Here is a 130,991-nt window from a genome sequence, read left to right on the forward strand (position 1 = left end):
GGGGGAGGGGAAGAGATAGGCAGAGTAAAGAGCCAGCGAGGAGTTCATTGTGTCAGCGTGACGCTCTCTGTGAGGCTCTAAACGAGTGGGTCAAGTAAATACTGTTAGTACTCTGGCTCTTCCGGTAAAGTCACGTAGGTGAAAATAAAAACTTAATTTAATTTAAAATTAAAACAACTACATTAAATTCAGTTGTTTTCATTTTATTTTATTTAAAATTAAATTTAGTTGTTTTCATTATTTTATTTTAAATTAAATGTAGTTGTTTTCATTTAATTTCATTAAAATTTAATTTAGTTTTCTTGGTTCTTTCGGTAAAGTCACGTAGAAGGGAAGTAATAAAATAATAAAAATAAAACATAATAAAATTATTCTCACGACGTTTCGGCCACAACGCAAGCAGCCGTCCTCAGGTGAAAACCAGGTCCGTCGAGGCGACAGAGTCTGTCGCCTCGACGGACCTGGTGAGAATAATTTTATTATGTTTGCTTTTTATTATTTTATTACTTCCCTTCTACGTGACTTTACCGAAAGAACCAAGAAGATGAATCCCTGCAGTCACGAAAGCTTTAAATCGAAATTTAATTTAGTTGTTTTAATTTTATTTTATTTAAAATTGTATTTAGTCGTTTTCATTTTATTTAAAATTGTATTTAGTTTTCATTTTATTTTATTTTCACCTACGTGACTTTACCGAAAGAACAAAAGAGTATGTGGATCCTTGCAGTCACGAAAACTTCAAATCTAGAAAATACTGTTTGCGCTTATAACTTTTGCTAACTTTAGCTCGTGGTTAAAACTCTACTACCAAGAGCTCACTCCGAGGTGCAGCGAAAACACGGGGGGCTCTTTAGTGAGCAAGGGGTAACTTTATGGAGTAGAGGAACCGCTAATTTTTTAAAGATTAATTCGATGACAGTCCAGTATACTCTTATTCTAAGTAAAGGTGATTTGCTGCGCAAATGAAGCATCAGAGTTGGTGTTCATCTCCTGGCCCTGCAGTCCACCGATTGAAATTCCACAATCGTATGACGGGGTTAAGTCCATCCATTTAACAATCGGTGTGAACTTACCCACACAGTACTAAGTTTAGCATGGGTCTTGCTTACTGAGCCACCGAGGGTTAAATACTTCAAACATGAGATGTAAATGTACAATTCAGATGGAAATGTATACACATAATGAAAACTTACATGCACATTTCACACTATTGAAATTACTTCATTTCCATGAAAATTTGACGATTTATAAACTTCAAAACAATTTTAAGTTAAGTTCATTTTGATAGGACCCTACATGTGTAAAAAAAAAAGCTATTGTAAACTTATCTGGTAAACATCAAACAAACACAACATGAGGCGGTGTTCATCTCATCAGTTTACAGGCCCTGGAGTAAGCGATGGCATCTCCACGTTCGTACGACGGGGACAAGTCCATCCCCATCGTAACCCGTAAACTATTTCTGTTCAACGCCATTCAAACCGCCCCACCACCCCACGTGGTGTCCGCCACGTGCTAGTGACGTCGTAATCATTGGTTGTCGTCACGCGTGACGTCACGCGGGACCCACGTGTTTCTCCCCTCGCTCGCCAGGGGAGGCGCATCGAGACGACGGCCGCGAACTTTGACATCGTTGAGAGAGATTTTTATTTTGTTTTATTAAAAACAAACTAAAGAAATATAATTGTCAACATGGCGAGTTGCGTCAAAAACGTTTTGTGGCTTCTGGGCATCCTCCTAATCCATCGTGGGGATCAGCCAGGAATGTCCACGATCGAGAACTCAACAACAACCTTCTACGAGTTGATGATCAACAACAACAACCACCACAACCAATCATCTCTCCAAGACGCCGTCGCGTTTGACGCCAGCCCCGCAGCATCGCACGCGACCACCCGCCCCAGCGGTGGACACGCCAGGTACGTAGCAGTGCCCCCACCCACGTAGCAGTGACCACCCCCCCCCCCCCCCGTAGCAGTGACCACCAACCCCCCGTAGCAGTGACCATCACCCCCCCCCCGTAGCAGGGTCACCAACCCCCCCCCCCGTAGCAGTGACCACCAACCCCCCCCCCCCCGTAGCAGTGACCACCAACCCCCCGTAGCAGTGACCACCAACCCCCCCCCCTCACGTAGCAGTGATCCCCCCCCTCACGTAGCAGTGACCACACCCCCCCCCCATAGCAGAGCCACCAACCCCCCCCCCCCCCGTAGCAGTGCCACCAACCCCCCCCCCCCCCCCGTAGCAGAGCCACCAACCCCCCCCCCCTGTAGCAGAGCCACCAACCCCCCCCCCCCGTAGCAGCCACCAGCCCCCCCCCTCTACGTAGCAGAGCCACCAACCCCCCCCCCCCGTAGCAGTGCCACCAACCCCCCCCCCCCGTAGCAGTGCCACCAACCCCCCCCCCCGTAGCAGTGCCACCAACCCCCCCCCCCCCGTAGCAGAGCCACCAACCCCCCCCCCCCGTAGCAGTGACCTCCCCCCCCCCCCACGTAGCAGTGACCACCAACCACCCCCCCCGTAGCAGAGCCACCAACCCCCCCCCCCCGTAGCAGAGCCACCAACCCCCCCCGTAGCAGAGCCACCAACCCCCCCCCCCCCGTAGCAGAGCCACCAACCCCCCCCCCCGTAGCAGAGCCACCAACCCCCCCCCCCGTAGCAGAGCCACCAACCCCCCCCCCCGTAGCAGTGCCACCAACCCCCCCCCCCCCGTAGCAGAGCCACCAACCCCCCCCCCCCGTAGCAGAGCCACCAACCCCCCCCCCCCGTAGCAGAGCCACCAACCCCCCCCCCCCGTAGCAGAGCCACCAACCCCCCCCCCCCCCGTAGCAGAGCCACCAACCCCCCCCCCCCCCGTAGCAGAGCCAGCAGCCCCCCCCCTCTACGTAGCAGAGCCACCAACCCCCCCCCTCTACGTAGGAGAGCCACCAACCCCCCCCCCCCTCTACGTAGGAGAGCCACCAACCCCCCCCCCCCCGTAGCAGTGCCACCAACCCCCCCCCCCCCCGTAGCAGTGCCACCAACCCCCCCCCCCCCCCGTAGCAGAGCCACCAACCCCCCCCCCCCCCCCGTAGCAGTGCCACCAACCCCCCCCCCCCGTAGCAGAGCCACCAACCCCCCCCCCCCGTAGCAGAGCCACCAACCCCCCCCCCCCCCCGTAGCAAAGGCACCAACCCCCCCCCACCGTCTGACGTTGTCGACGTTGTCCGTCTGCTGCTGTCTCAACAGAACCGCCGAGGCCACCTCGGCCGTCTCCCGCAGCGTCCCGGCTCAACGTCCCTTCGGCAGACTCCCACCCTGCGCCAAAGTGGAAACCTCCTCCTCCGACGGCCTCAACGTTCTGTACCACGTCATCATCACCCTCGTGCAACTGTGGTTCTCCGTGCGTCGCAAGGTGAACGAGCGAGCGGTTAGAAGCGCCCGTTTAGATTACGGAGATGGAAAAGTGTTTTGGTTTGGCCATGTTTGTTTGTCGTAGTACGGAGTAAGACTGATGGCCTTAATCTAAGTTCAGACTGTCTTCTCGACAGACCTGTTCTTCACCTGAGGACGGCTTCTTGCGTTGTGGCCGAAACATCGTGAGAATTATTTAATGTTTTATTTTTATTATTTTATTATTTCCATTCTACGTGACTTTACCGAAAGAACCAAGAAGATGAATCCCTGCAGTCACGAAAGCTTTAAATCGAAAATGTATCTAAGTTGTTGTTGTCCTCCCTCCATGCCGTGTTGTTCGTGGGGTTGTGTTGACCATACTTCACCAAGATGGTTAGTCCGAGCTGGTCTTCGAAAGGTGAAGGTTAATGACCGATTCAAACGCCGTTGGCCACCTATATCAGACGGTTTCTCCGCGACTGTTGACTCCCACCGGATTTGCGAAATGCGCGGCAGGCTGTAACGGGCTCACTTATCGTTAAATACAAATTACAAATATATATAAAAGATGACAGCTCCTCACATATATGTTTGCTACCATATACTGCACTTGCAATGCAGAGGTTCCCGGGTTCCATTCCGTTGAAACCAGGGGCAAGTTTATTTAAATGCACCCCAGGCTCTATCCACCCAGCAGCATAAATGGCTACACCACAGCCATTCAACCGATTGGACTGTTTAGTGATCAAAAGTGTAACGTAGGCCAAATGCCCTCTACAATAGGCTCTCTCTAGAGTTCTCTAGAGTGTCGGCCCGTCCACTGGCGGTGGCTTGAGCAGACAGTTTCAGGATTTACACCTTTATCTTTGTTACCATTGAAGACATATTCAATCCTGTTTGTTTTGTGCTGAATTGCCCACCCCTCCAGTGCCGGTGGAGACCGAGGATCAAGCACCCAACCATCCCAGCCCATCTCCACTGCTGCCCACCACTCCAGTGCCGGTGGAGACCGAGGATCAAGCACCCAACCATCCCAGCCCACCTCCACTGCTGCCCACCACTCCAGTGCCGGTGGAGACCGAGGATCAAGCACCCAACCATCCCAGCCCATCTCCACTGCTGCCCACCCCTCCAGCGCCGGTGGAGACCGAGGATCAAGCACCCAACCATCCCAGCCCACCTCCACTGCTGCCCACCACTCCAGTGCCGGTGGAGACCGAGGATCAAGCACCCAACCATCCCAGCCCACCTCCACTGCTGCCCACCCCTCCAGCGCCGGTGGAGACCGAGGATCAAGCACCCAACCATCCCAGCCCATCTCCACTGCTGCCCACCCCTCCAGCACCGGCAAAGACCGGCGCTCACGACACTAGCCAGCGAGACATCCCTTCACTGATGTCTCTCGTTACATCGTCCCCGGTTACCGGCGCTCGCTATGGTTACCGCGGACAGAGACCACCGCCACCGGTCACTACGCCACAATCCGCCGCCGACGACGACGATGCGCTCGCCGGAGCTGGTCCTCCGGTGTGTTCTGCCCGTCCGCACCGCACGCGGCGCCGTCGGCGTCCCCTGCGTCCCCGCGGTGACGCTGAAGACGTCCCGCCGTGGCTCGAGTATCGAGACCCCGACGGATTTACGTTAACATGAAAAGAGAACACCGCTCCCGATACCAGGTGGTCTGGTAGCGAACGATTCGCACGAACAACACGCAGCGATGCACCCACCGAGACCAGCACACGCTCGCACAAGCGGGTGCAGCTCCCTTTGGTGGACATTGCCATTTTGGGCGGGAGTGGGCGAGTTTATTTTAAACAATAAAACTTGTGTTCCTCACCGCAGTTGTCAGCGCGTCGTACGTGTGGATGTGGATTGCGGTGCATGAGAATAAGGTGCATTACATGTGCTCAACACACACACTTAAACATCGTGCATAGACAGTAAACACTTGTTAATGCAACACATATGGGGTTTCTGGCCTTTGCAAAATTATCCAATATTCTGAATGATGTACAATGCTACTTCCCTGTGCCTCCTGTCCAAATACATTTTTTTTTCCCCCCAATTTGTTTTCCAAACTCTTCACACACGATACACATTGACACACCTGCATCAATTCTCAGACTAAGGGATTTATACTTCAAACCCCTTTCTATTACTTCTTGATGGAGGTGTAGACGACAATTCTGAAAGTGTTGGCTTGCACAGAGTGCATAAAGAAGGTAAAGTACAAAGCAACGGGCCTGCACCAACGCACACCACACGCGCCGCCAATGGACTGAGTCATTGTTTTGTACTCTTAGGTTTATTCGGTAAAGTCACGTAGGTAAAAAACATAATAAATAATAAACATAATAAAAATTATAGAAATAAAAGAATGTGATTTGTTATTTTTCATCATTTATTTTTCTTTTTACCTTCGTGACTTTACCGAAAACACCTAAGAGTATGAATCCTTGTAATCACGAAAGCTTCAAATCTTGAGTCATTGTTTTGGATGTGGCACACGGCGTCGCACCACATTCATGCCGAAATTCCGAAATTGGACCAGTCGGTACCACAATTCGTCACATGGCGAATTACTAATATACAGTAGATGCCAAAAGCGCAGCGCTGCCGAATTATCCCCCCAATTACGAATCATCAAATATCGAAATAACGAGGTTTTACTGTACATCACATTCCATGCTGCATTGTATGCAATGATATATAAACCGTGTGTGCACTCCTGCACATGACTGACACGAAGGTCAAGTCTAGCTTCAAGTGATTGTCAGGTCAAATAAGCATTGATGCGTTGGTGATCATGACTCGCTTATGACGGCCTTGAACCAGTGGTGGAAATTCCATATTCTTCTGGCAGGGAAGCGGCGAGTCTACCCATAGGACAACCACCGTGGAATTCCCCCCAAAACCGATACTCGTTTTATAGACCCCAGGTTCATCTTCTTGGTTCTTTCGGTAAAGTCAAGTAGAAGGTAAGTAATAAAATAATAAAAATAAAACAATAAAATAATTCTCACGACGTTTCGGCCACAACGCAAGCAGCCGTCCTCAGGTAAAGACCAGGTCTGTCGGGGAGACAGCTTGCGTTGTGGCCGAAACGTCGTGAGAATTATTTTATTATGCTTTATTATTTTATTACTTCCCTTCTACGTGACTTTACCGATAGAACCAAGAAGATGAATCCCTGCAGTCACGAAAGCTTTAAATCGAAAAGACCCCAGATTGTCAATGGGTTGAGTCAACCCCCGACCAGGTTGTGAACTTCACTCCACCGCTTAACCAGCTGGCCGTACAAAGTAGCCCACTGAACCCTTTCCCATTCTGAGACGTCTACAAGTTACAGGGTGGGGTCCCGTTCACCGCTGAATCTCGGAACGCGCACATGGTTCAGCGTTTATTCTAATTTAGAGGCTTAGTAGCGCCGCCGTTGTTTTTTAAAGACGCTGTACTCGCCGCAGAGAACCGGAGCGACACACCCGCGCTCTACGATCGCTGGCGCCAAACTGTGCCACACGCCCTCCGGCATGGCCTTGTAAGAGCCTCGGTACCGATACAGTTACTTTATCTTGGTTTATCTTCCGGTTTCGTTTTGATTGCGTCATCGGAATGGAATAGGAAGATGAACAGATGACGTACACTTACGTCAAAAGGGTTAATTGATTAATTGTCAGTCAAGAATTTATTTGACATTCAATGGCTAATATGCTCTCAAGAGTGCAGCACAGTGGTTAACGCACCTCCGCTTAGCACGGCTGGCTATGCATGGCGTGAAAGAAGTTCAACATACATACAATGCATGACAAAGTCGGAGATCCGGCTTCAATTCCCAGCCATGGCCAACATCAGTGGTGAGTGACACCCCAAGCACTGTTCCTCGCCAACCCATGCTGACCAGCGTGGTGAAGAAGTATGGTTGGTGTACAGTGCTTTTTATGCGATATTTTGCTGTCTTTTCTTGGATTTTCTGTTTGCACATAGTCACTTTAAGATGTTTTCTTGTTCATGTTTTTGTTTTTTTGTTTGTTGCGGTTGCACCCGATTCAATAGCCGAATGGCTCACAGGACTATACCAAATGAATGAACTTGAACTTGAAACAACCCTGATAACCAACACGGCAAAAGGAAGGCTTTCATCTTACAGTGGATTGTCAAAAGTCTGCTGAACTGCATTCTTCATATGCAAATCGATGGTATTCACATCGTGGTGTTTTAAAGACGACTTAAGTAACATGTTTAACAAAAATAAAACACCCACTTAAAATCTATTTCTAATAACAATTATAATACAATTAATTTGTCCTGCAAAGCTTTGATGAGTCTCACAACACATTTAAGCCGATTAGCTGTGCAGGTGAATTATTGATGGCCTTATACCGTAATGTCCACACCGCCAAGAGGGAGACAAAGGCGGTCGGGCATGGTACTGGCCATCACGCACTCGTGTGCCACAGCGCCGGCCTTCGCAGGTGCTCACTTCCAGCACTTGCCCCAAAGTCTGTAAAGGCTACACGGGGGATCTGTGTCTTTGTAGAGCGTTTCAATAACAGCTCAACAACCAGTGCCTAGAAACAACAACAGCCGCCGCCTTTCACGACTAAGTTGGCGTGAGACGTTAACCACGGCACTTGTGCCAGGCTAGGTGCACCTTAAGGCAAGTGTACTAAAAACACCAAAACACACACTCGCCTGCCCACGCATGTACATCCACCAACCCAACCCACCCACAGTTCAAACGCAGACGCAACCGTGTGCGTGTTGAACTTCTTTCGCACCGTACGTAGCCAACGGTGCTAATCGCAGAGTTAGAGCCCACGTGGACACAAGCAGAGACGAGACAAAAATGAGTGCAGCAATTGTTGAACAGAATCGGTGTCTTGCGTTAATTGTTAGATGACGAATGTTGTTTTTGTTTAGAGATCCAATAACCCCCAAGTCGTCAACGCCACACACACACGTGCAAACTAAACGATAAACAAACTAAACGATAAACTATTATTATTTATATTATTTGTATTATTTATTTTTTATTTTTTTACCTACGTGACTTTACCGAAAAAACCTAAGAGGATAAACATTTTATTTTCCCAGTTAAGGGCCCCAGTGAGCCACTAATATCCAGTCCCTCCAGAAAAACGCGGAGTTTTTTGGTGATTGTTGCGGGCAAAAATCGTTGATTATGCGGCACGTTTTCTTAAAAAATGCGATGGAATATGCGGGATATTTATGCAATTTTATGCGATTAAATTGCGGGAACTTGCAAAAATTGCGGGAACTTGCAAAAACTGCGGTTTGATGAAAAAGAGAAAAAAAAGTGATTCCCCCAACACCCTATTCACTAGGCTACTACTTTAATGTAAAGAGTCATTTCTTATTACTTCCTATGATAAGCAAGCATACTACATCACAGAAAGTGCTGGGAATATTTAAGTTCTCATCTTGTTTTATTTCAGACCTTAACAAACAGATGGCTCAAACTTACAAAACATTGAGTCGAACAAGTTCTGTAGCTTTACAAAATGAATATGCTACAACTTCTGTAAAAATGAATAAATAAAATATTAAAAAATAAAATGTGTGCTTCCTGTTTTACAGAGGTAGCTATGCTAAATAATTTGCCCCCACTGTCATGTAACACACTGGGAAACTGCTTTGCGCGGTCTTTTGCGCTTATGTTTGTTGGCAAATGAGAAAGATTTGCGGGCTTCATCATGGTTTCATTGGCATCGCGGGGTTTGCAGCTTTTCAATGATGTCGCGTAATGAGTGACGTCACTTCATAACGTTCCCATGGCAACAGGGGAAATGGCTGCGCTTGTGTGAAGTAAACGCAACATTTTTCAACTTTCTGCTAAGATATATGTGACTTTTTGCAACGAAAATGCGGGGATTATGAAATCATGCAAGCCCGCATATTTTGCGCGCGGAAATCTGCAATTTATGCGGCGAAAGTGCGGCGTATTTGAAAAAACGCGCCCCCCGCATAAATATGCGGACTTTGGCTGATTTTGCGTGAAATCTTGCGATCGCATAATCGCGTTTTTCTGGAGGGACTGATTAGGATCTGAAATGCCCATTAGTTGTAATTTACGTTCACTGCCCTAGGAATTCGCACATTTTTGCCTATTTCAGGAATTCAGTTGGAATGGCAGTAAAATGACCAATCACATTTCGCCACTCATTACCTTTGTAAGATTGACTGTCGCATCAAACGGGCAGTAAACAGAGATTGCCACCTGTAATTTACCTCTGTCGTCGTAAAAAAATTCAAATTAAACATTGCCTTTTTTAATACTTTTATTATCCATACACTTTAACATTGAAATCAGCTTGCCAAGCATTATTTTGAATCATAAATGCAAACATTTCAATATTATCATTGTATCGTTGCACTCACGCTATTATTGTACAGGGATTATGTAGAGGCTTCATATTTGGTTTAAATCACCCTTTTAACCTAAAGCCACAACGTCCACAAAATAGCTAATCAAGTCACGCACAATTCAATGTTAAATATACAACCGTTGTGTGACATTGGTTTATGCAAATTTCTAAGCGACTTCATAAAACTACCATTGTTGAAGCATAATGAGAATTGCACGCGTGTCACGCACATGGAAAAAAGGAAAATTAATACAATAGCACTGTTGAGCTCACGGCAGGATGTATTCAAATGTCAGCAACAAGCAATATGCAGCACTGCTTTCAGCAGATTCGCTTATAAAATGGAAAGTGCATCAATTGGTGAAGAACTCTCAATGGCAGAAAAATGTGTTCCAACGAGGAAGGTCATGGTGCCTCCCTGACCAAACGAGAAATACGGTGTGTGCTCACTTTTAAAGAAAGTATTAATACTTTTATTGATTGCAGAGGGAGAATGAGCTCATTCGAGCCCCTAAGTCGGATGTGAAATCTCAACATTTGAATACTCTAATCGCAACTGCCTGGCAGCAGGAAGAGAGAAAAAAATATTAACAATTAAAAAATGTGCCTTAATGGAAAGGATTATTTGAATAGTTGTTGTTACAATTTTGCATGAGAATGTATTCTTTCTCCGTGTTGTTTATTCAACATGCCCTATGAAGCAAATCGAGATGCTTATAACATTTTGGTGCTAAATAAATTTGTATTATACTTAAACCTTTGTGTACAGATTCAGTCAAGAAGTAAAAATATATAGGGTGTCTGGGCAGCATATATTTACGTATTTTTTTGGAACTTCTTTCACACCGTAAGTAGCCAACCGTGCTAATTGGAGGTGTGAAAGCTGTCGTTGAGTGGGAAGAACTTCACATTGGAGGAAGTGGTGGCGGTGGCGGTGGGCCACCAGGTACTGCAGGCCCCATTGAGGTAAGGCGTGCAGCAGTGGGTACCACCTCACCTGTACAAATACAAAGGGCAGCTTAAAAAAATGTACACTGCACAGTAACTGTAAACAAAATCGCATTTGTTTAAATATTTTGAGAAATTATACAAACAAAGCTGAGGGATGCAACAGATGTTTCTCATCTATATTTCTGCTTTACAACTTTATCAATATATGTATATGCATGGTCCTAAAACAAAACTTTTTCACAGTATGAAAAAATAAGTACGTTTTATATTTGCAATTGTGCAGCAGAAGAGGCTTCAGAAGGTTGTACTGCACAACATACCACAATTTACCTAATTCTCGTAGTTTATTTCTTTCCGCTGCATTTATTTCCTTTGCTGTATGGAGCAAGAGCAATTGTGGCGAGTTGTGTACACAAATTACGGACGTTACCAAGTGATACTTGGAGAGAAACTGCAGTTTACATTGTGTGCAAGCATTATGGTCCAAAATTGCTAAATTTGAAAAAGGAATTGCAATTTATTAAATTGCATTACACAGAGCAATCATTGGCCCCTAGACTAATGCCTGATTGTATGCAAGGTGCTGAGTTACATTGTGCTGCAGAGAGACAGCTGCCACTGCAGATGCCCTTTCACATGTTTAAGATGAGATGTGATGTAAGTCACTTATGACGGGGAAAGCGTTCTCTGAGACGCCCCAGCGTGAAGGGCGCAATATAAAAACCAAATAATGTATTATTACAAAAGTTAGTTTAAGGACATTGTATTTAAACATAATACATACCCTGCGACGCAAAAATACATTTAAGTGAAAAAATAAATTTTTGTAAAGTGAAACATTGGAAAGGATTTAATGCTAAATTTGGTACTCTAAATTAGAAGGTAGATAATAGTCTTACTTTCAAGCCTTCTCTCTATTCACGAATCTTGCCATTGCAGTGATGCTCAAATTAATAACAAAGTAAGAGGGCTGGGGCTCAGAAGCCAGAACTTTGAGCCGGCACGGCTGTAATACTGTATTTGGGTTTGGGTTTCAGCCACCCATGTTAAAACAGGGTAATGAAGGGCAGTAAATCGACGATCTCAACTCTGTCATCAATTACTGCTGAATAAAACCCACAGTATTAAATGTCCCAGTTCATTTGGAGTACATTATTTCATCTCCAAGAATGAAACGACTTGGTGTGATACACACTCTTTTGCACGGCATATAAAGGGTGTGTAGCATGTGTAAATATATATATTATAAGTGACTGCAGAAATAATTATATATCTGGCCAACAATTATGTTACTTATAAGTATTAACGTGACATTATCCTCCAGTGAGATTATTACAGGGTATGCAATGGTGATTTGATGAGTTGAGACTGGAAATGTATTTGACATCATATTAATTCTTCACTGGGATATCATTGTGGGAAAAAAGCCACAAATCTATATTTCGAGACGAAGTACAGGCAGCCACCGACTTACGGACACACGACTTATGAACATCTGCACTTACGAACGAGCTTCCATAAGATATTTATTTTCTAACCATCAGACCTGTCAACGTGAACTCGCACTTGTGAATCGAACCGCGGAACTATTTTGTTCAGTGGAGTGATCCTCCGCGAGATGTAATGAGTCAGGGTCTGCCTGTCCTGATTTTTTTTTTATAAACTAATGTGCCACTTATTATTTAAATTTCCCACCAAAGCTGCAATCAAGTGCATTTCTTTAGGGATAATTTAATGTCAATGTCTATTAGTGTCTAAAAGTTAGTTCACTTGTTAGAGCCCCAGGGTTTCTCATCAAGAGACCACCCAAGGCTGACTTGGCTAATCATGGTCATTCGCCTTCTCTGTTTGTTAAAATGAGCACTATCTGGCAAATATGTGCCACTTGGTAGAACATAAACAGTGATTGTACTATGGACATACTTGTCCTTGCCCAAAGAACGTAGAATTTCCGTTAATCTGGATTTCCAGTTAAGGTGAGCGTCGCCCAGTGCACACGTTTGAGCAGAGACACATTGAGGCTGACGTGTAAACTATTAATATTTGTTACCGGTGTCACTACTAATGTTCTCATTCGTGTTTATTCAATACCGGTGGTAGCCGCAGACGTTGGAACACTGTCACCAGCACCATTCTTAATGGCTTCGTCTGAAATAAAAGTCAATGTCGGTCAGACATTAGTCTGACTACACACTACAATACCAAGCAGGCGAAACATCAATTAGAAAGGTTAATTGCAATTGAGCATAGATTAGGTGTGCAAGGTTTAAAGGTCACATGCCAGTGTTGTCCAATATATCTGGCTAACAAGATGGATAGCTTTTACAATTAAAACTGAACATTTAACTACTTTGTTCAAACAATGCAGTTTGATATGCCGTTCCGATGTGTCGCAACAGTGTGATATTGTAATCACTTGCAGAATTTATTTTGACAGGTTAATCCAAATTACCAGCACTGACTTGCCACGGTGGTGCGAATGAGGTTAATTCATAATTACCATCCTTCTTCTCCTGGCTCTCTTCAGCTGCCGTTTTGTCAGCTCGGAAGAAAATTCTCGCGCTGCTCAGGGAGTAGTAGAGCAAGTCAAACTCCTGCAAAACAAAACACCACACGGCCGATGGTAACTTATATTTCATTTTGTCATTAAAAAGGACAGATGAGGTGGCTGAGTATCTCAGAGATCGGGGGCACTGAGCTGGCACAGCTGAGATGCTGGTTCGCATCCAAGCAGCCGCCTATGAACAAAACACATTCCTGCGGAGGGAGCTGGTAGGAACGTTGGGTTACTCGGTCAATGGCCAGGGTCAACGGCGGCGTGGTGTATTCCGCAAATATGGCCGACTGTGAGGGCGGGCACAAGCCGGCGTGAGTAGGTTAAACATTGAGTTTTATAAGGGCACCACGGGGTGACCAGCCCCTCCCCTCCCACCCCCCACCCAGCCCCACCCACTATTTCCATACAGCTGAAACAGGTGGAGTCCATATTTGCCAAACCACCTTCTGCTGGCTAGCCAGGGGTTCGGGCACCTTGACACCGATGAGAAGGGAGTTTCACAACTTTGTGAGATCCACCAACCCTTGAGTCAAAATAGCAATCAATGAAGCAAAACTGATCTCCCTTGTTCACCCTGAGCCTACGATGGTAATTATTCCACAATTCCATAGTAGGTGCCATTTTCTCCTTTGAAATATCACTACTGACTTCCTACACAGCGGTACACATCTTATTGGTTCAGGAGGGGAAGAAGTTTGAATTGACCCGTGATCATGATTTGAACCTTCACCCTTGTATGCTTCAATCAGCAGCACCATAGAGTTAGTTACAATGTTTACATCCAGTGTTCATGTTGCTTATTCCTCGTATTTATCAATATTGATATTATTTATCAACATAGTATGTATTAACATTGCCATGAGTGTAAATCCTCTACAGTCTACTTTGGGGCTGGAACAAATTACAATTTGTAAAGTGTTTGTAATCAGGTGAGAGTGGAAGGAGATATCGGTGTATTTTGCAAGAGAGACTTTGGGAGAGAAAAAAAAAGTGCAGATGTAAGAATAAAGTTTTGCATGTATTTTTACATGTTGCAACGAATTGTTACTTACATGGTCACTGACCAGCATGGTGAAGCATCGTCAAAAAACCCCCCCATGACTGACATAGCATGGTGGAGGTCTTCATTCAGCAACAGATAAACAAAAGTCTGTACTGCACTGCTGCAACTAATTAACTCATGGCTCACAACACACATTCAGAAACCCCTACTATTAACCCCTACGATTACGATATAACGTAATGATGATTTAAATGTCTTATATACATCATAAAGTTATACTCATTTGCACATTACCTAATTTGCATGCAGGTGTGAAGACCAAGGATTCAACGCCTTTGGTATGAATTGTTAAATCGAACGAGTGCCACTTCTGTGGCGGTCAAAAAGTGGACGTCTAAACCGGCCCCCACCAGGCGCCCATTTTTTCACTTAAGCACGGACTCACTCGTACTTGACACTTTCCAAAGCCAATTTTACAAAGCACATACACAGTATACGGCAAAAGAACAAAATGTATTTTAAGACTGTTACGGGGTATACTTATAGGCCGTGGCTTATTGAAGCCCACTTGTGTTCAAAGATACATATAACTGATGTCAGAGCATACTTTGAAGCCAGATTACAGAAACAGAACACTGAATTATTACATCAAACACTACTTGGTCTGGAATTCACACTGAAATGTAATTAATAAGTGTCCGTAATTATACTAATTGGAGTACTAGTGAAACAGAATATTGTGGGAGGGTTGGGCTGTCTGTTGATTGGTGGATTGGTCTGATTCGTTTTGTTTTGCTTTGTATCCCTCGCATCAGACTAATTTGAATTAGCTGCTTAACATTTCAGGAGACAATATAATACAATCGTGACTATTTACAAAAACCACCAAACAACACACTCCAATCACCCAGACCCCTTGTGACAAGACCAGGCTGACAATATCAATTTGCAAAACATGACAGTTCGTGTCCCCCCAGATCCGCTGACAGCAACATATCGACATTCTTAACTGCGAGGTTAATGTGTGCTGGAGTTTCATGAATATTCCAATCAAGCAAAGAATACATTTCTTAAAGAGGGCCGGCCTCTCCAAGGGACTAACGTTCTTGACTTCCCAATCATGGCCTGGATCTCAATTTGGAAACCATTAACTTATTCGATTTTGTAAACATGTGGAATTTCCGCCACTGGCACAGACAGGCCTGCCAAAGGAGATGTCAACAGCACCCCATGTATGTCGGAGCAGGGAAACACTCTGATGCTGATGTTTGTTACATATAGAGTAGGAACATTATCAACATGAGAGTGGCAAGCAGAAGACTCCCATAAGAATAATAACACTGATTCAAGGATGGAGAAGATGACAACCTGCATTGCGGTCTTCCCTGCTACATGTGAAAGCCAAATAACTTAGGCTGAATGCCTAAGTTATCCCGGCCTCAAAAGCAATAGTAAAAAATATCTCTCCCAAGGCCAAAGAATTGTGAACATTGGTCCCCGTCGCTGAGAATAATACAGCTGAACAGAGGGCACTCTGGTGAAAAATGCAATTGTCTCGCATAGTTCTCAAATTTAAAGACACTGATTACCTCGAGCTGGAAGAAACCAATCTGGACCTAGCGTGCCCTCGCTCGGATTTAAACGGTTACACCCTCGTTTCCACAACCGTTATCCACAATGTGGCCTCAAATATGTGTAAAGACTGACATGAAGCACTCGATATACAGGTCGTGCCCAACAACTCACCCCTACTACATTTACCACCAAATTCAATAACTTAACATTGGTGAACACCTACAAGCTTCCATGAATGGAATAGCCGTTGCCAGCACTGCAACCGCCGAGCCACAATACCATTCATGTTGGCAGCTTCAATAGCCACCACACCTTGTGAGGTTACAATGCCAACCATCGAACAGGTGAACAACTGACATCATGGGCAGTGGCAGAAGACTGGCACCTGCTCTATGAAGCATACGACCGTAAAACTTTCTGCGATACTGTTATGGTGGAAGGGCCTCCGACTAATGCGCGCAACAGCTGTGCCCTGCTTCCTGACAATCAGACTCATCACAGACATTCTGAGCGACCGATGGTTTACCATCCATCTTGATGAAGCTGCCAGAAGCCCATGAAGATTGAATGGATTCCTGTAGGGATCCATCCTTGCCCCAGTGTTGTTCAATCCCTATACCAGTGACAATCCTGCGACATTCTCCCACGACGCAAGCAGCCGTCCTCAGGTGAAGACCAGGTCTGTCGGGGAGACAGACCTGGTCTTCACCTGAGGACGGCTGCTTGCGTTGTGGCCGAAACGTCGTGAAAATGATTTTATTATGTTTGATTTGTATTATTTTATTACTTCCCTTCTACGTGACTTTACCGAAAGAACGAAGAAGATGAATCCCTGCAGTCACGAAAGCTTTAAATCGAAATTCTCCCACGAGTTTATGTATGTGGATGACTTCGCATTGCTCAACCAAGCATGGACAAGAGGACATCGGAAAAGTCCTTGAAAAACATCTAAAGACCCGAAAAGCTCACTTCAAACATTGGCCTTCAGCTAAACACCTTCAAGAGTATCACCTCTGTGTTTCACCTGAACAAGCCACAGAAACATTAAATGTCAACCTCTGTGGAACACCGCCAACACCCCCGCTACTTACGAAGTTACTCTAAATCGGATGCTCACCTACCGACACCACCTCATACAAGCCAAAAGAGAAACAACAACACGGGTGATCGTTTTTCAGAAACATTCAGCAACAACGTGGGGAAGCAACACCCGCACGTGAAAGATATTGATGCAAGCCCTGGTCCACTCCACCACCTAGTCCCACTGGGCCCCAGTCTGGAGTGCCAGCTCTCACACAAACCTCGTCGATACTTAAATCAACACTGCACTACGGATCATTGGCGACACCGCCCTCAAGTCCACTCCACTCCCGTGCCTTCCTTCTCCTTGCGAACCTCGCCTTGGCCAACATCCAAGACAATGCTGCGACGACCCGGGGGCAACCACAAGATAATGGACGACATCGATCTGCCGCTCCAGCGAGGCCAAATAGAGAACCCCCCACGCCACCGGCTGAAATTCAGAAAACCTTACAAGATGCGTGCCTCCATTCTATCAGCTCAAAATAAAACACTCGGTGGACGGAATCATGGGTGGCGATGGATATCGGAAAAAACAATAACCTCATTGAGGACCCGACAGTGGAAGTACCAGGCTCCTTTATCTCATGACCAAGATGGACCTCGCGAAACGTCGCTTGAATGCAACGTGGGAGATGCACGTACACCTTCCACAAATGGATAAAAAAAAAAAAATCGCAAAACTGTGACTGGTGAAGTCCAAACCATAAAACACATCACTGATGAATGCCATTCATGCGCATCCCAGCAGTGTTGCTGCAATGCATAGTGGCTACTTCCTCCTTGGATTGGTTGAAAAAAGAATAAAATGTAACTATTACATAGACTGATCAACAGTACAGATGAACAATACCACACACTCGCAGGAGATAGTTTGCTTTTTGTATTTTACCAGCAAAGATGTATGCTGGGAAATAGCATGTCTTACCATTTTCATTACATGGTAAACCCTGCAATATTACTTGTAAAAGCTATATTGTCTTCCAGTACAAATGAGCAATATGGTGATGGTCATCTCCATTGGTGGCCCTGAGCCAATGTTGGAATTCCCACATTCCCATGGCGGGGGCTAGTATTTAAATATGGTTACTTCCCAACATGTGGCACGCATTTTATCGACCATGGGAAGAAAACATGCCGAGTGAACTGCTGTCCAGGATTTCAACTTGCACCGTTTAGCCTGCAAAAGACGCCATAAAAATTGTGCCCAATCCACCGGTTACCTGCATGTACACGTCGAGACGCTTCTGGGTGAGGTTCATGGTCTGCATGAGCTTCTCATCCTGAGAGCCGGTGATCGATTTCTGCTGCTTGGATGCTGCCTGCTTCTCACGCTGGTACTTCTCACGCACCGACTGGAACCAGTGCAGCGAGTCCAACTCCTGGTACTGATCCAGCAGCTTCAGGATGTACGCCACACCTGTGATTGAAGGCAGGGGGGACAGGAGGGAGAAAAAACAGGGGACACAGAAGCATTCCAAGAAATTGCTTTTGAATAATGACAACAGTCATTCATTCATCCAGGAAAACTCACTTGAGCATCAAGGCTTTTTTATTGAGTGTAATGCTTTGGATATTTGGCAAACCGTTAAATGAGCATGTTTGCATGTAAAATAACCTCCATGTTTACAAGTGTAGTGACTAACTCGGAGATGATAAGAGTTGGAGGCACTTCTTTATTAACAAGCACCATCGGGGTTAACACTTTATAATTAGTCCGTCTATTGTCGACGACGCTACTCAGTCAGCACATTTGTTTAGGCTGCCTGACTGGTGACACCCCGAGATTGTGAAGACGAAGAAGATGACATGAAGAATGCTGAAGACGACGAGAAGAACGGTAACGAAGACTTCAGCAGCGCGACGGGGATCCTACTCCACACAACAGCCCCGAGTTCCCCTACAGGGGCCCCTCTTATACTGTCAGCGTGGCCACGCCCCCTTTCTAGAACCTACCAGCGGGTTCTTGGTATGCCCCTTCTGTGACCTTTCCCCTAGATCGCCCTCTGGTGTAACACGTGGCCTGCTGACGTCAGGGCTGCCGTACGCAGCAGATCCCCTTTCCTGCAAGCAGCCAGCGCTATGCTGCCACACAACTATTCTATGCCACTACACAAGTAAACACACTTAGTGCACAAGTTAACACATGATGTGCCTCTCTCCGCGGATGAGTTGGAAGTGCAGAATACCTGGGGTATCTTGATCTAGTAGTTGAAATTTCACATTCATGTATTTAAATGGTGGTCAGATATCTCCCCATAGAACTTGCTGTACTTCCATATGCCAACTGCCTCGTAGTCTGAGGGCTCGGATATTTCATGCACATCTAACCAACCTAATAACCCTGCCTCTCGTGTTTAATTTCAGCCAGGAGTTACCGTGAAAAATAATGACTTGCACACATCACCAACTATTCACTCTAATAACATGACCAATTTTCAGAAATTCACTACTCTTTCCAATAGGTTTAAACCCACCCAGTTTGACAATTAAACAATAGTATCACGTTCAGCACTGCCAGTGTATAGATCATATTAATAAATACTTGCAAATTTAAATACAAATTGTAAAGTCGAAACATGTGACCTTATTCACGTCAAACACTTGGTACTCCTCTCGCGAACTCTTCCTCTCTTGCTCCGCTAGCCTGTCATGGACGCTCTCTCTCTCTGGCCCCGCTAGCCTGTTCTCCGCTAGCCTCTTACTGTATACTCCGCTAGCTTCTCACCCCGCTAACCTCTCACTGAATATCCTGCTAGCCTATCACACTCACACTAATGATTCCGCTAGCCTTTCCCCCGCTAGCCTGTTACTACACCCACACCTCCAACCTCGTCCGTGCCCCCAGCGGGGGTTCAGCCAACACTGCTGAGGAGGACGAGGTGTGGAGGGCGAGATCCCGGACTTCTCTTGTATTGACTTCTTCACTTCTTCATCTCCGATAGAAAGGCACGTAGATAGAAAGTCACGTAGATAGAAAGTCACGTAAACAAACTCAACTCCCATTGCTTCACACATCCCCTTATATCCCCCTCCTCATTAAGTGTCCTCAGGTGGCCCTCGTTAAGCCCGCGTCCTTCCGGCGTCTCCTGCACGTGCTCCCCCCCCCCTTATCGCTTCTATCTCTCGCCTTCTTGGCGCCTACTCCGTGTTTACATTTGCAGCCAGCCGGTGTCTCTCTGTCTGCAGTCTCCCAGGCCTCACACTTGCACCTGCTCCACCTGCTCTTCCTGACCTGACCTCAATGTTTGCAACCCCGTACATGAATGCAACTGCCGTTTGCAAACCCTGCTCGCGTTACGCCACTACACATGTAAATACACATACCACAAAGCTCTATTGTTTTTCAGAATGTAGCCACCGTAACGAGAGCTTTGTATACAAAACAAAGGTTAAAGCTATGTATAAATATATAGACAAACATTGTGCTCGGCTACAAAGACAATATTTGCAAATTCCGAATCTGAAAAGCATCTACGAAAATTGTTTAGTTAATGTATTTTCACTACAACTATACTTTCATTTAAAACTTCCAATCTGAAGGGTTCTACTCCACTGCCTCATATTAATTACTTCATTAAATAATAATGACTGTGAAGAGGAGTTAAGTGGTGGCGCAACGGCTAGGACACTGGTTTCATTTCCGGCCAGAGCATACTTCAGTGGCAAGTGATATCTAACCAAGTGGGGGCCACCCCACGACACCATTCACAAACCTGCACTGGCCAGCATGGTGAAGTGGATTGAAAAATGTATTTGATTGATAATTTAAATAATTTATTGGCATAAGTAAAGTGCTTAATATTTAAATGCAAATTGTTTGAAATATATATTTAGTCATAATAGATATTCCACGTTATTGCACACAGGTGTGATCATAATACAAAAATGTTTTCAGTATGTATGGAGAACTTCTTTCGCAACGTACATAGCCAACCGTGATAATTGTAGATGCAGGGGAAGGACAACAAACGAAACTAATTAAAGACTTGGGTGGATTCCCGTCTGCCTGGGTGCCGCATGCCCAAGTGCTCATGCGCAGTGGTGGCGTCAGCACGTGAATTTGCATGATGACATCACCTGGATCCCACAGCATTGAATCGGGTTCGTGCGCGCTAACGGAGGTGAGGAAGGGAGATAGAAAGAGGTGAGGGAGGGATAATAGAGGAGGGTTATAGAGGAGGGAGGTGAGGGAGAGAGATAGATGGAGGGGAGGGAGGGATATAGAGGAAGGTGAGGTCGGGAGATAACGGTGAGTGGGGAAGAGGGAGGAAGATAGAAGTAGAAAGTGTCGGAGTCAGAGGGAGGAAGATACAGGAATGGAGAGGGGAGTTGAGAGACTGATAGGGCATCAAACGGAGAGGAGAGAGAGCAAAACATAAAGAGGAGTGCAAGGGAAAGCGACATTAAGTAGGAGGGAGGATTAGGAAGAGGCAAGAGAGACAGATAGGAGAGGGGAGAGGTGGAAATAAAGAGGGAGTATATTCTATAATATGCCAGTATATACGATAATGTACCAATTTCTACGATAATGTACCAGTATATACTATAATGGTACATTTTCGTTTATACTGTATTCATTTGTTTTCTTATATGACTGGGGCATTCTGGGTCAATGAAAGTGTCTAAAGTTTCGAGAGACAAAATAAGGGGTCACAGCGGAAAATAATATTAGATATTAGCTTGCAGTTTTCTCATCGCATGTAACCCGGATATAAAATAAACCTTTTAAACACTTTCAAACGATGCTTGAACACATAATTGTGTAGAGACACACAAAGGGGTCTCTATGCTGTTGCGCCAGCCACGCTGAGCACCGTGAGCCTCCATTGGAGGACTGACGGACACATGACCGGGAGCGGGGAGCTCCGGTCTGAATACAGGAGGGGCGTGGCCGAGGGCGGCGTGAGGCGGCGGCCAGGGGATAAAGGGAGAGCGCCGAGGGGATTCGGGGCTCGTTTTGGGGATCAATTGAAGAAGACTTCGCTCTTCGCTGCCTGCTCTTCGTTCGTCGTGTAGGTTTAGCTGGGAATCGTGGGTTAGGTAGCATGTGTGCTACAAACCCGTTGGCTAGCTAACTCACACACACATAGTGAACAGTCTAGGACAGTATAGCCACACTTAACAAGAGAATACAGTGATCACTGAGTTGTTTATTAAATGCGTGGCCTCCGCTAAAAAGTGTGTGCGCCTCAGTAATTACACACTACAAATGCATTGGCTGTCTGTAACATGGGAGGCCATGATAACTCATGATAATTAAATGTGAATTAAATGTTAGAATAAAAAAAGTGTTGCTATTCGGGAATTAATCAAGAGCCTTCTCGACCAACGTGATGACATTGCACAGTGTGCTCGCCCACCATGGTGCCATCGTGTGTGAATTTGTTGTCACGTCAATTGAAAGCGTCACAGAATCCATACATACGCACGATTGTTCTTCTTTGTTTTTGCAATTGCTTCCCCCTTGGCCATGAAGGATAAGAAGGGGGAGGTTAACGGAGGAGATGGAGTAGGCTGGGTTAAGCCCACGAAGTCCGTTGGATTGTGAAGCATTGGGAGAAGAACCAAGATGCCCTGGACTGAATCTGCGTGCCAGCAATCTCAGGAATGTAGCACACACGTATGCTGAAGATTAAGAGGTCTACAGTCTGGAAGTTGTGGCGCAGTGAAACAGGTGATCTGTTTTGTGATTCCTGGACCGTACAATTACACGAGCTCAGTCTACCGGCACAGCATCTAAAATCGACGATGGCGTAAATGTGCTAACGCACATGATTCCATCGTGTATTGTGAAGCTACACAGCTGTCTATGTGTTAATCAGGAGCCAGCAACCGAAAGGAAATTAAAAAGCATGGTGACAGTAATATAGTTAAGAGGCAGGCGGGACCACATTTGGCATCTTTTTCATAATTTTTTTAGCAGCCATCTCACTCTTAAGAAACTTTAAATTTGGAGGTCCCAGCAGGTAAAACTAATTTGAGGAAGTAATCTTCACGTCAGGGAGTATAAATAATTGCTTCTCAGAGCTGACAAGGCTGCGTGGGTATGTGTGATTGTGGAGCTGGACGGTGCTGTAATGCTGTTTAAACAGCAGGATTGCATTTATATGCAATTGCAAACACCACAGCAATCAAAACTAATAATTATTTTCATTCATCTCATGATTGCTATTCATTTTTATCAGCAAACATATCAACTGCACACTTAAACATTGCAAATCATGACTGCTTGAGCTCTTAAAAACTGCATTTTAAATAATAAAACAGTTGAGCAGCATGACAATTGTATTCACCGCAGTACAACACATTGAATATGTTGAAGACAATGTTGATCATGGTCTAGCCAAATAGTTTTGTGTTTAGAGCTTGACTTGCTAGAAAAAGTTGTCCTATGTCCCCTCCATAGACAAATGGAATTTCCACCAATGGCTGAGGCCTCCCAGTTGAGATGAGCACTGCTCAGTATTGGGATAGGGCCAGTGTTTATTTTTACCATGAGTTCCGAAAGGAAAAGACCATGACTAACTGTTTAAAATTTCATCATCATCATTACACTTGTTTTATATATTTCACAGCTTGCCTTCAGGTGTTGTACACTCAACCAGCATAAAAGTAAACTTGAGTTTAACACTTTAGGCTTTCATGACCAATATCATCCATAACAGAGTTTTTTTTGGGTTAGATCGCGAAAATATATAATTGTGTCATTAAAAACCGCCACCACCCGACACAGTCAACTAGTAAGGGTTGTCACATAAACAGAACGTGCCAATTCGTCACCATTACAGCACACCGGTGTGTTGGAGAGCCAAGCCATAATATTTCCAATCTACCGAAGCGATCAACAGGTGTGTACAGGATGAACTGCATGTGGGAAATGTTATGTTGGGCAAACAGGACGAATGATCAGCACGAGACTAAAAGAACATCAGAGAACTATTAAATACTCCCAAATACAACTGTCAGCAGTAGCAAAACACGCGTGCCAACAAGGACACTCAATTGATTTTGATAATGTTGAAGTACTGTGCAAAACCAGCTACTACGGGCCACGACTAATTAGAGAATCTATCGAAATTGAAATAAATATAAATAATATTAACCGTTCGGATAGCTACCCACTTAGTGCTGCGCGGAAGCGAATTATCAAATAATACATTATTAAAATGCATGCGTATACAGGGCACCATACTTCAATAGGGATTACCGTTGGTACGGCTATTTTAATACCCACAAAGGACAGGAAGTACAAGATCAAAGGGCTCGCATAATGCGCATGCACAATGTACGTTGACTCAGTAATCCCCCCCCCCCACTTTGCACAAGAGCGCAGAAGCGTGGTCACCACATCTACGCCTCTATATAAGGAAAGTAAGTTTGAATATACCAATGTGTTAAAATATACATTACCTTGAAGGCTTTAATACCGTAAACAAATGTTTATTCTTAATGAGAGTGAGAAGTTATTACATGTCCTCATTGCCTCCATCATTGCTAAAAAGAGATTATCCGGCCATAGCCCTGAGCATTCCTCACTCAATAATTAGTAATTTACACAAAAGCAAACCTATCAGGCTGAACTGATCCCATGAGATCTACCACCCCTTTCATCGGGGCTATTTTATCGACTCACGCTACCTTCTTATGTATGCCACGTATCCACAGCCATCGGGAAAGGATGCTAGTTTCACAATCCGGGCATGGTAAGTCGACCTCAATAGGCTGAAATAGCATGAAGGGAGTTGGAAAACGAGGCCTGGCAGGTCCATTTCATAAGATAGCCACACACTATTTCCTGGGACACCCTCGAAACCCATTCTTGATGTCATGGGGGTAAAGGTTGGAAAAAATATGTGCCTGTAAGAAGATTTTCACGGAACTTCTTCCGTGAAAATTCCTTCAAGTGATGCATTTGGAAACATTTATCCACATGGCCATGCCTACAAAACTCTGGGTGTTTATTACCAAACCAAGAAAATTTGCTTTCGCATTGTAAATGTGCATGTCACTGTGCAGTTTTGAATATACTAACATTATACATGTCTGCAATTAATGCGTATTGCAAAGAAATTTTTTTTCATATTAAACGAGACGTTTTATAGCTGGATAGCCTGGGTGGATACCTGTCATGCTGGGTGCCAAGTGCACATGCGAAGTGATGGTGTTATCACGCACATCGGCGGGATGACATCACCCGCATCCCACAGCTTTGAGACTGATTACTGCATGCTGACGTTACGTCTTCCTCCCAACCCACCTTCCTCCCCAGACACGTATCCCCCGCAAATGCAAGAGAGGAGAGAGACAGAGGAAGGTGCAGGAGGGAGGTGAGGGAGGGAGATAGAGCAAGGTGTGGGTGAGAGACAGAGGAGGGATATAGAGGAAGATTAGGAAGAGAGAACAGGGAGAGAGGGAGAGATGGTGAGGAGATGGGCAGGGAGAGAGTCAAAGGGCATGTAACGGAGTAGAAAGAGAGCAAAACGGAAAGAAGACAGAGAGGGAACGTTGCGAGCAGTGGAAAGAGGCTAGGGAGAGGCAAGAGAGATTGAGATGAGAAAGGGAGAGGTGGGAATAAGGAGAGCGATAGGTGAGAGAGAAACGGAGAAATAAGGGGGAGGAAAGTGGGTGACATACAGCAAAGGGAGGAGAGGGGACAACATTGAGAAACAGATAGAAACAATGTGAGATAATCAGGACAAATTGCGATACATGTCACAGAGAAGGCAAGGTAAAGGTGGAGAGAGACAGGGCTCTATTTAAGTTTGGAGGGCTGGACGGATGGACAGTCGCGTCCAAAGGATGTGTGGGTTGCTATTTATATACTTTTAAATACGACACTGCACTTTTAGTCCTTTGTAATTAAGTTTTCAACTATAAAAACAATTGACAAAATCTCTATATATGTGAAAACGTTATTGAAAAGTCTGGTGTCACCTCGCAACATCTAAGGACATAACTCTGTATGAAGCCATTGCACATTTCATGATAAAATACTTTGAAAATGTGTAGTGTTGAAAAAAACCCAAAATATTAAATGCAATTCATGTGGAAAGCCACCATTGATTGCTAATTTCGTTTGCTTTATACTCTATTTTATCCTACTTGTGTTATCTGTGTCACATCATGAAATGAGGTACACATTTGAGCTCTCACATAGCAGTGTATTGCCCAGAATGAAGGCAATTTTATAGAACTTCTGAAATTTCTTCAAGTGACCACTTTTATCCACACACCAGGCAATTCACTTTCCCACATGCGTGAATAGAGACATGGCATACTATACTCTTTGGTTCTTTCGGTAAAGTCTCGTAGGTATAAAAATTAACCCGTAAAAACAAAGTTTTTCACTATAAATCCTTTATATGCGTGTTCAATGGGCCACAACCCAGCCCACATTGGTCTTTGAAACGGGCGGCTAGAGTCCTCTCGTCCTCTGGCTTGAGATGGCTGCCACCTATGGGTCAGATGATTGCCTGCCACCATTAAGCAATTGGTAATTAAATATAAAAAAAAAATTCCTAAAAAGTGTAAAATTTTGGAAAAATTTTTTCACTAAAATACATTGTCACGCACAACGAGTCTGTGTGCAAAATGTCAGCTCGATTGGATCATGGGAAGTGGGTTAAAAAACGACCGAAAGATTTGCACGGTCGTAAGCGCGCAAGCAAGCAAGCAAGTGAACTTAATATAAAGGATTTAAAAACGACCGAAAGATTTGCACGGTCGTAAGCGCGCAAGCAAGCAAGCAAGTGAACTTAATATAAAGGATTTAAAAATAAAATAAATCAAATCACGACGTTTCGGGCGCAACACAAGCGTCCGTCATCCGGTGGGAAAGCATGGTCTGCTGCTGAGGCAGACAGTAAAACAGTAGACCACCTGATGACGACGCTTGTGTTGCGCCCGAAACGTCGTGATTTAATTTAGTTGTTTTCATTAATTGAATTAAATTTTTTTACCTACGGGACTTTACCGAAAAAAACAAAGAGTATGAATCCTTGCAGTCACGAAAGCTTCAAATCTAGAATAGGCGGGAGATGGTTATATAGGCCTCGGCAGTAGGGGGGGAGAGAGAAGGGGGGAGGAGGCGGGGCATAAAGTGGACCCCGCAGCAGCAGCACCAGGGTCACTGGAGTAAAATAGGCCACCACGGCAGCACTGGAGAGGTCGGCTGCAGGGGGGAAGAGAGTGACCATGGTGCTGTTGCGGGGTCCACTTTCTGCCCCGCCTCCTCTCCCCCCCTACTGCCGAGGCCTATATAACCTCGTGCCACAGCAGAGCTATTGCCTACTTCAGCAATTTTTTCTTGCTGTGGTTGTCCCACCTGATGACGATTTCTTGTGTTGCGATCAAAACGTCGTGATTTATTGTTTTTCTACCTACGTGATTTTACCGAAAGAACCAAAGAGTATGGATTCCTGAAGTCACAAAAGCTTCAAATCAAGACAGAGACATAGCAGTCAAATGGCTTGCTTGTTTTCATTCAGAACTGGAATTTGACAAGATTAAGTAAAAAAAAGTAATGAACGTGATATTCGTTTTGGGCAGCTATTGGTTATGCTACATTTGAGAATCCACAGGTATGTGAACCTGGATATTATTCGTGGATCTCAGCAGTAGTGGCTTTGTGCTTCTGAGCCCTCAGTCACCAGGCCACCTCTCTGAGAAAACGTGTTTTTAGTCACTGTTAACTATTGTCAATTTCATAGGAGGATACATTTCAACATTCTCCAACTACGAAGTCATCTTGGAATGTAACATTGTGCAAAGTGCGCTATCAAAAATAACAGCACCAAATATCCTCAAACCTGCTATCGCAATAACCTTTTCAGCTGCACAAGTACATTTTTCAAAGCGAGGTGAAGAGTATTCAATATTGGATGTGTTTTGTCCTCCAAAGCATCGCTTTCAAGTTCACAATTGTATTCAATAAATACAGCTTACCCATAGCAAAGCCATCATCGGTGAAGGCAGCACCCACTTTATTTTTCTTGTTCAGCTTGTCCTTGCAGCTGATGGAATGCTCCACAAAGTTTAGTGTCTAAAAAAAGACAATGGCATAAAATAAAAAAATCAATAATACAGCAGTCTTCAACCAACAATGCAACGTTTACTATGGCCATCAGTGTTGATAGACAAGGTACCAGCTCAAATCCCCGGTTGGTAGCCAAGGCAAGCCCATCATGTCTCCAAAGTGCTGAGAATGTGTACCACTTTGTGAGAAGTCAACAGCAGTTGTCTTGCCAACAAACCGGTCCCCACTATTTCAGTAATGGAATTTTCCTTGCCGGCTCAGGGTCTCCCACAGCCAACAGAAATATATGAGTGTTACATATGTTTTTAATGAAGAAGAGATACACCTTAATTTGACTTTGAATTATATTCATGGGGAGATGCACATGCTTAGGGTAATGTATAAAAGTTTGATGGTTATGAAAGATAGACATTCTTGATATCTCTTCGAAAGTCCAAATTTGCTCATTTTGGCAAAAAATGACTGAACTTCATAAAAATAACCACTTGATTCAAGTGATCTTTGTTATTGGCCCTTTGCCTAAAATGCTAATTCCACATTCCTATGGTGGAGACCAATATCTCTATAGGATGATCATTGTTGACTTCCCACGAAGTTGTATTGATTTTAACAACATTTTGCTCAGTCATCATCCAACCAGGATTTGAATGCACAAGCTACAGATTACATTGTAAGGCAAGCAAGCACTTATAGGGGACTGTAAATCTGATATTTGAGCCAGCTATGAATGAAAGTTAGTCATCCACATACAGAATAGTGCCGTTTAAAACTTTTCTAGATTACATCCTAATCTCTCACCACTTGTCAAAATAAACTGCCTACAATGCAAAATATATCAACCCCTGTACTTCAGACAAACGCATAAGAGGAAAGCCCAGCAAGTAATATGTGGGAGCCAACAATTTATATTCAGCGTAGTGTTTGGGGCAAATCCACAGAGGGCATAACACTGTACCATGAAACACGGTAATCACTGGAACAGAAAGAGCACCAATTATTTCAATTTTGGCAGAACTTAAACTCAAGAGCAACATACAAAATGTTCCGATGGAAGCGATTGCAACTTACGCCAAACCTTCTTGATAAAACCTCAGGAAGTTTCACGAATTAAAATGTCAAGTGAGACATTAAAACCTTAATGCGTGGTCCATTAGTGAAAAAAATGCCCAGCTACTGACTATACTCAAGTACTCTGGAGGAGATTGGTGGGGATCACACAATAATATTCTGCTAAAATTCCAACCCAATGGCCTGCTAGGTGGCCTGACGATGATACCTCAGCACATGGGTTCATGAACCAGTTGATCGAAATTTCTCAGTGCTATTTCCTCACTTGTAAAAAAAAATGGCCAAACATCTTAAGCAGGAATGTTCAAAGAGTGTTATATTGAAACTCATTTCTTTTGGAAAAAATAAATGTTATTGTTAGATGTGCATTATGAGAGCTGTTTATTCCTTTACCAGTGGAGGGACGATGATATAGAAATTTCGGAGATGCATATTCTTGGAGCTGCGGAACTCGGGAGCAAAGACATCCACCAACATCTTAAAGTACTCAGTTCCCTCTGCAAAGTTCCTTGTCAGGGTTCCCAGGACTGCATCTAGGTGCCTGCCCAGGAACATTTCAAAGGGACACACACAGAGACCATGTTGACAATGGGGTGAAAATGTATTTTAATTCAAGCTTCATATTTCAATTATTATCTCTCAAGAAAATAGGATGGAACATTTTTCGAACCTATAATCAGCCTGGCAAAATTCCATTTCATTTTAGTGACCAGAGCTGAGCTGGGCTCTAGAAAACACTAGATTCAAATGATAGTTTGTTTAACAGGTTGAGAACATCAACTCACTCCAATAAAAAATGTGATTTTAATACGAGTGACTACCCAAATTAAAAATCTAGCATTTCATGTGCCAATTAAAGGACAGTTGTTATAATCTTCTTGTGATTTCATATTTTGTATAATTATATCTGAGCAATGAAATTATGAAATGAAATCACAATGCTCTGCAGAGCTAAAACCTGAACAAAACGCTGAACTCACTTCGCAGCTGCTATGGCCTCCGCTGAAAGCCCATCTTCTTTCACCAATTCCTCAAAGTTCACAATGTCCTCAAGGTCTGGAACAAATCTGTGGGAGTTTACAAACAGTGAGTGGTCCACAGTGCCAACTGGGAGTCAAACTGACATCCACCCCTAATGTGCGAAATTGATTATAACACTTGACTTAAAGCTTTCGTGACTGCAGGAATTCATATTATTTGGGTCTTTCGGTGAAGCCACATAGATATAAAAGAATATAATAATGATAACAATATCACGACGTAGATGACACGTTCGTCATCTGGCCATATGGCCTACCAGCTCTGGATCAATTCTTCAACAACATCAATTCCATACACCCAGCCATCAAATTCACCATGGAGGTGGAAAAGGATGGCAATTTACCATTCTTGGATGTTTTAATTGAAAAACTTGATGGCTCAATGGGACACTGTCTACAGGAAAGCCACCCATACGGATGCCTACCTAAAACCTGACTCCCACCACCATCCACCCCAGAAGAATTCCCTCATCAAAACTCTACACCTTAGAGCTCGTTGTATTTCTGACCATCACCACCCAGCCAGTGAACTGGAGCACGTACACAAAGCCTTCAAGATGACTTCAGATTACACAACCCAGAAAGCTATCACCCCAACCACTGGGAAATAACAAGCAAAGACGAGCGCTCTGAACTCGCCAAATTGAAAAAGAGAGATGACAGTCATTCTCTCAGCCGACAAGGGCAATGCTACTGTCATCATGGATAAAACCACATACAACAACAAAATCCAGGACCTTCTTAATGATGGCAGTTACACCAAAATCAAGAAAGATCCTACCAACCGCCTGGCTACAAAAACCAACAATATCATCACAAATTCGACTTCTCTAATCCAACGAAACAAGCAGCTCTCCCTTAAACCTTCTGCTGCTAGACCACCCAGATTCTATGGTCTTCCAAAAATCCATAAAGGTACTCCACTCCGTCCCATCGTTTCCACCATCAACTCACCTACCTACAAACTAGAACGATTTCTGTCTGAGACCTTGCTTCCATTCACGGGCAAGACTTCCTCAGCAGTACTTAATTCAACTCACTTGGTCTCTCTAATCAAGGACATCTCACTGTCTCCAGACGATTTGCTTGTCAGCTTTGATGCAGTCTCTCTGTTCACCAAGGTTCATGTACCTGACACCTTAGCAATCATTGAAGACTTGGTCCAACATGGATTGAATCCTGATGTACCAACTTTGGTGAGGCACTGCCTTACCAATACTTACTTCACCTGAAATGGCACTAATGTCCTGCACTTTGCAAGTTGAAAGCCCAATTATATGCATTCCCTATTTTGCAGGAGACATGGGTATCCAGAATTTTGTAGGGCAAGTTTACAGTGTTTACACTCAATATTGCAAATTAACCATGTGTTGTAAAAAAAAACCCAGCACACTTGTGTACCATTCTCATTGACGATGTTGACGTCACAGGGTCTTTTAATTGCCATGTGAGAAGAAGCAGCATGCTTTGGTAATTCAATGCGTAAATTACTGGATGGCTGATTGAGAGGCTATTCACAAGCACAAAAAACCTCATCATCGCTGTCATTACCACTACAGTATAAAATAACAATCTATATTAGCCTCTTCTTCTGGGCAGTTGATGTTCATCAAAGGACAGAGATGACAGCCTGATTGAATGGTGTAAGAGTTGCGGACGATACTTTACACTTGCTGCTCGAAAAAGTTGAGAGCAAAACCAGCAATGAATAAAAAGCCATTCCAATCAAAGGATGAAGGAGTATATTAATTCATTATATATCATATGGCAATTGAGCCAAATTTATGTTTTCGTGTAATATTCACCGTCTCATTTGCGATGCTTATAATGTTTTTCCCACCGTTTCGTTTGTATAATTCTGTTCATTGAATTAGCCTAAATGCAATATAATCACATACTATCTTAACATGCATAGTGGAACTGAAAAATTGGCAAACCTGATCGCATTGCTGCAGCAGTGGAGTCCTCCAGACCGGATCATACGCACGTAGCCCATGGCATTCCCTGCATATCCGTGTAGAAAAGACATACATTTCATACGTGTTAATTTTATCAAGAAAAAAACCTCATTGAGCCCCCAAGCAGCTTCAGGAGGGTCTTGGCTTGGGAGGCTTTGCCAGAGGCAGTGGCATGGCCCAAGTGTTTGTGGTTCAAATCCAGCAGGCCGACCTGGTTATTACTGCGAGTGTATTACGTGTAAAAAATACATGCCATTGGTTCAAAGCAAGTACTGTGGCCACCTGTATTTCGCATAATTTCAAGCAATAACGGCATATCCAGGCATATGGATGTGTAATTGAAAATACCTAAATAAAAGTGAATTAACTTGAAATGTTACTGGATAGTTTAGATGTGTTATTAAACATATTTGCGATTCTTTTTTTGCAACAACAAACATGCCAACAGTGATTTCCTGTCCAAATCAATATGTGATGATGCCGATCTCCATTTAACAATGACCAAGAGTAAGTGAATTCCATATTCCTATGCGTCAGTGGAAGTCTCTTCCATAGAACAACCGCTGGTGACGTCTCATTAATTGTTTCACCCCAGTGTGATTTGAAATGGCAATCTGCTAATTACAAGCTTCCATATTTAACCAATGCATCACAGTGGGATTTGTCCAACAATACATTACTCAATTAGAATGACACAAACTATGAATACTTTTTCAAGGATTTTTTTTTTCTTTTCACAATAGTATCGAGTGTGCTATCGGCGTCATGTCATGAGAAAATCCAACTGCATGTTGGCGAACGGTCTGTGGAAGTAGATAACACAAACCTACTTCTGAGATCCCTTCAAAAGATTTCTTATCCACACAAGGGGGCAGCAATTTCTCATCTGCTTTGCTGCAAACAGGAACGTTCTTCACATGATAAACTGATATTTTAATTCTCGCTGCTGTAATTTAGCCAAATATGATTTAGAAATGTAATGGTGCTTTTAATGTTGTTGATGACCAGGCTGAAACCATCAACCTACTCCACTTGACACCTGGTGCAATGAGCTTTGCCAATTTTTTTCTTACACGATGGAATAATACAGTGAAAAAGTGCAATATTTTTACAGGGCATTATAACAATTGATTAAATCCATGATTCAGGGAATTACATTTTCGGCTATAAAAGTCATGAATTACACACAATGTTTCTCATACTCTGCTTCTCTCTCTCTCTCTCCCACGCCAACTACAACTCTGATGATTCATATCTCTCTATACAGTTTCTCACTGCATTACCTCTCTCATACCATCTGCTTATCTCTCAATATATTTCCACGTCATGTCTCTGCTCTTTGCACTCAATAACCTGTCATTTCTCTCTGTTTCTCTCTCATTGCATTCATCTCGTCGACTGTACCACACTCTGCCTCTCTTGCTCCATGCATCTCCAGCCTCTCATCCTGCACACATCCTTCCTGCCTCTGCTCATAACCAAATTGCTCTGATTTAGAAATGTGCCACTGTTTCAATCTGCCTATCTCCAGGCGGAGATAACAGTTGTTAAGCGGCAGGTCGACAGCGTCCATAGAGGTTCGCCTTTTGGCTATTTCTGACTTTCACGACCGTGTGCTCGGAGTCCCGGTGGGTTCTTCATCAGTGCTGTCTCGGCTCCTGAGAGCCTCGGCTCTGGGGAGCCCTACTAGGCGGCCAGCGTCGGTGGCCCCTTGGGGTTTAAGCTGGATACTCTCATGTGCCCCCTCCCTCCCCCGTTTGAACCGATGGCTACGGTTTCAGAGTGGTTAGTGACCTTAACCCTTTCCCATTCTGAGACGTCTGTAAGTTGCAGGGTGTGTCCCATTCACTGCTGAATCTCGGAATGTGTAAGTGGTTAGCGTTAATTTTAGAGAGGCATAGTGCCGCTGTTTTTAAAGACATTGTACTCACCGCAGAGAATTGTAGCGACATGACCGCACCCTATGATAGCTGGTGCCAAACTGTGCCACACACCCTCTAACGTGGCCTTTTACTTACGATTCCATTTCAATGAAGTACGTCATCGGAATGGGAAAGGGTTAAAAAACATCTTTTTGGTGGCCATCGTGAATGGCCAAAAGGGCGGCAGAACTGCAGGCATTGTCGGCCCATACCGCTTCGTGCACTTCCAGTTGGACAAGGTTGCGTTGACGATTTCTCCTCAGTTTTTGCCTAAGGTAGCCTCGACCTTTCATTTGCAGCAGAAGCTGCATTTTACAATGTGTCCTGCGCTGTTCACTTTGGACAAAAGAGCGCTCCACACCTTAGATGCGGTGAGAACATTCAAATTCTATCTCCAGAGGACAGCGGGCTGGCGGAAATCGCAGTAGCTGTTTCTCCTGTAATTCCGTGTGGCCAAAGGAGTGCATTAGGAACTGCTCTGCTCGCCAGCTGAGAAGGATCCCCCAGTGGGGTTGATGGCCCATTCCACTAGGCTAGTGGCGATTTCATGGGCCAGGGCATCCAACATGTCGTGTCAGTGGATGTCATTTGCAAGGCGGCTACTTGGAGGTCGCCAAACACACGGTTGATATTCTTGATTCTTTCGGTAAAGTCACGTAGAAGGGAAATAATAAAATAATAAATATATATTTCCCTTCTACGTGACTTTACCGAAAGAACCAAGAATATGAATCCCTGCAGTCACGAAAGCTTTAAATCTAAATTTAAACACACGGTTGTCCAGTATGACAGACTGGACACCTTGGCTTCGCAAGACGCCTTCTTCGGAAGAGCGGTGTTGACTGCTGCCATCTAATGAGTAGCCTCTCCCTCCTCCAGGTACCAGCTCTGCTATGGTTGCTGAATGTTACAAATAACATTGGACCGGTGGCCGGCTGTATACGATAATGAAAAAAAGAGGCATGGTACCTTGGAAAAACTCATTTCGCTCATACATACTGCTGGCCACCAGTTCCCCACCCATGCGTCCCCACAAACGGCTACTTCTCGCGATCATTGGGTGAGTCTGCCAGGGTTCATCTTTCGATGAAGAGGTAAATGGCATATATTAGTTCTGCCTGTGTCCATAGCCTCCTTTCAATATACTTACACTTTCAATATGAGTGTCCACTCCTTGTGCTCTGTTCAGTGTCAGACTTCTCACTTCTCCCCCTCTTCTCTACATGGCCTAAGTTGTGTCCATGGATGACGTTTGGGGCGGGGGCACACCCCCACAGCTACCCCTCCCCCCCAAACTTGCCACCATTATTAATCTATTTTCAGGAGTCCACAATTAAGATTAAAAAGACATTAATTTATATGCACCGGCGGTTCCTAATGTGAGACAAAACGAACCCCTGCCCCCCCCCAAATATAGAAGTCAAACTCTGCCTATTGTTTGTGTCCGTGGAAAGAGAGTATTTCAAGCTTTGTGTGTCCACCTACTGGGAGTGTGCTTTGCTACCAATAGTGAGGCTAATGGGTTAGGCCAGGGGTCGGCAACCAAAATAACAAGAAGAGCCATTTCTTTCCAATTCGGTACAAAATTCAGTATTTCAAGAGCCGCAATGCATCTGAGTACATACTGTACATACGTACATATCATCAAGAAGCAGTCCGTAAAGAGTTAGGCGATGGGGAAGCACGAATATGGTTGTGAAGGGCACTTAGTGCCTGCTTTTAAAAACCTCATCCGCAACGCGTTCCATGGTCTGAGAGAAATTTCTGAATGTTTTGATAACACTAGACCGGTGTGGCCAGCAGTATGGGACAAGAGAAACACGTTTTCACCAGGGTACAAAACCTAATTTTCAGTGTATTATTTTAATAAAAAAATCAACTTTTCCTCCCTCCAGCAAGAGGCGAAAAAGGTCAGACAAATACGTCATTGTGCCTATTCGAGGTAACACCACAGACGTACAAAGAACACAACCTTACCGATCTGACTGATGAGCTGCCGGAACTGGTCCAGGTAGCTCTGTCCATCCGAGCTCACTCCCAGCTTGCGAATGCCGCGGTTGAACTTGTCTGCACGTTCAAACGGGTACTGCCAACACCAGCAAGCAGAATTGTAAATCATATAACCATGACCATCACACAAGCTGGAAGGGTGTGAACATTGATACTAATTTATCCTAATCAACTAATTTTGTGATTTAAAATGTGTTATTGTATATTTGACTAAACTATCAAATACGATATTCACTTTGATGCAATTGTCATACAGCATATGCAAATTTGATAGTATTTCCAAATTACATTAATCAACACCTCATAGATAATTTGTATTATGACCACAAAACAATCATTTTTCCATAGCACTTGTCCAGGTATTTTCTTAAAAGCCTAGAAATGCTGTGAATGTTAGTGCAGGCGTGATTAATTGTTTACACTGTTTTATTTATTTATTTGCACGCAGATATGCGTGAATCAATATCCATGATGCATAGACACTATATTTATGTTTTAAAAAGAGTTTATGCTAGACTATTTTCCACGATGTGAATAGCTAATCATACGTCTGCTGAAATTGGCAATATGGAGGTTTTCAACTTGTGCGTAAAGTCTGCCACGCCATTTGCAAATGGCACTGAATCCTATGGTAGAAATTCTACATTCCTATGTTGGGAATTTCACAATAAAAATATTTTGTCACAGGAATTCTCACAAAAATCCTTAAAGTGCTCTTAACCCTTGACACAATAGGGGACACACCTTCCCAAAAACTATCCAAAAGGACTGTTTTGTCACATGGCAGTAAAACTAGATATTTCTTGTTATTCTAAGAGGCAGAATTTAGCCAAACCAAGTGTAAAACCAAATGCAACGGCATATTTTGTGCAGTCATCTATGATTGGGCTGAGATTGTTACAAGCAGCGACAATTATGCTGAGGTCACCTTTGGGTTGCTCTGGTCCTTTGTCTCCTTAAAGAAGCGAATGTCCTTGATAAGCCGCGACTTGATGTGCTCGTCGTACATGAACTGGCTGAAGATGAAGAACTTCTTCCTCAAGAACTGGTACGTGAAGTTCACCTGCAGAGCGACACCGGAACACAGCTTCGGCGAAAGAAGGCGATTGCAGAGCGAGATCAAACACTGCAAACATGAAATCACTGCATTTTTCTGGAATCAAATTGTTTTACTAATTTGACATATGTGCGATTTGAGAAAGGGTTTTTATTTCAGAGACAGAAATATTTGTTGCTAAGATCTGCATAGGATTCTTCCATTCATTTTAAGATTATATCTCTGTTATGTGTCTTTTAAGAGGATCTACCATCTGTGAACTCTCAATCATCAACCTTATTTTTACTGATATACACTCAATTCATTGGTATGACATCTTCAATCATTGTGAATCAATTTACAGAGTTATATATATGTCTTCAATATCTTATTATGCATCTCTATCTCTTTTGTAACTCTCCTCTTCCTCCAAATGCCTTCTTTGTTGTTTCAGGCAATACGAAAAAATTGTTTCTCAGATGAAGAGCAGGAAGTGGAATAAATTATGCTTGATGTATACGCTGCCCTTCACAGTATGACTAAAGGTTATTGGCGCAGATTGTGCAATTGTGAACATTATTAAATAAGTGGGACCAATCCTCTGAATAAAATACGGAAAATATTTGCGTATGTGTGTATAAATTTATTTTGGTAAGAATCCTTGAGTCACAATCAGAAGGTTGTGAGAGTTAAAATCACAGTTTGGGAGTTTAACTCAGCCCATCATCTCTACAGGATCGATAAAGTTAGTACCAATTTGTAGAAGGAGACCAATCATTGTCCTATTGAGGAAGAGGCCCACACCATAGAAAACACGGGATATATTTCCACCAACAAAGCGAAGTGATGATCACAAAAGTGCAATTGACGTATCACTGGATCATACCTAATTTAAAAGAAACCACAAAGTAGCATGCAGACATATAGCGAGAATCGCATTGGTAAAGTAATCAGCATCGGGATAACCACAGCCGGAAGAGGCTAACAGTGGCACACAAGTAAAAACTGACTATACGTGTGTATTGGTGGAAAAAATTACGTTTGTGAAGAGAATGACTGGGAGAAGTGTTGCATTTTGGGGAAGTTGTCACGCCACACACCCAATGCAATTTTATGAAAAAGCATTTTAAAGGCAGATGCTACCAAACACAGTGTGTGCCCTGTATACACACCACATAGGTTGTGTGAACTGGCACATGGGTTATGTGACCAATCTGACATGCATTTTACGAATCAATAATGGGAAAAAAAATGCAAAGTTACATTACAGTGTGCCATGACACAGGGATACAGCACTTGTGGTCCTAACGTCACTTCAAGTCTTTTTTACGCAATGCTAAAGATCAAACGTGTGTCAGGTAGCCCATGCGTATCCATAAGAGCAATGTGTTTTCTCTTTAGTTTTCATTTAACAAAGAGGGAGAGTGTGAATGATTGCCCCACACCGTAGTATTCATGATGCCCGTGCCGTGGGTTCGGATGGAGTTGGCAATGTGCCGGATGTTGATTGTATTCAGATGCTTGTTGTTGCTGGATCGCTCAATGAATATCTGCAAAAAAATACACAAAATGCACAGACAATGAGCCGTTTGCAAGCACCTATTAAGACAAGCAAAGCAACACTGTGGAATTATGTGGCTAGCACCACTTCTCTCTGTCTCCCAGGCGGTGATGTTCATACACTTCGCATGGTACTAAATTCACATGGTCCTCAATAAAGGAGGTGCAGAATAGGTCAGATATTGACCCTTTCCCCTTCCGAGACTGCAAGTTGCAGGGTGGGTCCTGTTCACCCCTGAATCTCGGAATACGCAAGCGGTTTTATGTAAATTTTAAAAAGAGAGGGGTAGCGCTGCAGCATTTCAAGACATTGTACTCACCGCAGAGAACTCTATCGACACGACCGCACTCTATGATAAGCTTACATCAAACTGTGCAACATGCCCTACCGCATGGCCTTGTAGGAGCCTCGGTACCGATAAAGTTATTTTATTCTAGTATTTATTCCGGCTCTGTTCCGACGACGTACACGTAGGTCGATGTATGTACACGTACGTATAAAATTATGCTGTATGCCCCAAATCTCATTGGACCATGCTAGCTAATGAAGCTAAGCCTGATTTGTGCTTGGTTGGTTGATTACAAGTGTATAGGTGTTGTAGGCGTATTGCTGAGGGCTGCGAGGTGCCAGTACAAAAATGGCAGACATCACGATAGATTTGTTCCACTCACTGATTTGAGTCCGTGTGGACTGAATGTGTCTATGCGAAGCGTTTCAGTGTTTATATTCCATCACGTAAGTCGAGTTCCTGTTTCTACTCACATGCCAAACACTCCTTAAATGGAGGTTACCAAACAACCAAATGAAGGACCCTTTTAAAAAGTCTTAACACTCAAATATTATTACATGGCCAGGAATCAAACTCAGGTTGCTTGGATCTTAATGCAGAATGCTGGCTACTGCTCCTCATACACACATGCACACATACAAAGATAGTCTATAAAAAAAGCCACATCAGAAACAAAGACAACACACAATGAAAGCCCCGTTCTTTAAACAAGATAATAAAAAAAACACAATGAATGCATGAAATGTCTCTGAAACTTGAAAGCTATCAGCAGTTGCAGTTATCTTCAGAGTATTCTTCTCTGTATGTTTGAGAATAAAAGCAGCCACGTGCATTCAAATAAACGGGGTTAAAAGTGACACCAAAAGCAAAATATTTCCATCTATGCCGACAGTAAGGACCTACTCCCAGGGTCAAATATGCTTAACTAAACTCATGGCTCCGTACAATAGTGTACCATGCTTTTTTATCAGTGTCACATTTCATCATCACCTCATTTGCAGTACTGTACAGCCGGGCACAACGTTACAATACAAAAACAAATTTATGATGCAATACAAAACAAGAATAATATACGTGAAGCATCAATGGAATAAGCATAAGCCTCCTGCACTGCAATAAAACAAACTCAACTGTTGTATGTGCACCACTTGCATGGCCTCACTTATGCTATTGGTATTTCTGGAAAAGGCTTTGCTCCACAAATCAAATGGATACAATCTGGTAGAGAACATCACCTGCTCGAGTCAAAGCCAAGCTCCTAGTTCCTAATCAATGGCATTCTATTGTCTGTGACGGAAAGGTACTCTATAGCTACACAGATGTCAATCCGACACCATTATGATAATTTTCCTTAAGATATAACATCAACCAAGCTGGCATGCCAGTTTTATATGGCAAAGCGAACTTCAGCAATTGTTTCTTGCTGTGGTTGTCCCACCTGATGACGGATGCTTGTGTTGCGCCCGAAACGTCATGATTTAATTAATTGTAATTTATACCTACGTGACTTTACCGAAAGAACCAAAGAGTAAAACGTAGTGACATTCTCATTAAGCCTCAGGAGGTGACTCAAGAGATTCTTAGCCTGGATTATGAACAGTGAGCAATTGCAGCGACCTCTTGGTCACTCTGTAAAATTAATAACAAACCCTCAGAATTTCAGAATCCTTTTGAAACTCCAATTAAAACAGCGACTGGTAAACTATGTGGAATGTTTTGTAGGACTCAACTTATGCATCGGATTTAGATTTTTTTTTCCATTATATAAAAATTACACACGGGAAATTAAAAAGAATCCCTGCATTTAGCCTCATTGATAGGGAGAAACACAGTTGGTGAGCACCTATAGTGACATCGGGCATGTCACTGTATGGTGCCGGCCTGAGAGGGCCACGGCACGCGATGCATTGCCATCGCGTACAACCCGTAGGCGGGTGTAGTACGAGCCCTAGCGGGGCTTGGCGTGCACTGGGATAGCTCGGGCACCACGCATAGCGTGTCATGCGGGTTCCCACAAGAGGGAATGTGTCAGCCCAGGGGCAGGGTTGCCCCAGGCCATGGCACTCGGGTTGACCGGGGAGAGCTCTCGAGAGGGATCGAGAGACAGCTAGAACGCTCGAGAAGGCGGGCGGGACCAAGGGCGGAGCAGCCCCGACCAAGGGGGATATAAGGTGGGTCCCTGAGAGGGACCAGGGTCGCTGCATTCTACAAGCTGGAAGCTCTACACCTACAAGCTGGACGCTCTACAGGCATCAACAAGTGGCCGGGACCCGAGTGAGGGTCAGACCCTTCGTATCTCCTCCGTATAGGGTAGTTAGCTGGGTGGCCACCACCCTAGGCTGTATCTAGTGTAGGGGCAGTTACCCCTTTTTGTTACATGTTGATGTTACAAATAAATGTGTTGCCTCTAAAGAACAACGGCTGCGACTCAGTTGGACTCACTACACACCTATTTTGGCTAGAAATTAAAACAATGTGCAAATCTAACGGGCATCACTCATGCTTGGTCATCTTTGTTTCCTAGCACTGATGTTTACACATCGTAAACAGGCCATCATTAAGATTGAGTCAACTGTGGCTAAGACCAAGGATATGTTCACATACAACAATTCAATATCAATCAGAAAAAAGGACACCGCAAAAGCCCTGCTCGAGTCACTGAGCTTGGTGAACAGACAGGTGGCACAAAACAGCAGAGGCGCTTAACTTTACAAGAACGTGCCATGTACAGCAGCGACTCCAGATTACAAACTTTCCCGAGTCAGCCCTGATGACATTGCTGGACAGCTAATCAGAAATTCACGAGCGCCAATCGACAAAAAACACAACACTTAAAATATTACAAAAAAAAACCTCAACCGCACTCTCGACCGCTGGCAACAAAACTCTGCATTCTCCGGTCCTTTCTCAATAGGGGGGGGGGGGGGGGGGGGAGTAGATTCTGGTATTGCTCAGATGAAATACGGCAAAGCCACAGGGACTACAAGCGAGAAAATGGCTGGCCACTTTCTTCAACGAAATCCCCTGCTTAGTTGTCGTACCAAAGGGGTGGAAAGCAGCGAAGATTGTAGCCATTTTTAAACTTGGTAAGAACGCATCTGATGCTAACATATACCGCCCAATTTCCCTCCCCAGCGTCATTCTACGAGCTAAGGGAGCGACTCCTGCTTCAAAGGTGGAAGCCTATGCTCAAGGATGTAGTCCCCAGGGAACTAGCCGGGTACAAAATGGGCCCAAACTTCTGTGATAAAGTGCTTTGATTTAACAAGTCATACGGAGGCAGGCTTCAAACGTCCGCTCAAAACAGCAACGGCGGTCATCGACCTCCTCTCGGGATACGATACCGTATGGCGGAAGGGTCTCCTGCTAAATATTCCGACAGCCGTGCCTTGTTGCCCGACAGACTCATCACAGCAATTCTGAGCTGCTGATGGTTCACCGTCCACCTTGGTGAAGCTGCCAGAAGCCCATGAAGGTTTAACAATTGACTCCTGGCGGGATCCATTCTTGCCCCAGCGCGATTTAAACTCTACACCAGCAACAATCGGGCAACATCCTCCCGCAAGTTCACATACGGAGATGACATCTCGCTGAAAACCCAAGCCCAGACAAAACAGGACATGGGAAAGATCATCGAAAAAGATAAAAAGACCTTATAAGGAGACTTTAAGAATTGGAGGCTTAAGCCCAATGCTTCCAAGAGCATCCTATCCGTTTTCTACCTGAACAACGACCAATATATATATACGAAAATATTCAATGTCAACTTCTGTGGAACACTGCTAACACACGATCACCACCCCCGCTACTTATGAGTTACTCTCGACCAGATGCTCATCTATCGCCACCACATCGGACAAGCCCGAAAGAAAACAAAACCACGAGGGATCAATATACAGAAATTTGCGGGCACGTGCAAAAGTTGAACGAAATCGTGGGGTATGACTTTGGATGTGGCAATCAAAAAGGTCATCGAGTACCCGACTGTGGAAGGACCAGGCTTCTCCGTCCTACGACAATCATGTATGTTGAACTTCTTTCGGACCGTAACTATCCAACCGTGTGAATCAGAGGTGCGGGCGAAAAACATAAAGCTAAACGTAAAAAGTAGTTCTAAAAGATAGTTTTCAATCTAGATTTAAAATCAACCACACTCGAACGCAACGTGGGAAATGCGCGTATACCTTCCACAAACGGAATGTAAAAAAATCAATAAACTGGGATTGTGGTGAATCCAAACCATCAAACCACATCACCGGCTAATGCACTATCCATACACATGCTGGCAGTGGCACTTCAATTCATATAGTGTTGACTGCCTCCTTGGATTGGTTGAAATAACTTACCATTCAACTATAAAATGTTTAAAAAATGTACCTTTTCCCCCTGCCATACAAAAGAGAGAGAGAGACAGATATTGTAATGTGTTGGAATACTCACAAATCAACAGGCCTGCATCATGGTCAAGTGGAAAATAAAGCTCCTAGGGTTTGTGAGAGGTCTGTCTATTAATGTGCGTGAGTTTTTCGCAGGTACTCTGGTTTCCTCCCACTTGTAAAACATTCCTTTAAAATGAAATGGCCAATGCAAGGCAATATAAGACTCCCCTGCTGCTGGAGTCTGTAGACTTCGGCTTTCTGGAATAAATTCAAAATTTAAAGTCAGGACACCACATACGTTGCCAGGCAGCAACCACTAAAGTGGAGTGATATCTCGGATGAGTCACTGAACCAAACCATGTTTTTTCATTTCTCATATTCTATGTCCAATATGGTGCAGCAGTAACGTCTCGTATTCTTAAAGTATAACATTTCTGACACATATGTTAAGTTAAAGAGAACCGGTGTTAAATAGTGGTACAATATGACAAATATTGAAAGTGCACACTTGATTTGGAGCTTTCGTGACTGCAGGAATGATTCTTTGGTTCTTACCAAAAGAACCAAAGAATAATTGAAAGTGCACATTGTGATAAATCCAAATGATATTTCTATTTGGAAAGGATGGGCAAAAATGGAAATATGATTTATGTGTTGGATATTTGTTCTGCTTGTGACCAAATACGTTTTGGACGCTCACATTTTGGTACTCTATACATCTAAATTGTATTGCATTGTGTGAACAGTTTTATCATCTATGTATATGTAATGTAGTAACTCGGCGGGAGACGACTTCACGGGTAACACACTCTTTATTTTATCAAACTCGTTCACAGGTGACTAACACCTACTTTGTATCTCGGGTGACAAACACCCACTTAGTATCTCGGGTGACAAACACCCACTTAGTATCTCGGGTGACAAACACCCACTTAGCTACTTGGCGACTAACGCCCACTGAGCTACTCGGATGACCAACATCCACTTAGTATCTCGGGTGACAAACACCCACTTAGCTACTCGGCGACTAACGCCACTGAGCTACTCGGATGACCAACATCCACTTAGCTACTCGGCGACTAACGCCACTGAGCTACTCGGGACACTCCCTGCCCGGGGTATCCGTCTCGACTGTGGGTCCCCAGCCCGACCCACGGGGGCGTCGGACCCCGGGTCCCACAGCCTCGCCTCCGAGCCACACAGGGCCCCGGTCCCCACAAGGACGGCGGGACTAGGGGTCTCGGGGCACTAGGTCTTCAGCTCCGTCTTCGGGTCTTCAACTGGGTAACTCTCCCCGAGTGCTCTCGCGCGTCCCCATTTATACCCCACCTGCGGACGTCGCTGCGAGCACCCACTTATTCGACCAATCGCTGGGCGCTGGCTACGATCCTGTTTTCCCACATCTCATCGTGCCTCACCACCCACGCCGCGCCGCCCCGTCATCTGTCACTCCCGGCGCGCGCGTCCACACCACGCCCACAACGCGTGCCCAACCCCGCACCCCGCGCCGCCCCGTGATCCATCACTGTCACAGTCGGCGCACGTCAACACCACCACTACATATATAAAAGGGAAATTTGTGAATGTGTGTCTGTTCAGAATGTTTAGCATACTTCCCGACATGCAACAAACTTGATGGTCCGACTTACGATATTTCGATCTTACGATGGCGATAGCGATATAACAAAAATTGTAAAATATTTAACATTTCGCACGGCAGGCAAACGCAGCAGCGTACGAGGTACGATACTGTACGTTGGGACGCTGCCGGGATATACTGTACGCATACAGTACGATACGGTAAATTGCTCTGTTTTGCTAAATTATCACCATTCTTTAAGACTCCTGGGTAGGCTAGGCCATTTTCGAATTACGATATTTTCGACTTACGATGGGGTTGTCGTAACGCATCTCCATCGTAAGTCGGGGACTACTTTTATAGTGTAGCAACAGTACCGAGTGAGTGGTACTGTATGGGCGGAGCCTCTCTTCCTGGCACCTGAGTGAGTGTAATAAGAGCAACCATCTCCTGTATTATTGTGGGGCGTACATTGTTTATACAGTTACGGTTTATCTTTAGTAGGGATTGTATCTGGGGTAAAGGTGATGGGGCGGATCCACCAGGGAAGCCTCCGGAACGTTCCCGAAGGTTCCAGGAGGGGCGTGGCCAGAGGTGGGGCTTAGTCGCCGAGGAGCGAATATCAGCCGGGGGCGCAGCAACGTGCGGGGTCGGTGTGTGAAGATCAAGTGGAGCTCCCCGTCGCTGCTGCCCCGCCATCTCCATCAGCCACGTGGCGGCTCGACCTCCAGCCGCTCCCTAGCGCGCCGTCAGCCAGCGGCGTGTTGGTGAGCGGGCGAGCGCCACGTGGCGCGGGGCAGCGCAGCCACCCGAGTGGTTCAACATCCGCAGAGAGAGAGGAAACCGAAACTGTACCGAAAGATTTCTTAATAAATAACTTGAAGTTCTTACCGTGTCGGAGCCACTCATTACATGAGAATAAAAGGGAACAGGTCGGGTGAGGTGATGACAGTCTGGGTGAACCCGAGAGGGCACGTGACCTGATGAGGTGGTAACGAGGACCAGGGAGGAGGTGAGAGGAACACGTGATGTGGGTCCTGAGTCGTCGAGAAAGATCTGGAAAAGGGGCGTGGCCAAGGGCGGGGCCTGGCCACGCCGCAGCGGATAAAAGCCGAGTCCCGGTGGGGATCGGGGTTGTTCATCCCTGGGAATAAATCCTCCGTCTTCGTGGGTCTTTGGTTTCCGGTCTTCGTGCACGTGGACCAGGCAGCGTGTTGGCTGTCCTGGTCCGATTTAATAGTTGTCCCATCCAATATGTAAATAGTCATCCTTCCAAGTGTATATAGTTAGTTAGGAGCGGTGATCACCACCCTATGTCGTTATCCTGTTGAAGTTTAGAGTTACCTGTTGCGTTAGTTAATAAAACGTGTTGCCTCCAAGTTTCACGTGTGCGCCTCAACTGTACCCATTACAAATGTAACAAAACATTGGTTTAAGTGAAACATTTTTCATATTCTTGGTTTTTTTTTTTCGGTAAAGTCACGTAGAAGGGAAGTAATAAAATAATAAAAATAAAACATAATAAAATAATTCTCACGACGTTTCGGCTACAACGCAAGCAGCCGTCTTCAGGTGAAGAATGAGACACTGCCAAGCTAGGAGCTTATATATAAGCTGGGTTGGAGGTGGAAGAAGAGCGCCTTAACAAAAGAATGTGCATATCAAGAGGAATTTAGCATATTCATGGGAAATGCGTAGGAGGTGAGCGGGGGGGGTTCAAAGTCATATTATGCCCATGCAGTATGCAGGATCAGCAGCACCAAAGGGAGGGGGGCAGGGGGTAGCATTAACAAAGGGAGGGAATGTTAATAGTATGTAGAAGCAATGAAACATGTGAATGGGAGAGCGGTGGCAGGAGACCCGCAGCGGAGCAAATAATGCCTTCCCTGTGGAGAACACAAGATACACAGTTAATGCCAGTGAGTGGACTGCGGTCTGAAAGTCACCGTAAACGTGAACAACAATCAGTTAAGATCCGAAATGGTTTATTACGTCCTTCCAATGATTGCTGAGCCAGAATCCATCTTCTCGGTTGAAATTGTCTCTGTGTTTGTATATGTGGATCGCCTCATGAACGAATCTCTCATGGTAGCCAGATGGCTTGCAGAGAACCTCTGTCTTGGAGAAGTTAATGTCATGTGAGCCCACTGAATTGTAACAGTGATCTGCCACGGCTGAGGTGTTTGTCCTACCGTGTTTCAGGTCTGCTTTATGTTCACGGATGCGGTCCGAGATATGTCGTTTGGTTTCTCCAATGTAACTGCTACCACAGAGGCAACTTAGTTTGTAGACGCCAGGGTACTGTATGTCTGGAACAACGTCTTTTACAGACGGGACCAGATCACGGATTTTATGTACTGTGTTGAATCGGACCTGAATCTTGTGTTTAATCAGGATTTTGGAGATCTTTTTTGTGACCCCAGCAATGTAGGGTAAGGTGATGGTTTTGAAAGGCTCCTCAACAGGATCCTTCTTGATGGTTGGAGTGATGGCTTTACGGATTGTGTAGTCGGAGTAACCATTAGCCTTAAGAGCTTGGCGTACGTGTTTGAGTTCACTGGCAATGTGTTCCTGGTCGGAGATGCATTGGGCTCTATGGTATAGAGTCTTGATGAGGGAGTTCTTCTGGGATGGATGGTGGTGAGAATCTGGTTTTAGGTAGGCATCCGTATGGGTGGCTTTCCTGTAGACAGAATGGCTCATTGAACCATCAGGTCTCCTTTTAATTAGGACATCCAAAAAGGGTAGCTTGCCATCTTTTTCGACTTCCATGGTGAATCTGATGGCTGGGTGTATGGAATTGATGTGGTCGAGAAATTGGTCTAGAGCAGGCCGGCCATGTGGCCAGATGACAAAAGTGTCATTTACGTACCTCTTCCATAAGGTCGGGTGTAGAGTGGCAGTCTGGATGGCGTCAGTCTCAAATTTCTCCATGAAAATGTTGGCTACAACCGGAGATAGGGGGGAGCCCATTGGGGTGCCCTCAGTTTGCTTGCAGAAAGTTCCATTCCAGGTGAAGTATGTATTGGTTAAGTAGTGTCTCACCAGGGGGGTACCCCAGTATTCAGTCCTTGATTAACCAAGTCTTCAATGATTGCGATGGTGTCAGGCACAGGAACCTTGGTGAACAAGGAAACCACATCAAAACTGACAAGCAGGTCGTCTGGGGACAGGGAAATCCCCTTGATTGTCGATACCAGGTCAGTAGAGTTTAGTACCGCAGAGGTGGTTTTTCCAGTGAAAGGCTGTAGGATTTCAGACAAAAAACGAGCCAGTTTGTAGGTGGGGGAGTTGATAGTAGAGACAATGGGACGAAGAGGTGTATCTTCTTTATGTATCTTTGGCAAGCCGTACAATCTCGGTGGCCTGGCTGCAGAAGGTTTCAACGAGAACTGTTTGGTCCGATCAATTAATGCGGTTGAAGCAGAAATGATTTTGTTGGTTTTGGAGACGAGGCTGTTGGTGGGGTTTCTTTTTATTTTTGTATAGCTGCCATCGTTGAGTAGTTCCTGAATATTGTTGTTGTATTCTATTTTGTCCATGATGACAGTGGCATTGCCTTTGTCGGCTGAGAGGATGACAATGTCATCCCTCTTTTTTAATTGAGCTAATTCAAAACGCTCATCTTTGCTGATGTTGCTAGCAGGCATCTTAGCGTTTTTGAGGGTTGCAGAGATTTCAGATCTTGCTACGTCTGCAGCGATGTGACTCAGGCCCTTGAGAGCTATATCTACTCGGGCAATTATATCATTAACTGGTATGTGTCTAGGTGTGACTGCAAAGTTTAGTCCTTTAGCTAGAACAGATTTCAGACCTTCAGAAATAGAACTGTTACTGCGATTAATTACGACTTTGTTAGCGTCTAGCTTTTCTATGTGTGGGTCCGGTCTCTTGTTTGAGAGACGGTTGAATTTGGAAATCAAGTTGTCCTTACATTTGGTCGACATAGCGGCAGCTGAAGAGGTAGTCATTTTGTCTACATGTTCCCAATCCCATGTGGACATTGTTGCACTCAAAGATAAGTGTGATTTGTAGAGTGTCTTGTCTAACTGATCAAGATCGGTGCGCGTAAGTCTGATTTTCTCTGAGATAAGAGCTAAGTTAGTTCTAGACAGAATTCGTTTAGCATTCGAAGAAGTTGCAGCAGCAGAGGTTAGTGTAAATGCGATTGGATTTACCTTAGAGTCGCGGCATCTCTTCAGAAAGGTGAGAGACTCGATTAGCTGAGCCTTCTTATCACGGAGCTTGTTGAAGGATCTCAAAGTTATGTGGAATCCCTCCCCGTAGAGGCGGTTAAATTTCGATTTAAAGCTTTCGTGACTGCAGGGATTCATCTTTTGTTTTTTTTTTTCGGTAAAGTCACCTGCCACCGCTCTCCCATTCACATGTTTCATTGCTTCTGTAGCAGTTACATTGGAGAAACCAAACGACATGTCTCGGACCGCATCCGTGAACATAAAGCAGACCTGAAACACGGTAGGACAAACACCTCTGCCGTGGCAGATCACTGTTACAATTCAGTGGGCTCACATGACATTGACTTCTCCAAGACAGAGGTTCTCTGCAAGCCATCTGGCTACCATGAGAGATTCGTTCATGAGGCGATCCACATATACATACACAGAGACAATTTCAACCGAGAAGATGGATTTTGGCTCAGCAATCATTGGAAGGACGTAATAAACCATTTAGGATATTAACTGATTGTTTTTCACGTTTACGGTGACTTTCAGACCGCAGTCCACTCACTGGCATTAACTGTGTATCTTGTGTTCTCCACAGGGAATGCATTATTTGCTCCGCTGCGGGTCTCCTGCCACCGCTCTCCCATTCACATGTTTCATTGCTTCTACATACTATTAACATTCCCTCCCTTTGTTAATGCTACCCCCTGCCCCCCTCCCTTTGGTGCTGCTGATCCTGCATAATGCATGGGCATAATATGACTTTGAAACCCCCCCGCCCACCTCCTACGCATTTCCCATGAATATGCTAAATTCCTCTTGATATGCACATTCTTTTGTTAAGGCGCTCTTCTTCCACTTCCAACCCAGCTTATATATAAGCTCCTAGCTTGGCAGTGTCTCATTCTTCACCTGAAGACGGCTGCTTGCGTTGTAGCCGAAACGTCGTGAGAATTATTTTATTATGTTTTATTTTTATTATTTTATTACTTCCCTTCTACGTGACTTTACCGAAAAAAAACCAAGAAGATGAATCCCTGCAGTCACGAAAGCTTTAAATCGAAACATTTTTCATAATTTATTAAATGCTAAACTCCAAATATACGGGGCTACATATTTAATTGCTCTTGATAATTATAAACCGTTATTCCAAGTGGAACTTTTTCAGAAACAAATAGATTTCCAATAATAAAAAATACAGCCAAATTAGACTGCTATAAACTGGAAATTGCATATTAGCTGTCAGCTATGATCATAAATGCAACCATATTTTAACAAGCTGCCACACCAGATGTGACCCCATGGGTAAGCAGTGGATTGATAGTTTCTGCATACACCAACACCTTGACCATCGTGGGTTTTCTCCATCACGGATTTCACTTCAAGCCAAATATAATTACGTTTAGTTCAACGATCATGCCCCTGTGGCTCGACCATTCGCAGTTGACCGCAAGATCCCTGCATGCATCGTAAGTGTAATGCTTGCTATGATGCTGCCGCGAAAGAATACGCGCACCACTTTGTCTCCATATTGTCTCCCCGTGTGACCCAGTGCGGGTACAAGTTCACATGTTCATAGCATCCAATGAGGCAGTGAGGTTCTACTGACAGTTAAAGACGCTGCCATGGGCCTCTAGTCAACAAGTTTAGACTCCAGTTCAAACAGCAATAAATCTGACTTGTCCGGATTGAGTTTCAGTCAGTTGTTAGACAACCAACTGTCGATATCTGACAGACAAGCAGACAGGGTAGTAAAGTTCTGCTTATCCGAACAGTAGGGGTGATAATATCAACCCCTGTGTGACTCCACACGTGATTGGCTGGGCTGAAGGAGAATGAGAGCCGATTATTTATATTTTGGGAGTGCTTGATCAACAATGACCTTAACCAATTGAGTGCAGTCCCACAGATTCCCACATTCTGTTCTAGCCTTTGCAATAAAAGAGCATGTTCTAATGTGGCCAACCCTGCTGAGAAGTCTAACAAGACTAACATAGTTGATCCCTCTTTATCTAGCACATGGTATAACTCATCGACAATACAAAGGGTAGCTGTCTCAGTGCTATGAAAGGGTTGAAATCCAGACTGGTTGGTGTCAAAAAGTCTGTCAGATAACAAATGGTTCTGTAACTGCATAGCAGCATGTTTTTTTATGAGTTTGCTTAAAAATTGTTAAATTCATATAGTCTGATAGTTATTACAATAATTATGGCCCAGGTTTGGTTTCTTTAGTAATGTTTCAACAGACGCAAGTTTCAAGTCATGAGGAAATACACCCTGACTGAATGATTGACGATTTTTAGCAAGATAGGACCCATAATGTTATGGCTCTGTTTGCCCAGTAATGAGAGATGTGGATCAGTCACAAAAAGTTGGCTTCATCTTTGTTAAGATTTCTGTGAGATCAGACATAGCGACTTGTCTGAACTCATGTAAACAGTGAGCCACAGAGTCTCTCAGCTGGGGACTAGAGGGGGCTGAACCAACAGTATTGGGAATGGATATTCTCAGATTATGAATTTTGTAAAAAAAAATATGATTGAAAGGCATGACAGGTTTCCACTGACAACTTTGAATAAATCCTGAGGTCGACTCTTGTTTCAATCCTGTTTGCAGGATACGTTGACTTGGCATCAACGATTTCCTGGTGATATTATTTCCTAATCAGTTTGAGTGAAAACGTGTCAGCTAGCAGGCTGCTTTTACACCAACGACATTCAGCTGAGCGCAATTGCCTTCTGAGAAAAATCAAGTTTTGTGTGAACGAGGGTTGAGGGGGCAAACACATAGGACAAAACCTTATTTTTGGAGCCATTGAGTCAAGAACGTTGGTGAGTGAAACGTTACACAAGTTTATTAACTTGGCAAGCTGAACTGTGGAGTTAATAGTCCGCAGTTCCTCCTGCAAAAATGATGTCAGGTTATCAGTGGTTAATAATTTATTAGGTCTAATTAGAATGTTTTATTTTTTTATACGAGGATGAAAACGAGCTTTTATGTTAAGTTAAAATTTAATCAGAAAATGATCCGACCAGTGGACCTGAATAAAGCCCAAAATAGAAAATGTGATCTGTGCAAAAAAAATTACGTCCAGTGTATGTCCAGCTCAATGGCTTGGACTATTGACATATTGCATATAGTCTAGGCCAGGGGTCAGCAAGCTGCGCCTCTGGAGCTGCATGCAGCTCTTTAAAAACTATTTCGTGACATTATGTAATAAGCACCACCGTCTTGTATTCACTACGTGCATTGCGGCTCTTGAAAGAGTTTTTTTATGAATTCGAAAAATGTCTCTTCTTGTTATTTTGCTTGCCAACCCCTGGTTTAGGCTAAGCATGTCTATGAACTTGCAGGCTAACTTGTCATGGGGAGTGTCGACCCAGGCACTGAAATTCCCCAGTATCAGGGAGAAAGGGGACTCCAGTGACAGGGTCATACTCAGCTCAAAAATGTCATCCACCCAATCAGAATCTGAACCAGGGGAAATGATAAACAATGGACAGTTTAAAGGAGTAATTGTTCTCAAACCAGCAATGAACATATATATTCTAAGGACTTGAAATAATGGCAGACCTACAGGTGCAGTGCTAATGATCCTGAAAGATGACAGCTACACCACTACCACGTTTTGAGAGTCTATTCACTTGGTGTATTTTATAACCATGGGGAAGGAGGTTTACTATGTCTGGAGTGGATTATTTATGAAACCAGGTCTCTGTCAGGCAGGGAAATTGGGGTTTCAGCTCCTTGTTTTTTTCTGATAAAGAGATAGCAGGCCTAGCTGAAAATCTGTCATTAATGAGAAAAGCATTCATTCCCAAGATTAACTGAGAGTCATCAAGGATAGGAGTATGTTTTAAGGGAATAGTGATTTCCTGGCTGGGATTTGTTCTTGTAAAGTTAATTGGTAAAATGTGATTGAAGATGGTATTGTGAATGACAGGTGGTATGACAGTGACAGCATGAGGGTTAGGTACGTCAATGTGGGGAGTGGTAGTGAGGAACAGAGGACTTGGACCAACAAGTTGGGACGTAACCTTACAGTGGCGACCCGACCCATGATGCATGAGGGGCAGCCAACGCAGTGCGTGCATTGATTTACACGTCCACAATAGGTCAACGTCTCGAGCAAAAAATGTATCGCAACCCTAATAAGGAGGCACGAGAATAGCTGGCCATGAGACAAGAGTGCCCAGAGAAAACCCACACACACATCAGCCATACATCTATTCGCTATACTGCTTCATTGTCTTGCAGGTAGGTAGCTCACATATGGTCAATTTGTGTGTGATATACCAAGCCAACTCTATGACGTTAAAGTATCAACGGAATGTCCATAAAGGGTGCGATCAAAGCTTTGAATGTACAGCACAAAAAGATGTCACACTGACAGGATAAGATTACGAGTCATAATGATGCATTATATTACGGAAAATATGTATTGATGTTCAGAAGTTACTACGCTGACAAATTATTTTATGTTTGCACGTATCCGTTTAACATATATTCGCTAATACAATTTTGATCACCGCGTGTAAAAAATAAATCGAAATGTAAAACACTTCACCTGATTGTTGAGGTTGTAGAGATACTTGGACACAAAGATGTGAATGTTTCGCATGATCTCCAGAACATCGAGTCCCTGCAATTAAAACAAACATATTCATGTAATAGCATGCACTTTCATAAATATTGCACTACACAATAAATACACTATTCATTTCTTATCCCTGCTACCAGTACCTGCCACTGCTATTTTCCAGGTAGTGGTCTGATACCCTAGTGGGTAGCATACCGGCCACTCAGGAAATCACCACTGGATCAATAATTTCAATTCTGCAGCTACCCAGTAATGCCATAAGGGCATTCTCAGTGACATTTTTTGACAGTTTGGACATACTGCACTTATGTTTACAGACATATTCATCTAAAGAACACTGGGTCTAAGGGTTATATGCCACCGACAACGTGCGTGCATTGTAGCAGTGCAATTGCAGCGGCAATTGAAAGCTCAGCTATGAGCTGGCACGAAATGCCTGCATTAGACACTTTGTAAGCGAAAACAGCGTGTGCCGACTGTGCGCTCGAGAAACGTTGAACAATGAATGAAAAGGACTGCCCAATTAGTGCTTGATAGCAAACTCCTGGAGTGGCACAATACCACCAAACAGGTTAGGTTTTATTTTAATCCGCTGAGCCCTATTAACGTGGCAGCTGCGGTTAAGTGATTGTGGAAATTTAGGCAAGGGGAAGAATCATGTATAAAAGACAGCCTGTGCCTACCGGCTCTCATGAAAACACAATCGCATGATTGTCGTAAGAAAGATAGCCCATCCGTCACCAGTCTAGTCCTTTTACTGCGTATTGAATTAGACGGTATATGTTTGAATGGCCAAGTTTCAAATACGTGTGTGCTTCTTGAGAATTTATAATGAGGAGCTTTATTTATCCAAGTAGCTACTTCAGAGCCGGAGATGCGTGCGAGAGGGATACCACTGAAAGTAGCAGTGAGCACGGATGCTTATAACTTATACACCAATAAAAATGAACCAGCCATTCACAATTAACTGTAAGTAAAATACTTTATTCACAGGAGAAATCCACCATCCTATAAATGTGACTCAGATGAATCACTACTGCATTTTGCCATATGGAGACAATTGAGGCAACTGCCTCATTTACAGGGATGCCCGTGAATCAAAATCACAAGATTAGCATCAGTCCATTGCCTTTCTAATACAATGCACATTGGATTTATATTGCAAGCAAATGCATCTGCTTCTCCAGACAATGTACAAAAACAGTGGGAATATTTAGTTTATATATAGGCAGTCAATCATGGGCATGACTTAGAGAGAGACTGGTCCTTGCTTTTGTGTTATCCGACTTGATTACTGCAAAGCGTTACTGTTCATTTAGTTTGTTTCTCAATCCGCTGGTCTGCTAGACTATTTACGCCCACACTGTTTTGCGAGCACATCACACCTCGCTCTCTTGTCATTGCACTGGCTACCAGTCAAATATAGAGTGGACGATAAGATCCTAATACTGACCTACAAGGCTCTCAATGGGTTAGCCCTACAATATTTGCAGGAACCGATCCGTGTTTATACAACCAACATGGTATCCGAGGTATTCGGATCACCTTCTTCTAAGTACTCCGAGGTCAAGGCTAATTTCCTGGAGTGATTAGCTTTTGAGAGTGCAGCTCCCAAACGATGAAACGCCTTGCCTTTGGTAATTAATCAGCAAGAGTCGTTAGAGCTATTTAAATCTGTTTTGAAAACTCAACTTTCACCTTTAAATTGGCATTTACCCCCTAGTTATGACGATTTACCTTGGTTCTGTTTATTTCCTGCTTTTCATACATGGCGCATTGGGATCTACGAATGAAATGCTCCAAAAAATGTAAATTATTATTATTATTGAGCCTGGACTTGGGCACAGCCACCAATATCGACGACAAATTCTGCCTTTCCACCAAGACCAGTAATCTTTGATGTGGTGATAAGGCTGGCATAATTGCGGACTTCTGTGAATGCGAACATTTCCACTGTCAGGAAGCTGGCTGCTATGGGTCAGTTGCTAAAAATGTCGCTGTAATGGAAACAGGCGACCGATGAAAATCGGCACCGTTCCATTGCTCATTTTAACATTAAGACACATTCAATTGAATGTCTTATGTAGAAAATGAGCATAGCTGTAAAAATGTGGGATTTCCACTTTTGGCTCAACGTGCCCAATGGAGATAAGCACAGCTCCAGTCTTGTTCAAGTAGGGAGACACTGGGGCTTGACAAAGATAAGCAATACCTGTTCCAATGTCTGGCTGGGGAGGTGTGGTTCAGCCATATCCAGACCGTAGCGCTGCGTGGCCAGATTTCGCATCTTGCTATAGGTGGCCCAATCATGCAGCGCCACTGTGTTGAGGTTGTAGAATGTCTTGTCCAGGTAGTGCGTCACGTACGCTATGGCGTGGAAAAACATAAAGTGAGACACGGTGAAACTCGGTATCAGCTCCATATCTGTTAAGCGTAAGGTTTGATTCATTAGTGAGATGCACAGTGGTTAAAGTGTTTGATGCACAACTGCAAGATTCATTTATATGGTTTGCCCTTAGAGATCCAGCAGGGGATGAGGGAAACGTCACCGCTCCTTGGGTACCATAGTGGTGAGATGTTAACTACCTTGCCATATATACGGGAGGTCGTGGGTTCAATCCTGACCCTGACGCCTGTATGTCTGGAGTTTGCATGTTGTCCCCGTCGTTGCGTAAATTAGGTGCACGCTTTTTATTTTCTCTGCAAAGAGTATATAGCTCCCAAATGTGCCTTTGGTAATACTGCGTGTTGTTTGGCTTTTCTCCGGGTCCTCCAGTTTTTCCCTCTCCATTTTGAAACATGCGTTTAGAGTATTTGGCTGCTATGAATTTCCACATGATAAGTCACTTCATTGAGCGATCTTTTGTGGCCAGGTTTAACCTGGAAAAATAAAATTTTGCTATTTTATCAGTTTAGTTCGCTTTTATTTTGACTTAAAAAAAATATTTTAATTACTTTTATAGCCATATTTTAATTTCCATCAAAGTTTTAAAGGTAATATCAATAAATATTTTGTGATCGTTTTTTAATAGTTTTTTTATTGCTTTAAAGACTATCAAAAACTCAACCTATTTCTCCTGGCCGGTCATCACACATAAATACCAGGACTGCATACACAAAGACATATACACGCTTATATTTATTTTCACAATTTTACACCTTCACACAGACATACACACGTATTTGCACATGCTTTCTACACACACGTACATAAATAAACACCAAGAAACTGCATATAGCCTTAACAGACTATTGGGGCAAGTGCTGTTAGCGAGCACCTATGAAGATCGGCACGGCACACGAGGGGTTGGGTGGCCAGCACCACGCTCGACCGCCTTTGTCTCCCTAGTGGTGATGTTTACACATCACACCAGGTACTGATGTGAGGCCGAGTCCTGGAGGCCCAGGACTGGTTCAGATTATTGTCATTCTTATTGGTTGCAAGCAGAAATCAAACTCTGTTCGCCAGGTTCGTCGCACAGCACTACCGCTCCCCACAGACAGATATAATCACATACAAACATTAGATGCATTACAATACTGTAATATATTTACCATACACAAACACACAATGACACCTAAACAAACACAGTTGCACATACTGTACTATATCGACACATGCATACAGACATCTCGGCTTAAAGTGTCATTGTCTTTGCGGATAACAACTAAATTTCCGTGCACACCGAGTCTAAGCTCCCTTAATCTGCCCAATGCTCACTTCGTTGCTGACTTCCATGAAAAGTTGGATGCAATAAAACTTCCTCCAATTAAATGGTGTCAAGATGGGAGGTGATGTTCTTTGGGTCCCACGCACCAATTTCAAAAAGCAGCAGCCTTCAACATGATTGATGGCCAGGTAATCGGTTTGGCACAGGAAGTCAAAAATCTAGGGGTTATCTGTGATTCCATGCTTGTCCTTCAAAGGCTCATATTAAAAACATAAAAAATATTTTTTTCCATCCGAGGAATATCTCCCAAATCTGATGCCTTCTATCTGCTTTGGATGCAGAGAAGCTGGTCCATGCCTTAATTTAATCTCGCATCGACTATTGCAATGTCTTGCTCCCTGGTGTGGTTTAGAATGTGCTTAACAATCTGCAGCGTGTTCAGAATGCGGCTGCTCGGGTGTTAACCAGAACACCTTCAGATCACATTACGCCCGTGTTGGCCTCTGCACTGGCTTCCAAATCCATATAAGATTCAGTTTAAAATCTTATTGCTAACCTACAAAGCTCTGAACCACCGTGCCCCAGTCGACCTGCCATACGTCCCCTCAAGATCTCCAAGATCTCGGAATGCAAATCTTATCTGCTTCAGTGGATAGGCGTGGAGCCCTCAGACTCTGGAACTCTCTTCCATGAGATATCAAAATCTCTGAGCCATATTTACACACTTCTGTTTATTCAACCATTAGTTACTTCAGTAAATGACTTTAAACATTGATTTTATTATTGGGGCATTTGCTTTTTTTTCACAAGTTGTTTTATACTGACATCGTTTGCTGGTGTTTCTTTTAGAGCGCTTTGAGATCTTCGGTGAAAGGTGCAATTTATTTAATCACATTTTAGTTATGACCGGGTGCTTAATCAGTCTCTCATCACCCCGGGGTTGTTGAAACGAGTATCACTCTGTGGAACTTCCACAGTGGTTGTCCTCTGGAGAGACTCGCCCCTCTGCAATGGAAATCTTGAATATTCACAACTGGCTCAGGGGTACTCGTAGAGAAAAGCACTACCTCACACTTCATTGGAACTTGGAGACACTAGGCTTGTCGATATTGGCTCTTGGGGGGGGGGGGGGAGTTGCCTTGTGTTACAAAAGACAAAGCGGCAGCCAAGGGGAGGGAACATGCCTTAGAGCAGCGGTTCCCAACCTTTTTGGCACCAGGGACTGGTTTCGTGAAAGACAATTTTTTCACGGACCGGCGGGAGGGGGGGGGTTCATCATTGGGTCTTTCCCCCGTTTCAAAAAAGCTCTCCAGCGACGTTTGGTTTTTACTCATTTTGGCCAGGGGTTAGAGCTTGTGGGCTTACCAAAACTGTGACTGAGACAAGTGCGCAGTGCGGGAAAGAGGCACGGACGGAAGTGGTCAATAATAAACTAATGGAGGCAGGCCACGTGCGGTCTCACCGCTCACCTCCTGCTGTGCGGCCCGGTTCCTAATAGGCCACGGACCGGTACCAGTCCGCGGCCCGGGGGTTGGGGACCCCTGCCTTAGAGGATAACTACCAAGGAGATGGAGTGATCATATTAGCTCATGTGCAGGAACTAGATGGATTTATTGGATCCCAAGACTGAGGTTGAGTGATAAATTTGGAAGGCCTTAATTCAGCAGTTGATAGATATTGGCCCATTACAAGTCACCTAACAATACATAACATAAAATTCAGAATGAAATAATTATAATTATTGCATCGTGTATTGTATGTTTTGCTTATTGTACTAATTGAGTAAAACATCCAATATTTAACGTACAAGGTATATACTACACAACCCCTAACATGCTCAATACACATGAAGAAAAACAGAAGATAATAAATGCAAGACCTAATCGTTACAATGACACACAATACATAATAAATCCAGTAATAAAAGTACATACAATACACGACATACCATAAGATAAATTATTAAAACAATAAATGTAATGACCAGTATGGAATGTATAATAAAGACAAAATATGAACACGAATTCATATTCTATGAAGCATTATAAATTATAATGAACAAAAATATGTTTTTATAACACGTAAAAAAAACACAATGGAATTTAACATCAGTAAAAAACAGTAACAGTGAGAGTCATCTAATCACTCTATTAGGGGATGATGTGGTTGCATTGGGGATGGACTTGCATGACTAGCTCACGATAGCACGTGACCATTAACGTTGTGCTACAAGGACACAGAGGAGAAAACAATACAAGGGAGAAAGAGGATACATATGCAAGGATTATATAAATATTTCCAACATATGTCCTAGGAAGTATTTCACCGCAAAATGATAATTGTTTCATTTGCACCAAGCACTCGGGAAGCAGCACATCTGTAGGCCACAAATGAAACAAATGGATTGGATAGTGGCTTCACTGGCGAGAGCAAATCTCTTCTGGCAGGGCCATGTTGGCAAAGAGTGTGGCAGGTGGCACTGACTCATGCACAGGAGCGAGACAAATTGTGGCATTGCTTGACTGTTATGGATGGTGAAGACGGAGAGGCCTTGATCCAGCATTGGGTAGATCGTTGTTGAGGATGTTGATGTTATAAATGCTGTATTAATAGCAGGTGGGTTTTCATTTAGGTCGATAGACAACACAATCCAGATCAAATCACACGTAATGATCTAATTGAGAGGGGAGGGGGCAAGGCATGCAAAATATGCAGAGGCAATGTTAGCGTTGGTTGTTTCCAGGTTTTAAGCAACTTATCAATGGCGGCTGGTTTTCCGTAGCGTAAGCCCCTATAAGATGTTTACAAGAGTTATCTTTTCACCCAACCCCCACCCATGTTAGATAGGCACTAAGACGGACCGACAGCCAATATGCGCGAAAACATTAATCTATGTTGGAAAGTATAAAATAAATTATTTCCTGAGGCAGCTTATACTTTGAGCCATCTAGCTGCAAGGTGAACGAGTTCACAGAAGCTTAACAAGAGGCAGGCAACGGTGAGTGCAGATTGCCCCCTTGTTTGTGGCCAAGAAATGAACTGACAGATGTACTTTCTTTCTAGCGAAAATAAGAACATTATGTATACTTTGAGTCATTATCCTGTTCTTGTTTTCCTTGAGTTTTTTTTATCTTATGGATGCATTATCTCTTGAGTTAAATGTCAATGTCTCCATGGCTTAAAAAGGCATGGAGCAACAATCATATTTTATTTGCAGCCCTTTGTCTGAAATGGAAAAAGATACTTTCCGATTTTGGGAGCCAGTCTATCCAAATAAGATTATATACCATCCTATAAAGTGATATTAATTAGGGGTGCACCAAACAGCACTATTTACTTTTCCGATAAATACGAAATACCGTGTTTACGTTTCCTGTGAATATGAATTTTAGAACCAAAATATATTTATTTTTTAATCTTTTTTTGTATCCTTTAAAAAAAGTAACTGATGAGTCCGTCTCCCTCCAGACTGTATTCTGAGTATGGGCTAGGCTCTGGCTCAGCATCAAATGCGGCGGCTCAGGTTGGCCGTTAAGCTGCTCACTCAGTTTCTTTCAAAGACCGCTTGAGCGGCATAGCCTTGGCATAACCAAAAAATTGCCAACACCCCCATACAATTATACACATCTGGGCTGCTCTTTACAAATACCCTTGCATCCTAATCATAGCCATCGTAAGATGGGAGGAATAATTATATAGAAACAAAAAAAAAACACAGACACAGAAGCACATGGAGTGGTAGATACATGGGGAGAGACACAAACTAAACAATAGAAATGACGAGGCATAGTTACCAAGAAATTACAGACAGACACCCACAAATAATTGTCACACATGGTGCAAACATCTCATCATAGCCACCTAACTACCTCCTACCAAAAACCCACCAACTGCCATCAGACCCAACTTTCACTTCGATGACATTGTTTATAACCACAGCACCATGAATCTAGATTTGAAGTTTTCGTGACTGCAGGGATCCATATTCTTTGGTTCTTTCGGTAAAGTCGCGTAGGTATAACATAAAATAAATTTAATCACGACGTTTTGGGCGCAACACAAGCATCCATCATCAGGTGGGACAACCACAGCAAGAAACAATTGCTGAAGTGGGAAAAAGGGCTGCTTGTAACAAGAGGCTATGTCGGTAAGAGAGGGGGGAGGAGCCAGGGAGGAGAGATAGAGAGGGTGGGGGTGTGGGGTAGGGAGAGTGGGGAGCTGCAAGCACGACAAAATGCCGGGGCTGGGAAGTGAGCGGGGCTGGGGGTAGGAGGCTGAAAAAACTGGAGATGCGGATATGAAGGCAAACTATAAAGCAGTTAAGGTTTTACCTGGTTAATAACATCCTTCCAATGATTGCTCAATTTGTATCCATCTTCTTGGTTGAAGTTATGTCTATGTTTATATATCTAGATTGCTTCATGAACAAACCTTTCATAGTAAGCTGAAGGTTTGCAGAGCACCTTGGTCTCGGAAAAAACAATATCATGAGAGCCCACAGCGTTATAACAATGGTCAGCCACGGCGGAGGTATTAGTCCTAGCGTGTTTCAGATCTGACTTGTGCCCGCGAACACGGTCCGCCGATCAAAACCATCACGTTACCGTACATAGCAGGCGTTACCAAAAAGATTTCCAAAATCTTAAACAAACACAAGATCCAGGTCCGATTCAGTACAGTACACAAAATCCGTGATCTAATCCCATCTGTGAAGGATGTCATTCCTGACATGCAATATCCTGCAGTCTACAAACTAAGTTGCACCTATGGTGATTGTTACATTGGGGAAACGAAACGACATGTCTCGGACCGTGTTCGCGAGCACAAGTCAGATCTGAAACACGGCAGGACTAATACCTCCGCCGTGGCTGACCATTGCTATAACGCTGTGGGCTCTCATGATGTTGTTTTTTCCGAGACCAAGGTGCTTTGCAAACCTTCAGGCTTCTATCAAAGGTTTGTTCATGAAGCCATCCAGATATATAAACATAGACATAGCTTCAACCGAGAAGATGGATACAAATTGAGCAATCATTGGAAGGATGTTATTAACCAGGTAAAACCTTAACTGCTTTATAGTTTGCCTTCATATCCGCATCTCTAGTTTCTTCAGCCCTCCTACTCCCCCAGCCCTGTTCACTTCCCAGCCCCGGCATTTTGTCGTGCTTGCAGCTCCCCACTCTCCCTACCCCACACCCCCACCCTCTCTATCTCTCCTCCCTGGCTCCTCCACCCTCTCTTACCTATATAGCCTCTTGTTACAAGCAGCCCTTTTGCCCACTTCAGCAATTGTTTTTGGCTGTGGTTGTCCCACCTGATGACGGATGCTTGTGTTGCGCCCGAAACGTCGTAATTTAATTTATTTTATTTTATACCTACGTGACTTTACCGAAAGAACCACAGCACCATGCACTGGGTGTGGATGCGGTGCTATGAATGCAGTAGGCGATGAGTCCTACCTTTGATGTTGATGAAGTGGTTAAAGAAGCGCACGGGCCTGATGTCCAGGAAGGGCACCAGGTCCTTCATTCCCACCTTGAAGGGGTTGCGGTCGTCCAGTTTGAGGTGGGTATGCACGGACAGTCGGAGGTCCTTCTCTATTTCCTTGCACAGCTTGTCCAGCAAGTGCTGTGGGCAGGTGGATTAGGAAGCACATGCATTATAACGTAACACGAAATTCCCCACCTGTTTCAATGAAAATCTCAGCAGAGTAAGAACACCAAGCCAAACAAATTATTAACATTGTGTTGTAAGAAAAGAAAACAACAGATGGCTAAATTCGTGACAACGTTTTTTTTTAGGTTAGATTGAGTAAATATAAATGTGCCATTAATCCACCACTACCCGACCCCATAAGTTAATAAGGTTCGTCACGTAAATAAGACGTGCCAATTATTGTACATGTTATGGGTTTACTCTCCAATACACCAGTGTCCTGAAGTAGTAAATAAGTGGCACGTTTTATTAACGTGACAAACCCTGCTAATTGGCTGTGTCGGGTGGTGGTGGGTTAACAACACATTTATATTTAGGTGATATAACCCCACGAAAAAAAACCTTTAATACGAATGATATTGGTCGCAAAAGTCTTCGTGTTAAGATGGCTAAATGTTATTTGAATGGCCCTTGCCGTAGCTGTTTTAGACTCCCACTAAGGCTGCCTGCCAATACCGTCACATGCTCTTTGGGGAAGGGGACACACTGACATATATTGATTATTGTCAAAAAAGTTAATGTGGGACGGTGTTCAATAATGAGCCAGTCACGATGACCTGATGTGTGAAGAGATGTATGTGGACCGAGAGGAGTGGGGATACAGCACAGAGATGACTGCGTGACACACAATGCATCAGTATGCGACACAATGTATCCGTATGCCACACACAGTGCATCTGTAGTGACACATAATGCATCGTGTATGCTTCAAATAACTGACACGCTAGCACAAACAACTACAGCAGCCTATGATTATACTGGGTACTGAAACATAGCAAATTGATGGTTTTGGCCCGGTCACCAATGATTGCACAAAAATCCAATCATATTAAATGTGGTTCTGCACTTAATTTAGTGAAAAGCCAGCACTGAGACTGACAGACATCAGTTTAAATGCCTTATACTCACAATACATGCATCAATTTGTGCATGAAAGGCATTATAATTTATGCAAATTGTATGTGAATGATATATTTAAGCAAACAAAAACAAGACACAAACATGGATTGATAAGACAAACAAGGCAGTGAAATGAAGACAAAAATGTAAACAAATTATTGAATTGAATTGTTACTTCTAATTATAATTGAATCAATGGTGTGGAGGGGGGGGGGCTTTAGGGGTGGAGTGAGAATCATCAGTCTTTCACTCAATATTCAACAGAGTTCTGGGTGGTGGTCTTCTTCATTGGTGGCCCATGAGTCAATGGCGGAAACTCTACGTCCCCAGGAGCGAAGCACTAGGATGTATCTTACAATATCTTACAATAAGGGTGATGTTCACACCAAAATTGAACAAGGAAACAACTGGGATTCTGGTAAATAACCAGGGAGAGACTTGGGGTTCGGGTCAGTGAAAAGGCTTAATACTGGTTAAGGGTTGAGTCATTATTGGGTTAGTTGTGCTGTGCGCCAAATTGCTTGTCCCCCCCCCAAAGATTGACCTTTTCAGTTTGTGGGTGCTCTTTGTATATGGTGTTAATAGCAGCTTACGGTGGGTTTTTCTTATGAAAGCCAAAGCAGAAATATCCACTATTATTACTAGCAAGTGGCATGTGGGACACACTTAAGTGATTTCCATCAAACCTCTATTTTTAAATATAAACACCTCACTTTTACCCTTGAGATGCATGCCACACTTTCTGTACAGCATCCTACGATGCATTTGCATTTAGATGTTCTATAAATAAAAAATTGTAATGTATTGCACAGAGCAACCGCTGTTGACTTTTCTACAAGATCTTCCAAACACATTTTTTCTGCCATGGGGGAATGACGGACTGAGCAAAATTCTGATTTGAACTCACACCCTTCCAATTAAGAGTACAGTGCTTGAGACATGGTACCACCTTCCCAATTAAGGATGATGAAGGTCACGGCACTGTAATGCAATCAGAATATAAATCATTGGTGTTGTAAGGAAATTATCCGGTGATGCTTCATTGGCAGCAGTGCACTAGCACAATTAACAACAAAAACATCCGTCAATTCGTCAATAACACTGGTAGCTTTGCAAGAAAAAATATATGTGCTCCTATCATGACTATACTTAGGTATTTACTACTATAGTGGCATTTATTATGTAACACTGCCTTAAAAGAAAATAATATATGTGACGTTTCCAGAAATGATGTGCGAAAAAGAAAGGCCAATGGCCGAAGCATCCCCATATACTATATATATTAAGCCTTAAATGTGTGGTGTATAAAAGGATGTTTGGAAAAAGTAGAGCTAAAGAGATAGACTTGGACCCAGTGGCTAATTTACATCCTAAATTAACTGGACAGAATCATATCAATATTCTGCAGATACTCCTACATTTAGACTCGATTGAGACTGTAGAAGGAAAAATAAATAAGTGCACTAGCGGGAAGTACCCGGCGTTGCCCGGGGGAAAAATATATATCTAAAAACTTCTCATAAAAACATACTGGCAGACCGGAAGTGACGTCATGGGTTCAACCAGTCTAACCAAAAGGGGGTTCTAAACAGTTGGAATATTCCAAGTCAAGTAAGCCCAATCTGTCAACAAATGTATAACAGATGTTCATTAAATGTATACACAGAAATAATACATTCTCTTTCTGTCTTATGGCTCTTACAGTTTCTAATGACAGTAGTATCTACTTACTATACAACAGAGGTGGGACAAAGTCATTGTTATGCAAGTCCAAGTCGAGTCGCAAGTCATCAAATTCATGACTCGAGTCTGACTCGAGTCCAAGTCACATGACTCGAGTCCACACCTCAGAGGTGGGACAAAGTCATTGTTATGCAAGTCCAAGTCGAGTCGCAAGCCATCAAATTCATGACTCGAGTCTGACTCGAGTCCAAGTCACATGACTCGAGTCCACACCTCTGCTATACAATAGTATCTACTCACCGTAGTAGTATCTACTGACTGCATAATAGTATTTATTGACTGTAGTAGTATATACTGACTCTATAGTAGTATCTGCCGACTCTATAGTAGTATGAACCAACCCGATAGTAGTAAATACTGACTCTACAGTCGTATCTACTGAATCTATAGTAGTAACTAACTCTATAGTAGTATCTGCTGACTCTATAGTTGTAACTACAGACTCTGCAGCAGTATATACTGACTATAGTGGAATCTACTGACTGGAGTATTATATACCGATTCTAGAGTAGTATCTACTGACTCTACAGTAGTATCTACTGAATCTATAGTAGTATCTATTTACTCTATAGTAGTATCTACTGACTCTACAATAGCATCTACCGACTCTGCAGTAGTATCTCCCGACTTTACAAGAGTATCTACCGACTCTACAGTAGTATCTACCGACCACATAGTCATATCTCCCGCCTCTATAATAGTATATATCGACTCCATAGTTCTAACTACTAACTTCAGTGCCGTGGTGAGGCCTAGTCCCGTGCAGAGCCCCCGGCCTCGGATAGATTGCCCAGCCAGCCATGGTGGCACCTTTGCAGGCTGGGGCTGGACTGCTACACAGCCCCCCACCATCCCCCTGTGAATGATAATTTTTCCCCACCCCCACCGAAATGAAATAAATGTAATCAAAGCAAGCCCAGTTATTTTATTACACAGCTACATTATAATACAAAGATCTCTACGGTGCGAATTTAGCAAACGTGATAGACAGGCCAACAAATATAAAGGATACATCATATACTCGGCGAGATTGCAACGTCTTTGAGGTCACCTCATTCATGATAGACCAGTAGATTGTAAGCTTGTTGTTTTAATCAAGGAAGTTAGATTACACAATTCGCTAATTAACGTGTGCTGTATAATTAATGCATCTGATGGACAGAAAACGTCAGTTTGCTGTTGTCTAATTTAACTGTAACAAGTAATTACGATACTTATGACCCCACAGATCTGCACTGATGCAGCAGACACATACATTTGTTCATAAAATAGCAGGAAATATGCCTACAATTTGAACAAACACTACAAGTGTAGTGTTGTACTCACACGGACATTTAACTTTTCTCCTGTGTCACTGTATTTACCTTGCCTCCAGTGTGGATGCTCCTCACTTACACTAACACACACACCCTTGTAATGAACTCCCCAACTTCCCCCTACTCACATCCGCACACCTCGTGCGCGGTAACCACTCTGTATCCCCCGCTCTCTCTCTCTCACTCTATACTCCGCTACCCTGTCCTGCTTCCCTCACACCTCCGACTTATCCCTGCCCCCAGCAGGGGATCAGCCAACACTGCTGGGGAGGACGAGGTAAGGAGGGCGAGGTCCCAGGCGTCTTCTCCTCGACTCGTGTTCTTCACCCCTTGAGCACCAACCAACCAACTTCCCATGCTGCTCCGCACACTCCCTTATATATCCCTCCTCATGTTGGGTCCCCACTTACCCCCCCATTAAGCTGGTGCCTCCACGGCACCTCCGGCACGTGCTCTCTCTTTCTTTTATCGCCTTCCATCTCCCGCCTCTCCGGCGTCTACCCCGTGCCCCAACGCACACACCTGCTCGCCCCCAACTGCACCGACCCAATCAATGCTTCTCCCCTTATTGCTGCCGCCGCTCCGGTGCCGAATCCATGTCTCCACGCTTACACCTGCGCGACCTCAGTTGCATTCCATCCATGCTTTACCCCCTAATTGCTGCCGCGCCACTCCAGTGTTACCTCACCCTTTTGCTAACCCCGCACGGCACGCCACTACACAAGCATGAAACATTAAAATATAGAAACAACAACTGATATTCACAATTTGGTTTAACTCGCCCAATATATAATTATATTTTATCCAATTATGTAATAATGACTGACGAAAGTCCTATATTGAGTGTCTGTATCTCTACAATTGTGCCGTCAGCATCATAGCAAGAGACAAAGACATTTCCGCTTGTAACTATTCCAGTGAGCAGTGTATTAGCCCCTGGAATATGACAACACAGCACTACTTTTGCAGTTATAGAAATAGAACCCTGAAATTAATCACTTGCAGCACTATGTCAATTCTCTTTTGGATGAAGGCCTCCCCACGCCACGTCGATCATAGGGGTAGCTTGACTTTACTTCACCACACTGGTCAGTGTGGGCTATTGAAGAGAGGGCACCAGGACCGATTCAGATATAATTTGCCACTATGTGTCAGCCGTGGCTATCAAACAGCAAGCCCTCAATTTAGATTGCTGCTCTTTATCTTGTTTCACTATAATGTCACCAACGAATTATGGAACATCATCTCATTTAATATGCATTGATTCACTTCAACGTTGTTATGAAATTTTTAAAGAAAAGAACGCCACGGCACCGGCTTTAACTTGTGGATATGCTCTATTACAAGTTTTCCTCTTCTAGTTTCTCAGTTTTAATTCCAAGCATGTACCTCTCCACCCTTATTTGTATAATTTTCCTAATTTTCTTTGTAATCATCCATGATTCTGATTCATATATATTAACGTATTGGCGGTACACGGGTATGAAAACACATTTTTGCACAATATAAAAACACATTTTTGTGCAACAATTATTTATTTTCACACGATTCGCAACCCCGGTCAGTAAATCTTGTAGGTGCGTTAAAATCAGTTTGCATGATGTCGAAGCAGTTGGAAGACGAATGTCAGTTCACATTTTTATTTTAAGACTGTTTCATGAGAACCAGTGTGTTATGCTGCACTGGTGTACTGCCAATACATCCATATCCTAACAGGCAATATACAATGGCTTGAAATATCTTCAATAGTTTGATAGGAATGGCTTAATGAGCTTAGATTCTCTACCACTTCCATTTCAGGAAGGATTCACTATGTTTTGAGTTATGTTTTAAAATGTTTGCTCAAAGCTAGCCCAAGGGTTTATTTTAATGATAGAGTGCATCCTCCAGATCAAAGTGCTTTGTGCCACAGAAATGAATGAATTGTGTGTAATATGTAAGGTGTCCATTTGTAAGGAGTGGAAATCATTGCAGGTGTTCCACATGACTATAATTTTCATATTAAAAATAAGCTACATATGCCTGTGCTATAATGTAAGCATATTACAAAAAAAAACGTCTAGCCTGTATATATGTAAAGCAAATTTGAGCTCTAATTTCCAGCATACACGAGAGGTGAACAACCCATAAGAGGGTCTCGGAAATTAAAATTAAATCACTTATTTGGCAATAAATGCTCGAGTAGGATTAAACCACTTTATATTGGAATGTTTTTTTTTTATAAATTAACTCTGTATCGGCTCAGAAAGGTATCTTCATTCAAGATGTTGTGTGAAATAAAAGGTCAGAATCCAGTGTCTCCATACAGAGATAACCATAATATCAGCATGATAATCTTTACTTATCCTGGAGAAATCCGATGAGCTATGAAGCTATTTTTTTCACAGATGTCCAGTAGGAGCGGGTCAATACAAAACACGACAGGAGTGCAGAGTTTAGGAAAGGTAAGCAAATCACTGAATAAAAATAAATAGTAATAAATTAATATACTAAAACTAAGCCCAGTGGTGGTGGTGCACGTCTGTAATAATCCGGTACAATGGAGGCACAAGGAAAACTGTTGTTAAACGTCCTTCCCGTGCACATCAAGGTGCCATATCCTGGCTTTTAGGAGGCTACAGTGCACAAATGGGGACTCCACCTATCTGCCTGTATGAGATAGTACTTCCCTCTCACATGCGTGGGTTTTCTTCGGGTCTTCCTGCTTCCTCCCGCATGTAAATACCCATTAATTGGCCGATAACACCTTATAATAGGAGGAACGCAGAGGTCAAACAATTATTGGCGCCGGCTCATCACGTGACTACCTTCCTCCTAATCTGTGAATCCTCATGTTCCTTAAGTCGTTCTCTCTCCACGAGCGAGAGCGAATACTTTGCGCGTTAAATTCTGCCATCTCTGTACACCCAGCTGTATAAATGGATACACCGGATCATTGATTGGGGGTACTTCCAAGATATCTGGTAAGTGTAGAAGAGTAGGCCAAAATATCTTCTCAAGGGGCTCTTTAGAGCTCCCTCTAGTGGAGGCCCTTCTGCCTGCAGTGGAGTGAGTAAGCAATTGCAGGGATGCATCTTTAACTAAAGTTACCATTGACCTAGTATAAAGTGGTATTCAGTTAGTTAGTTAAGTGCTCAAATACCACTCACCACAGTAAAATTATATACTTAGAGACCTACATTAATAAGCGCATTCGCTCGAGATCTGAGCTGTTGCTAACACCTGATGATGCCTGTTGTAATCGCTGATGAAGCATAAAAAAATGTCAAATCTTATACTTGCTTTTCAACATGACAGGTTTGCTGAAAAACACATTCAATTAGCACATTTGCCCATACGACAACTTTATTTGCGTGGCTTTGTTGGGTAGTGATAGTTGCATATCTCTAAGTGACATAATACCTACATGATCTAAACCAAAAGAAACCAATTAAGGATTAATGACATACTACAAATGCTGATTTGAACACAGCAACCATTATTTATTTGTGTATTTATTTGATTAGCATTGCATTAAGATGTGGATTCCACTTTTCAAGGCACCATGCAAGCAAAGCTACCTCCTTGAAGACTTGGGTGATCTCCTTGTTGAAGGCATCCAGGAGTGGCTGGGGGGAGTCCAGGTGACGGATGTACGTCATGGGCGGCACGCAGTCTCTCAGAGCTGCAAACATGTACTGCAACAACAAAAAGGATATCCACCAGGGAGATCGAGTGATGAGATCAGTTCATGTATGGGTGATGGATTATTGTAATGCAGGACAGTGAAAAGTGGCAGGGGCTTTGGGAGGGCTTCATCCAGCAGTGGATTGATCATGGCTGATGATGGGGAGCCGCGGTGGCAAGGTGTTAAATATCTCGCTTGGTATGGAGGAGATTGTGGGTTCAATCCCAAACCGGACACCTGCATATTTGGAGTTTGCATGTTTCTCTCCCCGTGGTGGCGTGGAATTTTCTCGGTGTCCTCCAGTTTTTCCCTCCATATTCAGAAACATGCATTTTAGAGTATTTGGCTGCTGAGATATGATTCTTGAGATATAATTTGTGGGCAGGTCACTTCTGAAAAAGAGCTATATCGCTCAGTGGGCCTTGCCTTGTAAAATTAAAATAGCTTATAGTTTATATTCTTGGGTCCTTCGGTAAAGTCACGTAGATAGGTTAAAAGAAAATAACAAAAAATAACAAAAAACTATGACGTTTCGATCGCAACACAAGCGGTCGTCTTCAGGAAAAGGGGGGTTAGCTTCCAAGGCAAACTGTTTATAAGGGTTTATAATGGGCGTCACCCAAATATCAGCAGCCAATGATGATGTAAGTAGTGGGCAGTCAACCCGAGGGTGGTTGGTTTTCCACCAATCAAAGGGCTGCCAGGTGAAAATTAGCATGTTAAAGAGAGATTAACATACTCTTTGGTTCTTTCGGTAAAGTCACATAGGTATGTGACTTTACCGAAAGAAACAAAGAGTATGGATTCCTGCTGTCACGAAAGCTTCAAATCAAGAGATTAGCATGTTAATGGGAGATTAGCATGTTAATGAGGGATTGCAGAGCCGCAACCAAGGGGTTGGCGCGCGAAGTGACTGTGAAAGCGCAAGTTTGAAATGGGCGTTAAGCACAACTAACATCGGAAGGTGGTAGGATGGGAACATTATAGCAAATTATGACTTAAACTGGTTGATAACGTCCTTCCAATGATTGCTCAGTTTGTACCCATCTTCTCGGTTTAAATTGTGTCTGTGTCCATATATATGGATGGCTTCATGAACGAATTTTTGTTGATAGCCAGTGGGCTTGCAAAGTACCTACGTCTTAGAGAAATCAATTTCGTGTGAGCCCACCGCATTAAAACAATGATCATCCACGGCCGAGGTATTGGTCCGACCGTGTTTCAGATCTGCCTTATGTTCACGAACACGGTCCGAGACATGTCGCTTAATTTCCCCAATGTAACTACTGCCGCAGACACAGCTTAGTTTGTAGACGCCGTGTTATTGCATGTCAGGGATCACATCCTTCACAGATGGGATCAGATCACGAATTTTCTGTACTGTGTTAAATCGAACCTGGATCTTGTGCTTGCTCATGATTTTGGAAAAAAATGTAGTGACCCCTGCTATGTATGGCAAGGTGATGGTTTTGATTGGGTCCTCAGATGGTTCTTTCCCAACGGTTGGGGTGATAGCTTTACGGATTGTGTAGTCTGAATATCCATTCATCTTGAGAGCTTGGTGTACACGTGCTCCAGTTCACTGGCTAGGTGATGACGGTTGGAAATACATGGAGCTCTATGGTGTAGAGTTTTGATGAGGGAATTCTTCTAGGATGGATGGTGGTGGGAGTCAGGTTTTAGGTAGGCATACGTATGGGTGGCTTTCCTGTAGACAAAGTGTCCAATTGAGCCATCCGGTCTCATTTCGATTAAAACATCCAAGAATGGTAACTTGCCATCCTTTTCCACCTCCATACACCCAGCCACAGTACAACCTGAAGACACATCCCAGAGCTATGGAGCACAACCGTGTACTGCAAAAACTGTTCTCTGCAAAGATTATTTTTGTCACATATCAATCAAATCAAAATATCACATCTCAGAGCTAAAATAATAAGATGGGAAAAACATAATTGAAGACTTTTTTTTGTACAGCCATTGATGACCAGGATGAGACGATCAACTAATCAGACCTGAGAACGTTGCATAATCACATTACTGCTAAAATTGTAACCCAGGATCCTAAGTAGTTTTTATTCAGTGTTCTGACAAGTGCATGAGCCCATTGAGTCATCCAGCCACTGGAATATTATTACTATAACGTACGTGCATACGCGATGAATCACTCGCGCCATCAAACACGTCGTCCAGATAGATGGGAATCACACTTCTGTGCCAGTACAGGAAGCTGCAGTCACAGAGTGAATGTAGCCTGAAGGGAGAGAGCAGCATGCGTTAATATATTCCAAGCACTGTGAACTTCAAACAGGAAAATCTCAAGGGCATGAGTATTGCAATTATTTGAATTGTGAACCAATTAAGCCAAATACACACATTTTATCTAAAATCTTTTAAAATTAATTTTCAAATGATCAAGCCTGAGATTAGACACGAAAGAGAACATACTTAAAACGATGGTTTGTATTCAACTGCTGCCTTTAGTGAAGAGATGCTGCCATAATGACTCTGTGCCTCTTGAAACGAGTACCACATTGTGTAAGTCCACAATGGTTGTGCCCATGAATAGACTGGTCCAGATAAAAAAAAGAATGTGGAATTTTCACCATGGGCTGAGGATCATCATGCTTGCTTGACCAAGCAGGTGGTTGAACAACCCATAGAGTAGTTGTAACATGGACATTTTTTAATATTATTATTAATCATAATTAATCATTTACAATCTTTGTCAATCAACTGCTGCTTGAATGACTTTTCTATCATGGGAGTTGTGTGATCACGCTCCACGCCCCTGGCAGTGCAGACTGTTGAAGCAGTGGGAGGGCACACCAGCTCAGATATTATTTGCCACTGATTTTAGCCGTTGTCGGGAATTCAAACTTGGGTGGCCACGTCCATAGTCCACTACACCGCCGCCCACCCGCCGCTCCCGCCTGCCTAATGTCTATTAATATACGTATTCACATTTACTGGATTTTAAGTGCCACTTTAGGTGGATTTGGTGAAACAACCCCAAGATGGACCTTCCTCAGCAGTAGCCTCGTGAGTTAAAGGTGATTCATGTTATTATTTTAACTAAATGGAAGCTGCAACCCAAAAAAATGAAACCAACAGTTGCCTTCTTATTACATACCTAGGTTTGTATGTCTCGGGCTTTCTGGTTAATGAGAAAACATGTCTTTAAGTGACCTGCGTGTGTGCCGGTGTTGGTACTCTGTTACTTCCGTTTTTCTTAAAATATCCCTGCAGTGATGCACAATAACATCACGGAAGCATTTTAAAACGTTTCTAGTGAACAAAAGTTTTCAACCATGAATAGAACAGAGGCGAAAAATGGAGACAACTTGTTTCGTATTTTTTTCCAAGTGAAAACTAAAAACTGAACCCACAATATTTTTTTCCCGGAATAAAAAACCCCAAGGAAGCGGTTAATGGTGAGAAACCAGTTTAAAAATAACTTTCAATTTGCAGCTTGAATGTCAAAAAAAAGTTTAAAAAGCTGCAATCCCTAAGGGCACATTGACTGTGAATTACAAGGGATTCACCGAGTGACTGCACAGGAGACACTAGACCTCCCAATCCTGCTCAACAATACGACTTAGCGACAAACACATAAAAGCACGTAAAAGCAACAACCGACGTTTGCCACTAAGTGGTAGAGTAATGTCACCAAGGCGCATGTGCAATGCTAGGTGACTAGTGGCAGGTGGGCAGAGACTCTTGAAGCATTGTTTACTACAGAAGGTATGTGTTACTGCAACTCCACAGCACTAACGATTGCAAGAGTTCCCCCACGACCGATGAGTGGGGTGTGTCCTTACCTCTCCCGCAGATCACTGATCAAATCCAGTTTTTTCATCACAAGCTGCAGGGACAACAGCTCATCTTCCCGGAAAATTTTCTACAAGATAAATTGGAAACTCGTTAACACAAATGCCTGAATAATCATATCACATGCATACGTTGACTATATCCTACTGATTATATTCTCGGTAGGCTTTATTCTAAGAGCTGGGTTTTCATGTTGAAGATGTGCAAGCTTGAAATACGTCTTCAGTGGGAATGACTGATGAGAATTTGTCACTGATACCACCACACACTTTGCCATCCTTTCAATTGTTGCACAGGAGACACCAGACCTCCCAAACCTGCTCTTAAGATCTACCACCATGTGATTTTAGGTATGTCCCTTGCTCGATGCCACTCAGTATCTGTGTTGGGAACCTGCTTTCCTCGATCCTGCACCATTGCAACCCTGCTCTTAATGGTACTTTCCTGCCACAGTGTATTCTGAACTTTGCAGTTGCTTATCCCATACAATACTTTCAGCATTCCTCACCAAATTCACAGTACTACATTTTGGTATCCTCCACGGTAAGCTACATTCAAAGCTTTTTCTACACGACTCAAATGCTTATTTTCTGCATAGGATCCAGCTGATAGGCAATTTGGCCGGGTTCCATTCTAATAATCAGTGTCCACCATTCAAATGCTGGTTAAAGGGTCGACTGAACCCATCATCTCTCAAGGAGCAAAAACATATATGCCACGAATATCGATTGATATTAATGTCGGTGACCTAGGCATCATCCAGATTTACTGTAGTGGGTGTTAAGGCCAGTTTTTGATTTTTGTTTTTGAATTTTTTTCTCTATAATGGTTTAGGACTCACAATGCATGTATGTATGTATGTTTGCTGAACTTATTTTGCACTGTACGTAGCTAACCGTGCTAATCAGAGGTGCGGGGGAAGGAAAACAAAATAAACACAATATATGTATGTTGAACTTCTTTCACACTAATCGGGAGGTACAGATTGCATGGAGACACAATTTTTCTTAACCCATGCCCATCACTCCCACATTCTGACACTCTTGCCACTACTCTTCCAACTGTGTTCATGCAACGGCTGATCAGCCCTGCCAAGCATTACGTGCACTAAGAAGTGGGCACGTACCATCTGTGTGCCAATGCTGAGAGCCAGCGCAGTGATGAGGCGTCGCTCCTTGGTGCCCGGGCCATTGAGGGCATTTTCTGCAAGGACGAGCGCCGACAGGACGTCTAGACGGCGCTCGCTGTACTTCTTGTCCGAGACGACGCGTTTCTACAGACGAGGGGGCGTCAATGCAGAAAGGTGCTTGCTGATCGTCTAATTTATCACTAATCCCGGGAGAGAGCAGTTAATGATAACGATGTTTAATTGAAAATTGCATTACCGCAGTGAGCAGAGTGCATTGGTACTTTAGCACAAATTACTTATTTGGTTAATAGTCAAACCGAACATAACATGCACAATCCACAAATAATCATATTGCAAGGTTTTACTTCAGTGGTTAATTTTGATTTACATTTTAAGTATGTTCCTCAGTTTTGATTAACACTAAGGAACTTTTTAAACAGCTATGAGAAGATGCTTGCATACATTCATAATGAGCACATTTTAAACATTAAAAAAACATTCAGAACATCAAGCCAACATGCCGGGGCCAACAGCCTTTCTCTGGAGCTAAGAAAAAGGCAACACGTTACATTCTACTCACATCACTGCCAATTTAATGCCTGAATATTTCTATGCAGTCGCGCATTACGACGTACATGCGGTCTTTTGTAGTTGTCGTTAAGATGTACCTTAGCAGACGCAATGGCAGTGAGGGCTTGGTACTGCAGGTGTTGGGTTATATGCGACACGCACTCAGCCACCATCATTGTCCGCCGGTGAAAGGTGAATTCTATGGCCTGTAGAGGAACGATAAAACATTTATTTAAGAACAACTATGATTGCCCAGGGTAATAAAATAAGACATAAACAAGGGGTATGTTTCTCACCTAAAATATAAAATATAAACTATCGACCATAAATTTAAAGGAGCATTTGCTCAACCAGGAAAACTCGACTGCTTCAGCATTCTGAATCTCTGTTCAATGTTACCGAGTAGCCCTGTTTCAATATTACCGATAAACCACAATCAATCAAGAAAGCACATGTTACCATTTGAATGCAGGATAAGCGATTGCTCAACATACATTATGTTAGGAGATTATCCAACGTAATTTATCATCCGTAACATTTTTTTTTTGGGTTAGATCACGTAAATATAAATGTGTCGTTAAACCCGCCACCACCCGACACAGCCAATTAGTAAGGTGTGTCACATAAACAGAACGTGCCAATTCTTTACTCGTATGGCACACCGGTGTGTTGGAGAGTAAACCCACAACATTTACCATCTGAGTACGATGTTTCGCCAGTAATTAAAACCGGAATCAGGTGGCAACCAGATTTGTGGAGAAATACTCCTGCTTCATTCCTTAAATCGAGGGATAGATGTGATGACGTAACTTGTGAGCCCTTCTAGTGTGAAGTGGTGGGGGGGGGGGATTAATGAAAACATTATATAGTTAGGGGTATGGGTTTTGACGTCTAAAGTATGATTTTGAAATATGGATTTAATGATATTCTTGCACATGGCAACATGTTCAGGAGATAAATGTCAACGTCGAGGTCTGCTAGCCACGAGAGGGCTTCGTTTGTGTAGTTTTGCCATGTGTAGAAGATGGTAGCCTTCTTGTGGTCCACTTGCTACACCTTTTCACGTTACCATAAATACAACTAATATCGTCATCTAAGCAAAATGGACGTCATCAATTCGATTCTGGATATAATCAGTGAAGCATTAAATGCGAACAAAGCTTCAAGAATCAATAGACTCTGAAGTGTGAAGTCAGAAGGAAAAACGGGTTTGCGGTCTATGCTTTTCCAAATATTGATAACATTGAACAATCCGAGACTTTGCTTAATCTATAGGAAAGCAAGACCACTTTGTGGTTTGAAACTCAAGTGGCATAAGACCTTGGGTCAGGTCATTAAGTGAGCACACAAGTGGACATATGTATCACTAGTAAGTGACGTAATTGCAAAAATGCTGAATTTGTCTAGACCATTCTCCACTCACTTTCAGACACAAGTAAAAATGACCCCCATTTACTACCACTGATAAGTATTTAAAACTATACAAAAACTTTTGTATTCTTAATGTTTTACCAGGTAAGTCCCACTCAGTTATGTAGCTCTTTTTCAGAAGCGACCTGGCCACAAATGATAGCTCAACGAAGTAGCTTATCATACAGAAATGAATAGCAGCCACGTTTATAAATGGAGGGAAACCCCGGAGGACTCCGAGAAAAATCCACATGACCCAGGGAAGAGAAAACATGCAAACTCCAAATATACAAGCGTCAGGGTCGGGATCGAACCCATGACCTCCTATACACCAGGCAAAGTAATTAACATCCTGCCACCATGGCACAACACACTTTCCCATAAATAGCCAGGAAGAAAATATTGTGACGGAAGAGGCATTTGCGCAGCATGGAAGAGGGCAGGTTACTAACGCAGCCATTGGAATGCGACCCGGTGTTTGGTCCCCACAGCAAAAGCCTCCATGATGATGATAATGGGAGACTAGGACCAGATCTTGAAAGTCGACTATTGACTGTGCAATAGCTGGATGATCTTTCATTGGCAAGTGATAGTGAATTGAGGTGAGCATCAGTGGCATTGGCTGTGATGACATTTTAATTGATGCTGTCTCTAACCACTAGGGTTACTGAATACATTTTAGAATCATGTGGAGGTCTCTTAATTGCAATAAAATATGCAGGTGAATAAGATCGGGGTGATTTCAATTAAACACATGTTATGGAGGCAATGCATGAAAAGCAGAAAACAAAAACAGAACCAGGGCAACCGACGAAACTAAAGAGGGAAGGCCAGTTTAAAGAGATGGGTTTTCAAATCAGACTCATATATTTATTTACCGACTCTTGATTGCCTGATTTTAAGTGGCAAGGCGTTCCATAATTTTAGTGCCCCACAATCAATGTTTGCAAGTACAACTTGATGCGTGTTTCACAAGTGTAGGAACCAATTATAATTGATCAAATCGCAGCAGCTTTTGGCCAACGATCTAACAAAGACGGTCATTGCATTGTGCGCTTTTACATGCGCTTCTGCGGCCATGCGGAACGCTCTTCCTTTCGATATTTGAAAGCCTATGGAAGGAACTACTTATTGCATTGAGTTTATCCTTCCCCTGCACCTCCAATTAGCACGGTTGGCTACGTATGGTGTGAAAGACGTTCAACATACATATATGATAGGTTTAGAATTTTAAAAAATCTCTGTTATGGAACTATCATCATAATCAACCATAATCTGTCCACTGCTAGATAATGGCCTGCATAAGTCAGACATTCCTCATTGTGCATCATCGCTCCATCTCCATGGCGCTTGTGCTCTCGGACACGTACTCTCCTGTGACTGCCACTCTCAAGGCTTCTTTAACCATCGGCCATTATCCCTTCCAGTGATGTTTCCTACCCAAGTACGCTCACTTAAACAATCAATGTTTCTAATTTGAATTTGTTCTCCGATCCACTTGTTCCCCTTTCTATCTCTCAGCTATAATTGTAATCATACATCGCTCCATACCTCATTGTGCACTATTCAATTTATTTTAACGAACACATTTGTTGGAGGAAACAACTGGGAAAGACTAACGAGCATTTATACCTATGGCAATTATTGAAGTAAGACCAGAATCAACATGATAAAAATAAAGACATGAGTGACAGCGGGTCGAAGCGCTGTTATAAAACTGAAATTGGTATTGAAAAGTAACATATCAATGTACATACGAAATAATGTTTTTAAAGGTGCACATCATCTTCTCCAACATACGGATTAACAACATTTACACAGACAAAGAAAATGGAACAAAAAGCTACATTAATTCTAGATTTGAAGCTTTCGTGACTGCAAGGATTCATATTCTTAGGTTTTTTCGGTAAAGTCATGTAGGTAAAACATCAAAATTAATAAAAATAAAATAAAATAAAGATCACGTTTCGGAGGCAACACAAGTCTCCGTCATCAGGTGGGACCGTCACAGCCAGATCTGTGACGGTCCCACCTGATGACGGAGACTTGTGTTGCCTCCGAAACGTCGTGATTTTTATTTTATTTTTATTAATTTTGATGTTTTACCTACGTGACTTTACCGAAAAAACCTAAGAATAAAAAAGCTACATGTTTCATGACAGGGTCACACCTGCTGGCCTGAAGGTGTAATTACGGTTATAGCTGCATTACATAGTGCCTTATTAAGGGGCGTATCTGGGGTAAAGGTGAAGGGCGGAATCAGTCGAGAAGCTCCGGGAACCATCCAGAAGGGTCTAGAAGGTTCTAGAAAGGGGGCGTGGCCAGAGGTAGAGCTTGGCTCGCCAGGCAGATATAAGGCGCACCGAACCAAAGCTTCGGGGCTGTTAGTGTGGGGTCTGGGTCCTGGTTGCATCGCTGCCGTCGTCATCTCTTCGTCTTCAACCACGTGGCTGTTCTTCTACAAGACCGTCGCCGCCGCTACGCTCATCAAACAGCCAGCGTAGCGCAGGACGGAAATGGGCTGCGTGTTTGGACAGCCTCGGTGTAGTTGCGTTACGAAGTGAATTGCCCTGTGTGCTCTTAATAAATAAGAAGCCTTCTACTAACATGTATGGATTGAACATAATCAATTCTTATACACAAGCATGATTCAATGCACTGAAATGCATGTTGAACTTCTTTCGCACCGCACGTAGCAAACTGCGCTAATCGGAGGTGCGAATGAACATTCTAAATTATGTTAATCTTTGAAGTGCAGTACGAATGTTTAAATCCCTGTCGGAGATTTTACAACATGTCAAATGCAGTCGGACATTGCTGAGACTGATGCTTCAATGGAAGCGACCTGAGCAGTGCAGGAGTCTCTCCCGTTAAGAGATCAGTGTCCACGTCACCTTCAGGAGCTCCACAAGCCGACACAGAGCCTTCACAGTGGTCTTCGTCATGGGCTTCTGCAGCGTGGCATGGAGATTCATGGTGGTTCGCACGATGTTGCTCAGGTTGAACGCATAGAGAATCCCCTGAGGAAGCACAACACAACAGTTTTTCCCTCCACATTTATAAACACGCGTTTAGAGTATCTGGCTGCTATAAATTTCCGTACGATAAGCCACTTCGTTGAGCTATCATTTGTGGCTAGGTCGCTTGTGAGAAAGAGCTATATAGCTCAGTGGATCTTACCTTGTAAAATAAAAAAAGTTTATTATAGTTTATAGACTCACTGTCAAGGCTGCTTAAGACATTGCAATGTGCGTAGACAATGTGCTTGCATCCTTATGAATTGTAGCTGAAGCAAAGACGCAAACACAAACTGTATCGGCATTTTCCACAAAGCACTTCCACAATCATGAAATCATGATAGTTTGTGCAATCCATGGAGGCAATTTTATTCCGTAATCTGCCATTTCCAAGCCTTTGCGTAGATAAAAGTAATCCACAAAAAGTGTAAATTCATCCCGTTATCTGTGTATCCGCACTTATTAATTCGTGCATAAATGTAGCCAACAAAACGTGTATGACCCGCAATCAGATTATTTAGTGAACACTGCAAAGTCACAGCATCGACTCAGCCCATCAGCCTTCCAGTGACAAAAAAATAAGCAACACTTATCCAATGAAGTGGCTTACCACAACAAGTGGAATTTCCACCACTATCTCAGAACCGTAAATTAAATTGAGCACTTCCCCACAGGCAGACACTTTCGAGACTATGATATGTTGTTGCTCCTGTTATATTGAATGGTTTGTCTTCACCTGGATGAAGAGAGAACAGCGGTTCGTCAGATCACTGGAGACTTGTCCTTTGCTCATGACCGATTCCATCTTTGTCATCCAGGCACTCACGATCAAGTAGTAGGACTGCACGTCTCTGTGAGACAGTGGACAACAGCAACATAAATACACGTAGAAACATGCATGCTCACGAATATTATTCCTTAAATGAACCTCAAAAAATAAGCACTCATGCATATTAAGCCTGACAGTGTCAATTAGGATATGCTTGTATGTAGTATTTTAAGGAAGGAACTTGGCTACTTATTGCTAAACCCAGGAATTATGTTTATATATCCATGTTGTCAGTTTTATTGTTTTTCAATTTATTTACACTCTCCCTGGCTGTGCAGCACTGTGGTTAAAGCACGCAACCCATGACATTGCAATTTCCAAAACATTTGTATGGAATTTTTTTTTTTACACAGATGGAACAGCTTCATTGCATTATATAATGAAGGAAACAAAATAAAAACCTGAAGAAGAGTAAGGCAACTAGATAGGCTCTTGCCTTACTTGGTCACTGCGAAATTATGTTTCCAAATAAACATAAATTCATAAAATTGTAACCACCTCAGAATTGCGGATGACAGTCATTATAACAATGGAACGCGATTAATTAAAGAAAATTATTGAAGAACTTAGTCTTAGTAAAGGCTGCAAAATGTCTTCAATACTGTATATCATTTGTACAAGGATTATTATTCACTGCACAATACATTTGCAGTGACATCGCGAAATGTCACTGTGTAGTGCCGGCCCTGGAGAGGCACAGCGTGCGGTGTAACGACATCGCGGATACCACGATGGTGTGGGTGTAGTACCGGCCCGAGAGGGGTTCGGTCAGCACTGATTGATAGCGCTGGATGGCATCACGCTTGGCATGCAGTGTCAGCCCTACAGGATAGGGTGTGGGAGTGCCGGAGTTACTAAAGGCCATGGCACTCTGGTTGACCCGAGAAGACATGTGACCAGTGAAGTCTACAAAGGGGCCCCAAGTGGGGGGCTAGGGGTGGTCACGTGGTCGGGGTCCAGATCCTGCTCGAGGATTCTGGAAGGTGGGCGTGGCCAAGGGCGGAGCCAGCCACGCCGCAGATAATATAAGCCAGGTCCCCCAAAGGGGCCGGAGTTGTTGTTGTTGATCCTGAAGAAACATCCGTCTACGTTCTACGAGTCTCCAACACGTGGACCTGGACCCGAGCTGTCGTCCGGTCCGTAGTAGCTCGTTACGTTGTAATTAGTGTAGTTAGCCTGGTGTTCACCACCATAAGTTGTTATTTTGTTAAGGGGCAGTTACCCCATGTGTTAGTGTTAATTAAATGTGTTGCCTCCAAGAGTACGTCTGTGACTCAGTTGAACTCACTACACATTTACCTTTTTTTTTTACTCATGTTACTAATATCTTTGCACAAACTATGGTAAGATATTAATCACATGTGATCCTCCTTAAAATTTGATGTTACAATTTCAGCCACATAAAAACATTACATATACATTATTCCAATAATACGTATACAGTCCAAGCACTCGTTTTACCAGGACTAAAAGACAAAACCCATTAAGCCCGCTTGCCCTAAAAAGCACCCGTAAAAAATGTACAAAAGGTTAAATGGTGCAAAGTCAGACAGACCCGATCAATTCTAGCACTCACGAGGAATTCTGTACGACTGCAATGTCCTCGCTATTTTCACACTGGCATTGTTAATTTGATGTACGTAGGCAACAGATGCACCTCAAATGGAAGACTTCTTAAATTAGGCAATTGCAAGTCAATGCACATGCTGTGGACAAAGTGGTAGCTGTGGCATATAACCCCTACCACGCACCTGACATTTTTACTCTGCTATGTAAAATTTGATGCACCAACTCACACTGCTCCTGCAAACCGTCCAAGCGAAAAAGCGCTTTTGAAATGGTGGTAAATCAAAAGGAAAGTGTGTGGTGACTGGGGATCTTTTCAAAGTTTCCTTCTGTTACTTTGGCATTTTTATTTGTTGTACACACAAAGTGAATGTGTTCTCTGCATCAAATCAAGAGACGAGGAAATTTCCATTTGGAATATTCCCCACAAGCAGAACACTGCTTCGTGTCAGGGAACCGCCATAGCAGGGGAAATCATCACAGAACAGCTGCAAAAGTAATTTCATGTTGTTTTTATATGCACTAGGGGAGAAATGTTTGCATTACCCTGCAAAAAAGCGTAGTTTGAGATATACTTTTAAAACATTCTTGGTATGTGGCGTTATCATATTGAATAAACCATGACAAAGGCCAGGCGATATTGAAAAGGGCAAGAAATAATGATTGAGAGGATAGACAGCAGTGATAAGTTTTTCAGCCAGGGCCAATAATCATGAGGAGTTAAAAAGATGCTCACTATCTGATACTGTTGAATATATGGATATATGCAGAGACAATTGTAAAGAGTTCATAATAAACGTTTTTGGGTTAGATCGCGTTATTTATAAATGTGTCACATCATCGGGCAATTCTGGCGAATGGCGAATTGCCCGATGATGCTGGATGTAATTACCAGCGAAACGTCGTACTCAAAAATTGTAAATGTTGTGGATTCACTCTTCAACACAACGGTGGGCTAAAGTAGTGAACTATTTGTCTTTTGTCAACGTGACACTTTTTTGCTGATTGGCCGTGTCGGGTGGTGGAGGGTTACGACACATTTATAAATAACACGATCTAACCCACAAACGTTTATTATGAATAATATTGGTCGCGAAAGCCTACACGTGTTAAACTGAATTGTCAAGGGTATTTGAGGAGTTTGAGTTCGTGCCATAGGGTAAAGTCAATCAGGTTCATCATCGATGTTTTGGGTCACATCGTGTACATTTTTAAGAAATGTATTGTATACTGTCCTCCACTCGACAAAGCCAATTAATAACGTTGTCACGTGAACAATCGTGCCAATTTATTACTGCTTCAACACACTGACAAACAAACCTATTGCTGGTACAAAATAATAATTGCTGTCGTTGTGCAGAATATAAGTAACAAAATAAATAATCAGACAATATTCCTCCTCATATCTGTGTTTGAGAGTAATCTCGCAACATTTAAATAGGTATGACGGTTACATTCTATAGTATTACACAAACAATGCATTCTTAGACACTTTAAAGGCTAGATTTAAGTACTTTTAGAGTGACACACAAAAAGTAGGTTCATGTAATTCTGCGTGTTATTAACTTAGACATTTTTTCACAAGGCCACACTGAAAACATGTAATAGCCGACTTAATTTAATCCTCTTACAGATGTAACTTAACAGAGCTCTCTACCCAGATGAAAGTTTTTCTGACTCAACTACAAATGCATTACATTAATGATTTACAAGTGATTAAATACAATCCAGTATTAATACAGCGACTTCAATGCTGCATTTCCTCAACTGTCAAAACAGCAGAGTGATGTAGAGGTGTAATTGTGCATGGGAGCGGATGGCAAACAAACACAAGGGGCGTGGTTAGGGCCGTACACATAGGAGGTGGCCACACCGACGTCCGCACCTGCATCCCCCACGGGCCCCTCCCGGGGGGGCCGCGGACTATAAGAGGGGGTGAGCCGGAGGGCTCGAGGTCGAGGTATCAGCTTTAACCAGCGAAGACGGAAGACCAGCTAGAATAGGCCCCGGAGCTCCCCTGGCTCGCTGTCCTTATCAGGGCCGACCAGGGCAAGCCGGTGGCGTGGCCCCGAGAGCCCAGACTGACGAGCAGGTCTGGGAACTCAGGGGGTCGGATCCCAGCTTGACCAGGGCTGGGACAGGTAGCCTCCCCTAGCTCCCTAGTGGAGGACTTGGGCTTAGGTTAGCGGGGCTTAGATGTTGTGTCTCCCTGTTAGCCGAGTAAGGGGACGTTACCCCTTAGGTCCTGTGTATACTCGCTAACTGTATACAAGTTGTGTTAATAAATAAGTGTGCCTCCGATCCCGTCGTCAAGCCTCCTGAGTAATTACTACATCTGGTGTCAGAAGTAAAACGTCCAAAGATGGACACACGAGGGACGACACGTACCAGGGAGTCGGAGAGGGAGGACACCGCGGCCGAATCACCACCAGAGATGGCCGAGGTCGGATCGGAGCAGCCGGGGCCGAGTACACCCGCGCCGCTACGACAGGAGGGGGGGGATGCGTCGGCCGAGGGACTTCGGCTGGCTCACTCCCGCCTGGCGGAGCTGCTCTACGCCGCGGCCGCCGTGTTGGAGGAGATCACGCGGCTGGGAGCTGGAGGGGCTGCGCGGGAAGACGGCAGCAGCCGACGCACGCCGGCATTTCCCGCCACCCCGACGCGGCTCGCGGTTAAATTTCCCGCCATCACTACAGTGCGAGCAGAGGGCGGGGCCGGCCTGCGTCAGGTGACTGCTGAGGGCCAAGCACGAGCCGTGACATCATCAACGCCGGCCAGCGCGTCAACAACGGAGCGACCGGCGATGCCATGCTCACAGCCCGCCCACACTGTAACGTCGGCTGGGAACGAGGGAGCGAGATCCGCAGCCACGGACGTCGCCTTACAACAGCGACTGCCGCCTCTCAAGGAGTTCGTGGGAGCGGCTGGAGATTGGGGCGGCTTCAAAAGGCGGTTCATCGCTCATCAAGAGATGGCGAACTGGACGGACGCCGAGGCACTATGCGCGCTGCCGGCGATGCTGGACGACGACGCCCTGGCTACCCTCACCTCGGCGCCTAAGGAAAAGCGCGCCACGCTGCACCTGGCGCTGCAGCTGCTGTCAGCCGTCTATGGGCCGCCTTCGGACTGCAGGCAGCTGTTCCACGATCGGCATCGGGGCGCCAACGAATCGCCCCTGGCCTTCCGAACGGCTCTCCTGGCCCTGGCAAAGGCAGCTTTCCCGCGGATGGACGAGGAGGGAGTGGACGCCATGGTGGCTGAAAAGCTGCTGCTACTCGCCGATGAGCTGGACATCGCCGTCTTGGCTCAAGACGACGGAGAGATGTCGTCCCTGCTGGTCGCGCGCCACATCCACGGGGGCTTGCGGTCCCTGCGTCGCAAGGCTGCCAAGGGGGTGGCCGGCCATGCCATGGCGGCCACCGCCCTCCCATCAGAGGAGGTCTGCGGGGTGGAGCGGCGGGGGGAATGGAGATCGGCGGCACCGCAGGCTCGGAATGGACCGAGCCGCCAGGAGCAGCCCAGGCCATCTGGGGCGCTCACACGCTGCTACAACTGTGGCCTGCAAGGCCACGTTGCGTCAGGATGCCGGGCTCCCCGTCAGCGCGGAGCGACACCTCGTCAGGACGCCACGCCGTCTCCACCCAAGCTCCAGCAGAGAAATACGGCGAGTCGTGGCACCTCACACGTTTGGCCCATGCACACATCCGACACACACTCACGCGCTCAACTGAACAGGGTTCGAAAATCGCCGCCCATCGCGCGCGATTGTTCTGAAATGCGGCGAGCGCTCCAACCGGGTCAGTGGTCGGAGCTCGCCCATCGTGTCGTTGCTGCGTCGGCGGGATCATCGGTTGTGGTCGGTCATATTGATGGGGTAGAGGTGCGGATTTTAATTGACACAGGGGCATCGGCGACCATTATATCTGATTTGATTTATAACATCCTTCCCGTTCAAAGTCGTCCCTTGCTCCCTGTTGACGTGCCATGCTATGCTGCTAACGGGGGCTCGCTGGGCATTATTGGGCAAATCCGCGCCAAAATTTGCATTGGAGACATTAAATTATCCGGGCCTGTTTTGGTTTCCTCCTCACTCGCCGTTCCGTGCCTGTTGGGGACGGATTTCTTGGCCAAAATGCCCATCCGTATCTTGATTGACCAGGGGTGCATCGAGCTCCCATCGGGCCGACGTGTTACATTTTTGTCTTCCCCCACCACGGAGCGTCGGGCGTTTGCCACCGTGCAGGCGCTCGTGACAAAAACTGTGCGCGTACCCCCGGGGGCTCAGATGCTCGTCCCTCTTAGGTTGCGTCGGCCGTTTGCTAAAGGGGTTGCGGATCGGGGGGTCTTGTTGGGACCATCTCGGGCCGGGGTCAATGGACCCGATTTGCTAGCGGCTCAGACCATGGTGAAAGGGGATGGGGACCCCTTCATTGCAGTCCTTAATGTAGGATCGCGAACGGCCGTGGTTCCTCAAGGGACCGTGCTTGCACACGCAACGCCGGCGCCCTATGAGGAACTACTCGTGGGTCAGGTAACCACCGATCCTCCGTCGCGACCGCATTCGGACTGTGATGACGGATGGCTGGATGCACTTTGCGCGGGATCTGTGGATCTGTCCGACACGCAGCGTGCGCAGCTGCGAGTTCTCCTGAAAGAATTTGCCGACGTTTTTAGTAAACACAAATTTGATATTGGTTGTACTAAATTGCTGCGACACCATATTGACACGGGTGACAGCGCGCCAATCCGCCAAAATCCCTTTCGGCTCAGTCCCGCCGAAAAGGATCATGTCAAATCGGCTGTTGATGACATGCTAGCCGCCGATATCATTTCCCCTTCCAACAGCCCGTGGGGCGCACCGATCGTTTTGGTGAAAAAACACGACGGCTCACTGCGGTTTTGTGTCGACTTTCGGCGATTGAACAAAATTTCTGTGGCAGATGCGTACCCGCTTCCTCGAATGGATGAGTCGCTCGATGCCTTGGCGGGGGCGCGATTCTTTTCCACCCTCGATTTACTATCTGGATTCTGGCAGCTTCCTCTGGATGACGAATCAAAACCTAAAACTGCTTTTCGGACACCGCAAGGTCTCTTCCAATTTAACCGCTTGCCGATGGGCTTACATTCTGCGCCGGCAACTTTTCAGCGGTTAATGGAACTGGTCTTGGCAGGCTTACAATGGGATTCGTGTTTAATTTACTTGGACGATGTCATCGTCTTTAGCAAATCCTTCGAGGAACACCTCCAGAGGCTGCGTGCTGTTTTTCTCAAAATGCGGGCTGCCAATTTAAAATTTAAACCGCAGAAGTGCCATTTGCTCCGCGAATCGGTGCGGTATTTGGGTCACATTGTTGGGCGCTCGGGGATATCCACTGATCCCGCCAAAACAGAATGCGTCAGCTCCTGGCCGACTCCCACCTCGGTGGGAGAGGTCAGGAGTTTCATTGGGTTCGCGTCGTACTATCGACGGTTTGTGGCTGACTTCGCTACGATCGCGAAACCATTGCATGCCTTGACGTCCAAGGGAGTCAGGTTTCATTGGGGGCTGGAGGAGGAGGCTGCTTTTCACGCCCTCCGGAATGCCCTGGTGGGGGCTCCGCCGTTGAATTACCCCGACTTCTCACAACCCTTCTTGCTCGATACAGATGCAAGTAACACGGGCATCGGGGGCGTGCTGTCCCAACTCATTGGGGGCGTAGAGCATGTGGTGGCTTACGGTAGTCGGGTACTGTCTCCAGCGGAACAACGGTACTGCGTTACCCGTCGGGAATTATTGGCAATTGTTTATTTCATTCAGCAGTACCGCCCATATCTGTACGGTCGGCGTTTCACCGTCCGTACAGATCATGCGGCCCTACAGTACGCTCTGCGGGTTCAACAACCATCGGGCCAGTTGTCTCGATGGTTGGAGATTCTCCAGGACTACGACTTTGTCACCACATATCGTAAGGGCGTCCGCCACACGAACGCTGACGCCCTGTCACGGTTGCCACCCACTTCGGAGTGCGCTTGCCTCCTGGGTTCGGGGCGTTGTAGGCCCCCGAACGTCACCACCGATTCGGTCCTCGTGGCCGCCGCCGATGCGCCTTTGGCTTCGGGTCCTATCGAGCAAGAAGGGAGGGATTCGTTGCTGGGGTTGTCGGTCGCGGAATGGGGACGCCTCCAAATGGAGGACACCTCCCTCCTCGCTCTGCGCCGTCGCGCAGGGGGGGTTGGGCAGGGGGTGGCGAACATTGACTCGTGGGGGTTGTTCCAGGGTCTTTTAATGCACTGGGACGGAAAAACCCGCCGCCAGCAGCTCGTGGTGCCTGCAGCATTGAGGGGTAAGGTGGTATGGGCTGTTCATGAGCGGCTTCTGCACTTGGGGGTTCACAAGACCTTTGCCACGCTCCAGCTCGATTTCTTCTGGCCGGGCATGGCAAAGGACGTGGGGGATCTCCTGGGGTCGTGCACGCAATGCGCGCAGCGAAAGCCACCAGCTAGGGGGTCCAACCCTCCGCTGCAGTCCATAAAGGTTTCCCGGGTTAACGAGCTCGTTGCGCTAGACATACTCGGGCCATTTCCCGCTACACCCAGGGGGAATAGGTATTTATTGACAGGGGTCGAATACTTCACGAGATGGCCTATGGCCTGGCCCCTGGCCAACCAGTCGGCAGCAGCCATCGCGGAGGCCTTTGTCCAGGGCTATGTCCTCGACAAAGGTGCTCCGGAACGGCTGCTTACTGACCAGGGTAAGAATTTTTCGGGAAAACTCCTCCGCGAGGTGTGCGACCTCTTGGGTACGGAGAAAATTCGGACCTCCCCGTATCACCCTCAAACTGACGGGATGGTGGAACGGCTACATCGGACCATCACGTCTATGCTGTCCCAACAGGTGTCCGAATCCCAGACAGATTGGGACCTTCGCATAGCCGGTGTGTTGCAGGCCTACAGGATGGCTCCCCATGCGGCCACCGGATTTTCCCCTTTCTTTTTAATGTATGGCCGCGAGGCTAACCCCCCTGTGATGACCCAGCTGAAGCTCGCGGCGCCTCAGGCGAAGTCTACCTTGTCCGAACACGTTAAATTTAACATCAGCAAATTGTCTGAGGCGCGGGAAGCGGCCGTGCAAAATTCTGAACTCCGCCAGAAGGCGAACGAGAGGCTTCGGCTGGGGCGGGTACATGTGTTCAAATGGAAACCAGGGGACAGGGCATGGTTGCACTGTCCCCAGGTGCCACTGGCAACCTCGTCAAAGTTGGTACGGCCGTGGCGGGGGCCAGTGGAGGTCGTACAGGTCTTACGGCCGCAATGTGTTCGCGTCAAATGGGGGAGGCGTCGGTGGTACGTGCACCCCTCAAGGTTGAAACCGTTCATTGCGCCGGCCCGTGGTTCACACACACACACGCATGGCCAAACGTGTGAGGGGTCCGCCGACTCCCCGACGTCGCTGCTCTCGCCTAACATGACATCAACTGTTCCATCTCCAGAGGCAACAGGAGTGACGGGTCCACGCCCGCCAACCCCTCCCGGAGGGGTCGGGGGTCACTCGGCAGCGACGCCAGACTCTCTTGCACCCGGACCGTCACCAACCACCACTGAGCGTGCCGGGTCGAGCCCTTGTGACGGGCCCGCCGCGAGAACGCGCGCCAAAACGCGCAGACTATTGTGAGGTCGGCCGTTGGGGGGCCCTTGCGGACAGTGGGGGAGGGGCATCCGGAGCGCGTGTATATATGTTGGGTTTGCGGAATGGGGTATTTATTCGGGAGGGTGCGCCGGGTTATTTTTTTTTCTCTTTCTTCTTCTACCTGTTCCTGTTGTTGTTGTTGTTGTTATGACTGTTATCGTTCTTGTTAAATTTACGCGAGGCACACACGGTTTTGGGGAGGCATGCACCTTTATTCTGGTTTTGTTGCAGCCGGGGACGGCTGCGAGCTGTACAGGGGGGGGTGATGTAGAGGTGTAATTGTGTATGGGAGCGGATGGCAAACAAACACAAGGGGCGTGGTTAGGGCCGTACACATAGGAGGTGGCCACACCGACGTCCGCACCTGCATCCCCCACGGGCCCCTCCCGGGGGGGCCGCGGACTATAAGAGGGGGTGAGCCGGAGGGCTCGAGGTCGAGGTATCAGCTTTAACCAGCGAAGACGGAAGACCAGCTAGAATAGGCCCCGGAGCTCCCCTGGCTCGCTGTCCTTATCAGGGCCGACCAGGGCAAGCCGGTGGCGTGGCCCCGAGAGCCCAGACTGACGAGCAGGTCTGGGAACTCAGGGGGTCGGATCCCAGCTTGACCAGGGCTGGGACAGGTAGCCTCCCCTAGCTCCCTAGTGGAGGACTTGGGCTTAGGTTAGCGGGGCTTAGATGTTGTGTCTCCCTGTTAGCCGAGTAAGGGGACGTTACCCCTTAGGTCCTGTGTATACTCGCTAACTGTATACAAGTTGTGTTAATAAATAAGTGTGCCTCCGATCCCGTCGTCAAGCCTCCTGAGTAATTACTACAGTATTAAGCAGGTAGGTGCACAAAAATAACACATGTAAGTGTAATGAAAAAAGGGAACAATTATAAATAAGTGTACATTAAATCAAACAGAAAAGCATATCTACATACATCTAAAGATACAAAGACAATTGCATACAGACAGTAACAGTTATGTACGTCATTAAAGATGCCCGACTATTTTACGAGGGAGATCCGTGGTGCGTGAGCACAGCAGCAACAACACAAAAACGTGAATGTTGCAGAGAACGAGCGCAGGTTCTCCCTAAGGAATATTCGACAATGAACACCCAAGGTAAATGACGGTCAGAATCAAAAACAGCGCAAGTTTGGTATGAAAAAATTAGGTAAGCTCAATATTTCAGTCTAACAAAACATGTCAAAAGGCAATGCAAGCATGTGGGAGCAAGAGGTGCCAGAACAGGTTAGGTACAGGTATGCTGTGCTTTGGTTTAATAGGGAAGCAAAGAGGGGGAGTTTAGGGAGAGCACCAAGCTGTAGTTGAGCAAAAACACGGAGCAGCAATGTGAAATGACTTTTTATCAAACAAGTTTAAGCAAACGGAAATTGTAGTAGAAATACGGAGGCACTTCTGAAGCTATGGGAAAGAGTTAGGAGAAACTAAGTAGACCGTTAGGTAATTGACCTATAAAGACAGCCAAGTGATGGTCTCTCCAGATGTGTAGCAGGGACAGATTTGAGTCAATGTACAGGTTGCAAAGATGAGTTCTACAGGGTGTGTCGAGGAAAAAAATGGAGATCAGAGTGGTATAATGGAATTAGATGTTTTTAGGTAGATTCATAAGCTTGGCGGTAGATGGTGTCACAAGAATAAAATATGGGCAGAATGGTGGCTTTAACAATATTCAGACGAAGTTGAGATGGAATACAGAATTATTTTCTGTATAGGAATCCAATTTAGTTGTTTTAGCCATATGGTAAATGTGAGTCTGGAAATAGTTTTGAATCCAAAGTAATGCCTATGCATTGAAAGTTGTTAGCCTGCTCAAAACGATGCGAGTCCAGAGCCATACTATGCTTTTCAGGATAGGTTTTAGTTTATCCCACAGGCAAATTATGGTGTTTTTGGTTACATATTTAGAGAGATGCAGAACACATACTAAACCACAAAGAATCCTGCTATGTGGTATCAAAAGTCAAGATGAACCAACCACAATATCACATCCTTAGCACCAACTTAATTGTGATTTTACAGTGTCAATAAGGGGGCACATAAGAAAACAGGTGGAAAATGTGTAGTTTAAACATGTACAGTCACGAAAACTTCAACTCTAGAATGTGAAAACGCATTTCTTTAGAATAGCTTTTTGCACCTCTGATTAGCACAATTGGAAACGTATGGTGTGAAAGAAGTTCAACATAGATACGTTTTGTACTCAATATAAGACATGCGCTCCATACACAACAGAGAATGCGAGGTGTTTAAGAGCCAATGGGTCCCAACAAGTTGCCAATGTCTGACTAAGATAGATTTATTATTCGTATGATTAAGTTTCATCACCCAGGACTCAGAGAATGATCAAGTGTTACATAGCCCGAGATGACTTGTGAACACGCCTTCACATTTCACTGTCAATGTCAAGAGGTCATCACAGCATCATGTAAGAAGGTCAAAACAAATAACATGGAACAAAAATAGGACAGTTCACAAAAAACACATGGAAAGATAGATACTCTTAATTGCATTGAGAAAGTAGAACTTATGTATCAGAGAACCATTGCAAATTAGACATCATAATGGCTGTTAGAAAAAAAGAGGTTGGGCAGGACACACTGCTAGAAAGGACATCAGATGGATGAAACTGCCTACAGAATGGCAGCCAAAGATGGCAACATGGCCAAGAGGAAAACTACCGCAGAGATGTGGTGATGAAATTAGGTCATGTGAAGGGTGAGATAGAGGGATGGCATCATCACTGGGAAGCTTTCATCCAGCAGTATATGACTGGTGTGATGATTAAATGCAACTGTTTACTGAGTTTCCATAACGTAGAAAAAATAACTCACCTTATCTATTTATTATATATAAAAGTAAAAAATTGTCTGTTTGTGGGTTTGTTTGTGGGTTCGTGTATGTTCGCGCGCTTGCGAACGATTTGCCTCTCCAACGGTGGGGTTTACGTTAAAAAAAAATAGCCAGGTACCAAGCCGTAAGCCCCGCGGCAAGCACTATTCCTTTTTCACATCCGTCAACTTTAAATTTGTTTAATTAGCGATTTAGTGCGATTTTTGTGCGCTATTTATTTTTTTATGATGCGTGCACGACCAAACCAACGCACTGGCCTTTGGTGGGGGGGACGGCCCATGCCAAGTCGCACGCCTTCGGTGGGAGTGAGGGGGACATTTTCTTTCATGTTAAAAATGCTCTAAAAATACACTAAACGCTGACGTTAATTCTTCACTGTGTGATGTCCCCCCCACCCCGATGTGTGCAGTTATTACCAGAGGTGGGACAAAGTCATTGTTATGCAAGTCCAAGTCGAGTCGCAAGTCATCAAATTCATGACTCGAGTCTGACTCGAGTCCAAGTCACATGACTCGAGTCCACATCTCATAGGTGGGACAAAGTCATTGTTATGCAAGTCCAAGTCGAGTCGCAAGTCATCAAATTCATGACTCGAGTCTGACTCGAGTCCAAGTCACATGACTCGAGTCCACACCTCTGGTTATTACTACTATACAGTCGCTAGATGCTACCACCATAGGCAGTAGATATTACTGCAGAGCGGCCAGGGAGATCGTAGCTGGGGGGGAGGGTCTGGGGTAGCAGCCCAGCCCCAGCCTGCCAAGGTGCCACCTCGGGCCGGCTGGACAATCTAGGCGAGACCGGAGGCTCTGCACGGGACTACGTCTCACCACGCCACTCTGTCAGGTGAGTACTTTGTGCTATAGAGTCGATAAATACTGCTATAGTCAGCATGTACTACTGTCGTGATAGCAGGTACCACCACAGTCGATATGCACTGCTGTAATCATAGCAGGTACCACCACAGTCAGTACGCACTGCTGTTAGATTTTTAAGAGTAGTTTTGAAATCTTTTTAAGACACGGGCAACGCCAGGTACTTCCCGCTAGTTAAAATTGTCCAATTTGTATAAGTTAACTTTTCATTTTGCAATACAGAATTTGTTCTCGTTAACAACCAACCCTAAACTTAATTGGTGTGTGCTGATTAAGGTACGGTTTTTGCAATACCTTCCTTGATTTGAGCTAACTTTTCACTGGCTAGAATTTGTCAAGTGCAGCTTGTTCCACATTTATTCTCATTCTCCGCATTACAAATGTATTTACTACAAAACATTTAAAGGACAAATTGTGATGTTCTTTTCGTGTAGAATTCATGTTCTGGAAGGTCATATACCAGCTTTGTAGTCATCCTATTGATTATGCAATCATTTGTCAATGAAATAAACATCACGAAATAATGTTTTACAAATGAATGTATTAAATACAAGGTGGCAGAAATCAGCAGTCGAGACGGCAGTGGGTTGCGTACTTGGGCAGAGTCTGAGCCTTCTGCTGCAGGTGTGCATCTCTCTGCACTGGCACCGCCTGCAGAGTTTTTTTCTCCACCAACTGCTTGTCAGCCGGTTGTACGCGCAGAAGCAGAAATTTGTCCGCAAACCACACCACGTTTGCCACCAACGTCACTGCTGGCATCTGCAGGAGACAAGGATTTTTTTTAAATCCCGCTGTTTAGCCAAATAGACCAGAAGGACAAGTGCTGTTAGCTAACATTTACTACTTAGGCCCATAAGGTTTAATAACCAGCAGCATACATTGACCCCTATTGCTCATGAGCATTGATGTTCATACACCACACCAGGTATTTATTTAAGGCTGAGTCAATCTAGATGTTGGAGTGAGATCACTAAATTGCTACTTAAAAACCCAGTGTCATCAGGAATGCTAGTTCTGTGTGCTCACATGGCTTTTATAGCCTGCTTGGTCACCAGGCCATCTCCATCAATTTAGCACACTTAAAATCATGTTTTGCTCTCAGGAAGCTGTCAGGTTCATTGCTCTTACATTCCCTTACATGTATCTATTGTTAAACACGGTCTAAGTAGATGGTAGGGGGTGGAGGGAGAGCAGGTCAAATACAAGTGCCAGACTACTCAGCCAGTCTTATGTTCACGTTGTGTTACCAGAATGGGTAATGCAATATTTCGGGCCCACTTGTGCAACCGTCACTAAATATAGAATAAAGACATACAATTAATATACAGATGAACATCGCACATGTGTAAAGGAGTTCCAGTCAGGTTAGTCTAGTAACACTCGTTCTTTATTACTCTTCAACGCGTATAACCCGCAGTACGTACCAACCTCCAAGGATTTACTGTTCAGGTGCCACAAACTCCCCTTACCAGCTCCTTTGATCCTCTGCTCCTCCATTATCAACTTTGTCTGTCTTTCCACTAATCCCCTTAATTTCCCCAAACAGTCATCCAATCAACCCCATGTTCACACTTCACTTTTCCTGGGCTTTTCCAAATGAATCTCTGCGCCAATCCGATCTGAGTGTTTCACCACCGTCCAATCAAATTGTGTGCTCAATTCGTCAGCTCTCCATGTGACAGGTCGCCAATAGGAATTAAGCAACTTATTTCAACTCAACTCATTAGACCCAGGTGTGCATCAATTGTTTATATATTTACTTAACAGGATGAAACAAGAACAGGCCCTTTCCGTAAATATATTGCCAGTAAGGGTAAAGTCTATATTTTCGGAAAGGTTAAACTCTTTTATTTTTTCATAATTTTGATACCGGCAAAAAGGGTCCCATCGTTACTTAATAAGGTATGCCTCTCAGCATCCCTTACACATGTATGAACAAAATGCACCATTGGTGTACTGTTTATGCTACCTTCTTGTACACATCCAGCAGGGACCGGAAGAACTTCTTGTCCACAGTCCTGAAGATCTGGAAGTTGAGGACAAACAGGCAGCAGGTGCCGACGTACCTCTCCCTCGGATCGATCTCATTGGGCTCACCTGCACCGCATGACAACACAACAACACGTAGTCTATTTGTAACTATAGATGCATTGCATACTCAGAAGCCAATGTACTGAGACAACAAATTTGGCAGAATGAAGTCCAAGCCCTGGGTCACCAGCAGAGTTGAAGGGTGTGTTGTAGAGGTGGCCAGGAAGCATAGGCCCCTCATGCTGGAACACTAAGCTACAAATAAGATCCTGGCTTTGAATCTCACCAGCCATCCAGTACTCAATAACTTTCCATCCTGAAAAATGTGTTATGGTCTCGGCAGTCACTGATGTCTAACAAAACATTGCTTTCCATTTGGACTTAAAGGAAGATGTCACCCCCAACATAGCTGCTCGTGATGATACATACCTAGCCTGCATTTCTTGACTACCTGACATGAGTTGACAACTCTGTCAATGCGAACAAAGACTATCAAGTGAAGCTCAAGCATTTCATTATAATACGACAGCGATGCTCACCATGGTGACAACAGTACAGTTTTTAAGTCAATGACGACGTTAGAGTGTGCTTTTATGGCAAACTTGGCTGTAAATTGAAAGTCTTCTGCAGTGTTTGAAACAGACAACCTTGAACTATGTAGGAATCTACAAAATAAGAGCTATTTGTTTCTTGCTTTGCAGCTTCTTTTAATTTGGCTGAGCTCAAATTTTTTAAGTTATTTGACATAAGAGTCACACAGTGAACTGCTCACAGATATGCACAGCCAAACAGTACAAAACAAGCTGGTTGGAAAAAGCCCTTTTAGAACATCTAGCAATGGTCTATGACACATCCACAGGCCACTGCTTGCCAAAGTAAGTAAATTAATTATCAGAAGATGCCCTTTTAAGTACAGTCACTATATCCACAATATGGGTGTGATCTGTGAAACAGAATATGGTTTACCAAGCTTCGACTCCAATGCGGCGAACATGTTCCGAATGTTCTGGGTGAATTCCTCGGCGAAGGCACTGTTTTTTGAGACAAGAACTGTCCCGTTGTCAAACGGCTGCTCGATGCAGTTCTGAAAGGAAAATACCGCCATTTGTTACGTCATTTCATTTAAAAACAATACATCTGCACATTCTCAGTGTATCATGTCTAATGTCAGCATGCCCATCTTTTAGCAGGACTCGCATAATAATGCACTATTACTGGTTCCTTAGTACACAGTCCTGAGGTTTTGGACCTGCTGTTAAGGAATCCCTAGACTGTTAATATGCATTATTAAAGAGTTCACAAAAGGCAACAGGATTCACATGGATAAGTGCCTCTGAGACCATACCAGTACCCATCTACTACCCATCATCCTGCCTTGCTGCTATTAAAGGGATTGGAAAAACCTTTAGTAGCAACTGTAAATGATCCTCGGTTCAAAGTTTTTGGGAACGATTGATTTAAATCAAACATGAGAGATGTTAAGATTATGCATTTTTATTATGTTTGAGATGCGATTATGATAAAGAAAACTATTGAAAAGGTCTCCTTAAAACAGACATTTTTAATCTCAATGGGAACATCACCTGGTGCTAATTAAAATGGGAAAATGTATAATCACAAGCAACTTCATGATCCTTAATTGTAAGCACACAATGAAAACACACTGAATAAGCTTGGTGGACAATCAAATGCTTCACCTGCTGTTATGGCCCTTGTTTAAATGTATGCTTCAGGGTCTTCAATTTCTACTTTAAATTGTTTCCAAAAGCACTGTTGTCATGGGCAGCTATGATACTGTCACACCCATGCAGACTAACACAGTAGCATGTGTACAGACCAACAGACTATCAATTATCACTGTATAAAGCTGCTCAGATGGCCTGTCTTCTGGTTACACACATGCCGTAATGGTTGAAGGCTTGCCCAACAGATGCAGAAGAATGATTAACGTCAATTGAAACATGAAGGGGGATTTAGCCAGGCAATAGATCTGAATGACCTTCAGTAGGATTTCAGCAAATAGACTCAAAACAGCTATTTTAATCAGCAGCATAGTTGGCAAGGGCACATTTTTAAATGTCATTATTTTAACAAATCAGGACAGGGGAATTATGGCCAAGTGCTTGCCTCACAATGGGTTGTGAGTTCCAAGTCATGTCAGGGATTGATTCAGTTGACCATCCCACCGTGGTTGGTAAAATGGATACCCCTCTGTAAAAAGTGAACTGTGGTGAGAGAGCCCTCCCCATAGGAATGTTGAATTGTCACCACTTCTTAATGGTAATTTGAGCATGGGGATGCACTTTCACACCGAACTACGAACAACTCAACCTTAAAATAGAAGTGCACCTCTGCACAGCAATTATGAATTGTATTCCTGAGGCAATGATGACCCCTACTGAGCTTTATGCATCACTACCGATAGCCATTCAGTACCAAGCAATTCTTTATGATATTCAAAAAAAACTAATGATGGGTGTCCCTCCACAGCATGAAATACATGATGATCCCATCAGAGGTAATATGAAACGTCAGTCTCTGTCTCCCGGCTCGAATTAGTAAAGAGGCGTGATCATCGCTGTGGACAGCCCTGAGCCTAGAATGAAAAATGAGAAATTATCATGGGTACATAAATTAGAAGTGAGTGTCTACATAGCACGACCATCGATGACTTGCTACGAAAGGCTACTTAATTTAATCGACCATAGACAAAGTAAAGCACTGGCTCGGATGTGAATGAGCAACCTTCAACTGTAAGTCAATTTCTCCAACCACAGTACCCACTGGTCGGATATATCATATAATGCATTTTGTATATTCTTTACAACGACTTGGGGCAAACCAGCCTTTTATTTAATAGGTGATATCTTCTGACGACAGCCAAGTAATCAAGGTCATTATCAGTTACCAATTTCCCCACCGTTGTGATATGACAAAGAGGGGATATTACAGATGAATGATGACTGAGCTCCTGACGGTTGTTAAAACATATCACGTGTTAATAACTAGATGTGCCCCAGATTAATGCCATGATTATCCATATTTGCAGCTGCACAATTTGTATTCCTATACAATGTGGTTATGTATGTGTTCCTCATAGTAACGATGGCTTCAATCCATCAAAATTGCTCTAAACTCATGTTGCCACTCAAAAGTGTTTGTTGTTAGACATCCTACACTTGAGCACCACATCACAGATCATAAGAATGACTCTGTATCCTCAAAGTTTCACCCAGGTGTTCCACCCTGCTACCATTTAGCTTAAATCTCATGACCTGGAAGAGTGCATGTTTGCTGGTCGCGGAGAGTGCAGCAGAGAAGGGCACATGGGCACCTGCAGGATCAGGCCGTCCAGCAGCTGTGCCTCCAACTTCATGAGCAGCTTCTCCAGCGGCCGCAGCTTGTCCACATGCACCTCAAAGCGGCTGGAGTTGTGATGCACGGACTTGAGCAGCCTGCACAACGCAGCACCAAACACGTGCGCACGCAGCACACCAGAGGCCGGAGTGATAGACATGAAACACTTTATGTAATACATTTGTTATTCGCGCCATCGTAGGACACAAGGTTATCACAAAGGCGGTACGTTTCATGGATGGATATAGAATTCTAGCAGAGGGCGATGCTGCTGTGCGGTTTCACCTAAATAAATATTTTGAAGATTTATTTTATATTTGCAAAGCATGGTCCATAATTCCAGCACACATGGTCTACCTACTTCGACAAATGTCAAGGCACTGTGAAGTAGTTGGCACATAGGTTTATGGTTTTTAGACCAAAAGTATTAACGAGGGTGGCCACTGGACTTAAACCATGTGCCTCTGAATAAGTGGTGAGCGCACTACCGCTTGGCTATGGCACGGAGCAGCATGTAAAGAAGCTCCCTTGCAGGCCTAGTACACATCATCACTGTCATCATCATTGGCTGTTTTATAACCGATAGCTATGCAGTTTTCAATTTCTCAAGGAATGCGTACGTTTTTTAAAAGCTCCACTTTTGGAGCTTTGACCACAGGTTGCGCAAAAGGAAGTGTAAAAGCTTCAGGGTCTGTGTTAGCAGTGCTATAGAAGCAAATGCTAAACATATTTTAACACTTAGTTATTCTCAAACAACACCTGAGATAAAATATATACGAAAGATAAAAGTTTACCTAATGGCCCTTCTTTAGTGTAATAATCTCTGAAAGCTCTGAAGTACCGTTGCTCAAATGTTTCTAAATACACGTGTAGTGACTAACTTGGAGACGATACGACTTGGAGGCACTTCTTTATGAACAAACACCATCGGGGTTAACACTCTAAATAATGTGGCCTTCTATTGTCGGTGACGCTACTCATCCAGGACAGTTGGTAGGCTGCCTGACTGGTGACACCCCGAGATGGTGAAGACGGAGAAGACGACGAGAAGAACGGTGAAAACGACGAGAAGAACGGTGACGAAGACTTCAGCAGCACGCATGTATCCCACTCCAACAACAGCCCCGAGGTCCCCTACAGGGCCCCCTCATATACCGTCAGCGTGGTCTTGCTCCACCCCCGACCACACCCCTTTCTGAAACCTACTAGCGGGTTCTTGGTGTGCCCCTTCTGTGACCTTTCCCCTAAATCCACCTCTGGTGTATATCCTGGCCTGCTGACGTCAGGGCTGCCGTACGCCGCAGATCCCCTTCCCTGCCAGCAGTCAGCGCTATGCTACTACACTATGCCACTACACATGTGTAGTGATGTTAAATGTATCACTACGGCACGTAGCGCTAAGTGCTGTAGAACAAGGAAATATGGGTGCAGAGGCTAGCACACTGTGCAGTACCATACAGTGGGTCACTGGGGGCATGGTACCAGGTGCTAGCAGAGAGAGGCAAATGGGTCCTACCGACAGAGTAGGGGATTGCAGCCAATCCGCCAGCGCAGCAAGTAATTGCCATATAATTGGTCACTGGGGAGCGTGGTGCGGGCTGCTGGCAGAAGGGGGCATATGAGGACGAGTCACCCCGGCATTGGGTGAAGCACGTGGATGGGCCGGGGTGAGGAATGTGGGGGAAAGGTGATTGAGGGGACACGGGGAGAGTAGCCAGGAATCGTCTAGAGTTCCCGAAGGGGGCGTGGTTAAGGGCAAGGTAGCCTGGAACCTTCGGAAATGTTCCAGAAGGAAGCGCGGCCGAGGGTGGAGCTAGGCCGCGCCGAGAGGGATAAAAGGGAAGCCCTGATTGAATATCGGGGCTGTCTGCAGGTGAAGTGGAGCCCAAGTGCTTCGCCTTCGTCTCCGTCTCCGGCGTCGTGGGTCAGACAGCACGTTGGCAGTTCTGACCCGGTTATAGTTACCCCGTGTGCGCAAGACATAGGCGTGTTATAGTTCCATGTGTCACGAGTGTAAGAGTTAGGTGGATGGTAGTCTCGTGTGTAACGGTGTTATGTAGTGTAGAATAAACGTTGTTTCCTCCTAAATAGTGTCTCCGAAGTGACTCACTACACATGTGTAAAGTTAAAGGAAGTACTGATAATAATGTTGATAGTCAACAAAAATATATCCCTATCATTAAAACAATGCACACTATATAAGCCTCACCAAAATAATAAAATACGTATTGGTGCTACCACGAGTGCAGTTTACAGCAGGTACAAAAGCATTCAACCCACTAGTCACGCTGCACCCAACAATTGCCACTCAACGAATAAACAATTTCATGTCACTGCTGACAAAAGGGCATCCACTAGAAGGAGCTCTAGAGAGCCCCTCGAGATGGTATTTTGGCCAGCTCTTCCACAAAACCCAAATTCCCATCACTGCCAAACTTATAACAACAAAAAATACCAAAACCGATGCGTAGGTTTGTTTAGATTGTGGGCAAGTGTGGCCAAGAAATACCTCCAAATAGATTATTTTTTCTAAGACAATTTAGACTGTGCTGTGTACCCGCAGTTTTCCCACATGCATTGGGAACACCTTGCGTGTTTTTAAGCTTGTGCACCTAAGGTGCGTAAGTGGGATTTGCATGTTGCAGTGTGTCCAATCAAATTGCAGTCAAATCCCCTAAAAAATGATCGGCTCCCTTAACGGACTGACCTGGCAGCTGGTTTCTATTTGATTTACACTTAAATAAGTGAAAATGCCATCTGTGCAAATGACAGCATTCATTACCTTTTGTACATCGTCCAGTGATCCTTCAAGGTTGACTGATTTTCAATTATTTCATCCAATGTGACCAGCACCATCAGGAGATCCCCAAGGTGTTCATACACAGTCTGCAGCAAAGGACAGGTGCCTCGGTTGAAGCAGTGATTTCAATCTATTGTAATAATAACACTATGACACTATGTGTTATGCATTGCCTATACGTTGCAACTGGGTGCAAGTTCATTCAAGCCATATAAATCATATTCCTGCTCTGTCCGATTCATTAACTCTAGCCTCAATATGCACTGAAAAAATAAGGTGCTTGCATTATTGGTGCTATCTTCGAGTTTAAGCTAATTTGTATAGCCTCATAACCTTACACATTGTTCTGCTCTGAAAATAACATTCCTTTCACATCTTTTTAAAACATTTCACATCTCCACCAACAAGTTCAATTCCACTATTACTCGTAAAAAGTTCATGAAAGCAAATCATTATGAACACTGCCCAAAGCTGCTCCAAGCTCTTTTGATATTGAGGCAGTTAATGTGACTTGATATCGAGTGCTAATTCCATAGCATATTTTACACATTATAATTTTTTTACTTCTGATTTGATTAATGCTGTTAAATTACTAATCGTGCATTTTAACCCCAAAACAACTCTTATGAATACTTATCATGCCTCAAAGTTTTGCTTATATTTAAAGTTTTTATACATGTTTACAAAACATGGTCGTCAATGGAAAATATAGAACAAAAACTGAAAAGTGTACAAACAAGAATGTGGAGATGCATGTTTGCAATGACACGAGACAGAAGAAGAACACATGTAAAAGGGAACAAACACAGGTTAATGGCATCGTTCCTCAAGCATGGCGACTTTAGGGTCTTAAACCCAGTCACCAATGACTGACCCCTAAAAAATAAAAAATTTGGTTTGTGATTGCAATTCTGTTTAAGAAAACGAAAACATTATTTGACATATACCATATGGAATTACATTGAGAGACAGCAAGGGAATACGTGGCTTAGAAAACATATGCAGGGTAAAATTAAAATGGTTAAGAAAAGTAGGCTTGTAAAGGGCATGTTTGCGAAAAGGGATGATGGCTGATGGTTAAGAATTATTACGTAGTAGCCAAAGAATGGAGCACGTCCTGTAAGACATCCAGAGGTGGTGGAGCGATGAAATTGGAAAAGAAGAAGCTATATGTATTGTTATATCCCAGAAACAAGACAGGTGACAGCTGCTTGGGAAGACCTTCATCCTGACCATGGCTGATGATGATGAAGCATGTATAAACTCTCAGATGCATTTCTATTTTAAATTATAACCCAGCCTATTTGCCATGATTATGTACATTTAAACAGTTTGTTGACTGCATCTCACAATAATGAGTATTCTCTGATGCATGTCAGGAACAATACTAAATGAACTCGTCACCTGCTACCTTGAAAACATGAAAATATAATTTAGCACTTTGAATAATATTTTGTACTGTTGATCTGACCAAATTTGTCATTCACTAAATTTAGCCTAGATAAAGACCTGAATGTCTAAACACAAATCAAAAACTGCGTTCAAAAATACAATTTTAATAAAGAGAAAACTAATACCTGGAAGTGTACTGATGATACGTTGATTATTTTCGGTGCGGTTCTGAAAAGCATACAAAGCAACATTAAAAACTTCACCATTTAGTGCTCATCACTGACATTCGTGTTGTTCTGTTTTTACGCTGTTAAATAATCAGATCAACTTAACTGAAATAGTTTTTGTTGCAATCCTTCCAGGAACATCATTTACAGGCAGACACATCTGACCAGGTGGCGCTTTGGCAGTACAGTAAAACCTTGGATTGCGAGTAACTTGGTCTACGAGTGTTTTGCAAGACGAGCAATTTTTAAAAATAAATATTAATTTGATAAACGAGCGAGGTCTTGCAATACGAGTAGTACGTACTATACGCTTTGTCTGCCGAGCGGCATGGGATCACAACTGATATACGAGTGCTTTGATATACGAGTGCTTTGGATTACAAACACGTTTCCGGAACAAATTATGCTCGCAATCCAAGGTTTTTACTGTATTCTCAACTTGGAAAGTTGCCAATTCAAATTCCAGTGAGGAATTGATTCAGCCCATCATCCCACTGGGGTTGATCAAATGTACACCACAATGACCATTTCATGAGCAGTTATCAGGAATTGCCCTTCGGTGAGAGACTATTCACTTCCACTGGAATATGCAATATAAACCAAGGGTTCAGAAGTGCCAAAATAGATGTGGCATGTCACATTCTTGTTTGAGCATTGAGGTATGTATTTTAGCACATGATGCACATGAATACACTATCAAGACAATGTTTCTTCAAATCAAATACAATTTAATATCAAGCACAGATGCCAAGAGCTTTCCAGTAAAGCATGTCCAATTGGTTAGGACAGCCTGAGTGATGTGGAAAATGGTGCATAATTGGCTTGGTGCCTCCTCTGATAACAGCGTGTCAAATATAGGGCTACACTGAAAGAAACACCCTCTTACTTGCTGTAGGAGTACAACGATGCCATCTGGTGCATGACGTTCATAACCACCTCGTAGCAGCGATTCACAAAGCAGGACAGCTCCTGTGAATAAATACATGTGAGTGTAGCAATGTTGAACTTCTTTTGCACAGTACATAGCCAACCGTACTAATCGGAGGTGCACAATTGGCTGGGTGTCTCCTCTGATAAGGCACTCATTGTTTACAGCGTGTCAAATATAAGGTTACACTAACAGATACACCCATAAATGTGTTCACATTTCATGCTGTTAACACATTTCATAATGCACAGCTGAAAATAATATATTGTATATTAGGCAGTGGCTTTGAAGATAATATCAACTTATCATGTGCAAAGTATTCGCTCTCAAAAATCAAGAGGCACGAGGAACCACAGACAAACAGGAAAGCAGCCACACAGTGAGCCGGTGCCAAATATTCCCCAATCTCTGTGGCTCTCTATATATCAAGGTGTTATCAGCCATTAAAGAGTGTTTACATGTGGGAGGAAACCGTAGCACCCAGCGAAAACTCAGGCACACTTGGAGAAACACTATCCCATTCAAATGGCAAAGGTGGAGTCAACATTATCGCTGTACTGCATTCTCCTGGCAAGCCACGGTATAGCACCATGACACCCACAGGAAAGAAGTTGGACAACATTTTTGTGATTCACTAACTCTCGCTGGATTACAGGAGCGCCACCGCAGCCCGGCTTAAAGATACATAAACATGGAGACAAAACAGATGGTAAAATCAAAAGACCTTAAGTGGAATGTCTGCATACACTCACAAGGAATGTAAATTAGCTGGCTGGGCAACATCATTCCTCAAATTGAGGACAAATATTAAAGTCTGGCTCGTGTATACATTGTAATAAACTTTCCGCACGTCGGTAAAAAAAAACTACTGGTTTTAGGGAAAAAATTGGCAGGTTTCGAATTATTTACATATTGCTCTCACCACGGGAACATGGAATGTACAACACTGGCTTATAAATGTCAATTGAGGCGAGTGACTGCATTTTTTGCACCGATAAGTCAAAGTCAAACAAAAAGTGATTTCCTTGTGAAATGAGCATCGGGGCGATGCTCATCTATTGATTACAAGCCCGAGCCAGTGGTGAAAATTCCACATTCATATGACAGAAGCGGCGATTACCCGCAGGATAACCGGTGTTCACTTTCCGCGTAGTTATACTCATGTTATCGACTGCAGAGGGATGATAGGCTGAGTCAACCCCTGATTTAAACTTGCAAACTTCCGATTGCGAGCTGCTCGCTCTGCCCCTTTGCTCCTGAGAAGTAATGATTGATCAAGATCCCTTCAAATGGCTGGTATGTCAGCAAGCTCCACCTAAGAGCCAACAACTCCAATTTCACCTTCCACGAACAGTAAACATAAAGAGAATGTACAGTAAGGAAGGTTAGCATTCTTTGATGCAAAATAGCTGCTTGTGATGACATATATGAAATAGATATTTATAGTTTTTAAACGAGAAAATGTACAAAAGTACTGGATTTAGATGCACACAGGTCTATATTACATTGATTTACTAGATTGTGTGGTCAATTCAGTCTATACAGGTAGTCCTCTACTTACGATGGAGATGCGTTACGACGACCCCATCGTAAGTCAAAAATATCGTAAGTCCAAGATGGCCTAGCCTACCCAGGAGTCTTAAAGAATGGTGATAATTTAGCAAAACAGAGCAATTTACAGTACCGTACTGTATAAACTATATACTGTATGTATTTATTAATTACAATGTAAAGTTAAAAAACAAGGTAAATTCTTAGCCTGCCACTGCGTTTGCCTGCCGCACGAAATTTAAAATATTTTACAATTTTGTCGTATCGCTATCGCCATCGTAAGATTGAAATATCGTAAGTCGGAGCATCGTAACTCGGGGACTATCTGTACCTGTAGAGTTGTAGGAAATCGACAATGGTTGTCTGTGCTGAGAATTCTCAGCACAGACTTGGGGCTGCTAACAGAAAAGAGATTAGCTTTCCTCATTAGAGCACAGACACTGATATTTCATTTGTTAAGTATAAGACAAGAAGGTACACATATCATTTGTTGGAAATTCTGGCAGGATAATTAAATACTGAACTTCCCCAAGTACGTACTCTGACTGCACTGTTCTGCATAGACTATCTCAGAGCTGAAATTTAAATTAGATTTTGAAAGAGCTGCATGGAAGTAGCTACAATGAATCATTCTGTGCGCCGTGCTCGTCACACTTAATACAAGTGGACGTATCTCGCCAGTCAAAGTGAAGTTTCATTAATGGAAAAATATGTATGCAAATGAGCTTCACCTGCAGGAAAGCTATCATCCGTCCCATTTGGATTTGTGCCTCTCCTTCTTCCATGCCACCCTCGGGGCCTTGATAAAAACACAACCGCACACTGTTTGTAAGACACTGCATTCTTGTGCACATTTGTATGCAACTGTCATTATGATCATGATAATGTCCACCTTCCCATGTATTAACGACTAAGATCTCCGTGGGAATAACTGGTATGGTGTGGACATTAGCCCATACAAGTGTAGTTTTGGAGTAAAAAAACGACATACAGCACAAATTAACTTTAATTTATTTAGACTTCTATACATCACAGCTATAAACATTATGGGACGTCAAATGAACGTGTGAGATTTATACAGTTTTATTAAAGTATGCTACATAGAATAAAAAAACACTTACAACCCTCTCCATAGAACAGAAGTCCATTGTAGAATGTTGTTTCTGCCTATGGACAAGGATATATGACAATGAGGTTATGAAATATGAAATGTTTTGCAACCCATTTAATAAAGATCAAACACACACTGTACAATTCAAAAGCAGCAATTATGTCTCAAAGAAAAGTATAAACTGTATTTAAATGCTCAAACCCAGTATTACATAATTTTTCAGTTACAAATAATTGTTACTTTCATTTTATAATTAGCAGTGTTTTTTCCCCTTAAAAAACATTACATTCTGATGATCCAATAAACATAATTATAAAAAAACACTAAACCAACCTTTACGGCAATCAACACTAATTATACCACAAAGCCTGGATAATTTAGGTATACTGCTTTTGACAAGCAACTTTATTATCAAAATAATTAGTCACGTTCTTAACACTGCTGGATGAAGTTTCCACCATGATCTCGTCGTTCCCCACGAGCCTGCGATACCACAATCTCACTGCTAAACTCTACTCATCGATCCATCTCTTCAGTATGAAACTAATTATTTCAGAATCTGAATATTTATTAACACTGGAGGAATCCGATGAGCTGTAAAGCTCTTTTTCACAGATGTCCAGTATTACATAATTTTTCAGTAACAAATAATTGTTACTTTTCACTTTATAATTATAATTAATGTTACAACAAACAACAATACAAAAACACGAGAGGAGTGGAACATATAGGAAAGGTAAATAAATCAATTAAAACATATACATACAAATACAACTAAACTATATTTTTTTTATCTTAGCAGGCAAACTGCCTTAAAAGGAAAGCTATATATGTGATGTTTGAGGCAATGGACCTTCTTTGATGTACTTTGAAGAAGGGAAATTTCCCACGTCATCTATGCATTGATTATCCTCTTAGGTATGTTCTCAAATTACGCTGCCATTCCATGACCAGTCTCGTCCATCTGATATCGGCCTTTCTAACAATGTGGCCTGTCAAGATCCACTTACATTTTCTTAATAGCCAATATTATGGTTTTCATTTGCACTTGTTCTATAATCCATCTGTATCTCATTATGTCTCTCAATTGAACTATGCAGTTCCCAATTATACTTGTATATTTTTCAGCATTTATTCCATGTTATTTGAGATGTACACACCCATTCGCCTCTAATTACACGTAGATTGCAAAATATTATTTTAAAATTATCATCAAAGAACTGAAGAATTATGAATTTAAAGTTCAAAGTTCATTTATTAGGTATAGCCCTGTGAGCCATTCGGCTCTTGAATCGGATGCAACCGCAACAAACAAAAAACAAAAACATGAACAAGAAAACATCTTAAAATGACAATGTGCAAACAGAAAATCCAAGAAAAGACAGCAAAATATTGCAGAAAAAATCACCGTACACCAACCCTGTGCAAATATCCCAGTGGGATGCAAGTCAAACAACAACAACCACAAGACAACTTAGATTAAGGCCATCAGTCTAACTCTGTACTACAACAAACAAACATGGCCAAACCAAAAAACTTTTCAAAAATCACCAAAATAAAGCCATAAAAGCAATGAAACAGTGATCACAGGAACTGTGACCGAATTTGCACAATAAACGACATAAACAACATGTACTACCAAACTCTGCAGCCATAGCTGGCTGCATGAGTCACTCCACAACAGTAGGCGCATCAGTCGGAGTATCAATATTTTTCAATGCACCTTTAAGATCAGCACACTAAATCAAAACACAGATCATACTTTGCATACTTTGCATATTTTGAGGCCAATCAACCACAACTTTTTTAGATATGTATTTTTTCTACCATTGACCACATACACAATCAATCAGATTCTAGAAAAGAAAAATTTATTATTAAATACCATTATGCCTAGGGTTTCAATATTACCAAGATTAATGTCATAAAATGGCAAAGATGCAGGTATCCAAGCTCTCAAACAAACCAAAAACCAAAGACATGCATGTAAATGCTAAATTGTCTTACCTCATGCCTCAACTTGTTAATCTCACAGCAAATGGCTGCAAATACTGTGATAACTTTATTCAAAACCTGAATAAGACAAGCAGAAAGGAACAGTTTGTTAAGTTGTAAGTCGTCACTTATTTGCACTCTTAATTATTCTTGTCAATTGCTACACGTTGGTGATATGAAAATACATACCTTGTTGTCAGTCTTTATAAGTTCCAACAGTGATGCTTGTTCATATGGAAGAAGCTGCAAACACAGCACATGTTATTTAAATACAGTTATACCATGCGCAACGCTGTTATAGCGAACATATTCAGTTTTCAGTTTCAGTTTAATTTATTTGGTATAGCCCTGTGAGCCATTCGGCTCTTGAATCGGGTGCAACCGCCTCAAACAAAACATGAACAAGAAAACATCTTAAAGTGACTATGTGCAAACAGAAAATCCAAGAAAAGACAGCAAAATATTGCAGAAATAGCACCGTACACCAACGCTGTGTGCAAAAATGCCAGTGGGATGCAAGTCAAACAACAACAACCACAAGACAACTTAGATTAAGGCCATCAGTCTAACTCTGTACTACAACAAACAAACGAACATATGTGTTGGCTATACACGTTTTACTTATTGAGGTACGTTTTCCAGAACACGGGGGTGAAGTTTCGGCTCTAAACGGTTTGGCGCTGCTAAGATTGTAATCTCCGCATTGATGCTGTGGATGAATATATATAGTATGTATGAATTGAATTTTAATTACCATGTAAGTTTTTTTCATGTGACAACGAGGGAAATCGTGTAGAATTATAAGTTAGGCCAAGAGGCAGGGAGTGCTAATTTCAGACCCAGGAACAAAACGCTATTTTTCCCATGAGGTCTTATTTGTTAAATCCGGTGTTGGCCAAAACTGCATTTTCCAACAATGTAACCCACGCATTTGGTGAGATATTACTGTATATGCAATTAGAACTTGACTTAAAGCTTTCGTGACTGCAAGAATTCATACTCTAATAAAATAATTAAAAATTACGACGTTTCGATCGCAACACAAGCAATCGTCTATATTTCTTCCTGCCTCAGCAGTCCGCCTGCTGTATTTTTTCACCTGAAGACGATTGTTCGTGTTGCGATCGAAACGTCGTGATTTTTTATTATTTTTCTATCTACGTGACTTTACCGAAAGACCCAAGGAGTATGCAATTATAACATTAACATTCATTGAAATACTCATGAAATTATTGTAATAATGTAATTAAAATGTATGCATTGGATGATTCAAGATAACTTTCAGGGGTATTCCATGAGATGGTGTGAATCACTGGAGAAAAGACTAATAGCATATTTGGAAAACATCAGTATCTGATGAAGCTCAAATTTTTTTATATTAAAGATTAATATTTACTTTTATAGATAACACCTAGAAAAAAATGCCCTATATCGCCTTTGGTGACCTGTGTATACAGGTAATTTCGTTTTTACTTGAAGTCAAATATATTGTTCTTCTTCATGTGCTTCATGTGTGTGGCTGGTACAGAAACGTAGCATTTATCCCTGCCATGCTGTCTAATCCTTATCCCAGCAAAGTATTGTTGAATTTTCCAACAACCAACTTTTGTCTACCTTTACAGCCAAACTGGACCTGACCTGGATAACATTGTGTGCTTTCATTCTTTGGATCAGATTCAAAACCGTGAAAAATGCATCTGCCAGTAACATGGCTCCTCTGGTGACAACCTTGCCCACATGGCCACAAACCTGCAAGGCGACTGGGTCGAGTGTGAAGTCCCAGGAGTCACCGATGGAGTCATCCAGAGCATCTTCTATCCCCTTCAGCTGCGACACATAGTCCTCGAGGAAGCGGCCAAACTTCTTGACTTGTACCTCCCCGAGCACCTCTGTGTATTCAAAGGTAGTCCGTGTCCATAAACTCACACGACCAGAATTCACATTAAAATCCCACACCAGTTTTATGAATGACAATGCCTATGAACTAGTAAACACGATAGTCTGTTTTGTGCTAATTTACTTATTTAGGTCAATTCGCCGAAGGCTTTTGAAAACAAAGTTTTTGAGCAGTTTGAGTTTTGAATTAATTTGATTTGTTACACAGATGATTCCGTTTAGTTACTTTCCCAGGTATTTTACAAGGGAGATTGATACTGATTGCGCACAGGAACAAAAACAAAAGAAAACATCAATATTGTAGAGAATTAGTACAGGTTCCTGAAATAATATTGCACAACTAACAAACGAAGCATTTATGGTCATAAATACACACGAATAAAAAAAGAGTGCAATACTAATTCTGATTCTAAGTTTATTGCATATTTAGGACAAGGGAGCAATGATTTGGAGAATTGCAGTTTTACAAATTCACTATATTTCAGGAAATCAGAATGATAATGCTTTGAAATAAATAAATAAATAATGCTATTTCCTAAAGAAAATTGTAATATAACGAGCAAAGTGCCGCCGGTAATAAAGCATCTGGACTCTGCACTACGCTAATGACAATTCAAATTTTCAAGTCTTTAATACAGCAGCTACAGCACAAAAGTTAATTCAGTTATAAAGTACAGCTGAAATGTAAGGCATGGGAAGGTGGGCTGCTCAACTTTGAAGTTTAAATGACATTACAAAAGTCTTACAGTAAGCAGTCTCTAAAGATTAACAAAGAGCAGCAAGTTCTTAGTCTTTGCGGTCACAGATCACTACTTGGTTAACGTTTGCACACAGATAGTCAAGCGGTTCACCTCTTGAACATAAAGACTGCCTGCATATTACTATCTCCACCTAGAGATGTCAAAAGAAACCGATTCATACTATGAGGACTAATTTATATGTACTGCTTTAGTGATAGGTATCATGATTAAAAAACAATGAGGACCACACTGCATACATGGGGTGACAGAGGTGGCCGTGCCCATATATCTGACCACAAGTAAAAAAATAAGTAATATAAAAAAATAAAAAACACGCTTTTATGAAATGTACTAGTAATAGCAGAACTCATCGACTCCAGGAAGTGGCCCTGAAGCTTGCCGTAACGTAAGGGACCGTGGTGATTTACAGCCAACGTCATTTGAGCGTGGACAATTATATCCAAGCCGAAACATAACATATAAAAAATTATGTTAAAAATTATGATAGAATATAGTATTGTCATCAGTATGACATAAGTACGTACCAAGTTTGCAGTCGATACCACATTGGGAAGTGGGCTAAAATTGAGTTACAAGATTTTAGGATACGACAACAACAGAGTGAGTTCATAAAAAGCGTGTAAAAAAAGTATTTCTGCTGAAGCAAGCGTTAGGTGGTACAGTACTTATGTCTTTCCTACAAATTGGTACTAATTGTATCGACCTTTAAAGGATGACAAAAATTGATACTTGAAATAGCTACATCCTTAGAACATTAATTCTAACTTGTGTCCATTGCTGCGTTCACCCACCACGTATTTAAACTACCGCATGCAACCTGTATTTAATGTTGGACTGCGGGCGTCGTTGTAAGGAGCTTACACATGCAGCAAAGTATATTTGTGTCCAGTACTGTACTATGCTCCCTATCTTCACCAACCTGTAACAAGCCAATGGTGGGCCACGTTACACATAATACTGTGTGTTTCAAAAAGATGGACCCGATTTGAAATCGATATATCTCTGAAATTGGCTTAAGAGGAGGTCCTCAATTCAGTAGTAGATTGACATGCATGTGAGCAGACAAACACAATGCGAATTTATAATGCTTGCCTTGCCTCAAAAAGGCAAAGCTATCTATACGCTTAGGTTTTTTTCGGTAAAGTCACGTAGGTAAAAAATAATAAAAATAAAATAATGAATGAAAATAAATCTATTAAATCACGACGTTTCGGAGGCAACACAAGTCTCCGTCTTCAGGTGGTGTTGCCTCCGAAACGTCGTGATTTAATCGATTTATTTTAATTTATTATCATTTAATGTTTATAATTTTTTACCTACGTGACTTTACCGAAAAAACCTAAGAGTATGAATCCTTGCAGTCACGAAAGCTTCAAATCTAAATCTACCTAATGTTTGTATGAGCAAAGTTTAGGGAAATGGCCCCATCCCTAATACATCACATGACAGGGTTACGTGACCCCCCCCCCCCCCCAAAAAAGTGCCCACGACTAACAAAGCAGGCAATCTGCTCTCGCCACACACACAACCTTGAGCGGCGTGACACACAAAGCAAGAAGACAACAACGTGAAGCAGCAATACGAGAAAACGAGACCACCGACTTTGCTTCCACATCCCACGTCTCAGCACCGCGGCAATCTTACAACGCGCGGACTAGCGCCGAGGCAAAGGTTCGTCGTCGACGTCATCCCCCGTGTAGCCATCGCAGACTGTAGGGGCAAGTGCTGTTAGCGAGCAGCTATGAAGGCCGGCACGCCCGGCCGTCTTTGTCTCCCCCAAGTGGCGCCGTTTCACTCCACACACCGCACCGGCTACTCGTGAGGCCGAGCCGAAACCTCCCTCCCTCTCTCTCTCTTGCACGCTGCAGTTTTGCTGCACGTCTACAAGTGGCTGGTCGCGACGGGTCACGAGCGAGAGAGTACGAGGCGTTTGAGTGAAGGCGGAGAAGGGGACGAGGAAGGCACTCACTGACGGAGCCGTCATCGAAGCGGTCAAACTCCCATCCCTCAGCCGCCATCGCTGCCGCAGCAGCAACAGCACGTGACACCCCAACCCACGTGACACCCCCTACCCACGTGACACCCCCACCCCCCTACCCACGTGACTCGCGTCGCACGTGACCACAGACAAAGATAATCCGACAGACCTGTTCTTCACCTGAGGACGGCTGCTTGCGTTGTGGCCGAAACGTCGTGAGAATTGTATTTTATTATGTTTTATTTTTATTATTTTATTATTTCCCTTCTACGTGACTTTACCGAAAGAACCAAGAAGAAGAAATATAACCCCGTGTAGCTTTTAACAATAATTACATTTAGAGTGGCTTTTCGTCATGCCGAGTGTCTAATGCAGGAGCAGCATTAGACACTCGGCATAAAAATAATACTGTATTACGAATACATTATTTTTTTTTTTACTAAATTAACACAAAAATTAATAAAATTGTTTTTTAAGACTCAGATATCCCTCTGATGTATCGTGGAAGAGCGTTCCATAGCCTGGGGGCTAACACGGGGACAAAATATCGGTCACCCGAAGACCGAAACCTCGACCTGGGAATGCAGAGAAGATCTGCAGCATGCCCAGATCATATGAACATTGAAGGGGACATGTGGGTGAAGCATATCAATTATGTAGGCTTAGGCAAGATGGTTCACTGCTTTGTAAGATAACAATAGGATTTTAAACTGTATTCTATGTGAAACTGGAAGCCAGTGCAGGGAGGCCAAAACGAGTGTAATATGGTGTTTGTGTTAACACCCTGGCAGCCCTATTTACAACATGCTGCAAATCCATTAGCACCTTTAACAGATTGTTGGGGCAAGTGCTATTAGGCAGCACCTATGAAGGCCGCCACTGTGGCATACGAGGGGGTGGGTGGTCAACACCACGCCCGGCCGCCTTTATATCCCTAGTGGATATGTTATACACCACCGCACCAGGTACTCGTTTGAGGCTGAGTCGACCTAGGGGAGGCCCACGAGCGGTTCAAATAATCGTCACTGGTGCATACTTGTCAACCCCTTATCAGTGCATACCTTATTACAGACCAATTCAGACCGTATTAGTCATCCCGTGCTCCTATTAAATCTCAACGTTCATCCAAAAAAGTCCCATCACAAGGGAGAAACACAAAAAATAGACCAAAAGGTGTTTTTTTTACGTATTGAAACTGCTGTACGCCGTATGGACCTGAAAACAAAATTTCCCTGTACAAGAATATGGGGTAAGGGGCCGTCCATAAATGCCGTCACGCACCGAGGGGGGGGGGGGTGTATGACGAGGGGGGGGGGGGGTTGAGAAATGTGACTTCAAATCAAAATGCGCAACTTTAAATACATATGAATTAAATATAATTATTATAACAACGCTAATTTGGATCATTTTCATTATTAACTATTTGATTATTTAAATTTACTAAGGTCACCTTTTATTTGTTCCATGAAGGAGCATTTTTCTTCTCCATGGGAGAATGGAGAAGCGTACAATTTGTAATTTGTTTTAATGATTGTTATTAAACATTTTGATTCTAATGATTCTACCAGGGCTTTTTCATTATGTTATAATTGTACTCTCCATTTTGCTTCCTTCTACTACAAAGTTCCAAGTATTTTTTTGTTATAATTACTTTTATATTTAATAATTATAAGAGAATTTCAATATAATATTCTGAACATCTGCAGTTTTAGTTAGACGTTGAATATTTTCAAGTGAATTTTATGCTAAATTTCAGCTTTTCAACGCCTTTTTCAAACATGTTTTCTCCTACATCAGAGCGCAGCGCCACATTAAATACGCACTACAATGACAATAGTTTAATTTTCTAAATGCAATTTTTTTTTGGGGGGGGGGGCAGAGCTTTGTGACGTCATATTTGAGGGGGGGTCTGACTTTTTGTGACGCCGTGTGACGAGGGGCGGAGGGGGGGGTAAAAAATCGGCCAAAATCGCGTGACGTCATTTATGGACGGCCCCTAAACCGCATGGGTTGACAAAGTGTGCTGGTGTTGTCCGTGAACAGGAATCGAACCCGGGTGGTCAGGTTCGTAGCGCTAACCGCTCCGCCAACGCTCTAGCACGTGGCCTCCTCCGCTCCTTCTCACGTGCGAGGACACCAACGGTGGTCACGTACGGAGTAGATCTCGGCACGTGACTGCCGCGTTGAAGGGCCGCCATCTTGGTAAGGTATAGGCGAGGCAAAGGTCTCTGTGACGACACCGCAGATGCCAGCGTCGCGACCAACCGCCCCTACGTGATATGGCCGCCAATGATTCCGAATAGTAAATGTACACCGGAGGAATCCGATGAGCTCTAAAGCTCTTTTACACACAGATGTCCAGTAGGGGCGGTTCAGAACGTTACAAACAACAAATGATACAACAAACACGATAGGAGTGCAAAGTATAGGAAACGATCCAATATTACTTCACATTCACTGATACTAAGAATGATCACTTAGTTTTAGGTCAATAGCACCACCTCCGATTCACCAATGCCTTTATGTCAATAGACACATCTGATGCAGCACCCTGTTATGCGCCGAAACTATCCAGCCACCTCGCTTTCTGTCTCCCTCGCTCTCTACTCAGGCTGTCTCGCCACGGTGGCGAGACGTTAACTACCTTGCCTGGTATACAGGAGGTCGTGGGTTCGACCCTGACCCGTGTAATTTTCTCTGGGGCCTCCAATTTTCCCTCTAAATTTAGAAACATGCGTTTACAATATTTGGCTGCTATAGATTTCCGCGTGATAAGCCACTTCATTGAGCTATCATTTGGTGACCAGGTTGCTTCTGAAAAATATAAATATAGCTCAGTGGACCTCTCAGGCCTTCATCCTTCCCTTTTTCCCTCCACCTAATCTCAGTATGCCGCCGCTGATCTTCACATCACCTACCTTGAGACCAAGCCATCTTCGGCTTCGCCAATCCATGCTCCCCTAATAACTACCCTGAAGCATAACGTCCTATCGAATTCAACCCTCCTAATGCCATACCGTGGAAAAAAGAGAATACAAATAACAATCAATAAAAGGAAAGCTGTACAATAAAAAAATTAGATATTCCAATGATAGCGTGTGTAGTAAGTTCGAGGAGACGAGGTCGGAGTTGAGGCACACTCTGTTTATTAACTCAGTGACAGGCACAATAGTTGAAGGGGTAATGGCCCCTTCACCCGTACTATGGGAAACCCACCCTAGTACTATGCCCTCTGTCCTGTTCCCCAGTCCTCCTCTACTGGGCTACAGGAGGCTGACTGATCTGGCCCTGGCAAGCACAGATCTCGGCACCAGCTAAGCCGGCCTTGCCCTGACAAGGGCAGAGGTCCGGGAGCTCTTGGGCCGCGCCGCTGGCTTACCCAGCTCGGCCCTGACAAGGCAGCGAGACAGGGGAGTCCCAGGGCCTAATCTCCAAGTCTTCGATCTTCACTGGTCAGCTTCGTGTCGTACTGCCTCAAGCTCTCTGGCTCCCTGCCTTTTATAGGGATCCCCTCAGAGGGCTGGGGGCGTGGGGGATCACGGATGCGGATGTCGGTGCGACCACCCGTGTGTGTGAGTCCACACACCCCTGTGTTTCTTGTCCGCCGTTTCTCCCGTAATAACCCCTACATCACCCCCCCCTGTACAGCTCGCAGCCGTCCCGGCTGCAACAATTCCTCAACCCCCAAGAATAAGGATTAACCCCCATCAACACGCGTGTGCCTCCTAACCGTAACAATAACAAGAACAAGTGTAACAACAACAACAACCGACGGTCCCCTATACGTACCCACTTCCCCAAAATGCAACATATATACCGAACGTGGTTCCCCATCCCCATGCACACAACAGGAAAAAAAAAAACCCAGGTGAGTGAGCCCACCAGCAGCGGAACGCGCGCGGAAAGCACTTTACAATAACCGGCGCGTCTTGGCGCGTGTCCGTGCAGCGGGCCCGTCACAAGGGCCCGACCTGGTAGGGTCGGCGGCAGGTGGTGAATGTACAGGTGCGCGGCGCACCGGCATCCTGGACGAGCCAGCGTCGACCTCCTTTGAGGAGGCTGGCGGCAGAGAGGGCATCAGTCCTCGGACCCCTGAAGACGGAACAGTTAGCAGCGGATCAGAGGCAGACGGCGACCCCGCCCTCCCAGAGTCAGTGGACCCCCCACATGTTCGGCCATAGTCATGAGAGGAAGCATGTGGAGCAAAGAACGGCTTCAACCGTGAAGGGTGGACAAACCACCGACGTTTCCCCCATTTAATGCGAACACATTGCGGCCGCATAACCTGCACAATTTCCACGGGGCCCCTCCACGGCCTCAACAACTTCGACGAGGTGGCCAATGGCACCTGGGGGCAGTGCAGCCACGCTCTGTCACCCGGGTGCCATTCGTGCGTGTGTGACCGGCGCGATCGCAACTTTTCGTTTTGCTTCTGGTGCGAGGCAGAGTTTTGCATGGCCGCCTCCCGTGCCTCAGCCAACCGGAGGACGTTAAACTTAACATGGTCCGCCAACTTAGATTTAGCGTGCGGCGCGGTACATGTCAGCTGAGTCGCGACAGGCGGGTCAACTTCGCGGCCATACATTAAAAAAAACGGCGAGAATCCGGTCGCCGCGTGAGGAGCCATTCTGTATGCTGCTAGGACTCCAGGGATCTGAAGGTCCCAGTCGGTTTGGGACTCAGATACCTGGTGGGATAGCATGGACGTAAGAGTCCTATGCAGGCGTTCTACCATCCCATCCGTTTGTGGGTGGTAAGGCGAAGTACGAATTTTCTTCGTACCCAGAAGCTCACACACCTCGTGTAAAAGGGCACTAGTGAAATTCTTTCCCTGATCGGTTAACAACCGTTCCGGAGCGCCCTTGTCAAGGACATATCCGTGAACAAAAGCCTCCGCAACGGCCGCTGCTGACTGGTTGGCGAGGGGCCAAGCCATAGGCCATCGCGTGAAATACTCGACACCAACCAGCAGGTACTTATTACCCCTCGGCGTGGAGGGAAACGGCCCCAAAATATCGAGGGCGACAAGCTCATTAACCCGGGTGACCGAAATAGACTGGAGCGGTGGGCAGGCTCCCCTCGCCGGCAGTTTGCGTTGAGCACACTGGGTACAAGATTGCAAGAGATCGTCCACATCCCTTGCCATGCCCGGCCAAAAGAAATTAAGCTGGAGCATGGCAAGGGTTTTGAGGGTGCCCAGGTGCAGGAGCCGCTCGTGAGCGGCCCATACAGCCCTACCCCTCAACGCGGAAGGCACCACCAGCCTGTGGCGGCGGATCATACCGTCCCAATGCATGAGGAGGCCCTGGCACAACCCCCATGAGTCAACGCCCAACTTTCCCTGAGCGGATCCTTCCGCGCGACGCCGTAGCGCCAGGAGGGAAGCATCCTCCATTTGGAGGCGCCCCCACTCTGCACATGACAAGCCCAACAGGGAATCCTTCCCTCCCACCGCAATAGGGTCAACGTCCGAAGGGGCCTCAACGGCGGCCGCTAGGACCAGATTGTGGCCGTCGTTTGCCGATTTGCAACGCCCCGAGCCCAAGAAACAGGTGCAATCAGAAGCGACCGGCAGGCGTGACAGGGCATCGGCATTGGTGTGGCGAATCCCCTTACGGTAAGTTGTTTCGAAATCGAAATCCTGAATGATCTCCAGCCATCGGGACAACTGCCCCGATGGCTGGTGAATACGCAGGGCATACTGCAACGCCGCATGATCTGTACGGACGGTGAAATGCCGGCCGTACAGATATGGCCGGTACTGTTGGATAAAGAAAACAATAGCCAACAGTTCGCGGCGGGTGACGCAGTATCGCTGCTTGGCCGGAGACAATACTCTACTACCATAAGCCACAACGCGCTCCACGCCACCCACAATTTGTGACAGCACGCCTCCAATCCCGGTATTGCTCGCGTCTGTGTCGAGCACGAAGGGCATCGAAAAATCGGGGTAGCTTAACGGCGGGGCCCCCACCAGGGCGTCCCGAAGAGAGTTAAAAGCGGCCTCCTCCTCCGGCCCCCAATGAAATTTGACCCCTTTGGACGTTAAGGCATGTAATGGCTTAGCGATGGAAGCGAACTCCGCGACAAACCGGCGGTAATATGAAGCAAATCCGATGAAGCTTCTAACCTCCCCCACCAAAGTGGGAGTTGGCCAGGAGCTGACACAACGCGTTTTGGCGGGATCGGTTGAGATGCCTGACCGGCCGACGATGTGACCCAAATATTTTACAGATTCGCGCAGCAAATGGCACTTTTGTGGCTTGAATTTCAAATTAGCTGCGCGCATTTTGAGAAAGACGGCCCGAAGCCTATCAAGATGTTCCTCGAACGTCTTACTGAATACGATTACGTCGTCTAGGTAAATCAAACACACCTCCCATTGCAAGCCAGCGAGAACCAATTCCATCAGGCGCTGGAACGTCGCGGGAGCGGAGTGGAGCCCCATGGGTAACCGATTGAATTGGAAGAGGCCGTGCGGCGTTCTGAAAGCTGTTTTGGGCTTAGACTCGTCGTCCAAGGGAAGTTGCCAAAATCCTGAGAGTAAATCCAAAGTGGAGAAGAATCGCGATCCCGCGAGGGCATCCAGCGATTCGTCCATTCGAGGAAGCGAGTAAGCATCGGCCACCGAGATCTTATTTAACCGCCGGAAATCAACGCAGAACCTTAGGGACCCATCGTGCTTTTTAACCAACACTATGGGTGCACCCCAAGGGCTGGTCGAGGGAGAAATGATGTCAGAAGTCAACATGTCATCTACAGCCGATTTGACATGATCCTTTTCGGCGGGACTTAACCGAAAAGGATTTTGTTGGATAGGAGCGTTGTCACCGGTGTCAATATGGTGTCGCAGCAAATTGGTACATCCGATATCGTATTTATGTTTACTAAAGACGTCGGAAAATTCCCGCAAAAGGGTGCGCAATTTAGCACGTTGTGAGTCGGACAGGTCAGGTGACTCAGCACACAGCGCCTCGAGCCAACCCTCGTCAATGTCTGAGGGCAGCCGCGACTGAGAATCGGTGGCCACCTGGCCAATGATCGGCATCTCCGCAGGTACCGGGACTGCATGTGCGAACACGGTTCCCTGCGAAACCACCGCCGTCCGTGTTCCGAAATTTAGGACCGTGATAAACGGGTCCGCATCCCCTTTAACAATAGTCTGGGCCGTCACCAAATCTGGGCCATTCACCCCGGCCCTAGACGGGCCCAGCATAATGCCCTGGTCTGAGACCCCTTTAGCGAATGGTCGACGCAACTGCAGGGGCACCAGCATCTGTGCCCCCGGGGGTACGCGCACCGTTTGAGCCACGAGCGCCTGTACCGTTGCACAGGCAGTATGCAAGGCAGGGGTGGAAGGCAGGAACGTTATACGTCGGCCCGATGGAAGCTCGATGCATTGCTGGTCAATCAAAATTTTGATGGGCAATTTGGCCAAAAGTCTGTCCCCAACAGGCACGGAATTGCCTGCGAGGAGGAGACGAATACCGGGCCAGATAGTTTAATGTCCCCGATAGAAATTTGCGCTCGAATTTGGCCGATAATACCTAACGAGCCCCCGTTCGCAGCGTAAAACGGTATGTTGACAGGGAGCAATGGGCGACTCTGAACGGGCAGGATATTATAAATCAAATCCGAAATGATAGTCGCCGAAGCTCCCGTATCGACCAGTAGCCGTACCTCCACCCCGTCAACATGCCCCGTGATAACGGACGACCCCGCCGACGCAGCTACAACCCGGTGAGCCAACTCGGACCATTGGCCCGGTTGGAGCGCCCTCCCCGACAAGCCGTGACCCGACGCACCAGCACCCAAACCCCGAGACTCGTGTGTCGGACCATGTGAGAGGGAAGTGGGTGTGCGTGCAGGCCGAACGTGTGGGGTGCCATGACTTGCCCGAGGATGTTGCGAAGGCTTGTGAAGAGGACCATCCGCAGCCCCAGGTCTCGCTCCACGCTGTCGAGGAGCCCGGCATCCCGACGCCACGTGGCCCCGGAGGCCACAATTGTAGCACGTGACGAGCGCTCCCGAAGACTTGGGCTGCTCTCGGTGGCTCGGTACGTCCCGAGCCGGTCGCTCGGCAGATCGCCATCCCGCAGAACGGTCCGCGGCGAAGGCTCCCTCAGAGTCGGAAGTGGTCGCCCCCACGGTGTGTCTTGCAGCTGCTTTGTTAGCCTTCCTCCGCTGGGAAATGAGATTGGCATGAATGTGCCTTGCAGCCCGCAATGACGACATGTCCGCATCATCCTGTGCTAGGATGACGAAGTCCAAGTCGTCGGCCAGCAGCAAAATTTTCTCGGCCACCATCGCATCGATCCCTTCTTCGTCCATACGCGGGAAGGCCTCCTTCGCCAATGACAGCAGGGCCGTGCGATAAGCAAGTGGTGATTCCTTGTCACCCTTCTGTCGCTCGTAGAAGAGCTGGAGACAATCAGAAGGTGGCCCATACACCGTGGCCAGCAGCTGCAGCGCTGACTGAAGCGTGGAGCTTGCCGACCTGGGTGCAGCAGTGAGGGTGCCCAGGGCGTCGCCATCCAGCATCGCCGGGAGAGCACACAGCGCCTCGTTGTCTGTCCACGCAGCCATTTCTTGGTGGGCGAGGAACCGGCGCTGGAACCCACCCCAATCGCCGCCGCTTGCTACGAACACCTGCAGGGCGGGCAGGCGTTGTTGAAATGTCGGCTCCGTTCCCGATCCTCTCGCAGCACTCGTACCGTCCCCATGGACAGTATGAGCAATGGCGGCCCCTACTGGAGGTCGCGCCGTCCGTGACGCGCTGGTTCCAGCTTGGTCGGTGCCGGCGTCCGCTGGTGGTGACGTGGCAACCCCTGATAGGCAGCCACTGCGACCCGCCCCCGCCCCCGCCGATGACGTGGCGCCCGCTGGTTGGGCCCCGCCACCCGCGTGACGAGCTGGGGCCCCTCCCTCGGCCCCTACTGTCCCCGTGGTGGGAATTTCAAGCCTCCCGCCCATCGCAGAGGCGGGAGTTTCTGGCGGGCGTTGTCCATCTTCCCGCCGTGTCGCTCCTCCCGGCCCCAGGCGAGTTATCCGCTCCAGCATGGCGGCCGCTGCATACAGGAGCTCCGCCAGTTGCGAGTGGGCCAACGCCAACTCGTCAGCCGACGTCCCGAGCCTCTCCGACGACCCCGCAGGTGTTGGAGCCGGCAGCGGTTGTGCAGGTACGCCAGCGGCGACGTCTTGCACCGCCTCTCCCTCGTTGTCATCCTCTCCTGGGTCTTGGGCACGAGTCGTCCGTCTCGTATCCATGCTTGGACCACTTCTGATGCCAGATGTAGTAAGTTCGAGGAGACGAGGTCGGAGTTGAGGCACACTCTGTTTATTAACTCAGTGACAGGCACAATAGTTGAAGGGGTAACGGCCCCTTCACCCGTACTATGGGAAACCCACCCTAGTACTATGCCCTCTGTCCTGTTCCCCAGTCCTCCTCTACTGGGCTACGGGAGGCTGACTGATCTGGCCCTGGCAAGCACAGATCTCGGCACCAGCTAAGCCGGCCTTGCCCTGACAAGGGCAGAGGTCCGGGAGCTCTTGGGCCGCGCCGCTGGCTTACCCAGCTCGGCCCTGACAAGGCAGCGAGACAGGGGAGTCCCAGGGCCTAATCTCCGAGTCTTCGATCTTCACTGGTCAGCTTCGTGTCGTACTGCCTCGAGCTCTCTGGCTCCCCGCCTTTTATAGGGATCCCCTCAGAGGGCTGGGGGCGTGGGGGATCACGGATGCGGACGTCGGTGCGACCACCCGTGTTTCTCGTCCGCCGTTTCTCCCGTAATAACCCCTACACGTGTATTGCATAATAATAACTGGAAAAGGCGAAGAGGGGAAGAAGTAATGAGGGATGAAGAGAGAGACAAAAAAAAGTCCTCTTCAACATTGTAATGGGTCTTGAAATCTTAACCAAATATTTTATGGGGAGCCCCTCAGCTTCAGGGGGGCGGGTTTCCCAAGGATGCTCAGCAGAGTCCGTCGCACCACGCGGTCTATCTTCCTGACTGATGTGGGGATGGTCGCCAGATGTCGCTCACAGTTGGCTCTGTGGATCGAGCGGATGCAGCTAAACTCGACGCGCCAGCAGATGGATGTGCGACGGGTGCAAGCCCAGAACTTTTCAAGGTTACTGATGCCCTAAAGGCAGGTGACGATGAGTTCAGAGACATATGAATCATGAACGTATGGTTTTTCAAGCGAGAAGGCTGAACATTCAAATGGTGATTTCCCAATGTAACATATACACATTGCGGTGGCAGAACCTGGATGACCTTGACAGGTCCCTTCTATGGTCTATGCCCCTTTGGAGACGTTCAAAATGGCACTTGTGGACAGTGCAGCCTTGTCAAATGCTCTACTTTCCACTGGGTACACATAGCGGTCTTTGCCCGAGCCCATTCATTTGTGGCCTGGGCGGCAGCAGAGGTTACTCTAGTGGCCTCTCTCACTTCCTGCAGGGAAGTGAACTTGTGGCTGAAAGATGTCGACCATGAGCTCGCGCGGGCAGGTGTTTTGGCCAGCTGATGCTCAGTCGGGGGTGTGGGCTCCCTCCCGTAAATCAAGTAGAATGGGGAGAATCTCGTAGCAGTTTGTTTTTCATTGACTACTTGGCAGAGCATGGTCGAAATAGTGTGATTCAGCCTTATCAACCATCTTCTTTGTCTGCGGGTGGTAAGATGAGGTGCGCAGCTTGTTAGTGCCCAAAATATCACATACCTCCTTCAGCAACTGGAATGAAAAAAATTACCTTGGTTGGGCAACAAGAGTTCTGGGAAGGGGGGGGGCTTATCCACAACATACCCATTTATAAAGGCCTCGGTGATGGATTGTGCCGTTTGGTCTGGGAGAGTCTACACCATAGGCCAACGGGTCAAGTATTTTGCCGTGACCTGCAGATAACAATTCCCTTGCGGAGTCGTGGGGAAGTGACCCAGGATGTATAGGGCAACTAACTAATTTACCCTAGAGACAGCGATGGATTACAAGGGGATTTTGAGAGTACAAAGGGGTGGTCTGTGTCTTGGACAATCCTCACACACTGCTACCCAGCAATGAACATTTGTAAACATACCCAGCGAATAAGTGATTTTCAACACTGTGCTAGACTTTATGTCTCCCAAATGCATGAGCTGCCGCATGTCCTCTTCCAACCTCCTGCGCCATGGACTGGGAACGAAAATGAACGCATAAAAACTGCGAGATTGCGTCCCAATGGATCAGAAGACCCCCCCCCCCCCCACAACGACAAAAGTGCAACACGACCAACGATCGAGATGCAGGTCTCTTTGTATTGATGGAGTCCCGAATGGGGTTTGAAGAAGCATTGTCCTCCTGACCTTCAATCCAGTTGGCCTTAGTGTATCCCAACCTTTAGTCCCCAAGGGCCGACTGGTCTTCTTCTGGCCCCCGCTGATACTGGAGCAATAACCCAGCTCCCTGCTGGGTCAGTCTCCTCACAGCATGAAGATCCTGTCATACACGCACACCCTACCGGGGAGCTTAATCGAGAGTGCATCTGCGTTTGAATGGCAGGCACCCTTGCGAAGAGCAACATCGTAATTAAATTCCTCCAGTTGCTCAATACATTGCTTCATCTAGCATGATGGCTGTTCAATTGGAAGAGAGTATTATTGTATATCCACGTGGTCAGTGCATACTATGCATTTCTGGCTGTGAAGGCGCAGCCGGTTTAGGTGCTCCTCGAATGAGCGACCAAACACAATCAAATTTGTCCAGATGTAATGCGGGCGTAAACGACCTCCCGGAAGTGACGTCATGGGGGGAGGAGTTACGTCACGTGGGGGAGAGGGTAAGGGTCTATAAGGGGGGTAACCGGAAGCAGTCGGGAGTGATCGGGGACTGGGAAAGTGAGAGGCCACGCAGGGCGAAGGGTGAGGAGAGAGTGGCGAGGTCGCCACACACCCGCAGCACGAGGATCGGCACCGTCGGCCAACGGTGACCGACCCCGGGGCAGCAGGAGCAGCGAGGAGGCTGCAGAGAGCAGCGGGTCTGCAAGGGAGGAGTCGGGCAGCAGGGGTCTGCACGACGTGACAGCAGCGGGTCTGCTAGGAGGGAGTTGGGCTACGTGAGCGACAGCAGCCTGGGGCTGCAGAGCAGAGAGTATATAGGGGAGTACCGTGAGGGAAAAGAGATCGAACCCAAATAAAGGACACAGGACAGAGAGAAGCGTCCGAGTCTTTTATTACACAGATATGAGCCATGTATCCAACTGGAGACCCGATAATCCTAATTCCATCAACTTTTGAAAAGTAGTGGAAGCCGTCATTAGCCCCATGGGCAAACAGTTACATTGGAGCAGTCTCTGGGGTGTCCTAAAGGTTGTCGTTGGTCGGGACTTTGCATCGACAGGAAGCTGCCAAAATTCAGATAAGAGGTCGCAAGGGACTGGAAAATGTTTCCCCTGCCAGTACATCTAACGAGTCATCAATCTACGACAAGGGATAGGCGTCAGCCAACGCCACCTTACTCAATCGTCGGAAGTCCACGCAAAACCGTTGCAAGTCGGAAGATTTCTCTGTGAGGACCACTGGTATATTGAGATCGCAGTTGCATTTTGAGGCTATATACATTTAAATTAGTGTTGATGCTCATTTTATTATCCTATGAATAACAAATGAGCACAATATCCTGTTTGTTATTATTATTATCTGCTCTGAAACATGTAATTGCCTTGTCATTAGTTAGTATATCAGTTAAATGGCAGTGCCAATGTGCATGCACACTATAAGCACAGTCATACATATATTTCATTTAGCTATTCTGTAAGCTAACCTTTTTTGTAAGTACTGTACAGCAGTTATTATTTAAATTATACTTGAGTCCGCATCAATTTACTCAGATTGTAGTGTCAATTCATCGTATTTTTTTTTATATCGTATCATATTTTCATGTTAATTGGTTGACATAAATATGAGTTAATTGTTTGTATAGTGGTCCTGTATTACATAAAAATGCCTTAACGGACACTCACCAGCATCTAAATAAAGAGTATGATTCATGTTATAAATTAATCACAATACCTATCACCCACCCACCATCATCTGCAATCCAGACCAATTGTAATAAGGAATGTGGGAAGCTGTGTCTTCTGGACGTGGTGGGAAGGCATTATATCCATAGACTTCTCACTTACATCCACTCAACTGCATCCAACCGTCCAGGTTTTTAATGGATTCTCATTGTTATGAGCTCTGTAAATTAACCCTGCGTCTGTCAGGTTTTAGATTAGCAGAGGCGATAACATACTGTATAGAGTATAGAACGACCACAACTGTATACAGATAAGATTCCTCTCAGGAAATAAGAATACTTTACAAGAGCAATATGTGTGTGGAGGCTGAGACAAAATAACATGTTCTAATGCATGTCAACATATTAGAAGTTGATGCTGCAAGGTTCCTAGGAAGAAACGCACTTGTTTATTATTAGTATGTACATCCCGATAAAGTGTCTATATAAAGCAAACAGAGCACAATTATACCCCCTCTCCCCTACAGAAATATGACAAATTATGATTCACTGATTCGTTTACTTTTTTGGACAAATTTTTGCCATCTTGTTTGATTTTCAAATGTTTTGGCCTCTTTTATATCATTTCAATCGGCATAAATTGTTCATAAACCCTGCATGTTAGATTTCATGAACTGTATACATCGTATGAGAATGTATTTAAGTCTACGAATAAATGCATGAGAATATGCCCATTGCAAATGTTGGCTTTTTAAATGTTATTGAATGGCCATAGTTTCCTGGCAATAGAGCAGCAGGGTTATACTGGTAGGAACCCCCTGGTTACACCAGCCCATAGGGGATTATTGTGTCCGTCGTGCAGGGAGGGCTGGGTGGGGAGGGAGGGGCTGGGTGGGGAGGGGAGGGGCTGGGTGGGGAGGGTGGGGCTGGGTGGGGAGGGGAGGGTGGGGAGGGGCTGGGTGGGGAGGGTGGGGAGGGGCTGGGTGGGGAGGATGGGGAGGGTGGGGCTGGGTGGGGAGGGTGGGGCTGGGTGGGGGGTGGGAGGGGTGGGGCTGGGTGGGGAGGGGCTGGTCACCCCGTAGTGCCCTTATAAAACTCAACGTTTAACCTACTCACGCCGGCTTGTGCCCGCCCTCACAGTCGGGCATATTTGCGGAATATACCACGCCGCCGTTGACCCTGGCCATTGACCGAGCAACCCAACTACCAGCTCCCTCCGCAGGAATATGTTACTGTCCCAAAGTCATTGAAACAGTTATACAGATGTCATTTTGCTTAACTGCCACACATAACAATTCTGCCATTGTCCTTCTTACTCTGTGCATATATTATACTGTGTATGTAAAGTGCGATTCTATCTGAGATGTTAAACCTACTAGGGAATTGACAGCTTAGTTATGCTGTGGATGCCGCACATGTCCATTGTTAAGATAAAGTCTCCCAATTCAAACAGCACTGAGTTGTGGCACATCTCTATTGGTAGTAGATCAGAGCACGTGGTGGAAATGGCACATTACTAAGATGGGCGCCATTTTAGTGGGACAATATATTGAGCTGGCGCTTGACTGGCATTTGAACATTGGTTATACCATCATATTGCTTGCGTTGTAGAGCCAAACAACATGCATGGTGTTTGTGTTGGGAGGAATAGAATAGCCCTGGGATTCTGTCGCCTGCAGTGCCATCACTTGAGATGAATGTCCAGTGTGGCAGTTATGCACTGACTACTGAGTAGTAACTCAATAAGCCATGATCTATCCACTATTGGACCAATGTCTCAATTAATCTCACTTCCGGCACGTGTGCTGATCTCATCGCTCCATATCTGCAGTGGTTTTCTTCTGGAGCATGCTTTTTTCCCCTTTGGATGCCATTCTATCAGTGGTCTCCTCCATCTGATATCATGCCTTTCTAGCAATGTGTCCTGCCCAAACCCACGTTTCTAACAGTCATCATGAAGTTTCTATTCCATCTCTTAGGTGTCTTCCTGCCTTTAGTTGTCTGTTGTGAATGTCGCAATTGGTTCTGATACTATAATGGAATACATTATGCGGCATATATATTCCGTACTTATTTTATTGCGGTAGTTAGGCCAAGGATACATATACCACTTTAACAAGGAGGCTTAATTCCCCTGCCAGAAATCCCGAATGTAAGCAAGTACTGTACAAATTTCTCCCAACTTCGATTACCATGATTGGCTACGTAGGGTGCAAAAGAAGTTCAGCATGCATACTGTAGTACCATTTTTTTGAACATCATAGAAGTGAGGCCAATACGGCCAATTGCCACTGTGGATAACAGAAGTGGACTCATAATTAAAAAGTTGCCCGTTCCTATTCTGATCCGTGGTACGAACGAGCATTAATCCCCAACTGGGACTTCTGTGTGTTACATATGTTACCCACAGTGCCACCAGGCCAGAATAGCATTGTACATATACGTATTGCACTACATTCATATCAAAGTGAGTCTCTGAGCATGTCCACACTTGTGAATGCCAGTGTGTGCGTGTGTGTGTGGACATTACAACGTTTAGCTGTGTAATCATGATGAGACAATAACGGTCACAACAAATGAATGGCAGTAGATAACCGGACAAGTAACTGACCTCTTGTATTTGCAGAGTCTAGTTGCATAAACACTGCTGCTGTAGGGTATATTTGCCCCCCCCCCCATCTTCTGTAATAATACTGGCACATTTTCTCTGTGCGTGTCAGAGCAGACGTCTGTGGAACATTCACACACACACACGCCACATTACAATGTGCACAGTTTAAAGTCTCGCATATTAATACAAAAATAGTTTCATAAGGCTCAGGTGGCCTACTATAAATACTCATCCAGCGTGTGGTGTTTAGGTACATTTAATTTCACCCTTTTGAGGTTTTGCAATGCAAACCGGGGGCTGAGTGGTGCTGCGGTTAGAGATTCACAATCAGTTGGTTGACTTTAAATGCCCACAGATGGCTAACTCAGCCTATCGTCCCTCTGGGGCCATACATTAAGATGATCCCCACCCTACACAGGGATACACTTTACTACTTTAATGTAAATGAGACAATATATAAAAAAACAAGCTACTTTTTCAATAATATAAGTATGTTCATGTTATAGTGTGTTATTGAACCAATTTACCCAGTAACAATGAATGCTCTATACTGGTCCTGCCATATATACGTGGAATTTCCACCATTGGCTTAATGTCATCAATGAAGATGAGCACATCCAATGCTCATTTGAACATGGGTGCACTTCACGTAAGGTACGAGTACTGCCCACGCATTTACGCAGGTTATAAGCGAAATGCAAGTGATGTGGATTTTTGAACAAAGGTTCAAATCGGGCTGTTGCCGACGTTCTGAGCATTACTATTCTGCGAGAAGTAAAACTTGGTGTGGATGTATTGTGTTCACATAACTTAGCTGAAGACGATTTTAGGCAGCGGGAAGTACTTAAGTCAACCAATTAATCACATCTCCTTGATATTTTGTTTGTTGTTGTGAAATTGTTTACACAGAATGCTACACGTCATATCATCTGAATCGGAAAATACTATACACAAAAAAATTAATGTACATTGGTAACCTTTAACACGTTCTATTTTCCCACCCAATA

At 44.6% G+C, this 130,991-nt stretch overlaps 1 protein-coding gene across 2 annotated transcripts; it reads right to left on the bottom strand.

Moving 5' to 3' along the window:
* Positions 1-10,483: 10,483 nt before the first annotated feature.
* WASHC4 (WASH complex subunit 4) lies at positions 10,484-114,465 on the bottom strand. Of its 2 annotated transcripts, XM_078598669.1 has the most exons (34): positions 114,372-114,465; positions 111,495-111,634; positions 109,935-109,988; positions 109,758-109,823; positions 107,761-107,806; positions 107,371-107,438; positions 105,047-105,129; positions 104,119-104,161; positions 102,524-102,627; positions 99,719-99,839; positions 97,351-97,468; positions 96,323-96,450; positions 94,949-95,112; positions 81,297-81,411; positions 80,438-80,563; positions 76,232-76,339; positions 75,561-75,707; positions 74,425-74,504; positions 72,752-72,857; positions 70,497-70,613; positions 62,722-62,890; positions 55,804-55,958; positions 53,559-53,633; positions 38,445-38,549; positions 36,892-37,026; positions 35,931-36,039; positions 32,011-32,077; positions 30,014-30,100; positions 29,427-29,574; positions 27,875-27,971; positions 18,151-18,347; positions 13,213-13,306; positions 12,804-12,860; positions 10,484-10,758 (listed from the first exon to the last, which is right to left on the bottom strand). In XM_078598669.1, the coding sequence occupies exons 1-34, from the start codon at positions 114,418-114,420 to the stop codon at positions 10,667-10,669; spliced, it is 3,570 nt and encodes a 1,189-aa protein (XP_078454795.1). In that variant the 5' UTR covers positions 114,421-114,465; the 3' UTR covers positions 10,484-10,666. The 2 variants fall into 2 exon arrangements, with proteins under 2 accessions (XP_078454795.1, XP_078454796.1); XM_078598670.1 differs by lacking the exon at positions 12,804-12,860.
* Between the last annotated feature and the right edge of the window lie 16,526 nt (positions 114,466-130,991).

This window comes from Lampetra planeri, chromosome 11, assembly GCF_965212315.1.
Source record: "Lampetra planeri chromosome 11, kcLamPlan1.2.h2, whole genome shotgun sequence".
NCBI classification, from domain to species: Eukaryota; Metazoa; Chordata; class Hyperoartia; order Petromyzontiformes; family Petromyzontidae; genus Lampetra; species Lampetra planeri.

What these genes read in the sequence shown, in the direction of transcription:
- WASHC4 (XM_078598669.1), bottom strand. Translation starts at nt 114,420, where the DNA reads ATGGCGGCTGAGGGATGGGAGTTTGACCGCTTCGATGACGGCTCCGTC. An exon ending in TCTGTTCTATGGAGAGGGTT is followed by an intron (nt 107,439 to 107,760) that starts GTAAGTGTTTTT and finishes GTTTTTATCAAG; the next exon opens with GCCCCGAGGGTGGCATGGAA. An exon ending in TCGTTGTACTCCTACAGCAA is followed by an intron (nt 104,162 to 105,046) that starts GTAAGAGGGTGT and finishes TATGCTTTTCAG; the next exon opens with AACCGCACCGAAAATAATCA.